The following is a 144,179-nucleotide window of genomic DNA, read 5'->3' as shown; positions in this document are numbered from 1 at the left end:
ACAGAGATATGGCACACAAAAGACTTAATAAATAACATTTCACATATGTTTACTTTACATTAGCACAATTTTGGAACCAAAATTTTTTTTGTTAGGAAGTTATAAGGGTTAAAAGTTGACCAACGATTTCTCATTTTTGCGACACCATTTTATTTTTACGGACCAAATCACATTTGAAGTCACTTTGAGGGGTCTATATGATAGAAAATACCCAAAAGTGACAACAATCTAAAAACTGCACCCCTCAAGGTGCTCAAAACTATATTCAAGAAGTTTATTAACACTTCAGGTGCTTCACAGGAATTTTTTGAATGTTTAAAAAAATGAACATTTAACTTTTTTTCACAAAAAAATTACTTCAGGTCCAATTTTTTTTATTTTACCAAGGGTATCAGGAGAAATTGGACTGCAAAAGTTATTGTGCAATTTGTCCTGAGTACACTGATACCTGATATGTGGGGGGAACCACTGATTCGGCGCATGGCAGAGCTCAGAAGGGAAGGAGCGCCGTTTGACTTTTTCAATGCAAAATTGGCTGGAATTCAGATCGGACGCCATGTCACGTTTGGAGAGCCCCTGATGTACCTAAACAGTAGAAACCCCCCACAAGTAACCCCATTTTGGAAACTAGACCCCCCAAGGAACTTATCTAGATATGTGGTGAGAACTTTGAACCCACAAGGGCTTCACAGAAGTTTATAACGTACAGCCGTACAATAAAAAAATCATATTTTTTCCACAAAAATGATCTTTTCACCCTCAATTTTTATTTTCCCAAGGGTAACAGGACCCCAAAAGTTATGGTGCAATTTGCCCTGAGTACGCTGATACCCCATATGTGGGTGTAAATGACTATTGGGTGCATGGCAGAGCTCGGAAGGGAAGCAGCGCCATTTGACTTTTTGGCTGGAATTGAGATCGGACACCATGTCGCTTTTGGAAAGCCCCTGATATACCAAAACGGTGGAAACTCCCACAAACCATTTTGAAAACTAGACCCCCCAAGGAACTTATCTAAATGTGTGGTGAGAACTTTGAACTCCCAAGGGCTTCATAGAAGCTTATAACGCCCGGGCGTGAAAATAAAAAAATCATATTTTTTCCACAAAGATGATCATTTAGTCCCCAATTTTTTTATTTTCCCAAGAGTAACAGGAGAATTTGTCCTGAGTACGCTGATACCCCATATGTGGCAGAAAACTACTGTATGAGCACACGTCGGGGCTCGGAAGGGAAGTAGTGACGTTTTGGAATGCAGACTTTGATGGAATGGTCTGCGGGTGTCATGTTGCCTTTGGAGAGCCCCTGATGTACCTAAACAGTGGAAACCCCCACAAGTGACCCCATTTTGGAAACTAGACCCCCTAAGGAACTTATCTAGATGTGTGGTGAGCACTTTGAACCCCCTAGTGTTTCACAGAAGTCTATAACGCCCGGGCATGAAAATAAAAAAATCATATTTTTTCCACAAACATGATCTTTTAGTCCCCAATTTTTTTATTTTCCCAAGGGTAACAGGAGAAATTGGACCCCAAAAGTTGTTGTCCAATTTGTCTTGAGTTCGCTGATGCCCCATATGTGGGAGAAAACTACTGTATGGGGACACGTCAGGGCTCGGAAGGGAAGTAGTGATGTTTTTCAATGCAGACTTTGATGGAATGGTCTGCGGGTGTCATGTCGCGTTTGGAGAGCCTCTGATGTGCCTAAACTGTTGAAACTCCCCACAAGTGACCCCATTTTAGAAACTAGACCCCCCACGGAACTTATCTAGATGTGTGGTGAGCACTTTTAACTCCCAAGTGCTTCACAGAAGTGTAAAACGCCGGGACGTGAAAATAAAAAAATCATATTTTTTTCCACAAAAATGATATTTTTGCCCCCAATTTTTTATTTTCATAAGGGTAACAGGAGAAATTGGACATAAAAGTTGTTTTGCAATTTGTCCTGAGTAGGCTGATACCCCATATGTGGGGGTAAAACACTGTTTGGGCACATAGCAGAGCTTGGAAGAGAAGGAGCACCATTTGACTTTTTCAACGTAGAATTGGCTGGAATTGAGATCAGACGCCATGTTGCGCTTGGAGAGCACCTGATGTGCCCAAACAGTGGAAACCCCCCAATTCTAACTCCCATCCTAACCCCAACACACCCCTAACCCTAATCTCAGCCCCAACCCTAGCCCTAACCCTAGGCCTAACCCAAATGGGAAAATAGAAATAAATACATTTTTTTAATTTTATTATTTTTTCCTAACTAAGGGGGCGATAAAGGGCGGTTTGATTTACTAATTATGGCGGGTTTTTATGTTTGGCAGCTGTCACACGCTAAAAGACGCTTTTTATTGTAAAAATAGTTTTTGCATCACCACATTTTGAGAGCTATAATTTTTCCGTGTTTTGACCCACCGAGTCATGTGAGGTCTTATTTTTTGCGGGACGAGTTAACGTTTTTATTGGTACCATTTTAGGGCACGTGACTTTTTTGATCGCTTTTTATTCCGATTTTTGGGACGCAGAATGAACAAAAACCAGCATTTCAAGAATTTCTTTTGGGGGGTGCATTTACACCGTTCCGCATGTGGTAAAATTGATAAGGCAGTTTTATTCTTCGGGTCAGTATGGTTACAGCGATACCTTATTTTTTTTTTATGTTTTGGCGCTTTTAAGTAATGAAAACAATTTTATATAAAAAATAATTATTTTTGCATTGCTTTATTCTGCGAGCTACAACTTTTTATTTTTTCGCTGATGACACTGTATGGTGACTTGTTTTTTGCGGGACAAGATGACGTTTTCAGCGGTACCATGGTTATTTATATCTGTCTTTTTGATCGCGCGTTATTGCACTTTTTGTTCGGCAGTATGATAATAAAGCATTATTTTTTGCTTTGTTTTTTATTTTTATTTTTTAAGGGGTTCACTAAGGGGGTTAACTAATGGGACAGTTTTATAGGGTGGGTCGTTACGGACGCAGCGATACCAAATATGTGTACTTTTATTGTTTGTTTTTTTATTATTTCCAAAAAATGGATTTATTAGGGAATATTTTTTTATTTTTTTTAATTTATTTAGCGATTTTTTATAAATTATTTTTACACTTTTTTTTTAACTTTATTACATTGTCCCAGGGGGGACATCACTGTCATGTGACAGATCGCTGATCTGTCACATCACAGATCGCTGTGACAGATCAGCGATCTGTCACAGGCAGTGCAGAAGGCTTCCTTGTGCCTGCGCTTTGCAGGCATGAGGAAGCCGGCATCCTGCAGGCCCCCGAAGGTCCCTGCTGCCATTTTGGATCTGGGAACCTGCAGGGAAGGAGGCCCCCAGAGCAGCGCTGCACATCGCGCTGCTCTGCGGGTCTCAGGGAAGCACGGAGGGAGCCCCCTCCCTGCCGATGCTTCCCTAAACCCCCGATACACTGCCATCATGTTTGATAGCAGTGTGCCAGGGGTTAACGTGTCGGGGGCGGTCTGTGACCACCCCTGACACATAGTGCCGGGTGTCAGCTGTGATAATCAGCTGACACCCGGCCGCGATCAGCAGCGCTCACCACATGAGCGCCGCTGATCGCTATGACGTACTATCCCGTCCCTGTGAATTAAGTCCCAGGCCACATGGACGGGATTGTACGTCATATGGCAGAAAGGGGTTAATTATTTCATTAAAATACTTTATTCTTAATGTGTGTGTTTTATTAACCCTTTCATACTATAAGATTAATAATGGATAGGTGTCTTATTGACACCTTTCCATTATTAACCGGGCTTAATGTCACCTTACAATATCAAGGGAAGAGAGAGGCTAAGTGCCAGAATTGGCGCATCTTACAGATGCACTTTTTTTGGGGTGGCTGAGGGCAGATGTTTTTAGCCGGGGGGGCCAATAACAATGGTCCCTTTCTAGACTATTAGTATCTGCCCTCAGTCACTGGCTATCTCTATCCGATGGAGAAAATCGCATCTTCGAATTGCACACGGATGACATACTGATCATTGTTTAGGGAACATTTCTGCGATTCTCGTCCATGAAAAACTGGCCGACTTTTTTATATGTTGCGTCTGACTCCAGCCTATACCTTTTTATGGGATGTAAACATCTTGCACTTTACTACTACTACTAATAATAATAATAATAATTTTATTTCCATAGCGCCAACATATTCTGCAGCACTTTACATTTTAGTGGGGACATGTAAAGACAATAAAAGACATTACAGCATAACAATAATCACATACAGTAAATCAACAGATAAGAAGAGGAGTGAGGGCCCTCTCGCAAGCTTACAATCTATGAGGAAATAGGGCAGACATGAAAGAAAGGTGAATGGTAAGAATTGCTTTCATTGTTCTGACCAGTCATAATGCAAGAAATCGGGTGTTCATGTAATGCTGCATGAGCCAGTTATCAGCCAGAAAATGTAAAAGTACAGACACTAGGTAAGTACAGGGCTATTAAATGCATAAAGCGTGTGAGAACATGATACAAGTGTTCTGGATATGGTGAAAATTCTGAATGGGAAACACAGGGCCAGTCTGAAGAAATGTGTTTTTAGGGCACGCTTAAAACTGTGGGGATTGGGGATTAATCATGTTATCCTGGGTAGTGCAATCCAAAGAATTGGCGCAGCACGTGAGAAGTCTTGGAGCCGGGAGTGGGAGGTTCTGATTATTGAGGATGCCATCCTCAGGTCATTAGCAGAATGGAGGGCACGGATAGGGAGGTAGACTGAGACAAGGGAGGAGATGTAAGGATGGTGCTGAACCATGGAGCGCTTTGTGGGTAAGAGTGATAACTTTATTTTGAATTCTGGAGTGGATGGGTAACCAGTGCAATGAATGGAATCGGTGTAACCGTTGGTGAGAAATTTGATTCTCGCTGCAGCATTCAAGACAGATTGGAGAGGGGAGAGTTTGGTAAGAAGGAGACCAATTAACCTCTTCCAGACCCTAGTACTGCTCTGCAGGAACTGCATTTCTGCCCGCAGCAGTACTGGTACAGTGGTACAATCACCGCAACCTAATGCTGAGCGTCACGGTGATCGGGTGCAGGTGTCAGCTGTATGTGACAGCTGACACCCCGCTGCAATGCCCACGATCGGTGCTAGCACCGATCGTGGGCTTTTAACCCCTCTGATGCCGCTGTCAGTATTGACAGCGGCATAGAGATGCATCGCGCAGGGAGGGGGCTTCCTGTGTGCTCCCACCAAAATAACGAGTTGTTCCAGTGGTCTCCATGGAGACCCCCGTCTCCAAGATGGCCGCGGGGTCCTTCCGGGTATTGCAGGTAGTTGGCTTCTCAGCGCCTGCTGAGAGCAGGACCTGAGAATCCTCCTTCCCTGCCTGTCAGATCGCTGATCTGATACTCAGCAATGGTAAGTGTCAGATCAGCGATCTGGCATTATATAATAATGTCCCAATGTAATAAAGTTAAAAAAAATATAATGTGTAAAAATATTTTTTAAAAATCCCCAAATAAATAAAAAAATAAATAAATATTATACCAATAAATACATTTGCATATAATAACTACTTGCGCTATGATTCCGAAACGCGTAAGACAGTCTTGTGGTCTAATCCGCGCTCAGTAGCCAGTCACGTGGTTCTCCACGTGACCGTGACATCACGCAAGGTCCTGCGGGGATCGCTGCACCTTGCTTGCTCTGAACCTATACGCGCTGTGCACTTTGCCACCTCTAGCGGCTGCCACGCGGGTAGTAGGACGTCTGTCACCGGCCGGGACAGCGTCCGATACTCACGGTTGTGACCTGCACTCTAAGGACCTGAGAGTCGGTACTCGCATCCAGTTTTGTCCGTCTGAACTGTTGCCTAGACACGGGGAACTGTGCTTCGGGGATTTGGACTGCGGGCTTCATCGTTTGAACTATCGCTGCTGGAACTGTTGCTTTTGCATCGGGACACTTTGGAGCCAGGACTTTTTTCAATCATCCCGCACTCCATTTGAGCGAAGGTACCGCTCTGTTTGAGTTGTGATTTATTTTAGTGCTGTTATTTAACTATTGTGGGACGCTATTATCCTTTTTGGAAGAAGGGGAGGGTACATTTATTATATACACCCAAATTCATGTGTAGCTTTTTCTCGGATTTACCTAGCTAGCGCAAGTAGTTATTATATGCTAATGGATTTTTATTACAGGACAAATTAGGTGGTTTTGTCCATATTTGCTGCTGCTGGTATCGGGATTCAACGACTTGCGCCTCTGTGTATACCTTTTTTATTGTTACAATAAATACATTTATTTATGTAAAAAAAACAATAAAAGTACACATATTTGGTATCACTGCGTCCGTAACGACCCACTCTATCAAACTGTCCCACTAGTTAATCCCTTCAGTGAACACCGTAAAATAAACAACAAACAAGCAAGGCAAAAAACAATGCTTTATCATCATACCGCCGAACAAAAAGTGCAATAACACGCGATCAAAAAGACGGATGTAAATAAAAAGGGTACGCTGAAAACATCATCTTGTCCCGCAAAAAACATGCCCCCATATAGCTCCATCAGCAGAAAAATAAAAAAGTTTTAGCTCTCAGAATAAAGTGATGCAAAAATAATAATTTTTTCTATAAAATAGTTTTTATTGTGTAAAAGCGTCAAAACATAAAAAATTATATAAGGCTTCTTTTACACTTCCCGTGTTTTTTGCGCCCCATTTTTGCCATATTGCCGCAATTTTCACGGTCTGCTGCAAAAATGGGCCACAAAAATCTTTTCGGATCGCCGTTTTTATGTTTGGGATTTAGGTTTTGAAAGGTTTGGTGAAAAAAAAAACGGCGTTCTGCAAATACATCTGCACAGTATACAGGAAAAACAAGCTTCCATTGGTTTTGCATCACCATTGATTTCACTGGGGGCCGTGTCCGTAAGTCGTGAAAAATATTGAGCAAGTTCGATATTTTTTCACGGCTGTAAATACGGCCCTCACGGCCACATATGGCATACGGCGCTCCAACTAATTTTTGCGGGCTGTTTATGTGGCCCGATGAAAATCTATTAGGGCCGCAAAAATGGCCTGCAAAAACACGGCAAGTGTAAAAGAAGACTTAATGAGGTATCACTGTAATTGTACTGACCCAAAGAATAAAGCTGCCTTACCAATTTTACCACATGTGGAACAGTATTAAAAGAAAAAATTCTGAATTGCTATTTTTTGTTCATTCTGTCCGAAGTTGGAAAATTGCAAAATTTTGAAATTTTTGCCAAATTTCCATTTTTTTTCATAAATAGACACAAGTCATATTGAAGAAATGTTACTGCTATTATAAAGTACAATATTTCACGAGAAAACATTCTCAGAATCAGTGGGATCCGTTGAAGTGTTCCAGAGTTATTACCTCATAAAGGGACAGTGGTCAGAATTATAAAAATTGGCCGGGTCAGAAATGTGAAAACGGGCTGGGTTGCGAAGGGGTTAACAGACAGTTACAATAGTCCAGACGAGAATGAATAAGAGCAACCGTAAGTGTTTTTGAAGAGTCAAAAGTAAGAAAAGGTCGAAATCTATAAATGTTTTTGAGGTGCAGATAACAAGAGCAAGCCAGTGATTGGATGTTGGGAGTGAATGAAAGCTCTGAATCAAGTATGACCCCATGACAGCGGGCATATTGCTTGGGAGTAATGGTATAATCACACATGGAAATGGCAATGTTGGACATAGGTAGGTTAGTAGAGGGAGGAATCACAAGGAGTTCAGTTTTTGACAGGTTTAGTTTCATATAAAGGGAGAACATGATGTTGGAGACAGCGGTAAGACAATCACTGGTGTTTTGTAATAATGCAGGCGTGATGTCAGGAGTAGAGGCATATAAGTGGGTGAATACAGTGAAGAGAGGTAGGAGGAGAACCAGGAAAGAACAGTGTCCTTGCGGCCAATAGAGCGGAGCATAGTGAGGAGGAGCTGATGATCCACAGTGTCGAATGCTGCAGAGCAATCCAGGAGAATTACTAATTGAAGAAGCATTAGCTTTTTCATAAGACATCCAAAAATCAACCCTTTCATTAGGGAGACAAAACTGGTTTACTCTATGGTTCTGAATGTGAAGAAGTAATGGCCTCTTAACAAGAAGTTAAAAATATTAAACTTTTGATTGTCAGCAACTGGTTTGCTAATCACAAAATGATTATGCAATTACAAAGACTTCTTTTGAAGTTGTTTAAAAATTATTGTTTTTTTCTGGATACAAAACAGTTGCACTGTTTTGAACATGAATAAGATATGGCTTGTTGTCACCAAACCTGTTAAAAAATTAGCCCTACATTGAGAGCGGTTTCTTGAGGATACAAAAACAGGAGAGTACATTTCCCAGCATCTGTAGTACTGTATAACGGTATAAAACGCAGTGGGTTGTCAGAAGGTGTTTGGCTGCAAAGCTGTGCAGTGTATAACGCTCGTGGCCAGACTGGTTGACGCGAGCCAGGATTGTGGCCCCACTGTGCTACAAACCAGATTAACCCAGAGAAGCATGATTAAGCAGCTAACTTGGTGTTTGCTGGAGACTCCAGTGGTGAGGTCAGACTTGTGCAGCAGGTAGCTGCCAGGTACTACTCCAGGGCAGCATCTGGCAGTAGCAGCTGACCCCAAGGGGACAGGACACTGTAATGACAGGTGCAGGCATGTACTGTAGATATACTGTCTGGCTCAACTGATGTATAGACAGGTAAATACTGGTGGACACTGTTGATGTACAGGCGGACAGGTGCAGATTGGCACAGCTGACATTCTGGCAGGCATGTGGGCATGGCTGACACTCTGGCAGGCAGGTGGGCAATGTTCAGACTGGAGGAATAGAAACAGTTTTGGAACACAAGCAGTACATGTGGGATACAGGGACAGGCAGTACGTGTGGGATACAGGGACAGGTAGGACCTGGTTCAGACTGGATGTACAGGAACAGCTTCAGGAAGGACTGGGACACAGGCAGGTATGACTGGAATACATTGATAGGAAGGACCCAGTTCACACTGGACAGACAGGAACAGTTTCAGGAAGGACTGGGACACAGGTGTGGCACCCCTGAGGGTTCAGTCACCACAGAGGTACTGCACCTCCTCCTGAGGTGTGGTACCCCACTATCCAGGTAAGGTGGAGACACCTGACCACACTCCAACACCTGCACCCAGCACAGACACTTTAGAATAGCAGAGCACCCTGTAAGTCAGCTGCTTTGGTTCACAAAGGGTGCTGGGGAAGCGGGTGGAGCTTGGACTGCACAAGAGAGGGAAGAAGGTTAGGAAGGAGTCAGTTGGTGAGAAAAGATGAAGCGGAAGCAAGTGCAGCAGCAGACTGTTGGGAGTCGGAGCTGTTGGCATGGGAAAGAGCAAGAGAAAGCCTAATTCTTCAGAAGAAAGATAGATTAGCACCGAATGTGGGGAGAAGAGAACTGAGGACAAGGGTGAGAGCAGAGCCCTTCCTTAAGTTAAAGCGCATGGTTCGGAGTCCGGTATCCGAAGTTGTATGGATGCTGATGGTCCTGCAGCAGATAACGGAGGAATAGAAGTTGTCACCACTTTATTCCCTCCTAAGACTCGGGGGGCACAATAGCAACGAGTGTGAGCCGGGACCTGATAGTAGGAAGTCCCCGAAGCGGGCTACAGCTGTCTGCCGTACGAGTGGAGCTCCAAGTAACATCTGAAAGGAGGTACTTGAGTTTAATTCACAACTACAAGTACTTCAGTTTAGGTGCTAGTGAGGAGACGTTCAGGAAAGGCATATGTTGGAGGAGTGCTGGAAAGGTGTACTCTATCTTGCCTGGGAGTTGGCTGAGCCCCTGACCTTGAGGACACGGCACCAAAGTGGGCATCTGTATGCGCAACAGACTGTGAGTAAAGCCTTGGAACTACAAGCCCTTGTGTCCTTCACTTATTCCTGCACCGCTGATCCAGCACTGCTACATCTCTGTGCCTAGCACTGCACCATCTACCTCCACACCTATTACTACTGCCCTGGGACTACAGCTCCGCCTGTGGGGAGCTTCATCATCATTGCTGCACCACATCATCTGTCCCAGGGAAGCAACCCTGCAGCGCTGGTCAAACTGAACAGAAACCACAGGTGGCGTCACAAATCATCTCAATAACTTTATCCCCATCACTCTACCCCTTTTAACATTGACTGCCTGAATCCACAGACCAGGTCCCTGCCACTGTGACATCTCCCATTGGAATCAATGGGCCCGGCACCGAGTACCCCACAGCCTCCGGGGGCGAGTCACAGGCAGGTACAACTGGAATACAGGGATGCGTAGGACCCAGTTCAGATTAGGAGCATTTTCAGGTAGGACTGGGACACAGACAAATACGACTCGAATATGGTAACAGATAGGACACAGTTCAAACTGGACAAATAAGGAGCCGCAGGTGCAGAACAGGTGCAAGCCGCAGGTGCGGACAAGCAAGAATACCACTGACGCAGTCAAGTAGGAGACCACTGATGCAGTCAGACAGGAAGCCGCAGACGCAGTCAAGCATAGAATAAAAACAAGGACAAGTATACACAGGACAGACAGGATAGACTTCACATTAGACCAATACCAGGACAGGTATGAGTAGAACAGACAGGAGCAGATTCACACAGGTACTTACAATGAAGTAGCAAGTGTACACAAAGATCACTAATGTTGTACAGAGACAACAGAACATAGATAGGTGCTTCAGATACTGCAGGTTATTTGAGATAAGTGTCAGTACAGACACTGCAGGTCTTAAGAGATAGAAGCAGGTACAGATACTGCAAGTTTAAGGAATAGGAACAGGGACAGACACAACAGGGTAGGGAAGATCCAGACTTGGATACAAACAAGTTCATGGATAGGTCCTAATTCAGACAAGGACAGACACAGTTTCAGGATTCAGGAATGGGTACTCAGCCCTCATTGTGGCAGAAATGGGAAAGGATACATACAGGTACAGATTCAGGGTTCAGGCCTGGGTGTATAGCCCCCAGGGTGAAAGAAACGGGAACAGGCAAGATCAGAAACAGGACAGGATCTGGCAACTCAGTAACTGCACACAGACTGAAAGTGAAAGATGCTCAAGCACCTTCCCATTGGTAGAGGTGCCTTAAGTGACAGGTGCCACTTAGCAATAGGCTGGGGACAGATTTGGAATGCACACACTGTCTTTTTAAGAATCAAGAAGGCTAGGCGCTCCCGCCCTAAGCATACAGCCAGGAAGTATGCACAAAGCAAGCAGAGGGCATGGAGCTCACAGCAAACAGCAAGCAGAGGGCAGAACTAATTGCATGGCCAGGACTGGTAAGTCAGTGCATATGCCTGGTGGAGGATGGGAAGCCATGCATTGGTGCCGGCCGGGAAGTTACACAGTAGCTGCAGCAGGAGTAACATGCTAGACAGTTAACACAAGGCAGGTAAAAAGATGCTTGGCAGTTTAGAGCCAGCAATGGCAGCCGTACTACAGTATAGATGACATGATGGAAGAGAGGAGATGCCCTGTAGAGTCTGGTCCATCGACTATGGTGGCAGAAAAATTATATAGACCGCATTCGATGTACACCCATGCAGGTAAACAGATGATATAGCTAATTTAATCACTGATGGTGCATGAAAATCTACACTGATCCATGCCTAATTTATTTGAACAAATATTATGTTTTTCACGCTTATAATGTATAATTCCGGTCCCCTTTTGTTGGAGAAATCCACTGACCATACTGCTCACCCTCTCTGGAATTACACTGGATGCTGGAGATGATAATACACCAATAGCAAACTGAGTCAGTTAATGCCAATGGTCCAGTGTGTTTACTTAGAAAAACAAGGGATCTTGGCACAGGGTATCTGCTTGAAAGAGGGCACAGTCTAGCTAGGACTCAACCTGGCTGTTCAGGTGGTGCAAATCTGTTTCTGATGTGCATAATCGATGCTGCTGCTGCTGTCTTGGTTATTTGTACAGTTGTTAATTTTGTGAAAGAAAATTGTTCAAATGGAATTTTAAAAATTTGATATTGAAAATGTTAAACAACTCATCCCTTTTTGATAATTTTTTCATTTTTGTTCTGTCCTGTGCAGGGACTGAACATTTGGAGAAGTGTGGACTCTGCAGGGAGCGCATAATGGTCACCAGGTTATACATGCAGTTGACAACAGTCCACTGTGCAAAATTTCCCAGCCCCAAAAAATTCTTAATTCTTTTTTTAAAAAAATTGATCTTTTCAGAAAATTTTATTTAACCCCTTTGCGCCAAAGCCCATTTTCTTTTCTGCGTTTCTGTTTTTCGCTTCCCTTCTTCCCAGAGCCACAAGTTTTTTATTTTTCAGTTAATATAGCCATGTGAGGGCTTGTTTTTTGCAGAACGAGTTGTACTTTTATGTTCAATCTATTTTATTAAGCATTTTACAAACAAAGAATATATTATAAGCAAACAGATAATATATAGAATCATAGAAAATATCTAGTATTCAAAAATGAGAATACAACCTTCTATCAGTAAGTCAAACATACCACGGTAGACAATAACAGTAACCATATGGCGAACGCCAACAAGGTAGTCAAGAGAGGAAGTATTCTCTATATTATGCAGAGGAAAGACATAGGATAAAAAAAGCGGAAAAAAAAGACAAGGGAAGAGGGGGGGAGAAAAAAAGGGGTTATGGAAAAAGAGGTCTTTAAAATCATATATATAGTAATGTGCAAATTCCTATGTAACTGAAAAAGTCGGCAGAACAAATTATGGAAATCAGGTGAGTCCTGAAACAAAATCTATCCACTCCAAATGCTTCTAAATTTATCGTTTGTACCATTGCAGTCTGCAGACAGCTCCTCCATTCTACACCGATTGACCATTTCCTTATACCAGTCTAATATGTCAGGGGGGTTTGTAAGTTTCCAAAACCGCGGGTTTACCATTCGTGCTGCTGTTAGACAAAACTGAAGAATATCTCTCTTCAGAGTCCCTATTGAAGAAGGTACAGGAAAGATGTATATCTTTGTACCGTCTTAGCCAGTAGATAGAAAAATATTCAGAATTGAGAGTCCTCAGTGGTTGATACCTTCCAATGGCTAACTGAAAAGATGGTAACACATTGCAAGCTTTCGAGACTACTCAGGTCTCTTCATCAGGCTAGACTAATGCAAAGTCTGAAGAGTCACATATTTATGCACAATACAACACAGAAAAAATGCAATAGATGAGACAAGTGACGTGAAGCAGAACTATCAATATGGGAGAGGGAGAAACATAAATATTGGACCAATACATAGATAAGGAGTCCGGATGTTTTATAGTCCTCTGATTGGGGCCTCCTAATGTGTTGTGATGCCTCCACAAGGTCTTGGAAGCAAATTCCTTAATTGATGTAAAAAGACATAAATCCATGCGACACATTCATTCCAGCACTGAGAGTGTCAAAGGTCGTCATAAATTTATACTCACAAACTCTTCTCTCTCTCTGAGACTTGAAGTTACCTTTCAATACCAGTAATTTCATATCCATGTTGCTGTGATCAGGGGTACAAAAATGTTTTGCCACAGGTAGATCCATTCTTTTTTCTCTTATTGTGTGACGATGAGCATTCATCCTTGTTCTAAGCTTTTGCCCTGTCTCCCCCACATACAGACCCCCAGTTGGACATTTAGTACAAATAATCTAATGTGGTGTACTTAATTATGAGCAGTGGGCAGCAACTAACAGAATGGTTTTTAACAGGGAAAAATGCAAAGTACTACATCTGGGCAATAAAAATGAAAAAAGCATATACAGAATGGGAGGAATAGGGCTAAGCAACAGCACATGTGAAAAAGACTTGGGTATACTAATAGATCACAGACTGAATATGAGTCAACAGTGTGATGCAGCAGCAAAAAAGGCAAATGCAATTCTAGGACGTATTAACAGAAGCATACAGTCTAGATCACGTGAAGTCATTATTGCCCTCTACTCCTCTTTGGTCAGACCTCATCTGGAATATTGTGTCCAGTTTTGGGCACCACATTTTAAAAAGACATCAACAAACTGGAGCAAGTTCAGAAAGAGCGACCAGAATGGTGACCGGTCTGCAAACCCTGTCTTATGAGGAAAAGTTGCAGGATTTGGGAATGTTTAGTTTGCAAAAGAGAAGACTGAGAGGAGACTTAATAGCTGTCTACAAATATCTAAAGGGCTGTCACATTGTAGAAGGATCATCGTTATTCTCATTTGCACAAGGAAAGACTAGAAGCAATGGGATGAAACTGAATGGGAGGAGACACAGATTAGATATTAGAAAAAACTTTTTGACAGTTAGAGTGATCAATGAGTGGAACAGGCTGTCAAGAGAAGTTGTGAGTTCTCCTTCAATGGAAGTCTTCAAACAGAGGCTGGACAGACATCTGACTGGGATGATTTAGCGAATCATGCTTTGAGCAGGGGTTGGACCAGATGGCCCAGGAGGTCCCTTCCAACTCTATGATTCTATGATTCTATGATTCTATGAAAACCTTCTCCCAGAATGGCTTGATCATAGAGCATTCCCACCAAATGTGAATCATAGAGCCCACCTACCTCTCACATCTCCACCAAACCCCTGAAACTGCTGGATATATTGCATTACTCCTACAAAAACCACGGAGTTCCAATCCAAAATATGTAAAAAAGGTTTTATTAATGACATAAATATGATCCAAAATAGATCACATAAAAACAGACAAAGGACAAAATTGTTCATACAGGGCTCATATGTGGTAACCACACACTCACACCAAATAGCAATATGGAAAAAGAAGTATATTACCTAAAGAGCATAGACAGAATCACAATAAAATCCGACATATCTATAATAATAAATGCCCTAAGCAGCTTCCGGTTGTAACAACTTCCGTCCAGTTGTAACCAGTGACGTCACCACACACACGCACATGTTAACCCTCAACACACCACACCGCCTCAACACACACTCCTCTCACCTTTCACCTCCACTCACGTCCACTCACTCTTTCACTCCACATACGTTCCTTTCTCTCACTCCGTTTCTCATACTCACACCGTCATCGTCGCTGCCCCGACATCTTCCTCCGCCGCCGCGATCCTGGATCCAGACGTTCTCCAGGCCGCCGACATGTTCTTGCGGCGACGCCATCTTGGATTTCGTGAAATCCCGCGAGATTCAAGATGGCGTCGCCGCAAGAACATGTCGCTGGCGTGGACGACTCGGGATCCAAAAAGATGGCGTCGGCGAAATCTCGCGAGATTACGCCGACGCCATTTTGGATCCCCATTTTGGAGCCCCACAATAGGCTATTGCTTTTGTGCCACATCCACCAGCAATAATTGATGGGTAAGATTTTTATATTATCTTTTTACAGCGGCTGTTGAATTACAGTTTAATTGTTGAATTATACTCAGGTCGCTGATTTTTTGAGCTGAGCATTTTGCTTTTATTCATCATGACTGTTCATTTTGCACTATGCACTTTATTTGGAATATGTCGGATTTTATTGTGATTCTGTCTATGCTCTTTAGGTAATATACTTCTTTTTCCATATTGCTATTTGGTGTGAGTGTGTGGTTACCACATATGAGCCCTGTATGAACAATTTTGTCCTTTGTCTGTTTTTATGTGATCTATTTTGGATCATATTTATGTCATTAATAAAACCTTTTTTACATATTTTGGATTGGAACTCCGTGGTTTTCGTAGGAGTTATGTTATTGGAGTATCCGTAGTTTCATTATATCCTTTGTTATGGTATGTCGACCTTTATAAAGAAATGGATTGGTATCACTGGATTTTTTTCTTTGGATATATTGCATGTAGTTTAGAAGGGTAATGATACCATCTCATAAGTATTTTATAGTTCTTCTCTTGTGCAATCCCAGCGCTAGCAAGTTTATGAGTGAAGAGAAACCCCCTTTCCCATTCTTCAGGAGACAAGCTTATCACCAAGTCTCTCTCCCACACCTGCTGAAATGTTAACTTCTCCGCTTCACCCTCCCTGCTAATTTCCCCATAAATCACAGATATAGCATGTGGCGGCTTATTTTCCTCTATGAACAATTTCTCAAAAAAGATGAAGTTTGAAATCGAAATTTTATCAAAATTATGTGTCCCTATGAAGGATTGTAATTGCAAGTATTCAAAAACCACCTAATTTTCTCATTTGGAACTGAGCCTCTATAGAGACAAAAGAAGGCAACTCCCCATTTTCTAGCACCTGAAACAATCGGGTATCCTCCACTGCCCTCCGACCGAGAAAAGATCTGTGCAAGTATCCAGGGAGAAAGGATGGATTGAAAAACAATGATGTAAGTGGGCTAATATTCCTATCTGGGAACCCCTTCTTCGACGAGTTGTACTTTTGAACAACATTATTGGTTTTACCATATTGTGTACTCAAAAATGGAAAAAAAAATTCAAAATTCAAAATTGCAAAAAAGTACAATCCCACACTTGTTTTTTTTTCACAATGCTCATTAAATGCTAAAACTGACCTGCCATTATGATTTTCCTGGTCATTTCGAGTTCATAGACACCAAACATGTCTAGGTCCTTTTTTATCTATGTGGTGAAAAAAAATTCCAAACTTTGTTTAAAAAAATTGCGCCATTTTCCGATACCCGTAGCATCTCCATTTTTCGTGATCTCGGGTTGGGTGTGGGCTTATTTTTTGTGCGCCGAGCTGATGTTTTTAATGATACCATTTTGGTGCAGATGCGATCTTTTCATTGCCAGTTATTGCATTTTAATGCAATGTCGCGGCGACCAAAAGAACGTCATTTTGGCATTTTGACTTTTTTTTATCGCTACACCATTTACCGATCAGGTTAATCCTTTTTTTTATTGATAGATTGGGCAATTCTGAAGGCGGTAATACCAAATATGTCTGTTTGATTTTCTTTGTTGTTGTATTTTGAATGGGTCAAAAGGGGGGTGATTTGAAATTTTGTATTTTTTTTATTTTTTAAATCTTTTTAAAAACTTTTTTTTACTTTTGACATGCTTTAATAGTCTCCATGGGAGAGTAGAAGCTGCCATAACCCGATCGGCTCTGCTACATATAGGCGATGATCAGACAGCCTATATGTAGCTGAATTACTCACTTGCTATGAACGCCGACCATTGGGCTGCACTCAGAGAAAGCCAGCAGTGACAACCATAGAGGTCTCCAGGAGACCTCCAGTTGTCATGCCAATCCACTGGTGACCCATGATCACGTGACGCTGGTCACGGTGGGTGGATTTCCGGCCCGATGGCTGGAAGCGCGCTTTAAATGTGGCTTTCAGAGTTTGACAGCGGCATTTGACGGGTTAATAGCTGCGGGTGGATCATGATTCCACACGCGGCTATTCCAGGCACATGTCAGCTGTTCACATCAAAGGGAGAGAAGCGACATGCGCTGTACTAGTACGGCGCATGTCACAAAGGGGTTAAGGAAATCAAAGCATTTTTATTTATTAATTTGAAACAACGTTGCCTTCACTGACCTGCGTTGGGAGGGGCTACACACATATACAAGTGTTGACTCTGCATGGAGCGCATAGTGGTCACCTGTTCATACATGCAGTTGGCAACGCTTCCACTGTGCAAAAGCTTCACAAATTAAGGAACACAGATTTTCCTGCTAATATATCAGGTCCACCACCCTAAAAACTTCTGAACAATTCTGGAAAAAATATATCATTTTGGTAAAGAAGATATTAGTTATGGAAGTCAATGAATTTTGGTTTTGATAACTTTCAACAATTTTGCACTTTCTGACTGTTTTTTTAAATTTCTGGTCTGCCCTGGGTAGGGGCTGTACACAGTTTTTTTGGGGTTTCGCAGGTCCGGGTCTGGCGCCACCCATTTTCTTGCGATGCCGCCCTCCTGCTTGCTTCATTGCTCCCCGGCATCGCACTTCTGCATAGGTGTACTTATCTGCCCTGTTGAGGACAGAGTAATGTACTGCAGTGCGCAGGCTCTGGGTCTCTCTGACCTTTCCCAGCGCCTGCGCACTGCAGTACTTTGGGCTGCCTTAAACAGGGCAAATAAGTACGCTTGCGCAAGAATGCGATGCCGGGGAGCAATGAAGCAAGCAGGAGGGCGGCATCGCAAGAAGATGGGAGGCGCCAGACCAAGACCTGTGACACCCATCGGACCGGACCGCATCGGACCGCCCCGGACCACCGCCCTGAGTGAGTATAATAAAAATTATTTTTATTATCTTTCAGGTCGGATTGGGGGCTTATCTACAGCATTATAGAATGAGTTAGAAAAGCCCTGAAAGGTGGTGGCCGTATCTTATATCGGCCAAAACTGCTGACAGGTTCCCTTTAAGTACTAAAATATATGCAAACATTGAATATGTAAAATTTGGACCGCATTACTGCTATGTAGAATATACTTATAAAGTGAACAAACTTTGTGCACAAATTGGCCAATTCATTTGAGCCCACCAGCCATGACAAGGCATATCTTCCATTGATGGGGCCACGATCCTAATATTCACAATATGTGCCTCTCGTGGGCTAAAAGCCTACAAATATAGAGGACAGTTAGGATTCAGGACTAATTAAAAATAGACTTATGGGAGGAGCTCAGCTAAATATGGAGGCAATCACCACTTCCAATAATATACTACAAAAAAAACTGACCATCACTTCAGAATAAAGCAAGTGTAAACAGGTGCAAGCTGCTATGACTGCATAATATACAAACAAAAGAATACAGTAGCAATCCGTATATGATATGCATGCAAACATTGAATATGTGAAATTTAGATAGCATTGGATTGCTTTATTCCTATATAGAATATACTTATAAAATTAAAGTACTTAGTGAACAAATTAACCAATTTATTAAAGCCCACCAGCCACGACCATAAACGTAAGGCCAGGTTCACATAGCATTAATGCAGTCCGTTCAACAAATAGCGTTGACGGACTGCGTTAACGCTACTCCCCTAACGCAATGTGGACCCAGCCTAATAGTTATAAAACATGCCTCTCAGCTAAAATCCTACAAATTTATAGGGCAGTTAGGATTCAGCACCAACAAAACAGAGCCTTAGGCTGATGGGAGGTGAGCTCGGCCAAATATGGAGGCAGTCACCAACTCCAATAGTATTTTCTTTTTTTTAAAAAAAACTGACCATCCCTTCAGAATAAAGTAAGTGTGAAAAGACGCAAGCTGCAATGACTGCATAACATACACAATAGAATACAGAATCACTAGGTATATGCTAAGATGTATGCAAACATTGACTATATACATTTTGGATAGCACTGCTGCTATCTATCTGTATTTGTAAACCATATCATGTTATACATTGAAGCATGTACATACATGGCTGTAATAATACATTTTTCGATTAGGAAACGTTACATCCTCCAGAGAAAGTTTTCTAGCTGGTGTTCATTTTCTGTGGATACTGTAGTTGACAATTCAAATGCACGCTACAGTAATAATTATCTGGCTAGAATAGTGATATTTGCACCTATTGCACAGTAGCAGAAATGAGTAACCTACCATTGCATAAAATTACAATATAGCAGAAGATAAGTATTCAAAATCAATTATACCTTCCTGCATCATCATTCCTTACAAGTAACATCCTGGAAATGTTTCTTTACCGACAATATATCTGCATTTTATAAAGAAAAAACTTACCTTGGAATCACTTCTATGGGTAGAGTCAGTTGTTTCCAGATTTCTGCTCTAATACATCCTGTCTGAACAGTGACAACAGCTCAATACAGAGCTTTGTTTGCAATAGACTTTCACAAGGATTACATATATAGTGCACATTTATAGTTGGGCTCCAGGATTTTTCCACCGTGTTGTATCGGAGCAACATCATCCTCCATGCATTCTTCTGTCTACTATGAATAGTGCAGAGCTTTCCTAGAAATCTAGCAACCTGACATCCACTTTGGTGGTCGATCACTGGACTTATCAGCATCTGGCTGGAGTGTATCTGTCTGCCTACAACAATAAGAAGCCCTCCCTGTAATTTATACAGTATGTAGTTTTCATGGATGATTCATCGGAGTGTTCAGGGAACAGTATATATGTCATCACTGGGGCTTTTCAAAAGAGATAGATAGTACAAGCTCATTGAACCGGAGTATTATAATAGTCTTTATTAATCACTAATTTTCTCCCTGCATGCCTCGTTACAACATACCAGTACTTTACTACGTAAAACAAAATGTAAATCTTTTTTCCAGGGCAACCTTTTGAAAACTACTACCCTAAACGATATCCCTACAATAAAGATGGCAGTTCTTAGCTTCCAGGAAAATGTTAAGTTTTGTGGCATACATAGGTTTAGGAGCTGCTCAAATAATGCTACTGTATGTACAGATGCATACAGTGTGGAACAGGAGAACCAGAACGATTCTCAGTTGGGCCCCGGGTCATCTGCAGGCCCCCAAGCAGGTCGTAGATGGGGCTCGCTGGTTTCAACTGAATATGAGTCCGAGGATGCACATTCAGTTGAAATGTATTACAGTGCAGTAGTTAACATGGCCACCGATTCCCAGGACAAGGGACAAATGGGGCAAGGAAAAGGGACATGGGGCCAGGACAAGGGCATGGGGCCAGACAAGGGACAAATGGGCCTGTACAAGGGACATAGGAGCCCGGGCAAGGGACATAGGAGCCAGGACAAGAGACATAGGGGCCAGAATAAGGGACATAAGGACCAGGACAAGGGACATAGAGACCAGGACAAAGGACATATGGCCAAGATAAGGGACAAATGGGCCAGGACAAGTGACCTATTTACCAGAAGAATGGACATATTGGCCAGGACAAGGGATAGTTTGGCCAGGACAAGGGACATGGGGTCCAGGACAAGGAACTTATTTGCCAGGACAAGGTACATAGGGGCTAGGATGAGGGACAAATGGGCCAGGACAAGGGACATATTGGTCAGGACAAGGAACATAAGAGCCAGTACAAGGAACATAGGACCAGGACATGGGGCAAGTGCAAGGGCCAAATAGGCCAGGACAAGTGACATAGGGGACAAGACAAGGGATATAGTGGCCAGGATGGGGAACATCGGGTCCTTGGATGGTGGTCATGGAGGACAGGATGGGGAACATAGGGGCCCAAGATGGGGCAACATAGTGTCCCAGGATGGGGGACATTATTACGGTAATTAAATCCAAGAAAATGTGTGACTCGGCGATGAAGAATCCGCTGCACTTTCAGAGGTCTTGTATATAAAACTTCAGTTTTATTGAAAATATTAGAAAAAAATGATAAAAGAGCACAGTTGTATGCAGTCAGATCAACCAGTGGATATCTATTATTAATTAAAGGGACCAACATGATGAAGATACATTATTAGTTTATGGAGGCAGATGGGGAAAATAATTACTGTAGGGGCCAATTAGGGGACATGATTACTGCTGCAGTATAATTTACTTTAAGACAAAAATTCATGAAGCATAGAAAGCTAATAGTGCTGGCTAGAGACATATCTGTAATTATCTCTCCAGTAATACATGTAGATATATTTATATTGGATTAAATCATATATCACCTAAAGATGGATACAGAGTATCCATGAACCACCATTAATCGAGAATAAAATCAATAAAGTTTATTGAACATATATTTAAAAAAAATATATCACAAACAAAAAGGACATATGCATGAGGTTTTCATAAAGAAAATGTGCCAAGCAAAAAAGAGAGAGCAGTGGTGATAAGTCAAAAAGAAAGAGATCATGAAAGTTAATGGGTCCACATTGACCCCCAGTACACTGTGTGCAGAATTATTAGGCAAATGAGTATTTTCATCATATCATTCTTTTTACACATGTTGTCCTACTGTAAGCTGTATAGATTTGAAAGCCAACTGCCAATTATGTAAATCAGGTGATTTGCATCTCTGTAATGAGGAGGGGTGGGGTCTAATGACATAAACACCCTATATAAGGTGTGCTTAATTATTAGGCAACTTCCTTTCCTTTGGTAAACTGGGTCAGAAGAGAGATTTGACGGACTCTGAAAAGTCAAAAATTGTGAGATGTCTTGCAGAGGGATGCAGCAGTCTTGAAATTACCAAACTTTTGAAGCGTGCTCACCGAACAATCAAGTGTTTCATGGCAAATAGCCAACAGGGTCGCAAAAGCATGTTGAAAAAAAGGTGCAAAATAACTGCCCATGAATTGAGGAAAATCAAGCGTCAAGCTGCCAAGATGCCATTTGCCACCAGTTTTGCCATATTATAGAGCTGCAATGCTACTGGAGTATCAAAAAGCACAATGTGTGCCATACTCAGGGACATGGTCAGGTAAGGAAGGCTGAAAAATGACCACCTTTGAACAAGAAACATAAGATAAAACGTCAAGACTGGGCCAAGAAATATCTTAAGACTGATTTTTCTAAGGTTTTATGGACTGATGAAATGAGAGTGACTCTTGATGGGCCAGATGGATGGACCCAAGGCTGGATCAGTAAAGGGCAGAGAGCTCCACTCCGACTCAGACGCCAGCAAGGTGGAGGTGGGGTACTGGTATGGGCTGGTATCATCAAAGATGAACTTGTGGGACCTTTTCAGGTTGAGGATGGAGTGAAGCTCAACTCCCAGACCTACTGCCAGTTTCTGGAAGACACCTTCTTCAAGCAGTGGTACAGGAAGAAGTCGGTATCGTTGAAGAAAAACATGATTTTCATGCAGGACAATGCTCCATCACATGCATCCAAATACTCCACAGCGTGACTGGCCAGTAAAGGTCTAAAAGAAGAAAAAATAATGACATTGCCCCCTTGTTCACCTGATCTGAACCCCATAGAGAACCTGTGGTCACTCATAAAATGTGAGATCTACAGGGAGGGAAAACAGTACACCTCTCGGAACAGTGTCTGGGAGGCTGTGGTGGCTGCTGCACGCAATGTTGATCGTAAACAGATCAAGCAACTGACAGAATCTTTGGATGGAAGGCTTTTGAGTGTCATCGTAAAGAAAGGTGGCTATATTGGCCACTGATTTTTTTTTTTTTTTTGAATGTCAGAAATGTTTGTTTCTAAATTTTGTGTTGTTATATTGGTTTACCTGGTGAAAATAAACAAGTGGGATGGGTATATATTTGTTTTTTATTAAGTTGCCTAATAATTCTGGACAGTAATAGTTACCTGAAAAAACAGATATCCTCCTAAAATAGCCAAATCTAAAAAAAAAAACACTCCAACTTCCAAAAATATTAAGCTTTGATATTTGAGTCTTTTGGGTTGATTGAGAACATAGTTGTTGTTCAATAATAAAAAGAATCCTCTCAAATACAACTTGCCTAATAATTCTGCACGCAGTGCATAGATCAGCCAATCATCCTATAATTAGTACAACCATTTCAAGGACTTTCTCCTTCATTATAGTAAAAGGATCGATCGCTGATGCCACCCATATAAAGATAATAACAGCTCACTGCTTATTCATGATGTAATCAGACGAGTCTCAGGCACCACTGCATAAGGGGAGTGTCTGAGAAAGCACGTGGGCGAAATGCGCATCAAGGGCATTTTTACAGTGGTGTCTGAGACTCTTCTGATTACATCATGAGTAAGCACTGAGCTGTTATTTGCTTTAAAGTATATGGGTGCCTCCAGCAATCGATCCTTTTACTATAATGAAGGAAAAAAGTCCTTGAAATGGTTGTACTAATTATAGGATGATTGGCTGATCTATACTGGGGGTCAATGTGGACCCATTACCTTTCATGATCTCTTTCTTTTTGACTTATCACCACTGCTCTCTCTTTTTTTGCTTGGCACATTTTCTTTATGAAAACCTCATGCATATGTCCTTTTTTGTTTGTGATATATGTTTTTTAAATATGTTCAATAAACTTTATTGGCAATATAATTTACTTTGTAGAATACTGTTTTCCATGGGGGGAACAAAAGGAAGGTTCTTTTACTGTGCAGGGCAGCACTATGTTGCTTTTTTTCTTCATCTGGAATCGTGTATAAGTCCAGTAACAAGCGGGGGGAAGTGCTCTGGAAGCTATCAGCTATTGATAACTGTGTGTTATTTTCTGCAAAGACGAGTCCTGGCTGGAAGAATTGATGGCGGTCTGTGCTGCATGAAGAAGAAAAGTGAAGAATGAAGGACTTGACTTAGAGAAGTCACTGGTAAGTCAGTGTGTTACTTGCATTCTTACTCACTGCTCTTCTGTACAATCTCACTGGTGATCCTCCCTGAATTACCTGTACACTATATACATAGCTTAAGTGCATAATGTCACTGGTGATACCTGCATTACCTGTACACTGCCACTATATACAGAGCTCCTGTGTATAATGTCACTGTGGATCCCTGTATTACCTGTACACTATATACTATATACAGAGCTCATGTGTCTCATGTCGCTGTTATCCCTGTATTACATGTACACTATGCTTTATATACAGAGCTCCTCTGTATAATGTCACCTGTGATCATTATATTACCTGTACAATATACACTATATACAGAGCTCCTGTGTATAATGTCACCAGTGATCCCTGTATTACCTGTATACTATAAACAATATATAAAGAGCTCCTGTGTATAATGTTACCAGTGGTAATAACCGCGTTGTTAGTATTGTGGATTTTATTAATGATCATTATTGTTTCAGTCATTATGTCATAATATGTGGTCCGGTCACAGTGTGGAGGTATTTATCGATGTATGTGATATTATTCAGTTACTATATGATCTGGTCACATTGTGGCAAGTTTGTCCCTTGTATGTGGTGTTATTCGGTCACTATGTGGTGGCAATATGTGGTCAGGTCATGGAGTGCCGGTATTTCTCCCTTGTACAGGATGTGGTATTATTCAATCATTATGTGGTGGTAATATGTAGTCCAGTCATGGTGTGATATTTCTCTCTTGTATATGGTATTATTCAGTCACTATGTGGTCTGATCACAGTGTGGGGGTATTTCTCCCTTGTATGTGGAATTATTTGGTAGCTATATGCTGGTATTATGTAGTCTGGTCATGGTGTGGCGGTATTTCTCCTTTGTACAGTATGTGATATTAATCTGTCACTATATCTTGGTAATATGTAGTCCAGTCATGGTGTGGCAGTATTTCTCCCTTGTATGTGGTATCCTTGGTCTTGGTATAGTGGATTGTGTTCTGAATAGTTGTCATTTGTTAACTCTGATATTAATTAAGAGAAGATTCTTTATTTATCTTAGTGATTAAATACTTGAAACAAGATGCACTTACAGGGGTTCTCCGGTGAAAACAAGTAATCACCTCTCTACAGTGATAACTTATTGATTGGTGGGGATCTGACTGCTGGGATCCACACTGATTGGCAGAATGTAGAGCTTTTATCCCCATTGGACTTGAACAGCATGTGCGACTTGACCACTAATCCATTCATTCCCTCAGAGGTTATGAGCGCTGCGCTTGTTTTTCTCTGAACGCTCCAAAAAGAATGAATGGATCTGCGGTCAGACATCCCATCTGCTCCTCAAATCCCTCATTTTAGAATGGGGATAAAATTGTCCTGTCACGCATAAAAGTTCACCAGTCTTCCGTTTGGTGCATTTTCCAATGGTTGGACCCAAACGATCAATAAGTTATCACCTATCCTGTGGAGCCCATCGATTGATGTGTTTTAACCATAATTGTACATCCCAGTACACATAATGGTAGGAAAACAAGTTATCTGTGATTATCATTGCAGCAAGAAAATCTAGCAAAGTTTACTGTTAGGTTATCAATAAATCATTAATAGATAATACCATATTTTTTTTCCTCAAAATTTGTGGAGGAAAATGGGGGTTGCGTCTTATAATCCGGATGTACCAGCTCAGGCTGTGGTGGGGAGGTGGGGGAGCAGCATCGGCGGAGCAGCAGGTCACAGATGTTAACTCCTTTGCCCGCTGCTAAAGAGAAATGAATATTCACTGCTTTCCATGCCCATGGGCGTGGAGGGCAATGACTATTCATTTCTCTTTAGCATCCTGGTATGATTGGCCTCCCATCCCTGTCCTGGTATGCATGGCCCCATCCTTATTTTGATATGATTGGCCCCATCCCCATCTTGGTATGCATTGCCCCATCAGAAAACATTAAAAAAAAAACATTACACTTACATTCCCAGAACTCCCTCACAACGTCCTGCTCCATTGCCAGCAGCTGCTTTATGCTTGTAAGCAGCGCATGGCAGTGTTGTCATGCAAGGCTTGCAAGCTGAAAGGCAGCTGCTGGAATACTCACTGCTCTGCACGCCGGGAGTGTGTGCGCAAAGAGCAGTGAGTATTCATTGCTCTTCAGTAGCACGGACAGTGTCAGCCGGAGCCTTCCTGCAGCTGCCAGAGGTCACCTGTGCCGCTACTAAAGGGAATGAATATTCACTGCATCCCATGCTCATGGGAGTGAAATGAGGTGAAGATTAATTTCTCTTAAGTAGCGGCACACATGACTGGCAGCTGCAGGAAGCCGGCGGCTGGCACAGTGTGTGCTACTGAAGACCAATGAAAACTCACTGCTCTCCGGTCACACAATCCCGGCAAGCAGAGCAGTGAGTATACCGGCAGCTGCCCTTCGGCTTGCAATGCATGTTCCTGCCATGCGCTGCTTACAAGCATAAAGCAGCTACTGGCATAGGAACAAGATGCTGCGAAGGAGCGCCGGGAAGGTAAGTGTAATGGCCTGTTTTTTAATGTTTTCTTATGGGGCCATGCATACCAGGATGGGAGTGGGGACCAATCATACCAGGATAAGGATGGGACCATGCATACCAGGACTGGGATGGGGGCCAATCATACCAGGTTAATGATTGGAACCTGCATACCAGAATAGGAATGGGGCCATGCATACTAGGATGATATGAGGGCCCTGCATACCAGGATAGGGATGAGGAGGCATGAATACCAAGATGGGGATGAGGGGGACCATTCTTACCAGCATAGGGATGAGGGGCCATGCCTACCAGGCTAGAGATAAGGGGGATATGCATACCAGGCTAGGGATGAGGGAGCCATGCATACCAGGATGGGGATGAGGGCCATGCTTTCCAGGATAGGGATAAGGGGGCCATGCACACCAGGATATGAATGAGGAGCCATGAATACCAGGATGGGGATGAGGAGCCATGCATACCAGGATGGGGATAAGAGGGCCATGCACACCAGGATAGGGATGAGGGAGCCATGCATACCAGGATAGTGATGAGGGGGGCCATGTATACCAGGATAGGGATGAGGGGGCCATGTATACCAGGATAGGGATGAGGGGACCATGTATACCAGGATAGGGGATATTAAGTAAAGAATTGACCACATTTCTCGCTTAAATTTTTTTCCCCTAATTTCCTAGGTGCGTCTTATGGTCTGGTGTGTCTTATAGTCCGAAAAATATGATATATTAAAAGCGAAATGGCTGATTTTAGGAAAAAAATATATTTATAAAAATATGTAAGTCCTGATTCATCATTGCTGTTAACATTTTTTTTCTAGAATAAAAATGCTTCTAATAGCAGCTCTTATGATTGTGCCTGATTCATTATTTACAGTGCTGTGCAAATTAATTGGGACAAAGCTTTTTTTAAGTAAAACCGTAAGTTGGTTACCAGTCAGTGATTCAAACCAGTTTTAACTACTTTGAACAGGTGTGACTGTTTGTTCAAAGCAGTTAAAACTGGTTTGATTCACTGACTGGTAACCAACTCACGATTTTACTTAAAAAATTGCTTTGTCCCAATTAATTTGCATAGCACTGTAATTTACACTTTTTTAAGTTACATTCATTTGGTTTTGTCTGGGTTTTTTTCTTTTTTTGGTCGCCATTATAGGAACAGCTTTAGTTACCAAAATGTTAAGCCTAATTCATCATTTGGAATTTTCAAAATGTCTCAAAATGTTTAAGCAATTGAACTCCAGTCTAGTACAAAGTTTGTGTAGCTTTACAGTTGAAGATTGACGTAGGACATTTTAAGGGATTGAATGACATTTTGCTCTAAAAAAACAGTGCAAATAAGATTAAAAAAAACATCTGTAATTTTTCAGAAAAATCATCAAAATGTGTGCCATTTTTGAGAATTTTTTAACCCCTTAATGAAAAATTGCTGCTACATTTCTAAACCTCCTAAAATGCTGACAAAATAACATTTAACAAATGGTGCCGATTTAAAGCAGACATGAGGGAAAAGTTATTTATTAATGTTTTGCTATGGGATGACTATCTGGATAAAGGGATAATCATTCAAAGTTTGAAAATTTTGCTATTTTTTTCAGTTAAGTCAAATTTCTGACATTTTTTTATAAATAAACACAAAGCATATCAACCTAAATTTATCATTATGAGAAAGTATAATGTGTCACGAAAGAATCTCAAAATCACTGGGATTTGTTGAAGTGTTCCAGTTATTACCACCTAAAGTGACACTGGTCAGATTTCAAAAATTTTGCCCGGTCACTAAGGAGTTAAGAAACAAAGAGCACAAAACAAAAAAGAAATGTCTCTTAAAAAACTAATGATGAATCAACCCTATATTGCCATGATCAATGGCCCAAATCCGATCAAGAGCCACTACTTGTTAGCATCTTTGTGTTCTGACACATGGAGGAAGTCCCAAGCAGAATACTTCTTTTTGTATCTTATCTGAATAACTACTGTAGGGATTCAGGCTCTAAGGTAGGAACTAGAGTTCACACAGACACCGTCTTCTTGTGTCAAAACAGTGTGAGGTTTACTGAACTCCATAAACTTACACAGCTCTTTAAGTGAAAACGGCTGGCACCTACTGTATGTAATAACAAAAATTGCAGTTCTTTTCCAGTTATGGATGAAGCAATAATGGGGTCTCACCCAGACTGCAATTTAGGTACTGCTTCAGGAGTAGGACTGGCTCACATTCACTGGTGACTCAGACATGGCTGAGCTAGTCCCAGTTTGGTTACAAAAAATGGTTAATGTTAGTAGCAACCAACGATACTTGCAGTTTGGTGTTCACAACATGTGCAATCTCCTCTCAGAGAGATTCTGTCTTATCTCTTTCCAGCTCCAACACATTACAAACCACTCTGCTCAGCTCCACCAGTTGACTAAAAATGAACACAGAGCTTGACTCTAGACATAGCTAACCAGGTGAATGTAATAAAAACTCCAGTGCTAGGTTTTAACTTCGTCCTACCTGGCTTTCCTACATATCCTCCCCCTCTGCCCAAAGTCAGGAGCTGGGCACCACACAGAGCCTACAGTGCTTTAAATTGACCAAAGCGACAGAGTCATGATTGATGACACGGGGTGAGCCAGAAACTCCAAGCACCTGCTCCTATTTTTGGGTGCCAATTTTCATCTGTACTGATTTTGGGAAGATGACAAAGTTTCTGCCACTTTGACACCTGCAATGTTGGCTTCTGACTGGGCCAACATGTAAAAAGTTTCAAGCAGGTCCCTATCCTTCCAGTGTTTTAGTAGATTGCCTAAATATACAGTGGGGAAATTAAGTATTTCATACACTGTCTATTTTGCAAGTTTTCCCTCCTAAAAAAATGGAGAGGTCTGTAGTTTTTATCGTAGGTACATTTCAACTTTGAGAGACAGAAACTAAAAATGAAACCAGAAATTTACATTGTATGATTTTTACATAATTAAATTGCATTTAACATGAAATGAAATAAAAATTTGATCACCTACCAATGAGCAAGAATTCTGTCTCTCACAGACCTGTTAGTTTTTCTTTAAGAAGCCCTCCTACTCTCCACTGATTACTTGCATTAATTGCAAAGACCAAAGAGCTGTCTAAGGACCCCAGGGACAAAATTGTAGACTTGCACAAGGCTTGGATGGGCTACAGGACAATAGGCAAGCAACTCGGTGAGAAGGCATCAACTATTGGCCCAATTATTGGAAAACCGAAGAAACAGAAGACGAATGTCAATCTTTCTGGGGCTCCATGCAAGATCTCGCTTGGTGGGGTAATGATAATTCTGAGAAACGTCAAGAATCAGCTCTGAACTACATGGGAGGACCTGGTCAATGACCTAAAGAGAGCTGGGACCACAGTCTCAAATATCACCCTTAGTAACATACTACGCCGTCATGGATTAAAATCCTGCAGGCCTCGCAAGGTCCCCTGCTCACCCAGCACATGTTCAGGCCCTTTTGAAGTTCGCCAACGACCATCTGGATGATCCAGAGGAGGCATGGGAGAAGGTCATATGGTCAGATGAGACCATAATAGAACTTTTTGGTATCAACTCCACTTGCCAAGTTTGAAGGAAGAAGAAAGATGAGTACAACCCCAAGAACACTGTCCCAACCATGAAGCATGATGGGAGAAACATCATATTTTGGGGATGCTTTTCTGCAAAGGGGATACTATGACTGCACTGAGAGTTTGGCCAACAACCTCCTTCCCTCAGTATGAGTATTGAAGAAGGGTCATGGCTGAGCCTTCCAGCATGACAATGACCCCCCCCCCAAAAAAAAGCTAGGGCAACTAAGGAGTGGCTCCATAAGAAGCATTTCAAGGTCTTGGAATGACCTAGCCAGTCTCCAGACCTGAATCCAATAGAAAATCTTTGGAGGGAGCTGAAACTCAATGTTACCAAGTAACAGCCCTGCAGCCTGAAAGATCTGAAGAATATCTGTATGGAGGAGTGAGCCATAATCCCTCCTACAGTGTGTGCAAACTTGGTCAAGAACTACCTCTGACCTCTGTCATTGCAAACAAAGGTTTCTGTACAAAATATTAAGTTTTCTTTTTCCATTGTATCAAATAATTGTTTTATGCAATAAAATGCAAATTAATTATGTAAAAATCATACAATGTGATTTTTTCACATTCTGTCTCTCACAGTTCAATTGTACCTACAACAAAAATACAGACCATTCTCTGTAGAAGGGAAAACTTGCAAAATCAGCAGTGTATCAAATACTTATTTTCCACACTGTATGGTACTTTCCCATAATCCATGGTACTTTCCCATAATCAATGAACTTTATAGATTACCTCTTCCACCTTTTCCACCACCTTATACGGTCCCTGCCACTGGATAAGGAACATGCTTTCCACTGTGGGTACTAACACAAGCACCCGATCTCCAGGCTTAAATTGTCTCACTCAAGTCAACCAGTTACTCACCCTGGATTTTGCCTCTTAGGCCTTGAGGAAGTGGTCTTTTACCTGGCACCTCACTTTGGTCCCTTGACACAGAAGATATTTATGTCTGGTAAGTTGAGGAAAACCATCAGCTCCTGGGGTACACTATTTAACACACTTACATTTTCCATAATGTCTTGTAAAGTTAAGTCCCTGAGATGGGCAGTTCCAAGTTGTCCTGGGACTCCTCCAGATCAGGGATATGGGCTTCAGGGGATGCTTCCTTATCCTCCTTTCTAGCCAGTACAGTGAAAGGAAAATTCACCTTTTACATCATGTGACCTTGTTACTATAGCTCACTCCAGGCTGCATACTGTTCTACAGCTTTAGCCCATAAGACCAAGAAAAAAAGGAAAAACTTGTATGATAACAATAGCATGAAACAAATCTTTGACCACAACCACTTTGTTGGACACTGAAAACAGTCTTTGCGTAAGTCGAACTATCCCATGGGATAATTCTTTATGTCTCCATGGATACACCTTAATGCCACCCTTTTAAATGTTGTAGCTGCCTTTACACGAGACATTCTTTGGGGTGGTGCCCGCATTATCCACCACATGGGTACCGGATTTTTGTGTCAAACCAGTGTGAGGTTTATTGAACTCCATAAATTTGCCCAATTCTTCAAATGAAAACAGCCTTTTTCCCGCACTTACGTAATAATAAAAATCCCAGTCCTTTTCCAATGAACACAAAGCAATAACAGTGTCTCATCCAGATGAATTGAGGCTTGCAAGAGACGTCAAAAGCAATAATAAAGGATTTTGGGGATATGTTAAAAGTAAATGAAAAGTCAAAGATGCTAGAGGATTTTTACAGGATGAAAATGATTGAAATGGTAAAACAGGATGTTGAGAAGGCCGAACTTTTAAATTCCTATTTTGCATCTGTTTTCTCACTGAAAGGAAATGTAACATCAACTGTTTTTCACTGTCCTATTAAGGGAATAGAAGAATCCAGGATATCTATAAACAGAAAGATAGCGAGGAAACACTTAGCTAACCTAAATGAATTCAAGTCTCTAGGTCCAGATGAATTACACCACAGAGTACTGAAGGAGACAGCAGAAAAAATTTTTGAACTGACACTTATACTAAACTGTCATATAATCCAATATCCTCATTCTCAGCTTGGTTACAACAAATTTCCTCAATGCTGTGGAGGATGGTACCATTGACAAAAAGGTGTTGGAAGGTCTGACGGTCAGGTCCCCCAAAATAGCAACCTTTTTTCTCCTCCCGAAGGTCCACAAAAACGCCCTCAACCCTCCGGGGCGTCCGATCGTGTCCGGCATTGATAGTCTATGTGATCCTGTTTGTAGATTTATTGACTACTATTTGAAACCTTTGGTAGAAACATTACCATCTTATGTCCATGACACGACGGATGTCCTGACATGTGTTGATGGCGTCTTTGTGGATGAAGGGGTCCTCCTGGTTACTGCAGATATTCAAACACTGTATACCTGTATTGACCACTGCCATGATTTGGATGCAGTTTGCCTCTTCCTTGGGTCCTCCAACCTGGACAGCCCCTTATGTGAGCTAATTCTTGAGCTTCTGGATTTTGTGCTTTCCCACAACTTCTTTGTATTCAAGGATATATTTATTTACAGAAGCGTGGCACAGCCATGGGCGTGGCCTGTGCACCCTTGTATGCAATCCTCTTCCTGGGCATCTAGGAGAGGTCCATTTTTGACGGCACGGGCGCGCCTGCCGCGGACAATATGCTGTGCTGGCTGAGATATATTGATGACATCTTTATGCTGTGGGGGGGGGGCACTGCCCAGCAGCTTGAAGCTTTTGTGGACCAGCTTAATCATAATTCCCTTAACATCAGCTTGACCTTTCAATATGATAATTGTAAGATTGATTTTCTGGATGTCAGTCTGTCAATTGATGGCACGAGAAAACTTCAAACTGATGTTTTCAGAAAATCTACTTCGGTCAATGCACTATTGCATGCTGGGTCCGCTCATAACCCATCCACCATCAGGGCTGTCCCGGTCGGACAGTTCCTAAGAATGAGGTGAATATGTTCTACTGATGTGAAATTCTATTCCCAAGCGGCTGACCTGACGTCTCGATTTGAGTACAGAGGGTACAAGGGTACAGCCGTAGATGGATCAAACGTGGCTTTGACAGAGCCAGGAGGACACCCTGAAATGATCTCTTGTACCCCCAACAGGCAAGAGTCGACAAAACTAGGAAAGGGAATAAGATCAGATTCATCACTACATTTAACCACGAGTGGGCGGGTATGAGGAACATCCTATATAGGCATTGGTCTGTTTTGGCCACTGAACACTCCTTGAGATCTGTCATTGGTGATTCACCATCCATGACAGCTAAGAGATCCCCCATTTATTGGTCAGAAGCCATTATGTACCCCCGGTTGTGAATCCCTTCACAACCAGGGGTCCGGTTGTGGGCTGCTTCCCCTGTGGGCATTGCGTCGCCTGTACCAATGTCCTCCGATGTTCCTCCTCCACTTCTTCGGACGGAGTTAGGCAATTTGACATCAGACAACATATCACATGTGGCACCAGTAATATTATATACTATGCCACATGTGGTTGCTCCCTGATATATATTGGGTTAACATCCAGGGAACTCCGCATCAGAGTACGTGAGCACGTTAGGGATATATACGTGCCACTGAAAATGAATCCGATCTTTTATGTTTGAAGACATTACCACATTACTTCGAACTTAAACACAACTGTGATGTGGCCTCGCTCCGGTTTAGAGGGATAGAGAAGGTTCAACTTGGTGTAAGAGGGGGTGATTACAAAAAACTTCTAGCCCAACGAGAGGTGGGCTGGATAGTACGCCTCAACACTATGATACCCCTTGGCCTCAATGAGTCCCTTAGCTTTTCTTCCTTTTTGTAGTATGGTCCTCCTCGTTCAATTACACCATTGCTTTTGGCCATTTATCTTATGCTGTATTTGGCCTTCCCTATTGTCTATATTGGATCTGTTTTTATTTTTTCTTGTTTTTAACTTTTTTGTTTTTGTATTTTCCAGTTATCCTATATACCCCTACATTCCCTTCATATCTCTGCCACCTGATTTGTGATGGAAGATCGGGCATCTTCAGGATATCCTCTGAATGACAAGCTCATCTCTCCTGCATATTTATATATTTCTAATATGTTGTCATTACTATTTTCTCTGGTACTACTTTCACTGTTTGATTCTATGCAGGGGTTAAAATGACTTGTTATATGTTGTGAGGATTACTTGAATAGTATGCCCTTTCAGTGACACACATATTGTGTGTCTCTTTAGCAGCTGTGCACATGCGGGTGAGTTAGACCCCGGTGTTCCTGCATCTGAGCGGCGTCTGTTGCCTCCTCTCACACGTGAATGTGGTCCAGGACTCACACCCCGCCCCACTGTTCACGTGCGTTGAGGAGGAGACGCCAGGATGCATGCAGGACCTGGCGTCTTCTCGGCGCATGCGCCGCTTTCACTGGCTGCCATTGGTCCATGGATGCATGTGACCTAGTCACCTGACTGACCACCAATTATATATGAAGGTCCTTTGTGGCGTCTTAACCACATCCCCTTGAGAAAGCTATCTGGCACTGGGCAAAACGCGCTTCGAGGGTCTCCTACAGATCCTTATTTGGTGCCCCATACCTGGTTCTCACTGGTAAGTGCCGTCCTGGTTCTTTTTTCACCCCTTTATGGGTATTATGTAACTTTTCTTGGGCGGTTCAATGCCGGGACCTTTTACCTGTTACCGGTATGGCACACCATAGCTCTGGGGTCTTTGTTCTATGGTTCTCAACCTGAGCGCAGTGCTGGCGTTTTCATAGAGGCTATTTTGCCCCCAATATTGATGTTGCACATATGCCCTGTTTCCTTCCAGGGCATCCAGCACCTTATTATATATATTTTTTGGGGGGTTCAATTAATGCCTAAGTATTTATAACATTTGTGTCAGCGCTGTGGCCTAAGAGACTTACCCTCACTGTCTCCCTCTCCTTTTGTGTATCTTATCCTGTGCCATTTTTGTACCAATTTTCCACTTATAGACATGTTGTTATTCGTATGATGTTAATAAATTTTTGCTATTTTATATGCTCCTTTGTCCTTCTATTTTTATGTTTATATTCAAGCTTTTATGTTCAAGCTTTGGTGTGCTAATGTGCACTGTTTGCCTCTGAATATATCATGCTACCTGGTGTTGTTCTCATCCTCTTAACAGGGCCTAGCAGATGCGGAAGTATGGCCCTTACCAGAGTCAAACTGCCTGAGTCCAGAAGTCCTGTCACTTGAACACCATTCAGTCACCTGGCATGACTGAGGCCACATGCCAGGATGAAGAACAGCATTGCAGGAATGTAAGTGAAGTATGAGTAGTGCCGGCCTATGCTGCAGTTCTGAGACAAACAGACAATGGGCTGATATATCACCAGGGCAAGACACCTTCAATAGCCAGTGGTACAAAATGTACCCTGTCCCTAGACAGGACAGGAAAGGAAAGACACTGTCTGCAATCACACAAAAAACCCTGCAAAAAATGTCCAACACGTCTGATAGAAAAATACTGAAGTCGCACGACTTCGCCCACTATATCAGCACTCTGGTATATTCTGAAAGCAGAGCAAAAAGAGGCCAATCTACAAAGGGACAAAAACAAACTGGCACAAGCAGTAACATATGGATGAGATTCAGCACAGCCCCAGCCAGGGCTGGCTGACCACACAAAACTGAAATAGACAAAACCAGATCAAATGTGAACAATAGCAAAAGAACACTTAGCTGAGGATGCAGGGACTGAGCTGGAAACTAAGACCTCAGGAGGCAGGAAAAAATCACCAGCAGGAATAGAGGGAGTCGGATGTCTTAAATCCAGTCAGAAACTCCAGATCTCCAATTGTCCTCCTCATTATCAGGTGGCTGTACTCCTTGGCATCCTGCAGGTCAAGATCATAGTACACTTTCTGCAGTTCCCAGGTAAGGTACAGAGCGAGAGCCTCAGCCCATTGGTCTGGGGGGAAGTTTCTCCGTCTACCACCCTCTCAAAGACAGTCAGGAAAGCCTTCTTCCACAGTCACTTTCTGCAAGGCTTCCCGTACTGTTTGCCTCACATGATTACCTTCACTTTGGCTGGTGAAAAATGCTATCTTCCTGACCCGGACAGCTTTTTTAAAGAGATCCATCAGCTGCTGAAACTGTTGCTGCTGCTGTATTTGCTGCTACTGCTTCAGTACCAATTGCTTAACAAGAGCTGCTCCATACTTTCAGACTGTATTTTCAATGTTGTAGCTACCTTTACACGAGACATTCTTTGGGATGGTGCCCGCATTATCCACCACATGGGTACTGGATTTTTGTGTCAAACCAGTGTGAGGTTTATTGAACTCCATAAATTTGCCCAGTTCTTTAAATGAAAACAGCCTTTTCCCCCGCACTTACAGAATAATAAAAATCCCAGTCCTTTTCCAATGAATGCAAAGCAATAACAGTGTCTCACCCAGATGAATTGAGGCTTGCAAGAGACGTCAAAAGCAATAATAAAGGATTTTGGGGATATGCCAAAAGTAAAAGAAAAGTCAAAGATGCTACAGGATTTTTACAGGATGAAAATGATGAAATGGTAAAACAGGATGTTGAGAAGGCCAAACTTTTAAGTTCCTATTTTGCATCTATTTTCTCTCAGAAAGGAAATGTAACATCAACTGTTCTTCACTGTCCTATTAAGGGAATAGAAGAATCCAGGATATCTATAAACAGAAAGATAGTGAGGAAACACTTAGCTAACCTAAATGAATTAAAATCTCCAGGTCCAGATGAATTACACCCCAGAGTACTGAAGGAGATAGCAGAAGAAATTTTTGAACCCCTCTCCATAATCTTTGAAAATTCTTGGAAAACAGGAGAAGTCCCAGAAGACTGGAGAAGAGCAAATGTTGTTCCTATCTTCAAAAAGGGGAAGAAGGTGGACCCAGGCAACTATAGGCCGGTGAGTCTGACTTCTATACCAGGAAAGATCTTTGAACAAATTATTAAACAACATGTATGTAAGTACCTGGACAAGAATGAAGTGATTAAACAGAGTCAGCATGGGCTTGTAACTAATAAGTCATATCAGACTAACTTAATTTCCTTCTATGACAGAATCACTGATTGGGTTGATCAGGGAAATGCTGTAGATATAGTATATCTTGACTTCAGCAAAGCATTTGACAAAGTATCTCACACAATCCCTATTGAAAAAATGGCTAAGTATGGAATGGACAAGGCAAGAGAAGAGAGAGAGGATTCAAAAAAGAGAGAGAGGATTCAAAAAAGATATAAATAAATTGGAGCAGTGGGAAGCAACTAACAGAATGGTTTTTAACAGGGAAAAATGCAAAGTACTACATCTGGGCAATAAAAATGAAAAAAGCATATACAGAATGGGAGGAATAGGGCTAAGCAACAGCACATGTGAAAAAGACTTGGGTATACTAATAGATCACAGACTGAATATGAGTCAACAGTGTGATGCAGCAGCAAAAAAGGCAAATGCAATTCAAGGAGGTATTAACAGAAGCATACAGTCTAGATCACATGAAGTCATCATTGCCTTCTACTCCTCTTTGGTCAGACCTCATCTGGAAAACTGTGTTCAGTTTTGACCGCCACATTTTAAAAAAGACATCAACAAACTGGAGCAAGTTCAGAAAAGAGCGACCAGAATGGTGACAGGTCTGCAAACCCTGTCTTATGAGAAAAGTTTACAGGATTTGGGAATGTTTAGCTTGCAGAAGAGAAGACTGAGAGGAGACTTAATAGCTGTCTACAAATATCTAAAGGGCTGTCACATTGTAGAAGGATCATCTTTATTCTCATTTGCACAAGGAAAGACTAGAAGCAATGGGATGAAACTGAATGGGAGGAGACACAGATTAAATATTAGAAAAAACTTTTTGACAGTTAGCGTGATCAGTGAGTGGAACAGGCTGCCACGAGAGGTGGCTAGTTCTCCTTCAATAGAAGTCTTCAAACAGAGGCTGGACAGACATCTGTCTGGGATGATATAGCGAATCCTGCTTTGAGCAGGGGGTTGGATCAGATGACCCAGTAAGTCCCTTCCAACTCTATGATTCTATGATTCTAGTTAGTAATTCAGGTCCTGTTTGGGGCTGAGTGGGCTCACATTCACTGGTGACTCAGACATGGTTGAACAAGTCCCAGTTCGGTCACACAAAATGTCCATAGCAACCAGTGATACTTGTAGTTTGGTGTACAGGACCTCTGCAGTCTCATCTCAGAGACATTCTGGCTTATCTCTCTGCAGCTCCAACACAACAAAACTTATTCTGCTCAGCTTCCCCAGCTGACTGGCTAAAAATGATCACAGGGCCTGGCTCTAGACATAGCTAGCCAGGTACAAGTAATCTTGATCTCCAATGCTAAGTTTTAACCCAGTCCTAACTGGCATTCCTACACTAGTTAAATCTTTGGTACATATAAAAGATGTAATGAAGTTGTCATAAAAACTGATACATATTACGTAGTACATGGAAGATAGATAATATGAATGGTTTGTTAGTACCCTAAATGATTTTTTGTGTAACTTTTAATATTCTAGCTTACTTTAGTCATCCAGTTTCAATGTTTTTATAACTTCATAGTGATTGATAAAAAGTATAAATGTGTCAAAAACAAAAGGAATAAGAAAATGGAAAACGGTCTTAGGAGCCCAGGAAGGAGACTCAGACAAGAGATGGGTTTAAACCACAACGCGTTTCGACGGAGGATCCGTCTTCATCAGGTGGAAGTTCCTAAGACCGGTTTCCATTTTCTTATTGCTCCTATCCTCCATTGGAGGTTTTCGGCTGGAGATGCGGTGGAGACATGACATCCTTGTCTGCCCCTGGGTTGCTTCCTAAGCGCTCCTTTATGACCGCTTATCACTGACTCTTAAAAACAGAAGCAAGACATAAAAAAAATTGTATTTTTAATTAGTTAATGACAAATGAATATCAGTGCTGCCATCATTAATAAAAAAAATACATTACTGTTCTTTTCTGACCAGAAGGTTTATATACCTAACGGCACAGAAAGTGATAATTGCCACCACATGATACCTTGGAGATAAATTCTTACAAATGTACTCAATGAAAGGACTCTTCATTATAGGTTAAGAGTAAAGGCGGTTGGTTTATAAAAGGCAGATGTAGGCATATGACGCATGTCGCTAGCTTTTTAAACTTTAAGTCCTTTCCCCATGAGACAAGCAAACACTGTCATGACCATCTTTGGCTTCACCTCCACCAAGTCTTCAGGCAAAGCATAAACTCTTGCACCAATCTTTCTTGCCATTGATATAGCATATCTGCATTGAAAAAAAACAACCTGTTAAATCCAGTGGCAATGGCAGCATATGGTCTTTAAAACAATTTTATGACCGTTATCTTCTAAATGTGCCTCTGTTATCTGAGTTAACTATAAAACTATTTCCCCTTTCGTAATTATTATTATAGTCATAAAAGGGAAAATATTGCATCTTTACAGCTTCCTCTCTGTCTTTACAAATTCCTTGGTGTACAAGACATTTACTGAAAATTTTGTTTCTAGGAGTTGCAAGAAAAGTTTATTAAATGAGCACCCTAGTTCACAAGTTATGGGAAGTTTTTGCTGCAGATTTGATCACAAATCTGCCGACGGAATCCTGCTTGTAGATTTTCTTGTGGATCTCGCTGTAGATTTCTCCCTACTCCAAGGTTAAACATTAAATAGGGTGAAATTTGCAATGAAAATTATGAGATTTAAAATCCACACAATGCTTTCATTTTTTTGCACTACATGTGAATGGGATTTTGAAGAACTTCTATTAATTGTACAAGAAATTGCTATGGATTTGCAGTGCAAAATATGCACTGCAAATCTGTGATAAATGCATGACATGTGAACTTGGCCTTTGGGTCTAAATCCAAGTGAGACCAATATTGAGATTTTCCATAATCTGATCCACTTGCTACTGAAAACATCCACAATTTAAATTGACCTGTGATGCGGAGTGAGTTTATTCTGCAGAATGTCATCATTTGTTGTTGTTCAGCAGCTACATTCTTTTCACTGTGGCAACGTACCGTAAGTCATGTGGATATACATTATATAATATAAAATTATTGTTTGCTATGAAAAGCCAGACAGTCTATATAGGCAGAAAAGGATTGGAACAATTATATGAGTAGTGAAACATTCAGTTACTACTTACTTCGCATTATTGAGTTTCTCCTCATCATTTAAGTCTTCTGTTTTCAGAATGTCATAGTTAATGGATCCCGGCTGAATAGCATCAATTAAATCCAATACTGGCATACTGCTGCTGATTTTACTATCCTGTTTAAAAAAAAACATTTTATTAATACAGTCAGCAACTAGTGATGAGTAGTATGCTCGTTGCTCGGGTTTTTCCGAACGTGTCCTCCGAGTATTTTAGCGTGCTTGGAGATTTAGTTTTCGTCGCCGCAGCTGCATGATTTGCAGCTGCTGGACAGCCTGAATACATGTGGGAATTCCCTAACAAACAGGCAATTCCCACATGTATTCATGCTGTCCAGCAGCCACAAATCATTCAGCTGCATCAACAGAAACTAAACCTTCAAGCACACCAAAATACTCGGCGGTCACCCAAGCCATGAGCATACTCACTCATCACTATTAGCAACATGTTAGGTGACTTTCCTAAAAATGTATTTTGTTTTCAATATTACATATACACAATATGCATACAGTATATATATATACACAGTTGTGCTCAAAAGTTTTCATACCCAGGCAGAATTTTTGCTTTCTTGGCCTTTTTTCAAAGAATATGAATGATAACACCAAAACATTTTCTCCACTCATGGATAGTGGTTGGGTGAAGTCATTTATTGTCAAACTACTGTGTTTTCTCTTTTTAAATCATAATGACAACCCAAAACATCCAAATGACCCTGATCAAAACTTTACATACCCCATTTCTTAATATCGTGTATTGCCCCCTCTAACATCAATGACAGCTTGATGTCTTTTGTGGTAGTTGTGGATGAGGTTCTTTATTTTCTCAGATGGTAAAGCAACCCACTCCTCTTGGCAAAAAGTCTCCAGTTCCTGTAAATTCCTGGGCTGTCTAGCAAGAACCATGCGCTTGAGATCTCCCCAGAGTGGCTCAATGATATTGAGGTCAGGAGAATGAGATGGCTACTCCAGGACCTTCAGTTTGTTCTGCTGTAGCCAATGACAGGTCGACTTGGCCTTGTGTTTTGGATCGTTGTCATGATGGAACATCCAAATACGTCCAAAGCGCAGCTTCCGGGCTGATGATTGCAAATTTTCCTCCAGTATTTGCTGATAACTTGCTGTATTCATCTTTCCTTCAACTTTGACCAAGTTTCCCGTGCCTTTGTAGCTCACAAATTCCGAAAACATCAGCGATCCACCTCCGTCATTTACAGTAGGAATGGTGTTCCTTTCATCATACGCCTTGTTGACCTCTCTCTAAATGTAACGTCTATGGTTGTGGCCAAAATGTGAAATTTTGGTCTCATCGCTCCAAATTACCTAGTTACAGAAGTTTTGAGACTTGTCTCTGTGCTGTTTTGCATATTGTAGGAGAGATACTTTTTGGGATTTGCGCAGTAATGGCTTTCTTCTGGCAGCTCGACCATGCAGCCCATTCTTCTACAAGTGCCTCCTTATTGTGCATACTGAAACAGCCACACCGCTACTTTTTAGAGAGACCAGTATTTCAGCTAATATTATTTGTGGGTTTTTCTTTGCATCCTGAACAATTTTCCTGGCAGTTGTGGACAAAATTTTTGTTGGTCTACCTGACCGTGGTTTTGTTTTTAAAGCGCCCTGGATTTTTCATTTGTTAATCACAGTTTAAATGTTGCTGACTGGCATTATCAATTCCTTGGATATCTTTTTGTATCCCTTTCCTGTTTTATACAGTTCAACTACCTTTTCCCGTAGATCCGTGGACAATTTTTTTGCTTTCCCCATGACTCACAATCCAGAAATGTCAGTGGCTGGATGAAAGATGCAAGAGTCTGTCTGAATCCCAGAAACTCACTCAGCTTTTCTGCACACCCACTGATTACAAGTAAACAGGTCACAGGAGAGGATGTTACCATTAGTGGCCATTCAAACCCATTTGTGTTAACTCCTGTGCATGTTATCAGGCCAAAATCTCCAGGGTATGTAACCTTTTGATCAGGCTCATTTGGATGTTTGGGTTGTCATCATTATTTAAAAAGAGAAAACACAGTAGGTTGACAATAAATGGCTTCACCCAACCACTTACCATGAGTGTAAACTTTTGAGCACAACTGTGTGTGCGCGCGTGTGTGTGTGTGTATATATATATATATATATATATATGCAAAAAATGGGAAAAGCACCAAAAATACCTTACTAATGTGCACGCTTTCCCAACCAGTAATCAATTGGCATGACAGGATACGAGGCAAAAAGCAGGGAAACAGCACATATATTCAAAAAAAAGCCAAAAGGCTTTAGAAAGGATTTCATATCTGAAACATCACCACGCCATTGGGCATTAAAGTTCACTTTTTTTGAATTTATGTGCTGTTTCCCTGCTTTTTGCCTCGTATATGTATATATACACACAGGTGCCTTCTCACAATATTAGGATATCATCAAAAAGTTAAATTCAGTTCTTCAATACAAAAAGTGAAACACATATATTATAGAGACTCATTACAGACAGAGTGATCTATTTCAAGTGTATATTTTTGTTTATGTTGCTGATATGAAAACCCAAAAGACATTACCTCAGTAAGTTAGAATAATTAACAAAAAACACCTGCAAAGGTTTCCTAAACACTTAAAAAGGTCCCTTAGTCTGTTTCAGTAGGCTCCACAATCATGGGGAAGACTGCTGACTTGACACATGCCAGAAGGCAGTCTTTGACACAATCCACAAGGAAGGTAAGCCACAAAAGGTCATTGCTTAAAAAGCTGGCTGTTCATAGAGTGCTGTATCCAACCATATTAATGAAAAGTTGAGTGGAAGGAAAAACTGTGGTAGAAAAAGTTTCACAAGCAACCGGGATAACCGCAGCCTTGAAAGGATTGTTAAGAAAAGGCCAATCAAAAATTTAGGGGAGATTCACAATGAGTGGACTGCTGCTGGAGTCATTGCTTCAAGAGCCACCACACACAGATGAACCCAGGACATGGGCTACAAGTGTTGCATTCCTTGTGTCAAGCCACTCATGACCAATAGACAATCTTGCATTTCATTTGGAAATCAAGGTCCCAGAGTCTGGAGGAAGAGTGGAGAGGCACACAATCCAAGATGCTTGAAGTCTAGTGTGAAATTTTTCACAATCAGTGATGGTTTGGGGAGCCATGTCATCTGCTGGTGTAGGTCCACTATGTTTTATGATGACCATAGTTTGCGCAGCCGTCTACCGGGAATTTTTAGAGGACTTCATGCCAGGGACAGGCTGGGCCGGGTGGCAGGGAGGCAAATGCACCCCGGGCCACTCACCCAGCATCTGTGCAGGGCCGACCTCCTGATGGCTGCACGCAGCAAACTGCGTGTGGCCGTGTCTGTCGTGCTGCACAGTACTGTCTGTGTGATGCGGCTGGCAGCAGGGTTTGTGTCTAGAAGATCGGAGTTGATTTCTTCAGGTAATGATATCACTGGAAGGGGCGGGGCCTCCTTCAGTCCAGTGACGATCCAATAGCAGGAAGTGAAGCTGTGTTTTGGCAAGGCTGCTGGAGAAGGAAACTGAGTGGCTGCAGCATGGAGCCCTGTGAGGAGAGGACTGAGGTTCTGCAAATGGGAGTGAGGACACAGGACTTGGTGTGAGGACCCTGAGGATGTATTTTGGAAAGGGGTTGATGCTACTTGAGTGGGCCTGCAAAGGGAAGATTGTGATGAGGGGCTTTGTGGGGAGAAAGGGGGGGTTATGAGGAGCTGTGTGTGCTGAGAAGGGATGATGAGGGGCTGTGGGAAGAAAGGGAATGATGAGGGGCTGTGGGTAGATGAGGGGCTGTGGTGAGATAAGGGGCTGTGGGGAGATGAGGGGCTGTGGGGAGAGGAGGGGCTGTGGCAAGATGATAAGGGGCTGTGGGGAGAAGGGGGGATGATAAGGGGCTGTGGGGAGAAGGGGGGATGATGAGGGGCTGTGGGGAGAAGAGGATGATGAGGGGCTGTGGCAAGATGATAAGGGGCTGTGGGGAGAAGGGGGTTGATAAGGGGCTGTGGGGAGAAGGGATGATGAGGGGCTGAGGGGAGATGAGGGGCTGTGGGGAGAATGTGAGATGATAAGGGGCTGTTGGGAGATGAGGGGCTGTGGCAAGATGATAAGTGGCTGTGTAGAGAAGGGGAGATGATAAGTGGCTGTGTAGAGAAGGGGAGATGATGAGGGGCTGTGGGGAGAAGGGATGATGAGGGGCTGAGGGGAGATGAGGGGCTGTGGGGAGAAGGGGGATGATGAGGGGCTGTGGGGAGATGAAGGGCTGTGGCGAGATGATAAAGGGCTGTTGGGAGAAGGGGGGATGATAAGGGGCTGTGGGGAGAAAGGGGGATGATGAGGGGCTGTGGGGAGAAGGGGGATGATGAGGGGCTGTGGGGAGAAGGGGGGATGATGAGGGGCTGTGGGGAGAAGGGGGATGATGAGGGGCTGTGGGGAGAAGGGGGGATGATGAGGGGCTGTGGGGAGAAGGGGGGATGATGAGGGGCTGTGGGGAGAAGGGGGGATGATGAGGGGCTTTTGGGAGAAGGGGGGCTGTGGCGAGATGATGAGGGGCTGTGGGGAGAAAAGATGATGAGGTGCTGTGGGGAGAAGGAGGGATGATGAGGGGCTGTAGGGAGAAGGGGGATGATGAGGGGCTGTGCGGGGAATGGGGGGATAATGAGGGGCTGTGTGGGGGTGGGGGGATGATGAGGCACTGTGTGAGGAATGGTGGGGGTGAGGGCCTTCATAATGTGTGTGTTTGTGTGTGTATATATATACACACACACACACACACACAGTGGGGGAAAAAAGTATTTAGTCAGCCACCAATTGTGCAAGTTCTCCCACTTAAAAAGAAGAGAGGCTTGTAATTGACATCATAGGTAGACCACAAGTATGAGAGTCAAAATGAGGAGACAAATCCAGAAAATCACCTTGTCTGATTTGGCAAGATTTATTTTGCAAATTATCGTGGAAAATAAGTATTTGTTCATTAATAAAAGTTCATCTCAATATTTTGTTATATATCCTTTGTTGGCAATGACAGAGGTCAAACAAATTATCTAAGTCTTCACAAGGTTGGCACACACTGTTGGTGGTATGCATTCCTCCATGCAGATCTCCTCTAGAGCAGTGATGTTTTGGGCCTGTCCCTGGGCAACACAAACTTTCTAATCCTTCCAAAGGTTTTCTATGGGGTTGAGATCTGGAGACTGGCTAGGCCACTCCAGGACCTTCATATGCTTCTTACGAAGCCACTCCTTCATTGCCCTGGGGGTGTGCTTGGGATCATTATCATGCTGAAAGACCCATTCATGTTTCATCTTCAATGCCCTTGCTGATGGGAGGAGGTTTGCACTCAAAATCTCACAATACATGGCCCCAGTCATTCTTTCATCTACACGGATCAGTTGTCCTGGTCCCTTTGCAGAGAAACAGCCCCAAAGCATGATGTTGCCATCCCCATGCTTCACAGTAGGTATGGTGATGTTCTTTGGACGTAACTCAGCAGTCTGTCTCCTCCAAACACGACGAGTTTTGTTTCTACCAAACAATTCTACTTTGGTTTCATCAGACCATATGACATTCTCAGAATACTCTTCTGGATAATCCAAATGCTCTCTAGCAAACTTCAGATGGGCCCAGACATGTACTGGCAGGGGGACACGTTTTGCACTGCAGGATCTGAGTCCCTGGCAGCGTAGTGTGTTACTGATGGTAGCCTTTGTTACAGTGGTCCCAGCTCTGTGCAGGTCATTCACTGGGTCCCCCCGTGGGGTTCTGGAATTTTCGCTCACCGTTCTTGTGATCAATTTGACCCCACAGGGTGAGATCTTGTGTGGTGCCCCAGATCGAGGGAGATTATCAGTGGTCTTGTATGTCTTCCATTTTCTTACTATGGCTCCCACAGTTGATTTCATCACACCAAGCTGCTTGCCTATTGCTTATTCAGTCTTCCCAGCCTGGTGTCCTTCGACAGCTCTTTGGTCTTCCCCATAGTGGAGTTTGGAGTGTGACTGTTTGAGGTTGTGGACAGGTGTCTTTCATACTGATAACAAGTTCAAACAGCTGCCATTACTACAGGTAATAAGTGGAGGACAGAGGAGCCTCTTAAAGAAGTTACAGGTCTGTGAGAGCCAGAAATCTTGCATGTTTTTAGGTGATCAAATACTTATTTTCCACCATAATTTGCAAAATAAATCTTGCTAAATCAGACTAGGTGATTTTCTGGATTTGTTTTCTCATTTTGACTCTCATAGTTGTGGTCTACCTATGATGTCAATTACAGGTCTCTCTCATCTTTATAAGTGCGAGAACTTGCACAATTGGTGACTGACAAAATACTTTTTTTCCCCACTGTATAATATGTATAGGACAGTGAGGACCTTCATACTATATATAGGGGGCGGTGGGGACATCATATTGTATATAGGGGCTATGTAGCCATTTTACTATATATAGGAAGCTCTGGGGTCCTCAATGTATTATAAAGGGCTTTGGGGACCATCATATTGTGTATTGAGGGCTGTAGGACTATCATTCTGTATATACAGAGCTGTGTGGGTACTCAGAGGACATTATTTGTTATAAAAGGGGACATTATTAGTTTTTATAGGGGCACTCAGGTCCCATTATTTATTTTTGTTGGGGGGGCATTATTAACTTTAACCCCTTAAGGACCAGGGTTATTTTCGTTTTTGCGTTTTTGTTTTTCGCTCCCTTTCTTCCCAGAGCCATAACTTTTTTATTTTTCCGTCAATATGGCCATATGAGGCCTTATTTTTTGCGGGACGAGTTGTACTTTTGAACAACACCATTGATTTTACCATATCGTGTACTACAAAACGGGAAAAAAATTCCAAGTGCGGTGAAATTGCAAAAAAAGTGCAAACCCACACTTGTTTTTTGCTTGGCTTTTTTGCTAGGTTCACTAAATGCTAAAACTGACCCATCATTATGATTCACCAAGTCATTACGAGTTCATAGACACCAAACATGTCTAGGTTCCTTTTTATCTAAGTGGTGAAAAAAAAATCCAAAGTTTGCTAAAAAAAAACCCACCATTTTCCGAGACCCGTAGCGTCTCCATTTTTCGTGATCTGGGGTCGAGTGAGGGCTTATTTTTTTGCGTGCTGAGCTGACATTTTTAAGGATACCACATTTATGCAGACATGTTCTTTTGATCGCCCATTATTGCATTTTAATGCATTGTCACAGAGATCAAAAAAACGTAATTCTGGGGTTTTGATTTTTTTTCTCGCTACACTGTTTAGCGATCGGGTTAATGCTTTTTTTTATTGATAGATCGGGCGATTCTGAACGCGGCGATACCAAATACAGTTGTGGCCAAAAGTATTGACACCCCTGCAATTCTGTCAGATAATACTCAGTTTCTTCCTGAAAATGATTGCAAACACAAATTCTTTGGTATTATTATCTTCATTTAATTTGTCTTAAATGAAAAAACACAAAAGAAAATGAAGCAAAAAGCAAAACATTGATCATTTCACACAAAACTCCAAAAATGGGCCAGACAAAAGTATTGGCACCCTCAGCCTAATACTTGGTTGCACAACCTTTAGCCAAAATAACTGCGACCAACCGCTTCCGGTAACCATCAATGAGTTTCTTACAATGCTCTGCTGGAATTTTAGACCATTCTTCTTTGGCAAACTGCTCCAGGTCCCTGATATTTGAAGGGTGCCTTCTCCAAACTGCCATTTTTAGATCTCTCCCCAGGTGTTCTATGGGATTCAGGTCTGGACTCATTGCTGGCCACCTTAGAAGTCTCCAGTGCTTTCTCTCAAACCATTTTCTAGTGCTTTTTGAAGTGTGTTTTGGGTCATTGTCCTGCTGGAAGACCCATGACCTCTGAGGGAGACCCAGCTTTCTCACACTGGGCCCTACATTATGCTGCAAAATTTGTTGGTAGTCTTCAGACTTCATAATGCCATGCACATGGTCAAGCAGTCCAGTGCCAGAGGCAACAAAGCCACCCCAAACATCAGGGAACCTCCGCAATGTTTGACTGTAGGGACCGTGTTCTTTTCTTTGAATGCCTCTTTTGTTCTCCTGTAAACTCTATGTTGATGCCTTTGCCCAAAAAGCTCTACTTTTGTCTCATCTGACCAGAGAACATTCTTCCAAAACATTTTAGGCTTTTTCAGGTAAGTTTTGGCAAACTCCAGCCTGGCTTTTTTATGTGTCGGGGTAAGAAGTGGGGTCTTCCTGGGTCTCCTACCATACAGTCCCTTTTTATTCAGACGCCGACGGATAGTACGGGTTGACACTGTTGTACCCTCGGACTGCAGGGCAGCTTGAACTTGTTTGGATGTTAGTCGAGGTTCTTTATCCAACATCCGCACAATCTTGCGTTGAAATCTCTTGTCAATTTTTCTTTTCCGTCCACATCCAGGGAGCTTAGCCACAGTGTCATGGGCTTCAAACTTCTTGATGACACAGCGAACGGTAGACACAGGAACATTCAGGTCTTTGGAGATGGACTTGTAGCCTTGAGATTGCTCATGCTTCCTCACAATTTGGTTTCTCAAGTCCTCAGACAGTTCTTTGGTCTTCTTTCTTTTCTCCATGCTCAATGTGGTACACACAAGGACACAGGACAGAGGTTGAGTCAACTTTAATCCATGTCAACTGGCTGCAAGTGTGATTTAGTTATTGCCAACACCTGTTAGGTGCCACAGGGAAGTTACCGGTGCTGTTAATTACACAAATTAGAGAAGCATCACATGATTTTTCGAACAGTGCCGATACTTTTGTCCACGCTCTTTTTTATGTTTGGTGTAGAATTATATCCAATTTGGCTTTAGGACAATTCTTTTTGTGTTTTTTCATTTAAGACAAATTAAATGAAGATAATAATACCAAAGAATTTGTGTTTGCAATCATTTTCAGGAAGAAACTGAGTATTATCTGACAGAATTGCAGGGGTGTCAATACTTTTGGCCACAACTTTATTCGCTGTGTAGTGGTCATGGTAGTGGACATTGTGTAGCCGCATTGTTTGGTCTTTTGTAGTAGTCATTTTGATAATACTGGTCTTTGCATTGTGTGTTGTTGGCTAGCAACAGTGATATACTGTAATTACACTTGTACAGATGCTATTTTATATGGATATAGGGGGGTCATATGGGGAAACATGAACTTTGGGGCTTGGACCCCTGGTCTTTTAGGATACCCTAGCAACGCCCCTGCATACTGTGTGTTTACATGTCCGTGTTTCTGGTGTTGTATGTTTGAAGGTAAGCTCAGTTATGGTACCATATCTAAGCAGTAAGCTTAGTTCTGGTACTGTATCGATGTAGTAATCTAGATTCTGGTACCATATGTATGCCGTAAGCTTGGTATTGTTCCCATATCTATGTAGTAGACTTAGTAATCTCGGTTCTGCTCCCATATCTCTGTAGTAAACTCTGTTCTGCTCCCATATCTCTGTAGTAAGCTCATTTCTGCTCCCATATCTCTCTTGTAAGCTCGGTTCTGCTCCCACAGCTCTGTAGTAAGCTCAGTTCTACTCGCTTATCTCTGTAGTAAGCTCTATCCTGCTCCCTTATCTCTGTAGTGAGCTCGTTCCAGTTCCCTTATCTACGTAGTAATCTCGGTTCCGTTCTTGTGTCTATGTAGTTAGCTTGCTTCTGTTACAGTATCTATGTAGGCAGTAAGCTTGGTTCTACTCCCATATCTATGTACCAGCCTGTCTTTAAAGCTTGTCATCGCTGCTGCTTTAATGCAGCGGCCAGAGATAAGCAGGGCAGAGGTGGGCCACCACAATTCGAGGGCCACTGCCTTGTGATTGCCCCCCAGGCTGAAAAGTGCCAGCCAGCCCCTGCTTCATGCTACCCTATGCCGATAAGCTATTTGGAGATGGACATTTCAATCTCCAGCAGGATTTGGCACCTGTCCACACTGCCAAAAGTACCAATCCCTGGTTTAAAACAACAGTATCACTGTGCTTGATTGGCCAGCAAACTCACCTGACTTTAACCCCATAGAGAATCTATGGGTACTGTCAAGAGGAAAATGAGAGACACCAGACCCAACAATGCAGATGAGCTGAAGCCTGCTATCAAAGCAACCCTGGGCTTCCATAACACCTCAACAGTGCCACAGGCTGATCGCCTCCATTCCACGTCACATTGATGCAGTAATTGATGCAAAAGTATTGAGTGCATTTACTGAGCATACATTACAGTAGGCCAACATTTTGCATTTTAACCCCTTAGGGACAGAGTCAATTTGGTACTTGATTACCAATCCACTTTTTACAATTCTGACCACTGTCACTTTATGAGATTATAGCTCTGGAACTCTGAGAATGTTTTTTCATGACATATTGTACTTCATGTTAGTGGTAAAATTTCTTCGATATAACCTGTGTTTATTTATGAAAAAAATGGAAATTTGGCAAAAATTTTTCAATTTTTCAATTTTCAAATTTTATTTTTTGTACACTTAAATCAAAGAGTGGTGTCACACAAAATAGATAATAAATAACATTTCCCATATGTCTACTTTACACCAGCACAATTTTGGAAACATGATTTTTTTTTGTTAGGACGTTATAAGGGTTAAAATGTGACCAGCAATTTCTCATTTTTCCAAATTTACAAAACCATTTTTTTAGGGACCACCTCACATTTGAAGTGAGTTTGGGGGTCAATATAACAGAAAATACCCAAAAGTGACACCATTCTAAAAACTGCACCCTCAAGGTGCGCAAAACCACAATCAAGAAGTTTATTAACCCTTCAGGTGCTTCACGAGAATTAAAGCAATGTGGAAGGAAAAAAGTGAACATTTTACTTTTTTCATCAAAAATTTACTTTGGAACCAATTTTTTTTTATTTTCACAAGGGTAACAGGAGACAATGGACCACAAAATTTGTTGTGCAATATCTCCTGAGTACGCCAATACCAATTATGTGGGGAAAAAACACTGTTTGGGTGCATGGCAGGGCTCAGAAGGGAGGGAGCACCATTTGACTTTTTGAACGCAAAATTGGCTGGAAATAATGGTGGCACCATGTCGCGTTTGGAGACCCCCTGATGTTCCTAAATGGTGGAACCCCCCAATTCTAACTCCAACCCTAACCCCTACACACCCCTAACCCTACTCCCAACCCTAACCATAACCCTAACCACAACCCTAACCCCAACATACCCCTAACCCTAATCCCAACCCTAACCATAGCACTAACCACAAACCTAACACCCTTACCTTACCCTAACCCTAACTTTAGCCCAACTCACTTTAGCCCAACTCTAACCCTAATGGAAATGAATAATTTTTTTTAAATTTTATTATTTTTACCTATCTAAGGGGGTGATAGAGGGGGGGTTGATTTACTAGTTTTCTATTTTGATCACTGTGATAGGGTCTATAACAGTGATCAAAATGAACCAATAGGAAAAATTTCCTATTGTTGCCGGGAGCCGGCCGGCAAATCTCAGTGGGCGCATGCGTCTGCTATTGTCTTGCGGAAGACGGCGGCGGCCCGGGGGATTTCACAGGGGGTTGCAGGGACACCAGAGGTACCGGGGGGGATTGGGGGACCCCATTTCTCTCTCCTCTAATGTGCGATCACATCAGAGGAGAGAGAAATTAAATGGAAAACCTGACTTTTTTTTGCGGTCACAATTATACCGTTAATAACGGCGATCGCAACACTGGGGATAGTAAAAAAAAATGACCCAAATCATGTTATCTGGGGTCTCAGCTACCCCCAGTAGCTGAGACCCTGGAGAAATTCTGAGTCTGGGGGCACTATAGACTTATTTCTCAACGCCGTTAAAAAGTGGCACTTAGGCATAAGTACCCTTAACTGCCATCATTAAAAGGCGTATCGGCAGTTGTTAAGGGGTTAAAAAAAATTTCAAGCTGGTGTTATAAAGTATTCTAATTTACTGAGATAATGACTATTGGGTTTTCATTGGCTATAAGCCATAATCATCAACATTAATAGTGGTGATATAAATGTAAGCCCCGTGTCATATACTCACCCTTCGACATCTTCACAGGTCTTTCACTGCCGCTCCATTTCCCCCTGCGCTATCTTGTGAGCGCAGCTTCTGACTGGCCAGAAGTCAGAAGCTACATCACAAGAGCACAATGGAAGTCTATGAGAGCCAGAATGAGATTCTCATAGACTTATATTGTAAAGTGACTTCAGTGCCCCTCCATGAAACACTGCAGCTGCAGGCAGGTCACTTTTTGCTGGAGACTGACGGGAGCTGGAGCAAAAACGTATGGAAACGTCAGAATGTGAGTATCAGACAGGGGGCAGGGAACTTACATGTGAAGCGCCACTCCAGCAGTGCAATAAAAAAAATGCTGGAGTGGTGTTTTTAATACACATTTATCAATGTGCCTTCTGAATGCCAAGAGTGTGTCATCAGTATTGCATGTCTATTATAAAAAGAACCGTGGTTGTTTGTTTTGTCCTAGAAGACTGGCCAATATTCTTATGGATTGATAAAATATAAACTTTCATTAATCAAAATGCTCCTCTGTAAGCAGAATTGATACTGATATGGAAAAGTATATGTCTGTAATCACAGTACCTAGAGTACAACCTATAATATGGATAGGTCATCAGTATTGAGTTAGTGGAAAATCCTAGCATAGGACATGTAATATGAATAATTGATATTTCAGACATGGCGGTTTTTGGAAAGGCAGTGCATGTTGAGTAACTCTCCTCCCTGCACATGGTGGCATGTCAGTCACGTTTTGCTGGACATGATCTCGGCTCTCTGTAGCACTGGGATTGGTGCAGGACTAGTCTGCTACCCGCAGGCAGTTAGGGTTTACCATTGTTTTTGAACACACACATAACATTTAGCTATAACTCATGGGTTATTACAAACAATATTAGGAGGTGGTAGAAGTGTTTCTAAAGGTTCCTGAGGGTAAATCCAGCTGTCAGGTTCCCTTTAACGATATTAAACTGAAATGGATTTTTATATGCTACATTTCATGTCCATTGTTGCCACCAATGAACAGTATGTAAGTTTTACCTTGAAGCCAGAGATGGTTGTTGACTTCCCAGCCTGTTGGAGTGTTTCATTTACCCAGCTAATAATTGTGTCATCGTTAACTTTCTGTCCTCCTCCAATGTCCTCCAGGATATTCAGTGTATATCTGAAAGATAGGTTGGTTTGGATTTAATATGTAAGCCATATTATACAGTTTTAAAGATAGGACTTAACAACAATGAAATCCATAGTCCCAGTGTCCATGTCTATCTGATTAAATATATTTTAATCACTGCCTGATTTCTCCCCCAATCCTAACCTTAAAGTCACCCTCCACCTCAGACATAATGTGACCATACATTTCTAATGTAGTTATTATACATTCTGTATAATGCAGAAAGCAGCTAGCCATAAAGGGCAAGTGCAGTAAATGGCAAACTGTGCATAGGAATGAAGAGAAACCAAGGTCTACCAATAGGTGAAATTAGCAAGGCATAAAAGCCTATAAAAGTGAACAGCTCATAGAGCACACAAGCTTTGTCCACAAGCTTTGTCCATAGTGCCATATCTGGTTCACTTACCAGTGGTTGTTTTTGTCATTGTGGTCATGTATTAGTTTTGTGTTTGTATTTTATCACTTCTGCCAAGTGTAAGTATGGCTTGTGCTGTAATTGCAAATTTGCCAAGAGTTTTTAACTATATTGTCCCATAAATGAACTCCAAAAATTAATTATACCTTCTCATTAACTGCCAGAGCAACGCAAGTGTGAGTGTTCGATTTCCCTCATGCAAGTCCTGTCCAGCAATGCCAACGAGAGAAAATTTTGCCTTGTTCTTCCCCAGGTCCACTGCGTAGTTACAGTTTTCAAGCTATAAAAAATATGAAAAAATGACAATTATTATGGTTACAATTTCCATAAAAGGGACTATTTAGCCAGCTAAGAGTAGTCCCCTGACTATTGACCACAGCCCCTTCATGAAGCTAACACACCCCATACTTTCTGGATGATCACAGGAGGCTTTGGCTACACCCAGATGATTTTCCAGCCCCTCCAAGAGTCCAAAGCGGAGGTGTATCTATGGAGAGGCAGCCGGGGCCCCGGGATCAGCTGCAGGGGGGCGCAGTCGGGACGACTAATGTGGCGAGTGTGGGGCAGGTGACTTGACGGACAGACTTGACTGGAAGTAGGAGGGGACGATTTGTGTACTACACACGGAGATTGACAGAAAGGTAACAGCAGGGAAAGACAGAAAAGGGAGTGCAGTACCGGGATTTGACCACAAGATGGCAGGGGGGAGTGTAGTTCAGGACTTGACATCAGCTTACGGCTAAAGAAACTGCTTAGTCATGGGGGGCGGTGAGATAGGGACCCAGGAGGGAAATTCCCAGTGAGAGAGGGGATAAATAGGACAGGTTAGGGTTCCAGGCTAGGCTAGTCCCAGGAGGAGCTCAGGAGGAGAAGACTCAGGACAGAAGACTGAGAACGGTGGGAGAGCTGGACCAGGGGACTGACAGGAAGAGACAGTCAGGGGGGTGGCCCTGACACAACGGACCGCAGGACAGACGAGGCCCCGGGGGTACTTATTGAATGACGACCTCGGGCAGGTGAAGCGCTGGCGGTAGATTGGTCTAGGACAGCCCCAGTGAAAGATCCGCGAGGGACGTCATCACGACTGAAGGAAAGGTGAAGGTACCCGGGCCTGGAAACAGAGCGCTGTAAACGTGCTGCGGTGTATGGCTACGGTCGTCAGGAGGACGGCCAATAAACTCAGACCTGTTACAATTGGAATCTGCCTCCGTCTCGTCTTTGCATCGTCTGGTCGTGGTAAGCAGTGGACCACCCCCTAATCCGGGCCCCTACTTCACAGTCCGCAGAGTCTCCCCCGGGGTGGGAGTGGGCCGTTCTTTGTGTCGGCTGTCAAGTGCTCCCAGGGAACAATTGTACTCGCGTATTAGATGCAAGTGCAATTGAAGCTATGACATCCGGGTCATAGCGATGCCAGCAGTGTGTTCATGTCATGTGATTACGTTGCTGACATCACTCGCCCATGCTGCAGAGGCGCACATTGGTGGTAAGTGCTCAAGTGGAGCTGAAGACACCAAAGATTAAGTGCACAGGGGGGATTTAGTGTGGGAATGGGAGATTTAATGTGTGTGGAGGAATTCAATGTGTGTGGGGGAATTTGGATTGGGGATGAGGGGGATTTAATGTGTGTGGGGGAATTTGGATTGGGGATGAGGGGGATTTAATGTGTGTGGTGGGATTTGAAGAAGGGATGGGGGATTTAGTGTGGGAATGGGAGATTTAATGTGTGTGGAGGAATTCAATGTGTGTGGGGGAATTTGGAGTGGGGATGAGGGGATTTAATGTGTGTGGGGAGATTTGGAGTGGGTATGGAGGATTTAATGTGTGGGGGGAGATTTGGAGTGGGGTTGGAGGGACTTAATGTGTGGGGGGAGATTTGGAGTGGAGTTAGGGGATTTAATGTAGGGGGAGAGTTGGAGTAGAGTTGGGGGATTTAATGTGGGGAGATTTGGACTGGGGATGGAGGATTTAATGTGTGGGGGGATTTGAGGACAGAAAATGAGGAACAAAGGGGGAAATACAGGGCATGTATGAGAAAACTTTATGAGGGGGCCTGTATGTGGAAACAGAATGAGGCGGCCTGTATGAGGAAACAGTATGGGGGAATGGGGGGCATGGACAGGAAACAGTATGGGGGAATGAGGGGCATGTATGAGGAAAGAGTATGGGGGTTGGGTGCAGACAGTATGGGGAGCAAACAGGGGAATGTATATGGAGCCAGTATGAGTAGTGATGGGAAAAATGTATGTGGACACCGTATGGGGAGTGAGGGTGATGGGATGTGTGCAGACACAGTATTTGGAGTCGGGGTTATGTGTGAGCAGGCAGTATAGAGAGTGAGGGGGTAAATATATGAGGAGACAGTATGGTGAACAGGGGGATGTGAGAATAGACAGTACAAGGATGGAGGGGAATAATGTGAGGAAGACAATATGAAGGAGAAAAGTGAGTGGGCACAAAATAGAGACTGAGTAGTGAGGGCGTAGCATTGGGAGACAGTGTAAGGGTACAGCCAGGAGGGGACAGTATACCAAGGAGAGGGAGTGTGATGAGAGGGTACAGTATAGAGACTGGACCCTATAGGGAGGACACAGTGTGAGAGGACAGTGTGAAAAGGGGGGGCCGGTATGGAAAGGAGAAGTCAGTGTGAAGAGCATGTACCATAAGACAGCGTGGGGTCATATTTTGTGCAAACAATATAGTGAGGGGCAATTATTTATTCAGGGGCTCAGCATAGGACAGATATTTTTATTCAGGAGCATTATAATAATACTGCTATCTGTAAGGGCATCATGTAGAGATTTGTGGCAGTAGACCGGAGAAGATGGAAGTCTGCAGAGACGGCTGTAGATAAGAAAACTCATCATAAGGTCTGGCCAAGATGAAGAAAAGAACGAGAACGACTCCAGAGACGACATCATCTATAAGGTACCAGGATGTAAATATTATTTGTGATACTGACTAATTCTCATGTTTTTATTTGTTATCCAAATGGTAATCAACTGAGCCACCCTGCATGTATTTACTCCATTCACTGCCAGCAAGCAGCCTGAATGATACAACTTCCCACCTCTGCTGCCTCTATTCTCTGCTGTAATATATCCAAATGGTAATCAACTGAGCCACCCTGCATGTATTTACTCCATTCACTGCCAGCAAGCAGCCTGAATGATACAACTTCCCACCTCTGCTGCCTCTATTCTCTGCTGTAATATATCCAAATGGTACAACTCCATACTTCTGCTGCTTTACCATTTTGCTGCATATTTAAATGTGCTTGCTAAAGCTTTGGTATAATTCATTTGTTGCACTGTATGTAATACTTACTGCTTTAGATCTGTGACTGGGGCCTTTCTAGATCTTATCAGGTGGAAGGTGCTATAGCATTTTGCCACATCTTGGTCTAGTGCCTTTGATCATCTAACCATCCCCTGGTGTGCTGGCCCCAGCTGCCAAATTACACCCAACCATCTCCCACAATCCCTCTCTCCTGACCCTGTAGTGTGGCCTATATATGTAGTAGTTGCTAAGGGGAAGCACGCAGTGTGGGGTACAGCACGCAAGCATCCCATAAGCAAAGCATCACAGAAGATAAGCATCCAGCAAAACGGCAGTTATACATGGCATGGAATTAACATTCATCTTCTCTCTTCACACAGGTAATCAACTGAGCCACCCTGCATGTATTTACTCCATTCACTGCCAGCAAGCAGCCTGAATGATACAACTTCCCACCTCTGCTGCCTCTATTCTCTGCTGTAATATATCCAAATGGTAATCAACTGAGCCACCCTGCATGTATTTACTCCATTCACTGCCAGCAAGCAGCCTGAATGATACAACTTCCCACCTCTGCTGCCTCTATTCTCTGCTGTAATATATCCAAATGGTAATCAACTGAGCCACCCTGCATGTATTTACTCCATTCACTGCCAGCAAGCAGCCTGAATGATACAACTTCCCACCTCTGCTGCCTCTATTCTCTGCTGTAATATATCCAAATGGTAATCAACTGAGCCACCCTGCATGTATTTACTCCATTCACTGCCAGCAAGCAGCCTGAATGATACAACTTCCCACCTCTGCTGCCTCTATTCTCTGCTGTAATATATCCAAATGGTAATCAACTGAGCCACCCTGCATGTATTTACTCCATTCACTGCCAGCAAGCAGCCTGAATGATACAACTTCCCACCTCTGCTGCCTCTATTCTCTGCTGTAATATATCCAAATGGTACAACTCCATACTTCTGCTGCTTTACCATTTTGCTGCATATTTAAATGTGCTTGCTAAAGCTTTGGTATAATTCATTTGTTGCACTGTATGTAATACTTACTGCTTTAGATCTGTGACTGGGGCCTTTCTAGATCTTATCAGGTGGAAGGTGCTATAGCATTTTGCCACATCTTGGTCTAGTGCCTTTGATCATCTAACCATCCCCTGGTGTGCTGGCCCCAGCTGCCAAATTATACCCAACCATCTCCCACAATCCCTCTCTCCTGACCCTGTAGTGTGGCCTATACATGTAGTAGTTGCTAAGGGGAAGCACGCAGTGTGGGGTACAGCACGCAAGCATCACAGAAGATAAGCATCACAGAAGATAAGCATCACAGAAGATAAGCATCCAGCAAAACGGCAGTTATACATGGCAGTTAGTCAGGGCAGGAGTCAGGTAACCCACACTTTGCCTTCCCCTTTAACCATGTGCTTTATTTTTATCCTCCTGTGTTCCCTTGCCATCCACATTCATCACCCTATCCCCCCTCCATCACGACTCATACACATCAGCCCCTCTATACTTCCTTCTCCCATGTACAGCTCCCACACACTCCTCACCTTCCTGAGAAACCTCAGCCCATCTTGCCCAAACACATCGCAGAAAAAAACTACTTACAATTCCAACAACTATTGGCTCTTTATCTTCCTTCTCCTACTGATTTCAGGGGACATCTCCCCCAACCCTGGTCCACCATCCCCCAACCTCAACCCCTACCCTACCTCATATCGAAACCACAATAATCTGATTAACATTACTTGCACTCCCTCATCTCAATCTTTTAATTGTGCCCTCTGGAATCCATGGTCTGCTTGTAACAAGCTTCCTTTCCTACACAACTACTTTCTGAACAACTCTCTTAATCTGTTGGCCATCACTGAAACCTGGATTCAGGATTCTGACATTGTCTCTCCTGCTGCCATTTCCTACGGTGGCTTACAATTCTCTCACTCCCCGAGACCCACAAACAGACCTGGTGGTGGAGTTGGCATACTCCTGTCCCCACAATGCACTTTCCAGGTCATCCCCCCAGTCCCATCACTCTTATTCCCTTCTTTTGAGGTCCACACCATCAGGCTTTTCCGTCCCCTCTCCCTCAGGGTAGCGGTCATATACCGGCCCCCAGGCTCACCCACCCACTTCCTTGACCACTTTTCAGCCTGGCTGCCACACTTCATGTCCTCAGAACTACCAACCCTCATCCTGGGAGACTTCAACATCCCCATTAACAGCCCTAATTCCACATCTGCATCCCAGCTTCTATCACTAACCACCTCTCTAGGCCTCTCACAGCTTTCAACCTCTGAGACACATAAGGACGGTAACACCCTTGATCTGGTCTTCTGCCGGCTCTGTTCAATCTCCCACCTAAACAACTCACCGCTTCCACTCTCTGACCACAACATTCTCTCCTTCACGCTCACAAATCCTCGCCCACCCCAGCTCATTCCTACCTACCACACAGTCAGAAATCTACAAGCTATTAACCCTCAGACACTTTCAGATTCCCTACACTCATCTCTGTCCCCAATCTCCTCTCTTTCCTGTCCTAATCTGGCTGTTCATCACTACAATGACACTCTTAGAAGCACCCTTGACCAAGTAGCTCCCCTCACCTTCAGAACCTCCAAACACAGAGTAAAATAGCCCTGGCTCACATCGCAAACTCAACTTCTCCAGCGATGCTCCAGGAGTGCTGAACGCCTATGGAGAAAAACACGCACACCAGAAGACTTCATCCACTTCAAATTTATGTTAAGAACCTATAACGCTGCCCTTCACCTTGCCAAACAGACCTACTTCACCACCCTGATCTCCTCACTAGCCAACAACCCCAAGAAACTTTTTGACACTTTTCACTCCCTCCTCAGGCCAAAAGCAAAAGCCCCTATCACAGACATTTGTGCTGATGACCTGGCCTCCCACTTTACAGAAAAAATAGATAATATCCGTCAAGAAATCTGCTCCCAACCACCAAGTGCTGTGACTCCCATCCCTTCCTACATCTCCCCTGGCTCACTCTCCACATTTGATCCCATCACAGAAGAAGAAGTCTCCAGACTCCTCTCTTCTTCTCGTCCGACTACATGCACTACCGACCCCATTCCCTCACATCTCCTCCAATCTCTCTCTCCAGTCGTCACAACCCACCTAACTACAATCTTTAATCTCTCCCTCTCCTCGGGCATTTTCCCATCCTCCTTCAAACATGCCATCGTTACTCCATTACTAAAGAAACCTGCTCTCAACCCATCCTGCACAAACAACTACAGACCAGTCTCCAATCTCCCCTTCATCTCTAAACTTTTGGAACGCCTAGTTTACTCCCGCCTTACCTGTTACCTCTCCATTCACTCCCTTCTAGACCCTTCACAGTCCGGCTTCCGCCCCCTACATTCGACTGAAACTGCACTCATCAAAGTGACCAATGACCTTCTGACAGCAAAACGTAACGGTGACCACTCTCTGCTCATTCTTCTTGACCTATCTGCAGCTTTCGATACTGTTGACCACCATCTCCTACTCTCTAGGCTCCAGTCACTAGGCATTAAGGACACTGCACTCTCCTGGTTCTCTTCCTATCTCTCTGACCGCTCCTTCAGTGTTTTGTTCTCTGGATCCACGTCATCTCTTCCTCTTGCTGTCGGGGTACCTCAGGGCTCAGTCCTTGGCCCCCTTCTTTTCTCTCTCTACACGGCCCCAATTGGACAGACCATCAGCAGATTTGGCTTTCAGTACCATCTTTATGCTGATGACACACAACTATACACGTCTTCCCCCGACCTTACCCCCGCTGTACTACAGAACGCCAGTGACTGTCTGTCCGCAGTCTCCAATATCATGTCCGCTCTCTATCTGAAACTCAACCTCTCCAAAACTGAACTTCTTCTGCTCCCGCTGTCTACTAACCTCCCTAAATCTGACATTTCCTTCTCCGTGGGTGGTACCACAATAACACCCCGGCAGCAGGTGCGCTGTCTGGGTGTTATGTTTAACACCAATCTCTCCTTCACATCCCATATACAATCCCTTGCCCGCTCTTGCCGCTTACACCTAAAGAACATCTCTAGAATCCGATCTTTTCTCACTAAGGAAACAACAAAAACCCTCACTTTTGCATTGATCCACTCTCGCCTGGATTACTGCAACGCTCTATTAATTGACCTCCCCGTCACTCGACTATCCCCTCTCCAGTCCATACTTAATGCAGCGGCCAGGATCGTCCATCTGGGTAATCGGTACTCGGACGCGTCCGCTCTTCGCCAGTCCTTACATTGGCTGCCCATTCATTATAGGATCCAATTCAAAGTACTTGTTCTCACCCACAAAGCTCTCCACAGTGCGGCACCCCCTTACATCTCTTCTCTCATTTCTGTCTATCGGCCTAGCCAATCGCTGCGCTCTGCAAACGACTTTCGACTAACCTCTGCACTAATCCGTACCTCCCACTCCCGACTCCAAGACTTCTCCCATGCTGCTCCTATCCTCTGAAATGCTCTACCCCAAGAAATCAGGACTATCCACAATTTGCATAGTTTTAGGCGCTCCCTCAAAACACACCTGTTCAGAGCGGCCTATCACATTCACTAATCAAAGTCATTCTCTGTGTAAGTGTGCGTGTGTAGCCCATTCACTATCTCCATCCATCCTTCACTCCCGCAAGATGGCTGGACCTTCATTGTAAATACACCATTGTAAATACACACCTGTACTCTGTATCTCCCTCACCTCATTGTAGATTGTAAGCTCTCACGAGCAGGGTCATCTTATTTCGTCTTATTTTGCTTTAATTATTGTATTGTTAGCGTTGTTACTTATGACTTGTGTTTTGAAACTGTTAAACTGTAAAGCGCTGCGGAATATGTTGGCGCTATATAAATAAAGATTATTATTATTATTATTATTATTATTATTATTTGTTAGGTGCATTAAAGGGGTTGTCCAGGTTTGTGTTGTGTCTGCAGTCATGTGACTGCAGACTTCTGAATTCTCACTGCACTCTGTTAGGATTCTCTTGTGCCAGCGATTTACATACATGTGGTCACATGCTGACTAGACATGTGTGGCCTCACTCAATGAAAATTAACTGATCGAGGCCAAGCACGTCTAGTCGGAATGTGGCTAGAAGTATACAAATCATATGCTTGTGCTGACATGACCGTGCACTCTTGCCACTGGCAAAGGAGAACCCTAAAAAGTGTGCAGTGTATTCGTTGTGAGAATTAAGAAGCCTGCAATGTCAGGATTCAGCTCTGCAAGTTCCAGTAGTCATCACATATACACTTCAGTCTTAAGCGACTTTCATACTTATGGTCCTGTTACAACGAGCTTCTCTTCCTGCTTCTCTCAGTTTTTCACTGAACATTGAGAGCATTAGGAAGAGCAGCTTGTTGGTACAAAACTAAGGCTGGAGTCACACTGCCATATTTCTCATGCAATAATTGCATCACATTGAACAGACTGGCCCAGCACCTCTCCTAACCTGAGCATGAAATGTTCCCTGAACATTGATCCGTATGTCAGCCGTTGGCAAGGCGTGGCTGCGTTTTTTACGCATGTAAGCATCCGTATGACATCTGTATGCCGAGATTTTCTCGCCGGCTTGCAAAATGGACATATAAAGGATCCCAATGACAGGTTAAAACACAAATGAAAGAATAGATATAGACACATAGAAAATATACACGTATATATATATATTTATATTTCATAGAGTTCTACATAGCATAATAGCAGCTAAATCAATTGCCGGCTTCTGTAAAATCATTACAAAACCCGACATGAAATGACACCTGGTTTACATACAGTAAACCATTTCATTTCATTTAGTTTTTTATATGTCTTTGACTAATAATTAGATTAGGGTATGTGTGTAAAATTGTGGACATGTAGGTGTTAAATTAATGGGTAAATTTGTTGAAAAAAATTGCGTGGGCTCCCACGGTAATTTCTCCGCCAGAGAGGGAAAACCAGTGAGTGAGGGCAGATATTAATAACCTAGAGAGGGACTATTGTTTTTGCCCCCCCCGGCTAAAAAAATCTGCCACCCCAGAACAGGCATTTTCTGGCACTTAGCCTCTGTATTCCCATTGCCTTTAGCGGTGGCTAATGGGTTAATAATAATGGGTTAATGTCATCTCACTTTTGAAAAGTGACATTAAGCCGGGTTAATAATGGAGAGGTGTCTATAAGACACCTCTCCATTATTGACCCTAGAATAGTAAAGGGTTAAAAAAAGACACACACACATTAATTAATTCTTTTAATGAAATAATCACAAAGTTTTTGACCACATTTATTATTCTGATAATCCAAAAAAAGTCCTTGTTCTGTAAAAAAAAATAAAATAAAAGACCAGCAATATACATACCTCTCCACCGTTCAGTCAGGTCCCCCGCTGCAATCCATCACAATGGGTTAGCTAGTTTACAACGGGGATCGGTGCTAATGCTGCTGGCCCACTGTAAACAACTGCAGAATGAATTAAATCACATGTGTATGTATATATATATATATATATACTGTATATATGTATTCTATGTGTCTATATCTATTCTTTCTATTCTTTATTAAACCTGTCAGTGTGATTTTACTGTATCGCAAAATGAATTGCCGGCTTTTGTTGAAGGACACCGGTGCGTATTTCTCACAAGTCACACGGCTGGTCCATTTGTAATCCGATTTTTTTCTCGCACCCATAGACTTGCATTGGCGTATTTAGGGCGTAATACGCTGACAATCGCAGCATGCTGCAATTTTCTCAGCCGGTATAATACGGCCGAGAAAAAAATCGGCTGATGGGAGCTGCCCCATAGATAAACATTGGTCCGAGTGCAATGCGTTGTTTTTGCATTTCACACTCGTCCGTATTTCTCGCTAGTGTGACTCCAGCCTTAGGGAATTTATCTTCATTCATGTAAAACAATTGCATGTGTCTTCCAAACTCTCCTTTTCTGAGCAGTCTCCGGAAACAACTTATCCCTAGATTTAGGGCTCATTTAGACATCAGTTTTTCTCGTACAAGTTCTACCCATGGTTCTCACAGAGAGAACTCATATACTCTATGGAGCTGTTCACATAGCCATGTGTTTTTATAGGCCGAGTGGTCCACACAAAATGAAAATATGTCTGATTTTTATCTAAGCGTCCAATCAAACTCGTCAGTGCAAGTCTATGGGTCAGTGAAAAAAATCAGACATTACTCTGAAGCCACCCTAGTGCTGTCTGTTTACGGACTGTTTGATCGGAGAAGCTTCAGAAACCTCCATAACTAATGAAACTGTGACCACTCTTGTATGGTAAAAACTAACAAACTGATGAAACTCTAATTTAATACTCTGCTGAAACCATTTTTTGCGTACATGAAAAATCACTGATGTGTGAATGAGCCCTTAGTGAGACACAAGTGGTGACGCTTTCACTACCATCATCAGTACTCCAAATGAGTACATCCTATATCAATACAGCAAAAGGCAGGCAAATAAACCTGGCATGTCACCTAATAAAGTAAATTGCAAAGTTTCATAATCTTTATTGCTGGACAAAAATTTATTAAAAAAAAAGTAAAGTTTACTCACTCTTTAAAGGGGTTTGTCTGGTCCAAATCGAAAAGTCTGCAATCACTTTGTGTGACTGCAGACTTATGAATGCCCCCAGTACATGGTTTCTGTGCTGGGACCAGAGGGTATGTAAGCGTTATACAACTCCCAGCCAGAGCCCATCTAGTGAGCGTGGCCTTGCTCCATACACTAGTATGGAGTGAGGCCACGCCCTCTAGTCAGCCGCTCCCGCCGGACGGCCGTTTCACTATACGGGAAACAGTCTTGCTCAATACAGGTGTATGGGACGAGGGACTGGCCAGGAGTATGTATAGCGCAAACATTCCCTCCGGTCCCGGCACAGAAGCAGGCGAATCCCCGCAGCACACAGTGCATGCGTTTGGGGGATTCATAAGTCTGCAGTCACACATAGTGACTTCAGACTTATCGATTTGGACCGGACAACCCCTTTAATGCTTTGTACTCTATTTGTAGTAAACCTTATTCATCCAAGAATATTGGCAGTGTAACAGGCATGTATATTATATAAGAGATGATACCTTCTTCATTTTTTCTCCGAGCTTAGGGTAGGGTGGTTTATTTACTCTACTCCAATCCACATGTACCTTTATCTTCTCATATAACTGGAATATGACCAGGGCATCTGAAAGGTCACTGGGAAAATGACAATTAACAATCAATTTAATTGTTGAACTAAGATCAAAGATCAAAATCCTTCTGCCAACATCTCAGTAATCTATTCCATTATTTTTAAACACTGTTTTTCAGTGATCACTTTGTATCCCCGTTCATACTGCACCCACACACACAAATGATACACTATTTGAAAGGTAAACTTGCCCCCTTCAGCTAGAACATAGCCAAACAAACCACACATCCACGATTTGATCACAAAATACAGTTTAAACATTAATTTTCATAAACCTGCAGTAAGGAAAAATGACCTGCAGGTGGCAACACAGTACCCCAAAGCACATATGCAAACACATTTGTAAACATGCACTGCTTTTTCGGTGATTACTTTGCCCCACACACACAAATTATACACCATTTCAAATGTAAACTTGCTCCCTTCAGCAAGAAAAGAGCCAAACAAACCACACATCCACGATTTTAACACTAAATACAGTTTAAACATTCATTTTCATAAACCTACAGAAAGACACAATGACCTGCAGGTGGCACCACAACCGGAAGACATTTTTTGGCCTCTACTTATCAAACTAATTTATTGAATTACCAAGTTACATATATAAATACCTATCGGGGTCCATCAGCTCATGAGATACATTTACATTTGACCAGCTTGCTTTTTCTGAAATTGCCTGCGCCCCCGACGACCAATGTGCGAAAATTTCACATGGGCCAAGCTAGTTACTTTGCAATTTAGGGATTCATTAAGTCATTGAAAACAGTGTGCAAAGGGTTTATGTGCAGTAAAATTATTCCATTACTAATGTATAGTCTGTTGGAATACCATCGTAAAGCCCATTATCCATATCAGATTAATGCTAGAAAAAATGCCAATTTTGGCAGGACTGGGTAATAATTACATGATAAGCTGCTACCAGTGCTGCCTCAGTTTTGCCCATGAAATAAATGCATGATCGGCTGAGCTGGGCATGCATGTCTATGGCAAGGTTTCAATACCTGAGGAAAGAGGGAACGTCTGAGAAGGCAGAGGAATTGTGGGAACTGTAATTCTTCACTTCTGTTTTTTCACTCACCCCAAGCTCTGGCATAAATAAGACAAGTGCGATATACTGCTATACTACTTCTGATCTATGGTGGTGTCATCTAGTGATCATTTTTAGACACATCATAGTTTTGTGCATTTTATAAACCCCTCCAAAAATACTTTTTAAAATGTTTCAATCGGTACCTTCCACCAGATATTGCCTGTGCTGCACACTGCCATTATGTCCTCTACAGATCTTACCTATACAAATGATTAACTCGCGGATTAACCCCCAGTGAGTTCATCCAGTTCCTGAACGTTCTCTCTTCTCTCGTTTCACCTGCATGAGAAATGCAATTTCTTTTATGAGAGATAATAATTAACATGAGGTCTGATTATTATTCCCCACTTTTAATATGTCAGGTATGTTTACCCCTATTGTTTTTATTTTACAGTTGCTTAAAATGGCACATCAGCTGGTTAGTGCTGTAGTGTGAAATGAACTGATCCATTGCTCTATAAGGTACTGGGTGCTTTCACATTGCATTTAGGGACACACTTGGTGGCCCCGCCAGGGCTTACGTCGGAACACCCCAGAAAATGGGATTCGGACGTATGCGCTGATGGTGCAATTGACTTAGTAGACTGCATCTGGGTGTCCACCTCCAGTAGCATACTACCAAACACGATGCACATCAGAGCACACCTTTACTCTACCGGCAGCATTACAGTCCATGGCCCCATTGGTGCATATTTTCAAATTCCATTTTGTGGGGTATTCAGACATATGCCCCAATGGGGGCCACTGAGCATGTCCCTAAACACAATGTGAAAAAACTCTGTGTCCCTTTCAAATCCTGTACATATTGTGTGCCAGATAATCTTTTACATTGTCGTAGACATGTTTCAAGTCTATGGCCCTGATTTATCAAGGCTAGAGTTCTGTACTCCAGTCTTGATTAGGAGTGTACTGGAGTAAGACACGTGTGCACCTCTTAATGAATGTGACATGTTTTTCAGCCACCCTGTGCCACCGTAAGAAATGTATTGTGACTGGAGTCCATCTCTGCAGTAATATATGACACTTTTTCACAAAAATTTGGATAAACTCATTAGCTGCACTTGGCCATGTGTGTTACTTAACATGCAAGACTAAGGCTGCTTTCACACATCCGGCTTTTTGAATCGGGCACGATGCGGCGAAATTTGGAACAACCGGATCCGGTACCGGATCCGGTTTTGTCCCATAGAGTTGTATTGTCGCCGCACCGTGCCAGATGGGTATGCGGCGCATCCAGTTTTTGCCGGATACGGCAAAAAGTAGCCGTCCGGGGTCTGCAAAAAACATTTGCTGCAACGTTTTTTGACAGCGCCGGACCGGTTTTTCTCAGAGCACATGCGCGGAGACTCTGAGTCTCGCGCTGCTCTTTTAAATGTGGGCGCCACCGTATCCGGCCACACAGGCATCCGGTGTCTCCGGCACATCCCGGATCCGCCCTTACGGCTTTTCGCTGCACGGCGCCGGAGACACAAAGCCGGATGTGTGAAAGAAGCCTAAGCAAAGTGCCTCCGAAATCATTGACTCTGATGTAATTTACGGACTTGTTTCTATAGTTCGTCAAAGCATGCATTTTGGGTGTATTTTACTTTTAAATGAAAACTGTCCCCAGGTTTTACTACTCCATCTGAGAGCTGAATGATGTAGGTGCAGAGACCCTAATTCCGGCGATGTGTTACTTATTGGGTTGCTTTCTGTCATTTTCATAAATCACTGTTTAATCTGTTGCAGATCTAGTAGTTCTCTGAATAATGAGCTTTGAATATCCCCGCCCACACCAGTGATTAGCAGCTTTCTATTTACACTGTGCATAGACAGAAAGCTGCCAATCAGTAGTGAGAGCAGAATTATACAGAGCTCATGAATATGGAGGACTACATGGTAGCTGGTTTACTAGTCCTCCAGTGATAATTTCCTGCTGATAAAACTGTGATTATACCAAAACTACAGTTGTGGCCAAAAGTATTGACACCCCTGCAATTCTGTGAGATAATGCTCAGTTTCTTCCTGAAAATGATTTCAAACACAAATTCTTTGGTATTATTATCTTCATTTAATTTGTCTTACATGAAAAAACACAAAAGAGAATGAAGCAAAAAGCAAAACATTGATCATTTCTCACAAAACTCCAAAAATGGGCCAGACAAAAGTATTGGCACCCTCAGCCTAATACTTGGTTGCACAACCTTTAGCCAAAATAACTGACCAACCGCTTCCGGTAACCATCAATGAGTTTCTTACAATGCTCTGCTGGAATTTTAGACAATTCTTCTTTGGCAAACTGCTCCAGGTCCCTGATATTTGAAGGGTGCCTTCTCCAAACGGCCATTTTTAGATCTCTCCACAGGTATTCTATGGGATTCAGGTCTGGACTCATTGCTGGCCACCATAGACGTCTCCAGTGCTTTCTCTCAAACCATTTTCTAGTGCTTTTTGGTATGTTTTGGGTCATTATCCTGCTGGAAGACCCATGACCTCTGAGGGAGACCCAGCTTTCTCACACTGGGCCCTACATTATGCTGCAAAATTTGTTGGTAGTCTTCAGACTTCATAATGCCATGCACATGGTCAAGCAGTCCTGTGCCAGAGGCAGCAAATCAACCCCAAAACATCAGGGAACCTCCGCCATGTTTGACTGTAGGGACCGTGTTCTTTTCTTTGAATGCCTCTTTTTTTCTCCTGTAAACTCTATGTTGATGCCTGTGCCCAAAAAGCTCTACTTTTGTCTCATCTGACCAGAGAACATTCTTCCAAAATGTTTTAGGCTTTTTCAGGTAAGTTTTGGCAAACTCCAGCCTGGCTTTTTTATGTGTCGGGGTAAGAAGTGGGGTCTTCCTGGGTCTCCTACCATACAGTCCCTTTTCATTCAGATGCCGACGGATAGTACAGGTTGACACTCTTGTACCCTCGGACTGCAGGGCAGCTTGAACTTGTTTGGATGTTAGTCGAGGTTCTTTATCCAACATCCGCACAATCTTGCGTTGAAATCTCTTGTCAATTTTTCTTTTCCGTCCACATCTAGGGAGGTTAGCCACAGTGCCATGGGCTTTAAACTTCTTGATGACACTGCACACGGTAGACCCAGGAACATTCAGGTCTTTGGAGATGGACTTGTAGCCTTGAGATTGCTCATGCTTCCTCACAATTTGATTTCTCAAGTCCTCAGACAGTTCTTTGGTCTTCTTTCTTTTCTCCATGCTCAATGTGGTACACACAAGGACACAGGACAGAGGTTGCGTCAACTTTAATCCATGTCAACTGGCTGCAAGTGTGATTTAGTTATTGCCAACACCTGTTAGGTGCCACAGGTAAGTTACAGGTGCTGTTAATTACACAAATTAGAGAAGCATCACATGATTTTTCGAACAGTGCCAATACTTTTATCCACCCTCTTTTTTTATGTTTGGTGTGGAATTATATACAATTTGGCTTTAGGACAATTCTTTTTGTGCTTTTTAATTTAAGACAAATTAAATGAAGATAATAATACCAAAGAATTTGTGTTTGCAATCATTTTCAGGAAGAAACTGAGTATTATCTGACAGAATTGCAGGGGTGTCAATACTTTTGGCCACAGCTGTACATCAAGCAGCCCAGTAAGTGACACATCGCTGTAATTGGAGTCTCTGTCTCTATATTATGATGCTCTTAGATTAGGTGGCAAAATCCTGGTGACAAATTCCGTTTAAGGACAAAGTTGCTAACACCAATAGTTTTCCTTTCATTCTTCCCTTTGATCTACAAAGATTTGTCCCCTATAAAACTATTTGATTTGGAGCAGTGTCGCTGCACTATCGCATCTTCACTGCTGGTCAGACACATTGCACTTGTACTATCCAGTGTATAAAGTATCCCTTCAAAAGGGTTCTCCTACAATTAAATGTTACATTACGCAAAACTAATCTCATACATATGTGACTTTACCAATTGTTATTGCTGTTCCATTTTTGTTATGGCGCCCCCTAGACTGAGTGCAGGGAAAAGCTGCTTCTAGTGCACCACATACAACACCTACTGAGCATGTATGGCTGCAGACAATGGACACATTAGGTGGACAATCAGTGAGGGAATCAAAAGACCAGCAGGGCCACCATGACGAGTATCTAACAACAATACCTAGAAATAAGAGCATTTTTTTTTATAATTAACACAAATGTGAAGTATTATGTTTTACATCATCTATCAGAGAAATGTAATATTTTATAGGACAATCCTTCCAAAAATGAGTACTTTTAATAAATGATACAGGAAAGATGTATATCTTTGTACCGTGTTAGCCAGTAGATAGAAGAATATTCAGGATTGAGAGTCCTCAGTGGTTGATACCTTTTAATGGCTAGCTGAAAAGATGGTAACTGTTACGGTGGCGGAACACGCTTAAAAAAATATAAATAAACGTGTTCGCCGCCCGGGGTCCACCGTGCGGCAGATGGAAAAACTGCAGCTAGAAGAAACAGAGCACTGTGGCGGTAATGTGCACGGGGTTCTATATCACCCAGGTGCAATCAAGCAGTCTCTGTTAAGAGCACAGAGCTGCTACAGGAAAAATAGAAAAGTAACGCTGAGCCTGTTAGTAACACAGGGACTCAGCGACACACATGCGGTAGGCACAAGGTATGGCCGGAGCGCGCTGGCGCTAGTGCTGCTACTGGCGGCTGCCCAATCACTCACACAATCGTAATATCAGAGGGAAGGGGTTTCATAATAAGTCATCCACCAGTCCAAGCATACAATACCATACACACAGCAGCAGTATGAAAATACTAGCGCATGGCGGAACAGCCATGCGCACTTTTTATAGTGTACGGGACCTTCCGGAAGTCTCCATAACCCTGAGCTGGACCAATAGAATCAGGAGCAGGACCTGAGCACCTGACTCCTGAGCTCCAATGGGAGGTTGTCCCAGGAGCATGCTCAGAGTAAGGAGTGAAGGACTTAGCCTCCGGAGAGAGTTGCTGAAAAGCAAACTCTTCTGCAATCTCTCCTTCAGTGGACGGATAGCAGGAGACTGCAGGATGTACGGGTCTAGATCTCTGCATAGCCAGGGCAGAAATCTGACTCCTAACATTACCCCCCTTCCTAGGACCCCCCCCTCCCTGAACCTTCTGATCCGCCAGCCTGTGCCTGACAGTGGCACAGGCCTCAAGATTCGTCAAAAGGCGAGTCTGAAGTGCCGGTAGGTGAAACCGAAAACCGGGATATACAGATGGAATCAGCGGAGGCCAGGTCGCCAGGTCTCAGGAGGGACACCCGGGAGATAATGGGAGTGGGAGTTTTAGGAGGATGCCGCCGTGTATCGACGGCCGTCGCCACACTCTGTTCGGGAAAGCTATCCCGGGCACATAAAGTGCATGCCTGAATGAATTTTTTTACGTCCCGAGCCCTGTGCGGCCACCAATACGATCCGGCCAGAGACTTCGTGGTCTGCATATAGCCACGGTGGCCATCCGCATTGGGTGCGTGTGCCCACGCGAGAATTTTAGGCCGCTGGCGAGGGGGAACAAAAGTCTCGCCTACCGACTCACAGTCAGACCATTGCGGGGGGCTGTCTTCCTGGGAAGCAGCGTGTAGGTGGTGGCAACCGCATATGGACCCGTAAGCCGGAGGTGTCTCTGAAATGGTGCAAGACACTTCCATGGGCTCGGGAGGTAGAACCTCTGGCTCGGGCAGCTCCAGAGGCACAAAAAGTTTGGGAGCCGGGGTACCTCTCCGCTTGGAGTGAGCTCGCTCCATACCGCGCTCCGAAAAACGGAGATCGATACGGGAGGAGATAGAAATTAGCTCCTCCAGAGAGGTAGGGATCTCTCTAGTGGAGAGAGCATCCTTAACATGCCCCACTAATCCTCTCCAAAAAACAGGGATCAGTGCCTTGTCGGACCACTCCAACTCGGACACCAGTGTCCGAAAACGGACGGCGTACTGGCTAACCGAGAGAGACCCCTGAGACAAGGCAAGCAACTGTAGAGAGGTGTCATGGGTGACCCGGGGACCGAGAAAAACTTGCCTCATGGCTGTCAGCAAGTGGGCAGCGGTCCGAATCTCGGGATTACCCCGCTCCCATCAAGGCGTAGCCCATTCCAGCGCCTTGTCCGACAGTAGGGATATCATAAAGGCCACCTTGGCCCGTTCTGTAGGGAATTGCGCAGCCAGCAGCTCCAGGTGGATCGAGCACTGGCTGATAAACCCCCTGCAGGAGGCACCATCCCCAGAATATTTATCGGGCAACGGGAGGCGGGTAACTGTCGGCGCAAGGGTGGACATGGACTTCCACACGACCGCATCAGTAAGTGCCTTTACAGCAGCATCCGTGGCCTGCGAAGCTGCGAGAGCTCTCTCAAGAGTGGTCAAGCGAGTCTCGAGCTGTCGCACACACTGGAGGAGTTGCTACTGTTCTGTCATCTCTAGCCAGACCCTGGCGCTAGTTTTATGTTATGGCGGCGGAACATGCTTAAAAAAATATAAATGAATGTGTTCGCCGCCCGGGCTCCACCGTGCGGCAGATGGAAAAACCGCAGCTAGAAGACACAGAGCACTGTGGCAGTAATGTTCACGGGGTTCTATATCACCCAGGTGCAATCAAGCAGTCTCTGTTAAGAGCACAGAGCTGCTACAGGAAAAATAGAAAAGTAACGCTGAGCCTGTTAGTAACACAGGGACTCAGCGACACACATGCGGTAGGCAAAAACCGGAGTAGTTAAAACGTCACTACGTCCGACACCTACCGTAGTAACAAGTGTGCTGGCGTCGCAACCGTGGTCGCAGAAATAAGCTGCAACTGCAGCGCGGCGTGAACATAGCCGCAAGCAAGGTGCTGCAAGGACGCTGGCGCAATGCAGGACGCTTAGCTGCTGCACAAGGTATGGCTGGAGCGCGCTGGCGCTAGCGCTGCTACTGGCGTCTGCCCAATCGCTCACACAATCGTAATATCACAGGGAAGGGGTTTCATAATAAGTCATCCACCAGTCCAAGCATACAATACCATACACACAGCAGCAGTATGAAAATACTAGCGCATGGCGGAACAGCCATGCGCACTTTTTATAGTGTACGGGACCTTCCGGAAGTCTCCATAACCCTGAGCTGGACCAATGGAATCAGGAGCAGGACCTGAGCACCTGACTCCTGAGCTCCAATGGGAGGTTGTCCCAGGAGCATGCTCAGAGTATGGAGTGAAGGACTTAGCCTCCGGAGAGAGTTGCTGAAAAGCAAACTCTTCTGCAATCTCTCCTGCAGTGGACGGATAGCAGGAGACTGCAGGATGTACGGGTCTAGATCTCTGCATAGCCAGGGCAGAAATCTGACTCCTAACAGTAACAAGTTGCAAGCTTTCGAGACTACGCAGGTCTCTTCATCAGGCTAGACTAATACAAAATCTGAAGGATAACATATTTATACAAAAGACAGCACAGAAATAATCCAATAGCTAAGGCAAGTGATGTGAAGTGGAATAGTCATTATGGGGGAGTGATAAGCATAAATATTGGAGCAGTTGATAGATATGCAGTGTGAAGGTTTTATTGCCCTCTGATTGCGCCTGTCTGGTTCTATGTTGTGATGACCCCAGAAGGTCTAAAGAGCAAATTCCTTAATTGATGTAAAAAGACATAAATCCATGCGACACATTCATTCCTGCACTGAATGTTTGGAAAGTTTTCATAAATTTGTACTCTGAGATTCTTCTTTCTCTCTGAGACTTGAAGTTACCTTTTAATACAAGTAATTTAATGTCCATCATGCTATGGCCAGGGATACAAAAATGTTTTGCCACAGGTAGATCCATTCTTTTTTCTCTTATTGTGTGACAATGAGAATTCATCCTTGTTCTCAGTTTTTGCCCTGTCTCACCCACATACAGACCCCCAGTTGGACATTTAGTACAAATAATTAAGTACACCACATTAGATGTGATGCAGCTGAAAGTACCTGGGATCTTGTAGTCTTGATGTGAGTTGGGGATCTTTATCTTGTCCGTGGTCATTATAAATGGACAGGTTTTACATTTTTTCTGGTTGCAAGGAAAGGTTCCTGCAGCTGTTGGAGAAGACAGGGAGCTTCTTACAATTATGTTTCTTAAATTTGGGGGCTGCCTAAAACACAGCAGTGGGGGGTCTGGAAATATGGATTGTAATTGGGCATCTTTTTGTAGTAAAGGTTGTCATTTCCGTGAAGCTCCTCTTAGCACCTCCAGATTTGGATTATAGGTGACCACTAGAGGCACCCGGTTATTTTCTTGTTTAGCTTTGTAATGTAGCAGGTGATTCCTTGATATTCTGGTGGCTCTTGTAATTTGGTTTTCAATTGTTCTTGGATGGTAGCACTGATTCAAAAAGGTTTTTCTGAGGTGACCAAGGTGTTTGTCTCTATCCATAGGGTTGGAACATATACGATTGTATCTGATGGCTTGGCTGTAGACAATAGAGTTTTTTATGTGTTTTGGATGGAAACTGTCCCATTTAAGGTATGTTGGACGGTCGATTGGCTTCTGATACAGGGATGTCTCTATTTCATTGTTCTTTAGCTTAATGATGGTGTCTAGAAAGTTAATTTCAGTGCTGGAGTAGTTGAGTGTTAAGTTGATGGTGGAATGAAATTGATTAAACTGTTCGTGGAACATCTTTAGCTGTTGCTCAGACTCTGTCCAGATGATTAAAATATCATCAATGAAGCGGTAGTAGGCCAGAGGACTGATGGGACATGAGGACAAAAAGTCGCTTTCAAGCTTGGCCATGAAAAGATTTGCATACTGTGGAGCCATTTTACTTCCCATAGCTGTGCCAGTCTCCTGTAAATAGATCTTATTGTCAAATTCGAAGTAATTGCGGGTGAGGATAAATTTTGTGAGTTTCACCACAGAATTCCCAGTGTTTTCCATGAAGACTTTGCAGGCATTTAATCCATCCTGGTGTGGGATATTAGAGTACAAAGATTCCACATCCATGGTGGCCAGGATGGTTCCTTCTGGTAGTGGACCTATTGCTGCTAGCTTATTCAGTTGGTCAGTTGTGTCTTGAATGTAGCTAGGCGTATCCTTTACCAGGGGTTTAAGAATACCCTCTACCCATCCAGATACCTGCTCAGTAAGGGTGCCCACACATGAAATAATTGGCATCCCTGGATTTCCAGATTTGTGGATTTTGGGAAGCATGTAGAATGTCCCTATTCTTGGACTCTCTGGTATCAGGTCATTGCCTCTTATGGATCCGTCAGGCAGACCAGATACCAACTTGTTTAGTTCCTTGTAATAGTCCTGTGTAGGATCCGACTCCAATTTCCTGTAGTAGCGTGTGTCCATGAGTTGTCTGTTTGCTTCCTTCATATAGTCTGATTTGTTCATCATGACTATTGCACCTCCCTTGTCAGCAGGTTTAATGATGATTTCTTTGTTGGTTTTCAGAGACTGTATGGCCTTTCTCTCCTGGGCACTGATGTTGGATACTTGTCTCCTGTTGCTGTCTATGATGGTGGATTTTATCAAATGTCTGAATGAGTCTATCTATTTATCCAAATGAGGGTTGCATCCAGGTGGAGGTGTCCAGTCTGACCTCTTCTTGGTTGTTAGGATCCCTTTTCCTTCAGTCTGAGTGTTTTCTGAATCTTCTGTATCATTGAAATATTCCCTCAGGCGCAGTCTCCTGAAATAATGTTCCATATCACTGCAGAGTTCAGTTTTATCTAGGGTCTTAGTGGGGCAAAATGAGAGTCCTCTAGAAAGCACGGCCAGTTCCACTTTGTTGGGTTTATAATCTGAGAGATTGATGACAGTTAGATGCTTTTGTGTCTGGAATGGAGTGGTTGTCCAAGTTGTCAGGATTTGGCTTTGTTTTGTATCTGTTTGTATAGAGTCCTGAATTGAGGCGCAATCTGTGTAGTTTCTTTTCCTTGTTATGAATCAGAAATGTTCGAAGTTTGTTGTAGTATTGTTGTAATTTTTGCTCTGTGCTTTCTGTAAGTGTTTTCCTCAGAGTTTCAAATTGCCCTTGGACTTTAATCTTTATGCTGTAGCAGACATGCAACAGGTGGTTCCTTAGTCTCTCGGAAGTCCTATGACAAAGGTTTTGTGCATAATGGGTATTGCAGGTATGAAGAATTGGGTTTGTAATCCAGAGTCCTTTGGGAATTAGATTCTCCTTTTTGCATTTAGATAAGAAAAAAATGTTGCTGTCCATTTGTGCACGTTTCTTCAGAAGTGGTTTTAGTTCCATAAAGATGTGGTACATTCTGGTATCCTCCATTTTGATACAGGAAAGATGTATATCTTTGTACAGTGTTAGCCAGTAGATAGAAGAATATTTAGAATTGAGAGTCCTCAGTGGTTGATACCTTTTAATGGCTAACTGAAAAGATGGTAACAAGTTGCAAGCTTTCGAGACTACGCAGGTCTCTTCATCAGGCTAGACTAATACAACATCTGAAGGATAACATATTTATACAAAAGACAGCACAGAAATAACCCAATAGCTAGACAAGGTAAGAAAAGGTATCAACCACTGAGGACTCTCAATTCTAAATATTCTTTTTACTTTTAATAAAATAATGCTGCACTACCTTGTCAATATCTCAACTACCTCAACTTATAACTTGTATATTCCTTTGAAAATAAATATTAGTGAATATCAGAGACCATCACAAATGCCATTTTTACCTTCAATAGAGCTCCAGTCAATGTCCTGGTTTTCTGGTTTCTTCAGTGCAGGGTACTTGTTAAACAAATTTGCAATGAAAGCCAAGTTAAGTTTTGGATTTCCACGCACAACATCTGTAGCTGTCACAAATTGGCGACAACCTAGTCTGTCCGCCTGTACCAGCATGGCCTCTGCTCTCTTTAGGTCTTCTTTCTCCTGGGATCAGAAAATGTGAATGCGACAAAATGAGTGCAGAGAAATTAGAGGGGTTTTCCTGCTCCGTTCACTTTTAGCAGGTCACCTGCTAATAATCTAGTAATGACTAGGCAGCATGGTGGCTCAGTGGTTAGCACTGCTGCTTTACACCATTGTTGTCCTGGGTACAAATCCCACTCCGGACAACATCTGGAAGGAGTTTGTATGTTCTCCTTGAGATTTTATTTCATCCGGGTTCTCCGGTTTCCTCCCACACTCCAAAGACTTACTGACAGGGAATAAAGATTGTAAGCCCCAATGTCTATAAACTGCTTTTTAAGTAATAAATAATAGGACAGCTGACAGATGCCCAATAACTACCAATTATGCATGACCCAGAAGGTATAAGTAGATGGGACATCACCAGCCATGCTCACTTCCTGATGTGGAAGTTGTGTGAGAAAGTATTTTCTCACATTTAATAACTATGTTTCTATAATCCTACAATACAGACTGAACAATTGTTATTGTAGGCATGGAGTAATGGCTAAAACATGGTCACATTGCAATACCACATATACTATACTTCAGGTGATAGATGTCACCATGTAGCCAAAATTCACAACTTTTATTAAACCAACTCATTGATAAGCCAACTCATTTATAAGGTAAAGCTTTACATATCTTTTATTATTAGAACAATTGTATTATTATCGCACCGTCAATATAAAGGCAGGCATATCATACAATATGATGTGGTTGCCATATTTTTACAATATATAATGATTTTGAGAAATCTTTACCCTCAGTCCACTCATCTCAATGACTACGGCTGGAATTCCTTCTTCATCACCTTTGGGAGCAACTTGATTAAGCAAGTTGTAATAAGCTTTGGAATCCTAAAATATCAAGCAAATAATGTTTCAGAAATATGCATACGGCATTGTGGTCCTTACAATGTTCCTACTGACAATATTCCTTACAATAAATCCACAATACAACTGTACACAATCAAAATCCATACATGCAGTGTGTCCAAGCAGCATATGAGAATACATTTCTGTGTCTTTCACCCTTCCGTATATGTCAGTGCTATAGGTAGAATAGAAATGTGGCCCCCAAAAAAGTCTCCCCTTCTATTACACCGCCCATGAGCTACTTAGTTCTTAATAATTTATGAGGTGACAATGTCATAATAAGCTGTAATCATTTTTTGAGCTCCCCATCATAATATGTAAGTATCTGTAACACAGAATAGTTTATTTTAAGCAGGACATAGACAAAGAGAAGATCCCATCAGCATTAAAGGGGTTGTCCACTACGTTACATGTCCCTTTCATGTAAACTAACTGCAACAGATAATCTCTTCACTAAATACCTTACTTTGCCAAACTCTTCCATTGCCTGAGCTACTCTCCTGATCTTATATCTGTGGCTGAGAACCTTCTGGCCTCCTGTGACGTCACATCAGAATCTCCTACAGTTCCGCATGCTGTAAACTGATGGGTGGGTGGAGCTTACCACATGGGGGAGGGGCTGCAGTCAGCAGAGCTCTCTCGGGTTCTGTGAGTGCTGCTAGCTCTTCCCTGCATCTGTATGGATACAGCAGGGTGTATATACATTGCAATGTATATACCGCCTGCTGTGGTTTCTTTATAATGTGAATACATTCAGATCTCTCCCCATCCATCCATCCATCCATCCATCTCATCCATCCATTGATTCATCCCATCCATCCTTTGATCCATCCCATTCATCCACTGATCCATCCCATCTTCCATGTCAGTGAGGGGGGTATGGGATCATCTTTATTGTGAAGGTTGATGTTCTTGTGCTTTATGCATTACTTCTATTCCCTGCAGTGTCCTATACAGGAGATCATGTTGATTGTCATGGCGGTAACTAGCATGCCTCCTCTGCGTCCCTCTACTGAGCATGTGGTTTCTCCTCGCATCAGGCAGTTCCGCTAGTCTGCCTCATGCAGCGCTGTTGCATATGCTTGTGACATTCATTTTTCCATAGGGGGCGTGGCCAGTCTCTGCAGGAATTTAACCCTGCTCGGTCCTGCAGAGATTAGGTTCCCCGGCCTATCCTGTGCTAGCATGGCCTTTATTAGGCCTACCATCTCCCACCTGAACATCGGTTCCTACTCTGGTAGCACACGTTTATGCTTTACTCTGAATTATTATTGACCCGGCCTATTTACCCATCCTTCCTGACCTCTCCGCTCTTGACCTTGGCTACGCTTACTGATACTGTGCTGCCTGATCTGACCTCGGACAGTCTGACTATTCCTATATCTTGCCCCCCTGAGTACTTCCTCTGCTGCAGACCCGGGGACTGCTCTGGAGTGATACTTGGTGACTACCGGTGGCAAAGCCTATCCTCACCATCAGAGGTTCTAGCAAACACCCGGTGGTTACTTAGTTACGCCCCTTCAAGGTAAGCCCGGCCCGTTACACCAGCATTACAGTGATGCTGTGTGTCACAAAAGGAGTCAGTGGGATTTAGGTGGAGTTACTCATCTGTGCTCACTGCTCACTTGCTGCCCAGCATGAGGAATAATGGGAAATGCAGTAAGAAGAAAGAGAGAAGATTTTGATGAAGTGATCGTTATGACAACAGAGCTGGTGGTAGGTCACAGGACGTGAACCAGAAAGGCATAAACAACATGAGACTTGGCAGAAAAGGTATATGGGGTTATTTAGCGGCCTTATCCTTAAGCCTTTATGGCAAAACCCGTAACTGAGTTAGGGAAGTAGTGACATTTCACAAAATAGGGCAGGTCATCACCAATGACATTTAATGCCATATCTGACATTTAGGTAACTGAACATTAGCAGTGAAGTAAAACAAATATTGGAGCACAGCTCCTAATGTTCCTCACTATAAATCCATGCACCATCACCTCCGGTCCAGTCTGACACACCACAGTAATGTCTATGAACCAATGTTAATTACAGTGCATTTAGCTTGTAATGATAAGCATACAACAGAATGTTTTGTAACCCAAATAAATGTTTATATCATCCAACTAATATTTTAAAACAATTGAATTTTGAATGATTTCTCCATGGGATGAATGGTAATTGTACTATATAGATTACTAGCCCCCCGACGAAGCCCAGCGCGAAACGTGCGTTGGGGCTTGGGATCTGACACACAGCAGATGTATGACCCACATGGGTAAGCATGGTCACTACAGCACTTTCCCTTTATCTCTGCGCTAAGCACTTTAACTCTTGCAATGCATGTCTCCTTGTGCCCTGCACATTATTTGTGAGATAGAGTGCTATTTGCATCCTATCCCTTAGAATCAAGACTTTATTTGATTGTGGCACAATTTACTTATTGAGCCATTGTTTTGCTGGGGAATTGTTGGTTACTTTGTGTACCAATGCGTAATACTTTGTTCATGCTCCTGTCATTTTCCTTTTGTGTCATTACCGCCTCCTGATCATCGTACTGTATTTTTAATGCACTTTAATTTTTTCATGTATGTGTATCAATAAAGATTGTACATTTTTCACTACAATTTACCTTATTTGGGTTTGAATTTTGGGCACTATTCTCCGGCTATTCTATGTAGGATTATAATTAATATGGGAGTTGACCTACAGTCATATGTTAAAGTTTGGGCACCCCTATTAATGTTAACCTTTTTTCTTTATAACAATTTTGGTTTTTGCAACAGCTATTTCAGTTTCATATATCTAATAACTGATGGACTCAGTTATATTTCTGGATTCAAATGAGGTTTATTGTACTAACAGAAAATGTGCAATCTGCATTTAAACAAAATTTGACCGGTGAAAAGTATGGGCACCCTTATCATTTTCTTGATTTGAACACTCCTAACTACTTTTTACTGACTTCCTGAAGCACTAAATTGGTTTTGTAACCTCATTGAGCTTTGAACTTCATAGCCAGGTGTATCAAATCATGAGAAAAGGTATTTAAGGTGGCCACTTGCAAGTAGTTCTCCTATTTGATTCTCCTATGAAGAGTGGCATCATGGGCTCCTCAAAACAACTCTCAAATGATCTGAAAACAAAGATTATTCAGCATAGCTTTTCAGGGGAAGGATACAAAAAGTTGTCTCAGAGATTTATCCTGTCAGTTTCCACTGTGAGGAACATAGTAAGGAAATGGAAGAACACAGGTACAGTTCTTGTTAAGCTCAGAAGTGGCAGGCCAAGAAAAATATCAGAAAGGCAGAGAAGAATGGTGAGAACAGTCAAGGACAATCCACAGACCACCTCCAAAGACCTGCAGCATCATCTTGCTGCAGATGGTGTCACTGTGCATCGGTCAACAATACAGCGCACTTTGCACAAGGAGAAGCTGTATGGGAGAGTGATGCGAAAGAAGCCGTTTCTGCAAGCACGCCACAAACAGAGTCGCCTGAGGTCTGCAAAAGCACATTTGGACAAGCCAGTTACATTCTGGAAGAAGGTCCTGTGGACTGATGAAACAAAGATTGAGTTGTTTGGTCATACAAAAAGGCGTTATGCATGGAGGATAAAAAACACAGCATTCCAAGAAAAACACTTGCTACCCACAGTAAAATTTGGTGGAGGCTCCATCATGCTTTGGGGCTGTGTGGCCAATGCCGGCATCGGGAATGTTGTTAAAGTTGAGGGTCGCATGGATTCAACTCAGTATCAGCAGATTCTTGACAATAATGTGCAAGAATCAGTGACGAAGTTGAAGTTACACAGGGGATGGATATTTCAGCAAGACAATGATCCAAAACACCGCTCCAAATCTACTCAGGCATTCATGCAGAGGAACAATTACAATGTTCTGGAATGGCCATCCCAGTCCCCAGACCTGAATATCATTGAACATCTGTGGGATGATTTGAAGCGGGCTGTCCATGCTCAGCGACCATCAAACTTAACTGAACTGGAATTGTTTTCTAAACAGGAATGGTCACAAATACCTTCATCCAGGATCCAGGAACTCATTAATAGCTACAGGAAGTGACTAGAGGCTGTTATTTTTGCAAAAGGAGGATCTACGAAATATTAATGTCACTTTTATGTTGAGGTGCCTATACTTTTGCACCGGTCAAATTTTGTTAAAATGCAGATTGCACATTTTCTGTTAGTACAATAAACCTCATTTGAATCCAGAAATATAACTGAGTCCATCAGTTATTAGATATATGAAACTGAAATAGCTGTTGCAAAAACCAAAATTGTTATAAAGAAAAAAGGTTAGCATTAATAGGGGTGCCCAAACTTTAACATATGACTGTAGTTTCATGGTTTATTTAAACATTTCTTTTTCTGATAGGAAAATGAATTTATGTTCTTAAATATGTTGGATTGTGTCAAATAGATTACTAGGCGTATTATCTGAAAATGAAAAACAAGTGCCATATACTTTGCCATATAATAGCTTTATTCAGCAATAAATAAAAAAAAAATAGCTTTAGGATATGTTCACACTGGTCATTTTTGCAGCTTTTTTTTCTGCAGCAAAACCTGATTTCTAGTCAGGAAAGAAGAACCGGCAAGAATGCAGATTTAGGTGCTTTTTTGCTGCGTTTTTTGGTGTGGATTTTTATGCCAATTTTCAGCTACTTTTTACAGTACCAGCAAAGCGTATGAGACTTCAGAAATCTCATGCACATACATTGGTTTTCTGTGTCATGAGGATTTTGTGCTTTGCTGCTTCTTTTGGACATAGATGTCACTTCTTTCAGCGTTTTTGCAGTGTTTTTCACCCATTGGCTTGAATGGGTGTTAAAAAAAACCCTGCAAAAACGCATGTATCATTATTTGCAGCGTTTTTTCTGCAGAAAAGTCATGGACATTAGCATGGACAAAGAGACACAAAAAAAAGCACCAAAGCCTCACAAAATCCGCAACTAAACCGGCGTTTTTGCCGCAGCTTCTTTCCTGCCAAGAAATCATGTTTTTGCTGCAGAAAAAAAAGGAGCAAAAAAGCCCTGTGTGAACTTTCCTTTATGCTCCACTTTTTATGTGTAACTACTGCCTAAGTTGCAGATGTGATGCGCCATGTGGTCATGCCATTTTATCTCAGGGCTTTGTGCCGTCTACATAACTCAGATATTCCCTTATTTCAATGGTGTCCTCATTATGACTACTACTGATAATGATAAATATTTTTATTATTATTACTGTTATTATTTTACAGTTCATAATGAACTCACCTAATGTCTATTTAGCAGAATAATGACCCATAGACACATATAACTTAAAACGTTAATGATTTTTTATGACTTTCTAATGTGTCAGCGGAAAAAAAAGTTGTCTGTCCGTGATTTTTTTTGAGAAGCTGTCCAGAGGAAAAAAAAAGTTAGCAACGCTGATCTCCGACAGTGTTTAACGCTGTTTATATAATTGTGAAAAAAAGTCTCCATAGCAAATGGTGAAACTTACACCTACATTTGTGGCTCATATTGACATGCTCCTGTCAATTTATGCTGCAAATATATTTTGCAGCATGTGCATGAGATCTCGTAAAATGTCACACTCTTTGCTGGCACTGAAAAATGAAGCTGATTTTCCACTAGTAAATACGGTATGTAGTGAGAAAACCTACGCCTAAAAATGAAGTTAGTGAAATCTCAAGTGGTCCACCCAACTACTTCAAATATTGTCCTGAGGTCCTTTTTTCAGGGGAGGAGGTTAGGGAATGAGAACAGGACCACAGAAGCTCCCTGACGGTGGAGTTGAAAACCATTTGGCATCATTCTGAGCTCCAGCAGCTGAACATAAAGAAGGCTATAAAGCAATTATATCTCTGTACAGTCTTCTGTATATCCTGCTCTCCACTAATCTCTGCGATCAGTGCAGAGCCCGGAAATGAAAGCTGATCATGATTAGCTTGACTTTGACTAGTCAGATTACTGTCAGGATGATGCTGGACGTTAAGTCCCTCTTTGATTTTAACAATGACGATGCTTTGGCTCGAATTGCATTTCTTGAAAACAGCCCTTATTTATTCCCATCACTTACATGCAGAACATACCTTGATATCTGAACTGAAGTTATTAATTTTGCTGCATCCAGCACTCTCCAGATGGTAGTTAGCCCACCTCAGGAGTAGCTCTTCTGGGGAAAGCTTCATGAGATCTTCTAAGCTCTCTCCATCCCGTAACAAGGCTATTAAAGCTGGACAGAACATGGTAGATTTTTAGATTACGGCAGAATGATAATGTTCTACATCACATAAACTGGCCATACATATGAAAGGAAAAAAGTTAGCTGAGACCACTTATACCAACAAGATCAGCTGATCATTGAATAAGTAGAGGGTCTAGTCAATTTTCAAGGGAAGAGAGACATTGTGCATTGGATTAAAACGTGCCCAATCCTTTGTTTTTAAATTACATATGCCATGTCTAGAAGCATCTGTTTAATTGCTTCCTCGGATCACCGTATAAATCAGACAAGCATTATCAGATCTTTTATCGGATAGCACTCTGACCTATGGTATTCAATAACACAGCGTAGATGGCTGTTTTTTTTTCACTAACAGAATCTGTCATCGCAGCATGCTGCTCTTTCACTCTGAAATCGGATGAGACTCACCCATTCAAGTGTCCACAGATTGTCATCCGATTTTTACGGATATATTGCAATTTTAGAACTTAGGAATTTGTAATGGTCCTTTAAGTAATTAATAGCTGCTGCTATAAACAAAAACTGATTGCATATGGACTGCACCTGGATGACAAGTGAGAACAAAATCAGCCCACTTTATAGGATGAGATAGGGACTGATTTTTTTATATATATATATATATATATATACATGGTCGTGTGACCTCGGCCTAAGTCTTAGAGCTCATACTCACATGCGAGAAACTCGGACGAGTCTCACACCTCAATGCCCGGCACTGCTACCGGCTCTCGGATCGGAGTGTTCAGCTGCATAGAAATACATGCAGCCGCACACTCCAGTCCCGAGTGCCAGCGGCAGTGCCGGGTATTGACGTGTGAGACTCGTCCGAGTTTCTCGCATATGAGTATGAGTCCTTATTGTGTATTCTGGTGGTGGGACCAATTCCGTGTGTATACAGCCAGCTAAACTTTTTGAATGAGACAATATTAAAATTTGATGAAACATCAAGCTAAAAACTTTACACTTTGTAAAAGTTTTCTCTTTCATATACTCAGAATGACATTAAAAAGACCAAGACTTAATTATAATAATAATAATAATTTATTTTCATGACTACAAGTTAGAAGTTATTGCACCTTCATTCCTGCTCAGCTCAATGTCTGCAAACAGCCCAATCTTGATAACTTGCCACAGAAGTCCCAGCACCAAGTATGGCTTCCCTTCCTTTAAATCTTCTGCACCAATGTTGACCACGTGACACCCAATGGCAGATGCTGAGTTCAAAGCTAAATTTAAATTTTCCTAAAACACAAATTTAAATGCAAAATAGGAAACCGCTAATTAAATTCAGCCATTTTTTAAAGGGGTTATAACAAGTAGAAAATTATCCCCTATGACTACCTATCCCAAGAATGGCGCTATGAAGAATTTAGAGCACAGTGTAAAGAAAAATATACAAAGTATAATATACAGTATATGCATTATATTTTTCTATGCCTGGTACATACACATACTACTTGACCCTGCTGTTATGTCTGTCTTTCATACCTATGGCTGAGAAATTGATTGTAAGCTCTTTTTGAATATAGGGTGATGCTCAAAGCGAAAGTTTATCGCAATCTAAAATCACTATCTGACACATTAAAGAAAACTGTCAAGTGATTTGTGGTGCCTGAACCATGGACAGCATGAATCAGTGACAAGTTTTGTAATTGCAGTTACAATTTTCCTGTTTTGCTACCTCACAATCTGGAATTTCACTGTTTTTGTGAGGGTTTGCATTAGTTCATATAAAGCGCATGCCTACATCTTTGAACATTTAGTTTTCTTTATATTGTGAATCAAACAACAAATAGGGCAAAATAACAGAAAACTATTTACCCACTAAAGTCAGTACTTTGCAGAGCCTCCTTTTGCAAAAATTACATCTGCAAGTCACTTTGGATAAGTCTCTATGAGCTTTCCACATGTTGCCACTGTAATTTTTGCCCATAACTCGAGGCAAAACTGCTCCAGTTACTTCAAATTAGATGGTTACATCTGGTGAAGAGGAATCTTCAAGTCTGACCACAGATTCTCTATTGGATTAAGGTCTGGGCTTTGACTAGGCTGTAAGAGAATGAGAAGTCCTCGCATTCTGAGCAGCCATGCTGACTCTAGAAGCCATCTTGTGCAAAGTTATAAACCAACTAATTCTGCTTCTAAAAAGCTAATAAGATGTACTTCTGAAAGCCATAGACAAATTGGAGAGACAAGATGAGATCATGGCCATTAGCAGGTAGGGCTGGCATACACACAGTTTAATTGGATCAGCTGCAGGGCATTGAGATGATAAGATAACTGGAAACATAAGGTAAATAAGTGCATTTGTTGTAGTGATATTGGAAAATGGACATATGATGTAATTAACGACAGTAACTAAAAGGAGATTGAGCTCTAGCCTAGTATTCTGCACCTGTGGTGCACTTGATCCTCTTTGTTGCACCTGTTATCCCTTTGATTGAAACTCTACCATTGATATAGATATTATTGCTGTATAAGTGCCTTGCTTATATTGAGTAAAATAAAAATACTTGATTTTTTCAATTCTTTGGTGGATTGTTCACTCTATTCCTTGCATGTTTACAAGACTCCAATAAGATGCAGAAAATCAGCAGATAAAAAAGCATTTGCATTTTTAGTGCATTTCTGCTGTGGAATAGCAGTAAAAATGAACATAATAAAAATTGTATCAAAGCTGAATAATACGAAATTTCCTAAATATAAACCAGTGCTATTTAACATGACATTTCAAGAAAAGACAAAAAAACACACATAAAAAAACCCACATGAAATAAATTCACAAAAAAAGACTAAATCAACTAATTGGTGCAGGAATGCTGCAGACAATGTGCAACATCAAACAGCACCAAATATTCATCATGGGAACTTAGCCTCAAAGGGCATTTTACACCAGCTTATTGCTACGCCATTTAAGAGTAGCATGATGTAGGGGCAGAGATCATAGGCGTAGCTAGGGGTTCGGCTCAGGCGGGTGGGGGCGATACATCTGGGTGGACCCCTAACCAGTAATCCAGTATATTGCACTCCCATAGTCATACATACAGTATACTGCATTCAGCATAGTCTTCCATACAGCATGCAGCACTCCTCATAGTCTTCCATTCAGTATACTGTACTCCCCATAGTCTTTCATACAGTTTACTGCACTTCCCATAGTCCTCCATACATAGTAATGTTCTGCTCATAGTTCTCAGTACAGTATACTACACTTCCCATAGTCCTCAATATAGTATAATGTCCCTATAATCCTCCATAAAGTATAATGCATCCCATAGTCCTCCATACAGTATATTGAACTCCCCATTGTCCTCCATATAGTATACTTCACTCTCCATATAAAGGAAAAAAGAGGATCTACACAGCAAGAATGTAAAAATCACAATCTTTATTCTATCCTTTTAAAAAATTAGGATTTCCATAACAATTAAAACTGTATTCATTCTCTAACATGTCTCTAACCGATATTCTTTGACTAAGGGATTCAACCAGAAACACGTCAGAGAATTGACACTGTTTTAACTGTTATTACTATTACTATTATTTTAATTTTTTAATTGGATGGAATAAAGATTGTGATTTTTACAATCTTACTATGTGGATCCTCTTTTTTCCTTTATATTTACTACCGTTGGTCAACAGTTTTGGATCCACACAAATGTAATGAGAGCAATAGTACTGCATATTACACGGTAAGGCTTTTTCCATGTACTTTTCCTGTTGCACTCCCCATAGTCCTCCATAAAATACAATGCACTCTCCACAGTTCTCCATACAAAAGACTGCACGCCCCACAGTTCTGCTTATAGTATAATGCACTCCCCATAGTCTTCCATACAATATACGGCAGATCCGGTAGTCCTCCATATAGTAAAATATGGCCCATAGCCCCCATACAGTATACTGCATTCCGAATAAACCTCCATATAGTATATTGCTCTCCCCATAGTCCTCCATACAGTATAATGCACCCCATAGTCCTCAATACAGTATAAAGCACTCCCCATAGTTATTCATACAGTATAATGCTCTCTACATAGTCTTCTATATAGCATAATGCACCCCTCATAGCCCTCTATATAGCATAATGCACCCCTCATAGCCCTCTATATAGTATAATGCCCTCCCCATAGCACATATGGTCTAACGCACTCCCCAAAGTACATACAGTATACTACACTCCTCATTGTCCTCCATATAGTATAATGTGCTCCCCATAGTGCAAACAGTATAATGCACTCTCTGACTTCCTGCACGTATGCTGCACCCTTTGTCCCCCCAGTAGCTACGCTACTGGCAGAGACCCTGATTCCAGCAATGCAGCATTTATTGGGTTGCTTGCTGCAATTCTGACAAAATCTGTTTTATCTGCTGCAACTTAACCAGTTCTCTGAATGTTGAGCTCTGTATAACCCCGCCTACATCAGTGATTGGTGGCTTTCTGTGTACACTGTACATAGGTTGTATTTCTATTTTACCTGGATAGTGAAAGGAGTTAACTTCTTTTTGTTGATGGCTCGTTCATCAATTGTGTCTGGAACTGAGAGGTTGATCATTTTGCTTAGAAAAAAGAATATTACATTAGAATGTTTTGTCTCAAGCATGAGAAGTGACCTAGAAATACATAACTGACACATACACACTCTCCTTAAATAGCTCTAAATATATATATATATATATATATTTTTTAATAGTACTAATAATTAATAAATAATTAATAGTATTCATATATATACACAGTTCAAATGCCCCTGTTCTCCTGAATTTGGCGTTGTTTCTCTCTTGTCTTTAGTTCTTGAACCTCTTCGTTCATGAGATTATGGCCCTCTATTCACATTATGTAAATCCAGTGTTTGCATCCATGTGGGCGTGGATATCTGCTCCTCAATGGTAGCCTTACTAAGGACCACACCCAATTGGCAAAACCGACCAGCGTTATATAGAACAATAGGGGGTCACATCTCAGGATCACAGAGGCAAATGAATATACACAAAATAAGGCGAGAGTCAGGAGAATAGCGACATTTAGACCAGATAGACAATAGACATGTATGGCAAGCGATCTCCATAAAGATGTTTCATCAGAAAAAAAAACTTTCAAATTGAGGCTGCCTGATTATCCCAGGTGATCTCGTCCACACATTTCAGTACACATTGCAAAGGAATCTAGCATTACATGAAGCCCCCTCATAGGGCAAATGAACAAGAGCTGTTCTTCATGAGAGATTCAATTGAAACAACATATATACAATATTTAAAACATATATCAATGGATTGTCCTAGTAGGTAGGGTCAAGACCACGTGTTAGGCGTTGTATTCCTGCCTCTGCACAGGAGGAATCCCGAGCCTTACCTTCTGCGGTCTTCCATTCCTCTCCGGCCGCAGAGGAGCCTGCTCAGCAAAGACGTCGTTCCCAGCGTCTTGCTCATTCTACTGCTGTTGGCTTGGTTACTGCTGCCAATCAGGGTTCAGCTATAGTAACCTGCAATAGCCAGCAGTGCGCAACTCTTGGGACTAAGTCCTTCTGTCGGTCCACTGAGCATGCCCATGGAAAGTCCTCTCATTGGAGGTCTGAGGTCACATGCTCAGGTCCTATTGCTGCTCCCATTGGACCACTAGGAAGGTCCCGGAAGGATGCTGCTATAAAAGAGTCGCATGGCCACACAACCATGCTGCTAGGAGTCGGATTTCTGCGTTTACTCAGCAGGGATCCAGATCCTCACATTCTGCACTCTCCTCCTATCTTTACACTGCAGAGGAGATTGCAGAGGAGATTGCCTTGCAGCAAATCTCTCCTGAGGCTAAGTCCTTCTGTCCTCGTACTGAGCATGCTCATGGGACAATCTCCCTTTGGAGATTGGGAGTCATGTGCTCAGGTCCCGCTCCAGTTCTCATTGGTCCATCTCAGAGATCTGGAAGCGTGCAGAAGGTCCCGGCTACTATAAAAGGCGTGCATGGCTGTTCCGCCATGCGCTAGTATAGACTTACTTGCTGCTGTGTGAATGAGGACGGATGCATGATTCTGGTGACTGACTCATTTGAAACCCCTTCCCTCTGATACTACGCATGTGGCTAGGGACTGAGTTAGGATCAGCGCCAGCGCTCCTCTGCTGTGATTTCCACAGCTGCTAGCGGCCGACATTGCGCTTGCTCCTTGCCTTTGTCGTTTAGCGGCAGTGTCCACGCCGCGCTGCAGTAGCAGCCTCCTTTGCGTTCGCAGTTGCAACGTCGTGCACACGGTAGGTCTAGACGGACGTAGTGCCGCCGTCTGGGCTACTCCTGTGACCGTATACCGTGTGTGCGTTTTTTACTGAGTACTGTGAGTACAACAGGCTCAGTCATTTGTGTTTGTGTGCTTTTTTGCATCTCTGTGAGTTAACTGAGATTGCTCTGAACACCTGGGTTAAGTTTAACCCTGTGCGCATATCCGCCATATTGCTCCTGCCACCACCTAGCAGCGGTTATATCACCTACTGCACGGTGGACCCCGAGCGGCGAACGCAGTTTATTTTTAATTTTTATTTAGTGCATTCCGCCGTTCCTAACACATGCATTAGTATAGACTCTTGTTACTATGTGTGTGAGTGATGATGGATGCATGAGACTGGTGAATGACTCATTATGACTCCCCTCCCTTGGATACGCATGTAATAAGGTACTGTAGTTAGAGTCAGCGCCTATCAGTGGCATTGCCTTGCACCACAGTGCTTCCAGGTCAGCACCTCACTTAGCCCCATATTGTGCCATCCAGCACAAGGCACATAAGTACAGCATCTACTGCAGCGCCTGTCAGAGCGGTGCCGTGCACAGTGCTGTAGTATTAAAGTGCGCTTTCCAGTCCTAAGTCTAGGCTGGTTAGTGGCGTTCACCAATGTGGCACCGTATGCACTTTAGTGCGGTTTTTTCTTACCCAGTCCTCCCTGGCACCGCAGCTGCGACGCCAAGTGCTGGTGAGTCAAGAGGGACTCCGACCCTGTGTCTTGGGGCAGAGTCCTGTGACTTTACACCAGCGCTCACTTCGCCGAGCTCTATGAGCTTAACAGGCTTCGACATTTATATTCAGCAGTAGTGCGGCTCTGTGAAGCAACAGAGTCCGCCTCATACACACCGGGTGTGTTCATTTATTATACCGCCATATAGCATCTGCCATTACAGAGCAGCAGTTACCATCTCAGCACAGTGGACCCCGGGCTGCGAACGCACCTAAATACCTTTTATATTATTTGGTGTGTTTCGCCAGCCCCTAACACTGCACTACTTTACGCTTGTTTCGCTCTAATGTATACAGGAGTAAAGGAAGCAAAGAAACCTACCAGAGGACAATCCCATCCCCCACTGCTTTGAACAAGTCATCTGTGTCTGGGTTCATGGGAATTACATGTTTGCAGTCTGGATCTTTTTCTAATGCCTTATTAATCCAGTTCACAAAAGCATATTTTTCCTCTTCTGTAATGGGGAATGAAGATATAAAGTATATTAGTACATGTACTTAAAGAGATATTACAATGTTTTGTGAATAAAGTGTCTGTTTCCATATTCCTCTTCATCGCTTTGCTTAGCTGCGTCAATCAAGAATTGGCTTTCTCTATCCACTACACCTGACCTGGGCAAAGTGGCCGCCCTCTGCCCGGCATCTTAATTCTTCAGGATGCAGATCCCAGTGGATATAATGATGGAACACGGAGTCATCAGCTCCTGCTTTCACCATTGAGCTTGTGAGTCTGAGAGCACAACAGGTGCCATGACATCACCACATTGCACCCGCTGTGCGGATCCTCAGGAGACATTGAAGACTAGAGCAGTGGGGGAACAGGGATAGGTGAGTAGTTTTTATCGTACTGTGTGTGAGGCATCCTACCGTGTGGAGGGCTGTGGAAGAACATCGTACTGCGTGAGGGGCCTTTTGGTAACATCATACTATTTGAGGGACTATGGCGGGACAGCATATTCTGTGTGGTGCTTTGTGGCAACATCATGGGCAGCATGGTGGCTCAGTAGTTAGCACTGTAGACTTGCAGCACTGGGTTCAAATCCCACAAAGGACAATATCTGCAAGGAGTTTGTATGTTCACCTCATGTTTGCATGGGCTTCCTCCAGGTCCTCCCAAGATTCCTCCCAAGGTCCAAATGCATAATAATAGGGAATCTAGATTGTGACTCATTATAATTAAATTAATTTCTCTATTTACATGAGAGGAATAAATCATACTGTGTGGGAGACTTTGCAGGGACGTCATACTGTTTGATAGGCTGTGGGGAGACATCATACTGTTTGAGGGGCTGTGTGGGGATATCATACGTTGCATGGAGGCCATCATATTGTGTTGGGAGCTATTTATCCAAGTACAAGAGCTGAATAACAGGAGGAGTAAACTTTATAAACAGCTGTAAATGATATGATTTTGATTAGCTGCTACAGTTAAGAATAAGCCCTATTGTATATATTAACAGTAGATGCTAGTCAACATAGTAAAAGGGGTTGTCCACCACTAGGACAAGGCCTTCACAGTCTGAAGGTTTTCAAAATTCATCAAAATAAAAACACCTATTCTCACCTTTCGCGCCGGCTCCGTTCCAATGGTGTCAATACCGGTTCTCCCAAGTCTCCTGTGAGGTATACGACACATGATCCCTGCGCCCAATCAGTGCCAGCTTCTCACTCCCTGCCTTTGGATGATTAAGTAAATGACAGGAAGTGGGCAGCCGCAGTTCTGACTTCCTGTTAATTAGTTAACGGTTAAGTAATTAACACGTGGTCAGAACTGCGGCTGCCGCTCACTTGCAGTCATTTACTTAATTGTCCAAAGGTGGAGATTGAGAAGCTGGCACTGATTGGGCGCAGGGATCAGGTGACGTATACCTCACAGGAGACTTGAGAAAAGAAGTACCTACACCACTGGGAGACGATGGAGGGGGAAAACACTCAGTTTGAAAAGGGGTCATCCTAGTGGTGGACAACCCTTTCATTCTGCTCAATATTAAGTGATACAAATTAATATAATAATAATGAGCAGAATTATGTTTGACCTGTTGGCTCAGCCCTCCACAATTGTCACAATCCCTCATATTGCCCCTTAGGAAAATGAATTGCCTATTCCTGTTCTACACCATAATAATCAACTAACAGAGCTCGATATTACTTAAGGATTTACCTCTACTGTGCTGAAGATTATTATGAGCGAAATAAGAAAATGATCCAGAAATACACGTACCTGAATAGGAATGCTGAGTGCCCGCACTGGACTGCTCAGAAGTGCCACCAATTGCACAAATACCTTCTTTCTTGTTTATAGCCTTTCTGAAGGTTTTGGCCACATCTGAGCTTTTGAGGTCATGAATAACCTACAAAGAGAGAAAATACTGTATATACTGTATCTATCATTAGTGGAATAAATCTAGCATATACTATGTACTGTAAAAAGCAATGACATAAAAAACACTTATCTCTTGTAAGATAGATCTGCACATTGAAGTCACATTGCTTTTTTTAATAAATCGGGGGCTACAGCGCAACGTGTGTCACGTGACAGCAATTCTCAGACAAATCGCCCAACCAAAAACATCTGAGAAACTTGTTAAGAGACTATTGTACAGCTGTAAAAAATATAGCCAAGTCGCGGATAAGTTTCATGCAACCTGTAGTCACCTGTGACTTTCAACGCGCAAAAGAACAGGAAAGACGAGTCTAGTTTTCGGCCGGGGTCACACTAGCGTATGGCATCCAATATGAGAGCATTGAATGCGATATGCCAATGACACTCAGCTAAAACTGCTGCGAACGTGCGCAATCCCAATATGTAGTAGGTGTAATAATAATAATAATATTAGCAAATCCCTCCAATTAGAAATGTAGTATAGTTTTTCTGATTTGCTATGTCTCTTTCGTCATGTGCAGGCATTGCAGGACCTTAGGTATCCATGGTTAAGTCTACTGATAAAGTGACAGTTGCTAGTGGTTGTAACCATAGATACCTAAGGTCCTGCAATGCCTGCACATGACGAAAGAGACATAGCAAATCAGAAAAACTATACTACATTTCTAATTGGAGGGATTTGCTAATATTATTATTATTACACCTACTACATATTGAGACCGGATCGTGAAGATTGGAATACCCCTTTAAACTCAGTAACCAGTGTGAAAATTCCCAGATTCTTCTTTTTTCTTTTATATAGATAATAAAATGGAAAATTAAACATAAGAATAGTCAAAAATTTAAAAAAAAATACATGAAAACCTTATTTTAATTGTCTCCCCCTACTTTTATAGTTATTGTCAATAGGCCTGGGTGGGGTAAAAAAAAAATCCTGTACCCACCTTCCAAGTGGAAGAAGCCATCATAGGTCATAGGCAGAATGTGAAACCTGCCTCGATTTAGTGGTCACATAACACCCCATCTGCATGTTGGTGCCCCGAGACCGTCACATGACACAGTAGTGAGTGCAGAAGAGCAGAACTGGTTCAGAAGAAAAGCGTAGAAATTACTTTTTTTTCTTACCCCACCCTTGGCCCATTCACAATAACTTTTAAAGCAGGATAAAATCCATTTAAACAATGGGTCATTTTCTGAAAACACATTCCCTTTAAAGATCCGGATAACCCCTTTAGTAAAGCTTATTGGGGTGTTGTGCTAATAATCTATTCTATTCACACAAAATGCAAAGAAAGCATTTAAGTTCCAGGTTAAAAAAAATGATGATGGTGAGGATTATGATGATGAAGCATATCAATAATGACATTTGGCAGCTGGTCCTTTTATCACAACACAAATGCCACAATTTGGAACCAATTAAAATTATTCGAATTTACATCCAACCAGCAGCGAGAAATAGTAACTACTGTATATATTAACAATTACCTGGCACCTATGCTGATGAAAGCTGGCATGATGCCATCTGATACAGACACAGAAGAAACATTAGGTAATAATTGGTACATAATAGCTAATTCTAAGTGATGGTTACACAGTCAAGAGATACATTTGCTTATGAGCAGCCACTCATCCACTACAAAGAATACAGGCTGTACACAGAAAAACCTTAATCAAATATATTCTAAGAATTTATATTAAGTCCAATGATTCAGGTTAAACTTACTGAGATAAATTCATCAAAACTGATCTTCCCATCTCTGTTCTTATCTCCTGTGTCCATAAGGCTTTGGATTATCTCTCGTAGTTTATACCCAGGGAGGGGCAGATTAGCAGCTTTGAACAGGTCATTTAATTCATTAGGGCTTATGTAACCATTTCCATCAGTATCTAAAATGAGAAATAAAGATGTTACCAGGGACTACAAGACGGTGGGATATTTATGTAGGGGGACGTACTGATTTATAACTCCGGATTTATATATTAATAGTATATAAATTAATGGAATACTGAGTGTTCTGTCCAGCCATATAACTGCTGTCTAGAAAGTTTAGTCATATTTTTTATGTCTCCGTTATTACAGACATTGTATATTTTGTGTGTATTAATCCTTCCTATATTTCATATTGTAAGGTAACAGCATCATCTGCTGGCGGTTTAATGCATAGATTCCAGTTTAATTTGCAATGTATTATGGGAAGTTCCTAGGGCATTGTGGGATTGTTCCTGTTGCATTGTGGTCTTATTATGACACTGTGAAGGGAACAGCAGCCATTGTTCCTCCATGCCTCTGAGGAGAAAACACACCACTTGTCTTTCTTCATGCTCTAAGCATAGTTGGTAAGCATTATCTATGTGTTACAGTCCTGTGTTTATCAATACTGTTGTGAGCTCATTTTTGGGTTTGCCTCTGGCTTCTGGTGAGGGTTATGGAGCTGGCTGTGCTGACAGAGGAGTAGTGAGTTCTCTCTCTGGACTCCCTCTGTTGGTGAAGGGAGGTAATGAAGCTGATCTAAATGGCAGAGACCGGCCACCTGAGGAAGAGGACTGCGATTGGACATCAGGAGTTTCTGATTGGATTTAAGGCAGCCGCCTCCCTAGTTTCTTGCTAGTGATTTTTCCTGACTGTGGCTCCTGGTTTCCAGTTTGGTTCCTGCCTTCCTAAAGCTAAGTTTTCTCTGCTATTGTTCATATGAGTTTTTGTCTGGTTAACTTAGTTTTTGTGTTCAGCCAGCCCTGGCTGGGACTGGGCTGAATCCCCATTTTGTCTCTGATCAGTTGATCTCTTTTGCTCTGTCTTCAGAATATACCTAAGTGCTGATATAGTGATTTGAAGTCTAGCGACTTCAGGGCCTTTTTCTATCAGATGTGTTGGACATTCTTTTTGGCAGGGTTTTTTGCGTGATTGCAGACAACAGCTTTTCTTTCCTGTCCTTTCTAGTTAGTGAGGGCCCCATCGTTTGCTCAGCCTATCTTTCTATCTGTGTCTGTGTTTTTATATATATATGTATATTTTCTCCTCTTTTTCTCTGGGTCCATAGGAGGATTCTTTTTTTTTTTTCTCCTTGATGGAGATTAAGCAATTGTCTGATCGTGTGGAGCAGCTCGCTGCTGAAGTGCAGGGAATTTCCGCCTATCTCACTCATTCACATGCTGTTGAACCAAGGATGCCTGCTCCTGATGTGTTTTCTGGGGATCGGTCTAAATTTTTGAATTTTAAGAATAATTGTAAATTATTTCTTGCCTTGAAGCCTAACTCATCGGGGAGCTCTGCGCAGCAGGTTAAAATTGTCATCTCCTTGCTGCGCGGCGATCCCCAGGATTGGGCCTTTTCATTGACACCTGAAGATCCTGTTTTGACTAATGTGGATGCATTTTTTCAAGCCGTGGGGTTGTTATATGATGAACCTAATGCTATTGATCAAGCTGAGAGAGCCCTATTGGCATTGAACCAGGGTCAGGTTCCTGCAGAGTTATACTGTCAGAAATTCCGAAAGTGGGCGGTCCTTACTACATGCAATGATAGTGCATTAGCAGCTCTCTTTCGGAAGGGTTTGTCTGAGACTTTAAAAGATATTGTGGTGGGATTTCCTGTTCCCTCTGGTCTTGACGATTTTATGTCATTAGCCATTGAAGTTGATCGGCGTTTACGTGAACGCAAGACTACACGGGAGGCGCTGCCACATTTTGAACAAATGTCTGAACCTATGCAATGTGATGGAGCTTTGTCTAGGGTGCAACGTCAGGAGTTTAGAAGGCATAATAAGCTGTGTTTTTTCTGTGGAGATGCCTCTCATGTTATTTCTGTCTGCCCTAAATGAGAGAAACGCTTTGCACACACATTTGCTGTGGGTGGTGTACAACCTAAGTTTCTTTTGGCAATTACTCTGATCTGCTCCTTATCCACATTTTCCGCGAAGGCTTTTGTGGATTCAGGAGCGGCCTTGAATCTAATGGACTTGGATTTTGCTAAACGTTGTGGTTTTCCTATGACTCCTCTGCGGACGCCTATTTCTTTGAGGGGTATTGATGCTACTCCTTTGGTGAAGAATAAACCTCAGTTTTGGACCCAGGTGATAATGCGGGTCGCCTCAGACCACCAAGAAAATTGCAGATTTTTGGTGTTGCATTATTTACATGATACCATTGTTCTGGGTTTTCCCTGGTTGCAAATCCATAATCCAGTTTTGGATGGGAAATCTGTGTCTGTGGTGAGTTGGGGTTGTCGGTGTGCTCTTGGTGATACTCCTGTTTTCTCCACCTCTCCCAGTCGCATGATGTTCCTATTTGGCTAATTTTTATGATGTATTTAGTGAGAGCAAGTCTGCGTCTTTGCCTCCTCATAGGAGTTATGACTGTGCAATTGCGATGAGACCTGGGTGTAAATTTCCCAAGGGTCGACTTTTCAATTTATCTGTACCCGAACACGAGGCTATGCGATCTTATATTAAGGAGTCGTTGGAGAAGGGTTATATTAGACCATCCTCTTCGCCCTTAGGTGCTGGGTTTTTTTTCAAGGCCAAGAAGGATGGTTCATTAAGGCCTTGTATTGACTATCATTCCCTCAACAAAATTACGGTTAAATTTCAGTATCCGTTACCCCTGATTTCTGATTTATTCTCCAGAGTTAAAGGTGCTTGCTGGTTTACTAAGCTTGACCTCAGGGGGGCGTATAATCTTATTCGTATCAAGCATGGGGATGAATAGAAGACGGCGTTTAATACTCCGGAGGGACATTTTGAGTACCTGGTGATGCCTTTTGGGCTCACTAATGCCCCTTCTGTCTTCCAATCCTTCATGAATGATATTTTCCGGGACTTTGTGGATAAGTTTTTCATCATCTATCTGGATGATATTTTGATCTTTTCGAGAGATTGGGATTCTCATGTGGAACATGTTTGGACTGTGTTCCGGATTTTGAGGGAGTGCCTTTTTGGTGTACAGAGGATTTCATTTTTGGGATTTATTTTGTCTCCGTCAACTATTGAAATGGACCCGGCCAAGGTACAGGTCATTTATGATTGGGTTCAACCCACTTCTTTGAAGGCTCTCCAGAAGTTTTTGGGTTTTGCTAATTTTTATCGTAAATTTATAGCTAATTTTTCTGGTATTGCTAAACCACAGACTGATTTAACTAAGAAGGGTGCTGACGTGCTGAATTGGTCTTCAGAGGCTGTTTCGGCCTTTCAGGAGCTGAAGCTGAGGTTCACTTCTGCTCCGGTTTTGCGGCAACCTGATGTCTCACTTCCTTTTCAGGTGGCGGTAGACGCTTCAGAGATTGGTGCAGGAGCTGTTTTGTCCCAAAAAGATCCGGTGACGTCTAAAATGAATCCCTGTGACTTCTTTTCCCGAAAGTTCTCCCCATCTGAACGCAACTATGATGTGGGGAATCATAGTAACATAGTAACATAATTATTAAGGTTGAAGGGAGATCTAGTTCAACCCATATCCTATCCTAACTTGCCCTAACATGTTGATCCAGAGGAAAGCAAAAAAAACCCATGTGGCAACAAGTAAGCTTCACATTGGGGAAAAAAATTCCTTCCTGACTCCACATACGGCAATCAGACTTGCTCCCTGGATCAACGCAATATTAGGAATTGTTAGCCATGAAATGGGCATTTGAGGAGTGGAGACATTGGTTGGAGGGAGCTAGACATCAAGTTGTGGTCCTCACTGACCACAAGAATTTGATTTACCTTGAGTCGGCCAAACGCTTGAATCCTAGACAGGCTAGGTGGGCCTTGTTTTTTACGCGTTTTGATTTTGTGGTCTCCTTTCTTCCAGGCACTAAGAATGTTAACGCAGACGCCCTTTCTAGGAGTTTCTTTGCTGATTCTCCTATTGTGACCAAGCCTACTAACATCCTAGGTGAGGGGGTAGTTCTTTCTGCCATCTCGCCCGATTTGAGACATGCTCTGGAAGAATTCCAGGAGGACAAACCTGAGCATTGTCCTATGGGAAAATTGTATGTTCCTGACAAGTGGAGGAATAGAGTGATGTCTGAAGTTCATTGCTCCGCACTGGCTGGTCATCCAGGTATTTTTGGTACCAGAGATTTGGTGAGTCGGTCTTTTTGGTGGCCCGCCTTATCTCGTGATGTCAGGAATTTTGTGCAGTCCTGTGGGACTTGTTCCCGGTCTAAACCCTGTTCTCGCTCTAGTGGGTTGTTGATCCCCTTGCCGGTGGCTAAGAGGCCATGGACCCATATTTCAATGGATTTTATTTCTGATCTTCCTGTCTCTCAGAGAATGACTGTTATCTGGTTGATTTGTGATAGATTCTCCAAGATGGTCCATCTTGTACCACTCTTAAAGTTGCCATCTTTCTCAGAGTTGGTACCCTTGTTTTTACAACAGGTGGTTCGGTTGCATGGGATTCCAGAGAACATTGTATCAGACAGAGGAGTTCAGTTTGTTTCCAGATTCTGGAAAGCCTTTTGTTCCAAGCTGGGAATTCAGTTGTCCTTCTCCTCTGCGTTTTACCCTCAGACCAATGGGCAGACGGAGAGAACAAACCAGACTTTGGAGTCCTATTTGAGATGTTTTATATCTGCTGATCAGGATGATTGGGTTTCATTTTTGCCCTTGGCCGAATTCGCTTTAAATAGAGCTAGTTCTGCCACCTTGATGTCGCCCTTTTTCTGTAACTTTGGGTTTCATCCTCGATTTTCTTCAGGGCAAGTGGAATCTTCAGCCTGCCCAGGTGTTGACACTGTGGTAGAGAGAATGCAGCAGATTTGGGACCAAGTAGTGGATAAGTTGTCTCTCTCCCAGGAAAAGGCTCAGCGGATTTCTAACCGGCATAGGACCATTGGTCCCCGGTTTAAAGTGGGTGATATGGTTTGGTTGTCATCAAAGAATATCTCTATGAAGGTGGCTTCTCCAAAGTTCAAGCCAAGATTTATTGGACCTTACAAGATTTTGGAGATTCTTAATCCGGTTTCTTTTCGATTGGCTCTTCCTGTTACGTTTAAGATCCATAACGTGTTTCATAAGTCGCTGTTGAAGAGATATGTTGAGCCAGTAGTTCCTATGGATGCACCTCCTGACCCTGTATTGGTTGAAGGTAATGTGGAATATGAGGTAGAGAAAATATTGGATTCTCGTCTGGCTAGATGGAGACTCCAGTATTTGGTCAAGTGGAAGGGTTATGGCCAGGAGGACAATTCTTGGGTCTCTGCCTCTGATATTCATGCCGATAGATTGGTTCGTGCTTTTCATCGGGCCCATCCTGATCGTCCCGGTGGCGTGGATGAGGGTTCGGTGACCCCTCCTCAAGGGGGGGGTACTGTTGTGAGCTCATTTTCGGGTTTGCCTCTGGCTTCTGGTGAGGGTTATGGAGCTGGCTGTGCTGACAGAGGAGTAGTGAGTTCTCTCTCTGGACTCCCTCTGTTGGTGAAGGGAGGTAATGAAGCTGATCTAAATGGCAGAGACCGGCCACCTGAGGAAGAGGACTGCAATTGGACATCAGGAGTTTCTGATTGGATTTAAGGCAGCCAACTCCCTAGTTTCTTGCTGGTGATTTTTCCTGACTGTGGCTCCTGGTTTCCAGTTTGGTTCCTGCCTTCCTAAAGCTAAGTTTTCTCTGCTATTGTTCATATGAGTTTTTGTCTGGTTTACTTAGTTTTTGTGTTCAGCCAGCCTTGGCTGGGACTGGGCTGAATCCTCATTTTGTCTCTGATCAGTTGATCTCTTTTGCTCTGTCTTCAGAATATACCTGAGTGCTGATATAGTGATTTGAAGTCTAGCGACTTCAGGGCCTTTTTCTATCAGACGTGTTGGACATTCTTTTTGGCAGGGTTTTTTGCGTGATTGCAGACAGCAGCTTTTCTTTCCTCTCCTTCCTAGTTAGCGAGGGCCCCATCGTTTGCTCAGCCTATCTTTCTATCTGTGTCTGTGTTTTCATCTTGTTTCACCGACAATACATGTTGGGGGCTGTCTATTGCTTTGGGGTCTGCTCTGGGGCAGTTTAGATTTTCCCTTTCTTTCTTTAGGCTTATTTAGTTCTCCGGCCGTGACGAGGCATCTAGGACCACCGTAGGCACGCTCCACAGCTACTGCTAGTTGTTGTGGATAGGATCAGGTGTCTGCAATCCGCTAGTTACCAACCTCTCCGGTTTTCTGGGCTTAGCTTGCTTTTTGTTTTTTCCTCCTCGGTGACTCATTCATAACACAATACGTTTGCTGTACTAAGTAGGTAATCATCACTTTGTATTACTTCATGTTACCTGTGTATCACCTCATGTTACTGTGTATTGCAGACTATCTGTATTTTATGCTCTGTGCAGTTATATATTCTGAAATGCTCCTGTTATTGCATCCTATAGTTTCACCTTTTCCTGTCACATCTACAATCAATAAAAGAAGGTTACAACTTGCAGCCTCTTTTTCTTAAAGAAGACAGGGGGGTTTAGCCACATGTATCACTACACACCGTGCTAACGTGTATGAGGACAGTATAGTGAAACAACTACTGTGAACAAGGTATTGCAGCAACCTCCTAACGGTCGCACCGAAAAATCGGACCATACAGAGCCCTCCATTATCCACGCAGAGCCAACACAGGGATACTACAGCGGTCCCCTAACCGTTGAATCATGTCTCTAGGATGAGAATCCTCTGTCAAGACGAGATCACGAGTTGGTTCCTCCAACAAATCATCTGTCAGCAATGCCACTGCCATTGCCCGCGCAAAAGAAGACAGGGAGTTTAGCTACATGTCTCACTACACACCGTGCTAACGTGTATGAGGACAGTATACTGAGTACAATTTCGGGCTCTAGTGGTACATAGAAGAACATACCTGATCAGGAGTGGGTGCAGAGAAGAGCAACCAAGGTTATTAAGAGAATTCAGGGTTATTCAGTTTGGAATAATGATGGTACAGATATATGAAGGGACAGTACAGAGATCTTTCTAATGATCTTGGTACACATAGGCCGGCAAATGTGACAAATGGGCATCCTCTACATTTAGAGAAAATAAGGTTTAGCCATCATCACAGACTGTGATTCTTTATTGTAAGAGCAGTGGATTATGGAACTCTCTGACACATGATGTATAATGGTTTATTCATTAAAAAAATATGAGAGCCTGGATGTCTTTCTTGAAAAATATAATATTACAGGTTATGGGTATTAGATTCTGTGATGGGACGTTCATCCAGCGAACTATTCTGATTGATATTACAGGGTGGGCCATGTATATGGATACACCGAAATAAAATGGGAATGGTTGGTGATATCAACTTCCTGTTTGAGGCACATTAGTATATGGGAGGGAGAAAACTTTTCATGATGGGTGTTGACCATAGCGGCCATTCTGAAGTCAGCCATTTTGGATCCAACTTTATTTTTTTCAATGGGAAGAGGGTCATGTGACACATCAAACTTATTGATAATTTCACAAGAAAAACAATGGTGTGCTTGGTTTTAATCTAACTTTATTCTTTCATGATCATTCTGCAAATTCAGCGCGCCGATCTAGGTCATCCTCGTTGAGATGCTGCAGCACCTGCATTTTGTAAGGGTGCCGTTTGTGAGTAGCTAATAACCGCCGAATGGATGTTCGACAGATGCCAGATCGGTGTGCTGAATTTGGGCACAACAAAAATTGGAACAGGACCCTCAGTTTACACAGAACATTATGTTTAGTGATGAGGCAAACTTTTTTTTCCGATCCCAAGATCCTTTGAAGAATTCCAGCTTAATGGAGCAGAGATCGATTATATACACTGTCTCTCAGGTCCTCGGTTTCAGCCATTTTGCTCCTTTTTTTCATGCATACACTTCTGACAGCTCTAAAAAAAATTCTTCACGTATACAAAAAATATTTGACGCTCCTTTTCGCAATGTGTTGGGCTTAATTTTTATGTCATTTAATTTTTTTTCCTCATCGAGGAAAATTGTAAAGAAAATTAGGAAATGCATGTCTATTTTTCACATTTTATTTCTACATTTTTTACGATCTCTAAAGGATCTCAAAGAAAAACATTTTTCATATATATTAGATACATTTGGGGTTTTTTTTTTGTTTTTTTTTAGAATGGCGGGGCTATAAACAGTGACTAGGGCTTACTGTTTTGCAGTGTTTTTTTTGGTTTTGTTTTATTGATTTACTTTTTAGTGTTGCTTTTTTATTTATTGTTATCATTTATTTTGCACACTGTCGCCCTTTCGGGGGGGGGGGCATTTTAACATGTCAATATATTCTTTTATTACTGATTTCCCCTGTATCTGGGGATTGTATACTAGCCCCAGTTAAAGTGGAATTTCAGCCACATAGCATAGCTGACTTAGGACCCAGCAGTTCCTGCTCCCTCCCTGCATCCAGCGATCACATGATAGCTGGGTCTGGAAGAGGGAGCACTAACAGTGCTTCCTAATCTTGTTAATTTCTATGTATAAAGTGATCGGGAAGGCAGAGAGAGTACTTAGCTCTCCTTAGTTTCTCTATGGGGAGTCTGTATGTGTCTGCCAGCAGTCTCCTCAACCCTGCAGCGTAACAATCTCCAACAAGCTGTTTACTTTGCACTGACGTTTTAGAATGTCAGTACAGAGCAAAATAAGAGGACCGTCCAGATGCATAAAGTCTATAGGTGGTCCAGAAATAGTTAAAGATCACTGGCCAGTGGATCTAATATAGATGGTGATCAACCAAACTTTACAAAAAAATATATTTTTTGTTTTGCTTTAAAAAGTTTAACTTTAAGGTGGTTTTATAGCTAAAAATGTGCTAATGATTTTTCAGGTGTAGTCACACTATATAATTTATCTATTGTGTCCAATCTGTTAATTATAAACAATATTCCTGAATTCTAATGCTCTGTCATGGTATGAGATTGACAAATTTCCCAACATATAACACTGCTATAGCAGAAGTCTACAATGTATGCCATTGTATTAACATACAATATCACACTTTTAATCAGTATCCCAATTAATAGGAAAACTCATAGGATTATGCTTTCCTATAAATGACAAAAAAAATAACATATGCTGACACGTATCGGCTAAGCGTATGCACTGAATGCATGAAAACCTATGGATACCTTCGGCATACTTGAGAAAGAAACAGAGCCTTATAGCCATACAGGTAATTCTATAAGAATCAGTAGAATATTCTTCCAGTATTTGTGGTTTTGCTGTATATAATGAAGAAATATCTTACCAATCTTGCTAAATGCGTCCCTGAGCTCCTCCATTTCCTCCTCTGTGATTGGCCTTGATTCCATGATGTCCCTTTATTCAGTTCCGCCCTTGACACAATACATAAGTAGATATTTCATGTAAAAGTTTACACGGTGGTTCAGTGGTTAGCAGTGTTTTCTTGCAGCATTGGGATCTTTATGTAGAACTAAAAATCTAACCAAGGAAACCATCATGTTCTCTGAGGGCATAGATTTAACCTGAATAATTACACGCTCAAAAACATACTGATAGGTTGATTGGCTTCCGATGAAATTGGCTATCATGTGAAGGATAGGACATTTTTACTGATTCAAACAAATAGAGTGATGGCAAGGTAAAAGTGATTGTTTTGCACAATAGCTCAGCCATCCTTTAAAAAAACATGGTGGTACACATAACGTTGCATAAGCCAATCACCCTGCCAGTGATGTTGTAGACACAAATATGAAGGGTATAATGGTGCAAGGACTGTGGGGGGTTACTGTTGAGTAAAGGGGTCAGATTCTGATAAATAAGTGTGGGAATAAACGTAAATGAGTGGCGGAGTCATAACAGGCGGCAATATAACCAGGCTGCCAAAAATGTATTTTAGGGTAATCTTAAAACTGTCTGGGGTAGGTACATTTGAGAGAACTGGTGCAGCAGGAGAAAAGTTTTGGAAACATGAGTGGATTATGGCAAATTTTAGTCTTTGATTGGTGGCAGAATGTAGGATTGGGTGGTAGACAGAAATGACGGAGGAAACATAGTGCAAAGCTGTACTACTTAAACAACAGAGGTACGCTACACACAGTACAGGCATACTTGCAGGGTTGCTACACACTCTTGCATGTAAATACTGAAAAAATGGAGCAAATATTTTATACTTTTACTATTTTAATGCACATTTTATCTAGAACCCGTGGCTGATTATGTTTATATGCTAACAGGAAAACCACTTCACCATTTTCCTGGCTATGCTTTATTTCCTGCATTTAACTGAAAAGCGCTGTAAAAACTGCAAATCTTTCAACTACACAAATACATTTTCTTGGGCCGGGTATTACACTGGATTCTTAACACCTTCAATATAAAACATCAGATAATAGTCTTGGAGCGTGCATGAGACTAGCAATGATGAGTCATAAAAAAGGATGCGTTAAGAGTGACTTCTGCTACTAAAAAAATGTATCAGTGTGAAGAATCGGATCTGTCAAATGAACTTTTTCTAATATAATAAGGGGAATCGTTTGTAAATAGGTTAAAGGTAAGACCGTGATCAATATATTTTAATCGACAGTTTGTTGTTCCACAAACCATAATGCTCCATTCCATGTTCTATGCTGGTTTATGGTATAGTCATTTCCTCTGTAACTTCTGTCTTGCTACTGGTTTGGTTTTTCCCTCCCTAAGACGAGAGCTACTTCCCTGTTACAGTTCTGCTTTTTTCTGACTCACAAAAATGAGCTGTTTCAGCCTAAATCCTTTCCTGTTTACAGTATTTGCTTGTTTGCTGCTTTATATATATCTATCACGTGGTAAATGCCCACATGCTCAGCAGAGATCCGCAGATTGATTTGTGGGATGCACAGTCTGGTTTTCCATACACATATAAGTTAATTTATAAGTTCACATAGGGCAATGCATCTCCAAAAAGGGTGATCTTCAGCACAAAAGATCATTTCATCTGATGAACAAGCGTTCTGCTTGTTCATCGCGTTATCGGCAACCTGTTTACATGGCAAGATATCATGAAACAAGAATTTTTAACAAAGTTCATTCATGATTATCTTGCAGTGTAAATGCCCCTTTAGAGAACAAAAAGATCAGCAGTCTGAAATCAGGCACATCGGATCCCTATCTCCAGGGGGTCTCCAAACACATTAGACTGCTGGCCAAACCCATCGATATCGGCAGGTGTGGCCGACATTATTCTATTGTGGATAAAGGCCTTAAAATGTGACCTAATAATAGTAATAATAATACACAGCTATGTTTAATAAAAATCCTTGTTAATCTATTTGTTCATCCATGTTGACCAATGGTTACTCCTCAATATTGGGACAGAGTTATTGTGGCAATTGTGTGTGGCAATGTTACATCACCTCTGTCTTTGTACTATTGAAAGCAAAAATGCAATACCTCTACCTCAATTCCTTAGCAGAACTCAGCAGCAAGAGAGAGGTTAATGCAGAGAGGGTAAAAATGACCTGTCCAAAGTTATCATCACCCATGGGTGATCAGCCAGCTGCATTGTTGGTGGCTACCTCCTCTGAGTTCAGACATTTTGCATAGCCCAGGATCCTGATCCAGACATCAGCAAAACTCTGCTTAACTCCAAATCATTACAACATATGTAAATCAATGGATTTCCAAAATTTTTCAATGTCATATATAAAGTAGAAAATATTTCAAAAGATCAATTTTGCTATAGGTTGAGAAAAGATGCCTAAAGGATTGCAGCACAAAATGATATGTCACACGCCGCAGATTTGTTGCAGAAATTTCTGCAACTGGAAATAATTTCCATTCCATGGGGATAAGGAGCCCTGCAGACAAGGATGGGAATAAGGAGCCATGCATACAAGAATAGGGATAAGGAGCCATGCAGACAAAGATGGAGATAAGGGGCCATGCATACCAAAATAGGGATTGGGGACAATGCAATGCAGGGCTTATACTCGAGTCAATACGTTTGCCCAGTTTTTCATGTCAAAATTAGGTGTCTCGGCTTATACACGAGAATATACGGTATTTATTTTTTTTAGTGTGAGGCCATTATACTGTATGGAGCACTATGTGAGAACATTATACAGTATGAAACACTATGTGGGGCCATTATACAATATGGAGCATCATGTCGGGCCATTACACAGTATGGAGTATCACGTGGGGCCATTATACAGTATGGATGTCATGATCCCAGTGCAGGTTTTTGAGCTGCACACCGGGGGTTAATGTCTGGAGCTCTGTGCAGGTTTTGACCTGCACACTTGGGGTTAATGATTGTGGCCTCTTTCTGGTTCTGGGAGAGCTTCATAAACCTCTGGGTAGCTTCAATCCCTGCCAGTTATACTTTTGCCTTTGGCCTAGTGTGCTGACTCCCGTGTGCCTGTTTGTTGCTATAGCTTGTTCATATGGTTCTGACCCGATTCTGTTTCCCATTGTGAGTTTGCCTGTTGTTTTTGTACTGCGTTATTATCTGTGTATGACTCATTGCCTGTGACCTGACTACTCTCTGCCCGCCCCCTTTGGTACCTTGCAGGTATCTCTGTGTGTGACTCATTGGCTACGTCCTGACTATTCTCCCTGTCTATGCCCCTTGGTAACTTTGTCTCGCAGTTACTCTGCTAGGAATTGTCTTGCAGCTCCTAGCTCTGTGGAGTTTAGGCCACGCCTCTAGCAGTCACGTGCTTCAGGTCCTGCAGCTCTGAAGTACGCATCTATTCGGTTGCTGCCCGCTCCACAGGTAGCTTTGAGCACGCTTTCGCTTTACTCAGGGCACGCGCACTGGCTCAGTGAGCAAGTTCAGTGTGGTGTCTCTGACATTATAACTGGCCTACAATTTTTTTTTCTCTCCTCACTTCTGCAGCATGGACCCAATGTGTGCTTTATCTGAGCAGGTGAAAAGCTTGACTCAGTCACTGCAGAAGCTTAGTTTGGAACACCAAGCTCTGGCCCAGTCCCAACGGTGGGTTGAGGACTCAGTTCAGGGGGTACTTTCCGCTGGCTTCCAGCAGGTGGGGAATAGAGATGTCATTTTAGTCCCACCTGAATCCCCGGTTAAATTACCAGATATGTTTTCTGGTAATAAGGATGATTTCAGGGCATTTAAGGAGGGCTGTAAGCTTTTTTTTTTCTTTGAGACCCCGCTCCTCTGGGGATGAGAAACAGAGGGTGGGGGTGGTGATGTCCCTGCTTAGGGGGTCCCCACAAGCCTGGGCATTCTCGCTTTCCTCTTCTGCCCCTGAGAGAATGTCTGTGGATGCATTTTTTGAAGCCTTAGGGCTTATTTATGATGAGCCTGATAGAGTGCGGTTGGCTGAGGACAAAGTGATGAGTGTCTGTCAGGGGGAGCACTCGGCCGAATGGTTCTGTACTGAATTCAGACGTTGTGCAGCGGAGATTTCCTGAAGTGACGCCGCCCTGCGGGGGCTGTTCCACAGAGGCCTGTGTGAACGTCTGAAGGATGCTTTGGCACTTCATCCTCCGCCTGACTCCCTGGAGGATGCCATGGTCCAAGCGGTTCGCATGGAGCAGGCTGTGGGCTAGAGGCATTATGCAATGGGAAACGCCCTTATTCTTCAGTGGAGATGAGACCGAGACTCTTCCTATGGCTATGGAGGTGAACGCTGTCACCTGTGAGGGAAAGGAAAGAAGACACCGCCGGGAAAAGCGGTTGTGCTTCTATTGTGGGAAATCTGGACATTGGAAGAAGGACTGCCCCTCCTGTCCGTCATCCTCCAAGATGGTGGGAAACGACTAGGTCTGGTTAGTAATCGAGGAGGCTACCCAGACCTTCAGGTACAATTTTCCTCATGTGCAAAAATGGTGCCGCAGGTGGAACTGGAACTTGGTTATGGTCCTGTTCAGACTACTGCTTTTATTGACTGCGGTTCGGCTGTGAACCTGATTGATACCAAGGTTATGATTCTTTATAAGATAGGGACAGTCAGGCTTCACGATCCTGTTAAACTTGTGGCAATTGACTCATCTCCTCTTACCCAAGACGGTATCTGTTGCAGTTCTGAACTTTTTTCTCTAAAAGTGGGTTCCACTCATGTGGAGAAACTAAGTTGTCTGGTGGTAGATAACTTGCCTGCAGGACTGGTACTGGGGATCCCTTGGCTTCAACGCCATAATCCTACCATTGATTGGGTTACAGGGGAAATCACTCAATGGGGATGCAATAGTAAATGTGGTAACCGGGGACATCTTGTTAACGCTGTTAAATCAGTGTCTGTGTCGTCTGTCGATCTGGAAGGTATTCCGGAGTACCTGAAAGATTTCGAAGACGTTTTTTCCGAAAGTGAGGCTGAGGCGCTGCCACCACATAAACCCTATGATTGTGCCATTGATTTAGTACCCGGAGCCAAGTTACCTAAGGCTCGATTGTTCAATTTGTCTGGGCCTGAGTGCCAAGCCATGAAGGAGTACATAGCTGAGAGTCTCCGCAAAGGGCATATCAGGCCTTCTGTGTCACCTGTGGCAGCAGGGTTCTTCTTTGTGAAGAAAAAAGATGGTGGTTTGCGGCCGTGCCTCGACTTTCGGGAACTGAACAAGATAACGGTTAGGAACTCATACCTTTACCGGTTCCTGATAGGCCATGGACTCATCTTTCCATGGATTTTATTACCGGTCTTCCACCTTCCAGGGGCAATACCGTGATCTGGGTGGTGGTGGGCAGGTTTTCTAAACAGGCCCATTTCATTCCCTTGGCAGCATTACCTTCAGCAGAAACATTGTCAAGGTTGTTTGTCCAGCATGTGGTCCGATTGCATGGGGTACCCCTGAATGTTGTGTCTGACAGAGGTGTGCAGTTTGTGGCCAAATTTTGGAGGGCGTTCTGTATGAAATTGGGCATCTCACTCTCCTTCTCGTCGGCATATCACCCGGAGAGCAATGGTCAGACGGAACGCACCAATCAATCCCTGGAACAAATTCTCAGGTGTCTGACCTCCGCCAGACAGGAGGATTGGTGTGATGCGTTACCGTTGGCTGAATTCGCTTTTAACAACCGGGTGAGTCAGTCCACCAACATGTCCCCATTCCTGATTAACTACGGCTTTAATCCGCATTTTGGGGAGTTTTCTCGGGTGGATTCCGGTTGTCCAGGAGCAGAGGGGTCCGTTCAACGGTTAAAAAACCTCTGGGCTGAAGTCCGGCGTAATATCTCTCGGGCCCAGGGGAGATACAAATATTTTGCGGACAAAAAGAGAGCCTCGGGAGACATGTTTCAGGTGGGAGAGAAGGTTTGGCTCTCCATGCGTAACATCAACTTAAAGGTACCATCAGTTAAGTTGGGACCAAAGTTCATTGGTCCGTACGAGATTATGGAGATAGTCAACCCTGTGGCATATAGGTTGCGTCTCCCCGCCTCCTTAAAAATATCTAATGTGTTCCATAAGTCTCTGTTGAAACCAGCAGGATCTGTCAAAGAGAACTCTGAGACTGTTGTTCCTCCAGTGCTGGTGGAGGGTCAATTGGAGTATGAGGACGGACATATTGTGGACTTTCGGCGGGTGCGCCGCTCTTTGCAGTACCTGGTACACTGGAAGGGATATGGACCAGAAGAGCGCTCATGGGTCCCTGCTCGTTCGGTACATGCAGATCGCCTGGTTCAGGCGTTCCATGCCAAGTACCCGGGGAAGCCTGGGGGTCCAGAGGCCCCCCGTTGAGAGGGGGGTACTGTCATGATCCCAGTGCAGGTTTTCGAGCTGCACACCGGGGGTTAATGTCTGGAGCTCTGTGCAGGTTTTGACCTGCACACTTGGGGTTAACGATTGTGGCCTCTTTCTGGTTCTGGGAGAGCTTCATAAACCTCTGGGTAGCTTCAATCCCTGCCAGTTATACTTTTGCCTTTGGCCTAGTGTGCTGACCCCCGTGTGCCTGTTTGTTGCTATAGCTTGTTTATATGGTTCTGACCCGATTCTGTTTCCCGTTGTGAGTTTGCCTGTTGTTTTTGTACTGCGTTATTATCTGTGTATGACTCATTGCCTGTGACCTGACTACTCTCTGCTCGCCCCTCTTGTACCTTGCAGCTATCTGTGTGTGTGACTCATTGGCTATGTCCTGACTATTCTCCCTGTCTATGCCCCTTGGTAACTTTGTCTCGCAGTTATTCTGCTAGGAATTGTCTTGCAGCTCCTAGCTCTGTGGAGTTTAGGCCACACCTCTAGCAGTCACGTCTATTCGGTTGCTGCCCGCTCCACAGGTAGCTTTGAGCACGCTTTTGCTTTACTCAGGGCACGCGCACTGGCTCAGTGAGCAAGTTCAGTGCGGTGTCTCTGACAATGGAGCATCGTGTGGGGCCATTATACAATATGGAGCACTGTGTGGGGCCATTATACAGTATGGAGCACTATGTGAGGCCATTAAACAGCATGGAGCACTGTGTGGGGCCATTTTATAGTATGGAGCATCATGTGGGTCCATTATACTGCATGGAGCACTATGTGGGGGTCATTACACTGTATGGAGGACTATGTAGAGCCATTATACAGTATGGAGCATCATGTGGGGCCATTATACAGTATGGAGCATTGAGTGAGGCCATTATACAGTATGGAGCATTATGGGAGGCCATTATACTGTATGGAGCATTGTGTAGGGCCATTATACAGTATGGAGCACTATGTTAGACCATTTTATAGTATGGAGCATAATGTGGGGCCATTATACTCCATGGAGGACTATGTGGGGCCCACTACACTTTATGCAGGACTATGTGGGGGCCATTAGACTGTATGGAGGACTATATAGAGCCATTAAACAGTATGGAGTATCGTGTGGGGCCATTATACAGTATGGAGCATCATGTAGGGCCATTATACAGTATGGAGCATTGAGTGAGGCCATTATACAGTATCGAGCATTATGTGAGGCAATTATACTGTGTGGAGCATTGTGTGGGGCCATTATACAGTATGGAGCATTATGTGAGGCAATTATACTGTATGGAGCATTATGTGGGGCCATTATACAGTATGGAACACTATGCGAGGCCATTATACAGTATGGAGCACTATGTGGGGCCATTTTATAGTATGGAGCATCGTGTGGGGCCATTATACTGCATGGAGCTCTATGTGGGGCCCACTACACTTTATGCAGGACTATGTTGGGGCCATTACACTGTATGGAGGACTATGTGGAGCCATTATACTTTATGGAGATCTATATGGAGCCATTGTACTGTAAGGAGGGCTGTGTGGGGATTACAGTTGGAGAATCATACTGTGATGGGATTTACCATTCTTTGTTGGGGGAACTGAGGGAGGGGGATACAGTAGGGTCATCATACTATGTGTGTGGAGGAGTTAACTGTGGGGGTATCAAACTGTGTTTGGGAGCACTTTTGTTTGCATCATACTTTATCTGTTTTATTCGAGGTTTTTTATCCTTTGTTATTACATATGTAAATTAGGCTATTGGGCTATATGCTTTTTACAGCTGTTACTTTACATATTATATTATTTCACTATAATTCCAATAGATAATCGTTTTATTTGATAAGGAAAAACTTCCTCAATTGTAGACTTTTTTTAACAAATATCAAGGTTGGCCTGAAACTTTCTGCAAGCTTTTAACTTTGTCTCTCTGTGTATTTGAGTTTGATATCCCAGCCTCAAATGGTTTGTTCTCATCATGATAAAGGGTTACAATTGCAAAGAGGTTGTAAAAAATCCTCTCTATTATCAAGAACAGACCTTCACTACAATTGGTGGCTAGTATCTTAGGCGTGAAGTGTAGCGCTTTCAAGGTCTTTGATATTGACTATATGGCACGCTAATGTACAAGTTGTCTTTCTAATCTAAAACCTCAGTGTTCAGGGCACTTTGCGAAAAATAAGTGGGTTTTGGACTGCAGTTTCGGCACTCGGTCTCTAAAAGGTTCGCCATCACTACCCTAGTGCATTCAGCATAGCAGAACAGTTGTCAGACAACCATTAATAACCTCATTAATAGCATACCATGGCATATATGTGCATGCATATACGTAGAATCATTATTATTATTATTATTATTATTATTACTCATTTATATTAATTAAAAAAGCTATTGTTTTCTCATTCTTCATGTAAATGGTATAGGTGTTTCTTTGCAGGTATGGTACATACCACAAACTTTAAATACGGTAGAATGTTACCGCCTAGGAATTATACACATGACATTACCATGTGCACAGACTCTGTAAGCTAACACATTGAGAAGCTGCAAATCTGCATTACAAACACATGGTTCCTCTGTTAGGCATTATACGTAATCTCAGATGCAATATTTTAGGGTTGCATAACTAGGGAATTTCCATGGTTTCAACAATGCAGTTACCCAGTAGACTCACAAATGACCACGTTTTCCCACTATAACACATCATACTCTCTTTGGGGGGTTAGCTTTCTACTCTTAACCACTTCACGACATGCGCCGTACTAGTACGATGCATGTCGTGTTTCCCCCTTTGATGTGGGCTCCGGCGCCCACTTCTTTTCTGGCACATGTCAGCTGTTTTGAACAGCTGACATGTGCCAGCAACAGCCGCGGGTGGAATCGCGAACCACCCACGGTTATTAACCAGATAAATGCCGCTCTAAAAACTCTGACAGCGGCATTTAACGCGCTTCCAGCAAGCGCGCCGGAAATCCCGCTCATCAGTGACCCACGTCACGTGATCGCGGTTCACCAATGGTTTAGCATGACAACCAGAGGTCTCCAGCAGACCTCTATGATTGTCACTGCCAGGATTGCTACGAGTACCGCTCAGTGGTCGGCGCTCATCGCAAGTCAGCAATTCTGCTACATACAGGCGATCTGTTCATTGCCTGTATGTATCAGAGCTGATTGGGTTGTGGCAGCTTCTATTCTCCCATGGAGACTATTGAAGCAAGCCAAAAGTAAAAAAAAGTTTTTAAATATATAAAAAAATATAAACGTTCAAATCACCTCCCTTTCACCCCATTCAAAATAAAAAAAAAAAATCAAACATACACATAGTTGGTATCGCCACATTCAGAATCACCCAGTCAATATAAAAAGATAATTAACCTGATCACTGAATGGCATAACGAGAAAAAAAGTCAAAATGCCAGAAATACGTTATTTTGGTCGCCGCAACATTGCATTAAAATGCAATAGCGGGCGATCTAAAGATCATGTCTGCACCAATATGGAATCAATAAAAACGTCAGCTTGGCACGCAAAAAATAAGCCTTCACCCAACCCGGGATCATGAAAAAATGGGATGCAACGTCTCGGAAAATGAAGCAATTTTTTTCTTTTTTAAACAAATTTTGGACTTTTTTTTCCACCATTTAAATAAAAAAAGAATCTAGACATGTTTGGTGTCTATGAACTCGTAATGACCTGGTGAATCATAGTGACTGGCCAGTTTAGCATTTAGTGCACATGGTAAAAAAAAAATCCAAAAAACAGTAGTGGAATTGCTCTTCTTTTGTAATTTCACTACACTTGGAATTTTTTTCCTGTTTTTGAGTACATGATATAGTAAAACCAATTGTGTTATTCAATTTTACAACTTGTCCCGCAAAAACAATCCCTTACAAGGCCATATTGAAGGAAAAATAAAAAAGTTATGGCTCTGGGAAGCAGGAGAGCGAAAAACAGTACCGCAAAAACGAAAAAGGGCTCCGTCATGAAGGGGTTAAGCTTATTATACGCTTAGAAGGTCAGCATCAAATTTCATTCTCCAGGCTCTGGAGAATGACACCATCCATTACACCAATGGATTTTATATAAATTCAATTTTTTATTTCTATGTGGTGATTTATAAAGGCTTAAAATGGTGATTGCTCTTTGATTACCGTTTGCTCTGACCTCAAGCTTCCTGTGTAGTTCTACAGCTCAGGGCTCAGTGCTTACAGCTATAGTAGGATTACTATCGGGGCTACAAGTGATAATTAACCATTGAACAGTTACTCATGATAAATTAGTGCATTAGAAAATTAATTTTGGGTACAGAATTAAGAACACAATAACTTACCTCGCTCAATACGTGGCTGGTTACGGGCAATGCAACAGGGATGCCTTTAAAGAAGTTTGGTGCACTGAGAAACACTAGTAAAGCTTTATTTTGTGGTTAGTAGAAGGAAGTGACTGATGTGAAATTATGACTTTATAAGGAAATGTCAGCCGTTTTAACCCTTCCTCTATTTTCAGAACCACCTGATTAGTCAAAAAGATGTTAACACCATTACCCACTTCCTAGCCTATTGTGCGGCGAGCTTTAGCAATGCTGGGTGCCATTTCTATCTCTTGCATTGCACTGCTCAGTCATTTTTTACAGGCTCAACATCCACTTGCGTATAGTGTGAACTATAGGCAGAGTCCCATTGGCTGGCCAAAGAGTCTAAAGTTGAACCCAGCATCTAACATAACATTTAATATCAAATAGAACCAAGTCTAAAAGGGTCATCAGATAAGAACCCCATTTGGAGCTAACGCAGAAGTCCATTGCTTGCCATTAGGGTACATTTTTATGAGTTGATCCACAAATAACCTATTAGATCTAGTTGATGATACATCTTTAGTGTGCAATTATATATACTGTGGTAATACCATTCACTTGTCTGCTGCTGTGGTACACAGGAACACTTGGGGTTAAAGTCCGTTACCTTCATAAACCCACAAAAACAAAACAAAACATCCTGGAAAAAATATAGACCAGATCTAGGGCATACTTTTGGCAGAAGAGTTTCTTAGTGGTACTGCTTCTGGGTAACGGATCGCATAGTCCATAACCACAAGGATGTATTAATGACCGCATGGAAACTTAACTAGGGGACCTATTAGGTCCATGGCAATTCTCAAATGGAACCTCGATAGCAAGTAACGGGACTAGTTGACTTAAGAAGTGAGAACAAGGAGTAGTTATCTGGCAAGTGGGGCAGGACCTACAATAATTTAGGATCTCCCGGTAGCATAAGGGCCAACAGAACCTCCACATTATCCCAAAGGTCTCTCTGGATACTCTCAACTCAGGGAGGTTGGCCTCTTCAGTCACCATCTCGTTCTCCTCTCATGCAAGGACACACAGGGGGAACAGTTGTGAATTCTCTCTCTGGCTTCCCTCTGATGATTACTGAAGGTAGTGGAGCTGGTCAGATTGACAGAGGGGTTGCGAGGTCTCTTTCTGGGCTCCCTCTGGTGATTACTGGAGGTAGTGGAGCTGATCTGATTGACAGAGGCTTGCCACCTGATAATGAGGAGGAAGATTGGTGATCTGGGTTTTCTTATTGGGATTTAAGACAGCTGACTCCCTCTATCCCTGCTGGTGATTTTCTCCCTGTGCCTTCTGAGATCTGATGTCTTCTGCTCTGTCCCTGCATGGTTCAGCTAAGTGGTTCATTTGCTATTCTGTTTGCATTTGATCTGGTTTTGTCTATCTCTGCTTTGTGCGGGTCAGCTAGCTCCGGCTGGGGCTGTGCTGAATCACCGCCCATATGTTACTGCTTGTGCCAGTTTGTTTTGTCCCCTGTTATATTGGTTTCTTTTTGCTTTGCTTTCAGAATATACCAGAGTGTTGATATAGTGGGGGCGAAGTCGTGCAACTTCAGTGTTTTTTGTGCATCAGACGTGTTGGCCTTTTTGCAGGTTTTTTTGCATGATTGCAGACAGTGTCTTTCCTTTGCTGTCCTGTCTAGTCAGTGTGAGTCCCATAATTTGCTCAGTCTATTTTTCTGCCTGCGTATGTGTTTTCATCTTGTCTCACCAACAATATATGTTTGGGGGATTGGGGGCTATCTATTCCTTTGGGGTTTGCTCCGGGGCAGTTTAGATTTCCCCTTTCTTGCTTTAGGCTTAGTTAGCTCTCTGGCTATGCCGAGGCATCTAGGAGCATCGTAGGTACGCTCCACGGCTACTGCTAGTTGTGTGGATAGGATCAGGGGTCTGCAATCCACTTAGTTTCCAACCTCTCTGGTTTTCTGTGGCTTAGCCTGGGCCTGCTATCCTCCTCGGTGACCCATTCATAACAGGGAACTTATCCACCTTTAATTCTGACGGGCTTCTTCCCAAGGGATCTGACTTTTGTCCGAGACACTGGACCCCCTTTTGCCATAAATCCCAAAACAAGGAAAAATCCTGCCCCAATATAACAGGATATCGCATGTCCTTGACTACCCAACCTCATGGGACTTGGTACCGCAACCTGTTCCCATGGCCACTCTTGCCACCATGTAGTCCTTGGTGTCACAGTCTCCATGTTCACAGCGAACGTTCCCAAACATGTCAGGGATCAACTGGTGGGGAAGTGTAGCACTCATCAGAGTTACCAGAATTCCCAAGTCCAAACATCCAAGTACCAGTACCCCATTAACTGACACAGCAAGTGCCTGCGGCCCCTCACTGGGTTGACAGTCCACACTAAAGGCTGGAAAGGCATAATAGGAACTACACTACCTATGAGCATGCAGTCCATCGGTTCAGGGGACATATGACACTGGGCGGCTAAGTGTCCAGGATTGTGACATCACCAACAGACCATGTTCTTAACAACAGCCTTTGGCGAACCCTTAGCGGAATTTAAATGCCCCCATTTGTGGCTCTAGACCCTTTCCGTGGTGAGTCCGCCCTCTTTTTGGTATTTCAGTACAGGCAAGTGATGATGTCCTGTTTCCCTAGGGATTTCTCGACAACCTGGTACCTCTCAACTAGACCAACCAAGTTGTCTGCGTTCCAAGGGTCGCCCTGGGCAATCCAAGCCTGCACCAGCATGAGAGGGAAATGGGTGAATCTGTCCATCACCACATGCTCGACCACTTGGGCAGGGGTGAAAGACTCTGGCTGCAACCACTTCTGGACTAGATAAGTATTGGAGCAGTGGAGGGCACCGCTCATAAATTTCAAAACAAGAGGGCTCACTAAGGGCCTGGAAAAAACATGACATAGAAGAGCAAGAAAAAAGATCATGCCCATATATAAAGGAGCACCTCAATTGTATATATAAAGTATAATGGCATTTTATTAGACAATATTACAAAAAACTTCTGGACTAGATGTAGCAAGTCAAACATCTGCGAGCCAAGGGGTGTGTCGGAGGCATAAGCCCTGTGTTGGACTCGTTGGGCTCTAACTGACATAGTTACTCCTAGGCCTGACAACATTTCAGCCTTTAACTAGGCGTATTCCTTGGCATCCTGCAGTGTTAAGTCATTATATGCCTTTTGGGGTTTACCTGTCAAATATGATGCCAGAATCTCAGCCCACTGCTCTGGCAAAAGTCTCTCCCAATCAGGTACCCTCTCGAAAACTGTGAGAAAGGCTTCCATATCATCCCCCGCGGTCATCTTCTACATGGCCCGTCTTACTGTCTTCCAGGTGTGTGAGTCATCAGCCGGACCTGGGGGTGGGGTGGTTGGTCTGCCCTGGATGGCACACGCCAAAGGCTGCATATGATGCCACTACTCCTGGTGGTACTGCTGCACTGCATTTTATGCTGTTGTATGTGCTGTTGTAGTAGCTTGATTTTCTCCTGCTGCTGCTGTGTCTGGACCAGGTATTTGATTAAGTCCTCCATGCTGCTGGACATTACTCGCTGCTGGCTTTTACCCAGAACATATAATGTTCTCTGTAGCAGCTACACGTGTTCCTGGAACACTGCCCGCATTCGAACCAGCAACTGTAGTAACACCATTCACGTGTCTGCTACTGATGTAGACTCAGGAACACTTTGGGTTAAAGTCCGTGGCTGGTTTACTCCTTCATAAATCCGCAAAAATAAAACAGTAACACAAAACGGTCCTTTTTGACATAACTGAAAATAAATAGCAAGTGGAAAGTCCTTTCCACTGTGGCTCCAGTCTTGTGGAAAATAATAAATTTCAGCACACACTTGAGCTCCAGTCTGTAGACTCTAATCAACTCTGAGGTCAGACATTTACATGCCAAATCACATCCTCAGGTTGGAGATATGATGATTAGCCGTCTCTTCCAGCTACTCACAAAAAAACTCCAACCATGTCAGCGCATAACATGTTGGAGAGAAACTTCTGGGTTTCACATCATGGAGGATAACAACCTTTGTGACACATATCTCCCTTCAAATACATTTCCAGTTATCCTATCACAATACATAGAACATTTGTATACATGGTAGGAGAGCCACCAGAATAATTTTCTTTAGGGAAGCAAGACTTGACCTAACATGACTGTCCGTGATGGCTCATGCTAGCATGCCACTCATCCAGTACCGTGCGCTTCTTGTCCTTTTCCACATCACTCCCATTTCTTATACAAGAAGAAAAGCATATACCTCTGTCGGTTTTCTTCTTGGCTAATTAATATAATTGGTATTACTATACACTGAAGAAGGATCTTTGCAGGTTAAGGGAAATTTATCTCTAGAATATTATTTACTGTTTAAATACTAATAGTCATTTCAATTTTTATTTCATAAATAAATACTACACATGAAAATAAGCAACAGTGTAATATATTTCAGAGAAATCTGCTTCTTTCTCCAACAGGACTAAGTCTTTCTCAAATATAAAATAAATCAATCGATCGGTAGACGGCGTAGGAAGAAAAAAATTTAAAAAATCACCAGAATTATGTTTTTTTGGCAGCTGCAATATTGCAATAAAATGCAATAAGAGGAAATCAAAAATTTACAAAATTTAGATTAACAGGTTTTAGTACAGTAGACAATAGAGCTCACTAAAAACTGATACCTTTAAAAAAAATTACTTTAATGAAATTGTTAATTTGTTTGTTTTAAATGATATGAATAAGAGGAGATCAAAACATTGTAACATTGTATATGCCCCAATATGGTATTAGTAAAAATGTCAGCTCAGGGTGCACAATATAAACCATCACCCATCCTGAAAAATTAAAACATTACGGGTTTCAGAAAATGGAGACAAAAGCAATTTTTTTTTACAAATTTCAGAATGTTTTTTCACCTCTTAAAGGGAATCTGTCACCCCATTTTAGCCCTATAAGCTGCGGCCACCGCCATTAGGGGCATATCTAGAGCATTCAGATAAGAAAAACGAGTTATATTCTACTCACCCGTGGGTCCAGTCCGGTCCGATGGGTGTCGTGGTCCGGTCTGGCGCCTCCCATCTTCATACGATGATGTCCTCCTCCTTGCTTCTCCCTCGGCTCCTGTGCAGGTGTGCTTTATCTGCCCTGTTGAGGGCAGAGTAAAGTACTGCAGTGTGCAGGCGCCGGGAAAGGTCAGAAAGGTCCCACGCCTTCGCACTGCAGTACTTTACTGTAGATAAGCCCCTGATGGCGGTGGCCACAGCTTATAGGCCAAAAATGGGGTGATAGACTTACTTTAAATTAAAAAAAAACTATACATGTTTTGTATCTTTACTTGTACTGACCAGGAGAATCATATTACCAGGTCAGTTTTACCATATAGAGAACATGTTAAATAATAAACCTTAAAACACTTTTGTGGAATTGCAGGTTTTTTTCAACTTCAATGTACTTGGATTTTTTTTCCCATTTTCCAGTACACTATGTGGTTGAATGAATGGTGTTATTCAAAAGTACAACTTGTCCCACTAAAAAAAACCTCATACAGCTATGTGGACAGAAAAGTAAAAAAGTTACGGCTCTTGAAAGAATGAGAGTAAAAAATAAAAAAGGAAAATTGCTAGGGGTTAAAGTCCTTGTAATAGGAATATATATATATATATATATATATATATATATATATATATATATAAAAACATATAGCCAGCTCACCATAAAGGAGTTCCTCTTAATGCAATAGTCGGTGTTCACCTTATATTCTGCACGGATCCAGGCAGGGAGTATGCCCCAACAAATAGAAATATAAGAGAAATGGGATCCAGCAAAAAGATGAAAATTCACCAGAATTATAAAGTCTTCTTCTTTATTTATCCATCAATTCATATAAAAAATAGATGAGGAACTCCAAACAATTGGTAATATTCCAGCAAAATTTGGAGTTCCTCATCTATTTTTTATATGAATTGATGGATAAATAAAGAAGAAGATTTTATAATTCTGGTGAACTTTCATCTTTTTGCTGGATCCCATTTCTCTTATATATATATATTTTAGAAGCACAAGTGCTCCCTGCAGGCTTCATTCTTGGAATGTTTATGATGGATTTACTAACAAATGAAAAAATAATTATATCTATAAAATGCAATTAGGGTTAGGGTACCTCCTTAATTCCTACATGCGTAGACAGTTATTAGGCAGAACTTACTGTTCAAGCATTAAGTTCAACATTTCAACTAGTAAGCACCCCACTGCCTTCATAACGACACAAGACAGGAAGTTTTATCACAGGGATTTTGGAACATTGGGATTGTGCTTAATAATTCAAATTTAACTTAATTTAAGTAGCTTATCCTATGAGAACGTTCTTCTTACTCATTTTCCAGTTTGTAAAACCTATTTATTTTTAAAAAATTTTAAGGTCATTCTTTTTTAATAAGGAATCCTGTGTTCAGAAACCTCATCTCTTTCTCTTTGTATGCAAATTGCCTCTTCAGAGAAAAAGAGGACTTGAACTCTATAGCGCCACCTGTTGGTAGTAGCGATCCTACAAGTCACAATCAACCCTTTAACGAGTCTTGTAATATGACTTAGGATAACAGCCAAATCAGAATCTCAATTTGCAAACACAGTGTTTGGGGCTATTGGCTCTCGTCAGTGCAAAGTATGATTACTGATTTGGCTAGGTGAGAGGCTCTGGACTGAGGTCTAAGGGGTAAGGTTTCTCCTTGTGGAGAGTGACATGCCAGCTCTGGCTTGTCAAGGTAAGGAGGCGTATTCACCGTGCAATGCTCCTCTGGGAAAATAATATGCAAATTGCCTCTTCAGAGAAAAAGAGGACTTGAACTCTATAGCGCCACCTGTTGGTAGTAGTGATCCTACAAGTCACAATCAACCCTTTAACGAGTCTTGTAATATGACTTAGGATAAAAGCCAAATCAGAATCTCAATTTGCAGACACGGTGTTTCGAGCTATTGGCTCTCGTCAGTGCAAAGTATGAGAACTGATTTGGCTAGGTGAGAGGCTCTCGACTGAGGTCTAAGGGGTAAGGTTTCTCCTTGTGGAGAGTGACACTTATACTATAGCCACTTATACTTTGACCATCTCTATCTGGACGATCCGTCCAGTATGGCACAGTCAGCCCAATGGTGTGAATAGACATGTGTGTATTTCTCTGTTTATGTGGTTTAACCTAGAATGTATGGACTCTTGCTGGCATATAAATAAGTATGTATGTGCTCTGTATACATGTGTGTATGTGTTCTGTGCATACATACATATGTGTGTGTATGTGCTCTATGTATACATGCATATGTGCTGTGTGTATACATGCATATGTGCTATGTGTGTGTGCATACATGTGTGTTAGTTATGTGTGTGCAGGGTCAGAATGACCTGGCGGGGTAGCGGTGAAATATCTGGTGAGTGCGAGAGAAAGTAGAAAAAAAAAGGTTTTAGGGGCACGAGCCCTTTAAAACCCCAGGCAGGGGTGCGCGCACTCAGACCTGACAAGTCGCAACAACCAAGGCCAGTGTCACCACCCGAGGAACTGGGGTAGGAGCCTGGGCACTGGAAGAATGGGGGACCCACTCGCAATTGGGAACACCAGCAACAAGCTATAGTGCCCATAAGTCAGGGAACCCAGAGCCAGCGCTGACACCCCACCCCTCTAAAATACTCGCTTCTTCTCATTCCCAGCTGCTCCAGTGTCTTCAGCGTCTTCTTCCTGCTATGACGCTCAGACACAGGCTGGATGCCACAGAAGTAATCACATGACAGGACCACTACCAGGAGATCAATGGCTCCTGCCTCGCAACACTGGGACATCCCCTCCTCCCAGCCCAGAGTCTGCAACATTGCCCAACTTCTGCCGCTACCAGCTTCCTGCAGTGGCCACCCTGCTCCTGTGACAGTGCTCCCCCAATAAGTAACATTTGGACTATAAGACAGACCCCCATTTTCACATTAAAAATTCTTTTTTTTCCCTGTTTTCCTCCTCTAATCTTGGTGTGTGTCTTATGGTTCAGCGCGTCTTATAGTAAGAAAAATCCAATAACTAATTAATAATTTATTAAACTGTCATAGGTTTTTTTATTTATTTATCAAAATGATTACTATAATGATTATTGTAAGGTTACTAGTGATTGGCGAACACTTAAATGCTCGGGTGCTCGTTGCTTGGGTCGAACAAATTGAAATACTCGGGTACTCGGACAGAACAACGAGCCCAATGTAAGTCTATGGGAGACCAAAGCATTTTTACCGTGATCCCCTGGGGGTCCTTTAAAGGTATAAAAACGTCCGAAAATGATGGAAACACTGCTCAAATGACACAGGGACATCATGGGGATCGCTCCTGGAAGCATTCCTGACTCCTAGTTCACAGCTTTAAACAATGTTGTCAGAGTTTCATGCCATTTTTACCGGTGCACCAAAAAACATACCAAAACGAAACCAAAACGGATTTTGCTGGGAAATATGTTAAGGTACATCCTTTCCAGGTTAATGACTTGTATATAAGGCAAAATAATTAACCCCAGACCAAAATGTTCCTCCTCCACTTGGGCTATGTTCCGACGCAGTGTTTTTTAACTTTAACATTGCTGTCAGCCAATACAAATGCATTCACTGGGAAATGTCATTGTAACATTTACCAATCCTAGCTGGTCTTGTGGTGTATGACACAGAAGCAGACACATCTTGTTTCATTTATGAAGGATGGACTCTTAAAGTCACAGAGCCTATTTTTACAGGGGCATCAGGAGGCATTAATCTTCTTAAAGGGTCATTATTAATCAGTGGGTCTCCAAAACTGTTATTGCCTATGCAGTGAGACGATGGGCTGCCAAAAATTACGACGCACCACAATACCCCTTTCACAAGAGGTACAGGAGGGCTTCCTGAAAAAATGTTGCATTAAATGCAAGGCCTGGCCTGCCCCAAAGTTACATGCACCCCAATGAGCTTTTCAAGCCACGTACTGGATGTCCACCGGGAAATCCACTTCACATTATTCATTTCGTAATCCCAAACTATTTTCTTATGCATTATCTGCAAGGCCTGCCCTGCTGCCAAGTTATCTGCACCCCAATATGCCTTTGAAACCACATACTGGATGGGCACAGGAAAATCCCCTTCACATTATTCATTTTGGTCTCCCATTCTGTGTTCTTATGCATAGACTGAAAGGCCTGCCCTGCTACCAAGTCATATGCACCCCAATAACCCCAGTCCCCCCTTGGAAGAAACATGTAGGAGGGCCTCTTAACCAAAAATGTCCCATTAAAAAGGAGCTGGTCTCCTAGACTTGGAATGTAAATACATTAAGTGTGTTGGCTGTCAAACATTTTCCCATGTGGGGTACACCTCAACCATTTTCACAACAGGTAGATTACGCCCATCAAAAACACCCACGCTTGTTCTGATGTCAACCCTGGCGGTAGCAGCACGGAACACGTAAACCCTTTTGATCTAGTGGCGGTGGATGATGAGACTTGGAGGAAGGCCTTATTCACTAATAGGCCCAATTTCTCAGAGCGGGTCTCCTAGACTTGGAATGCCCATACACTTAATGAATGGGCTGGCAAACATTTCCCCTGTGGGGTACACCTCAACCTTTGGCAGAACAAGTATTTTACGCACAGCCTAAACACCCACCCTTTTGCTAATTCGACCCTGGCTGTAGCTGCACGGAACATGTAAACCCTTTTGATCTAGTGACAGTGGATCATGAGACTTGGAGGAAGACCTGATTCACTAATAGGCCCAATTTCTCGGAGCAGGTCTCCTAGACTTGGAATGCCCATACACTTAGTGTATGGGCTGGCAAACATTTCCCTTTGGGGTGTAAATATTTTTTGAATTTTGGTGACGGCCATCATAACACCCTTGCCAAAACATAGAGTGGCCGGAGCATGATTGAATACGTTCACTCTGGTGTTCAAGTGGTGGTGGACGGTGAGGATGAGGAGAAGGAGGAGGAGAACACCAAATAGCAAAAAACACAAAGCGCATGTCCATGTTTGGTTGTGAAGAGGTGCATGTGAATACACCTCACAAAAAACACTACATTGGAGTTTATGCTTCGCTGTCATCATTTGGTGGTGTCGCGAAGTCAGGCCCAATCCATCCCTTGTTCATTTTTATAAGAGTCAGCCTGTCTGCATTTTCCATAGAAAGGCGAACGCGCTTATCTGTGAAAATGCCACCAGCATTACTAAAAACCCGCTTGGACAAAACGCTAGCGGCAGGGCAGGCCAGTACCTCCAAGGCGTAGAGAACCAGCTCATGCCACGTGTCCAGCTTGGATACCCAATAATTAAAAGGAACAGAGGAATCACAAAGGACGTTGGTACGATCAGCAAGGTACTCCCTCTGCATCTTAGAAAAGATTGCATTCCTTGTGAGATTACCCCGCGCCTCAGTGCAAGGGCGATGGGAGGGTCTTAGAAAACTGTCCCAGAACTTTGCCAGTGTTCCCCTGCCTCTGCTGGAGTGGACTTCTGTCTGTGTCACCTGTTCTGCTTGGTTGGCCAACGAAATGTTATTTCTGCCGCCTGCGTTTTGAGAAGGGAATTTTTTTTAATAACACTGCAGCAATGGCTATATGGTACTGCACCATTTTGGTACACCTGTCTGCCTCTGGAACAAGAGATTGAAAGTTATTCTTGTAGCGTGGATCTAAAAGTGTCACTAGCCAGTAATGACTGTTACCCAATATTTTGACAATACAAGGGTCACGGGAAAGGCAGCGCAACAGAAAGTCAGCCATGCGTGCCAGACTGGTAACAGGCAAGCCTTCCCTGTCCTCACCAACAGGACGACTGACCAAGTTGTCCTCCTCCTCCTCCTCTTCTTCTCTGTCCTCGGGCCATCCACGCTGAACAGACGGTATGACAGTTGTGGTTGTAGTCGCATCTATAGCGCATGAAAGTAGCTCCTGTTCTTCCTCCTCCTCTTCCTCATTGTCAACCAATCCACATTGGGAAGACATGAGGCTGTGCTGTGTGTAATCACCCTGTATGGTTCCTTGATCCATGTCCTCGTGCTCCGACTGCAATGCATCCTTGTGAGCAGAGAGCTTTTCAGAATGCAGATGAGCGGGATAGTGACGCTAATTATGGCGTCATCGCCGCTCACCATCTTGATGGCCTCCTCAAAGTTTTGGAGGATGCTACATATGTCTGACATCCATATCCACTCCTGAGGTCTTAAAGTATGTGTGGTGTCAAACCTGAAACACGATGGCCTTGTTGATGCTGGTATTTAACAACTGCCCGCTTCTGCTTATAAATCCTTTCCAACATATGGCGTGTAGAATTCCAACGTGTGGGGACATCACACACCAGTTGGTGAGCCGGAATCAGCAATTGCTGCTGAGGCACGGCAAGGTCGGCTGAAGCTGTAGCTGACTTTCTAAAATGTGCACACAGGCGGCATACTTTAACCAGCAGATCCGGCAGCTCCGGATAGGTTTTAGAAAACGTTGAACAACGAGGTTCAGCACATGGGCCAGGCATGGTACGTGGGTCAGTTCGCCTCGCCTCAGAGCCACCACCAGGTTCCTGCCATTGTCACACACAACCATGCCTGGTTGGAGATTCAGCGGTATCAGCCACACATGTGCTCTTTCAGAGCTGTCAACAACTCTTCAGGATTGTGCGGTTTGTCACCTAAGCAAATTGGCTTCAGCACAGCCTTTTGCCGCTTTGCTTTGGCAGTGCTGCAGTGCTTCCAGCTTGTGATTGATGTGCTCCTTTAGGACATGGAGGCTGAAGAGGAGGAGGAGGAGGTGCAGGAGCTGTACACAGTAGGGGCAACCCTGATTGACGTAGGGCCCAAAATCCTTGGCGTCGGGAGGACGTGTTCCATCCCAAGGTCTGACTGGGTCCCGGCTTCCACTATGTTAACCCAGTGTGCCATCAGCGAGATTTAACGTCCCTGGCCACAAGCACATGTCCACGTGTCCATGGTTAGTTGTATTTTCCCAGTAACTGCATCGTTGAGGGCACGGGTAATGTTGTGGGACACGTGCTTGTGTAATGCCGGGACGGCACAGCGGAAGAAATAGTGGCGGCTGTGGACCGAGTACCTTGGGACGGCCGCCGCCATTAGGTTGCAGAAAGCTTCCATCTCCACAAGCCTAAAAGGCAACATTTCGACCGCAAGCAGATGAGAAATATGAGAATTGAGTATTTGTGTGGGGCGTTGGCTGCGTCTTTACGCTTACGTTCCAATGACTGGGGTATGGACAACTGAAGGCTGCGCTGGAACAAGGACGTGGATGTTCTTGATGATGGTGGTACTTGACTGTAGGCAACAGCAGGTGCAGGGCAGGAGGCATCTTCGCATGCACAGTGGACAGGGGATTGGCTTGCACGCACAACAGTGGAAGAAGCAGTGGTGTCACCCGCAGACACTGTTCCTGGTGCCTGAGGTTGGGCCCACAAAGTCGGGTGCTTTGCTGCCATGTGCCTGATCATGCTGGTGGTGGTAAGGCTGGTAGTTTTGCTACCCCTGCTGATGCTGGCATGACAGGTGTTGCAAATGGCCTGTTTGGGGTTATCGGCAGAGTCTTTAAAAAATAACCAGACTCGGGAAGACCTAACAGTTGGACTGGCAACTTTCGCCAGGTTGGTGTTCCGGGGAACGGTTGCACGCCTTCTGTCTGCAGCCACCACACTGCTTATTCCTGCCTGAAGTGGTGCGACGCCTACCTCTCCCTGTGTGCTGCTGTTCTCACTGTGCATGTCCTCCTGCCAGGTTGGGTCTGTTACTACATCATCCACCACCTAATCTTCCACTTCCCCACCCTGGGCCTCCTCTTGACTTTCTGGCAATTGCGTCTCATCATCGTCCACCTTTTGTGACTGTGGCTGCTCAAAGATTTGTGCATCGCTACATGGAATATCATCTTGCCCCGCTTCAAGTGGACCTGGCGAGAGGTACGAATCTCCAAATGGAAAACTGAACAGCTCTTCGGAGTGTCCAAGTGTGGGATCAGTTGTCTCAGGGCACTCAGCATGGTGGGAGGAAGGAGGATCAAGGTAAGGAATATGCGATCCCGATTCACGGCAACTGTGACTTGACCGTGTTGAAGACAGGTTGCTGGTGGTGGTGGATAAGTACCTGGAAGTATTATCCGCTATCCAACTAACAACCTTTTCACACTGCTCGGACTTCAATAGTGCTGACTTGCCGCGGTCCCCTAGGACTTTTGTCTTTGTGGTGGCCCAATTTCAGCTTGCTCATGTCCTCGGCCTCAGCCTGCACCATCACCATCACGTCCACTTCCCACTTCCCCGTCCCTTGCCACGCGCCTTGCCCATTGTAAATGGACTAAAATATTAGACACGTTCAATACAAAAGGGTGATTTGGGAGGCAACTTGTATGTGATACGTGTGCTGGAAAACCACACTTTTACCTCTCTGTACTTTAGCTTAAAATGTGTTTTGCCTTATCAGATTTAATAAGTACTATAACAGATTTCAAATAAAATACAATGTGTAGGCCTAAAATGGCCACATTTTTGGCAAGGATAAATGAGGTCTATTAGGGAGACACCACAACCAAAAATTTCTGGCCTGTATTTTTTATAATTTTTTTTGTGCTAAATACTGCTGTATATAAGTCCAGTGACACCCAGGACCAAAAAAGAAAACAGCTGTAAACTGGCCAAACTTTGAGCACACACAGATATGAGCCGGCATGCAGATACCACAATGAAAAATTTGTGGCCTGTATTTTTTTTAGTAGTTTGCTAAATAATGCTGTATATAAGTCCAGTGACACCCAGGAGCAGAAAGGAAAACCGGCCTAAACTGGCCAAACTTTGAGCACACACAGATATGAGCTGGCACAGAGATACCACTACGACAAATGGGTTTTTTTTAAGGAAATTTTTTTTTGCTAAATAAAGCTGTATAAAAGTCCACTGACACACAGGACAAAAAAAAGAAACCAGCTGTAAACTGGCCAAACTTTTAGCACACACAGATATAAGCTAGCACGCAGATACCACACCAAAAAATGTGTGGCCTGTAGCTGGGTGCAGCTAAACAAGAAGGATACCACCAAGGAAGGAGCCCAAGCAGGGTCCAAAGTTTCATATTTTGGATTCTGTTTGCCTCAATAAAGTTAATGGTCTTATCAAGGGCAAGGGGAATCACATGAGAACCCCCACCTGACAGAGTCATGAAAAGGGACAGGGACACAGTCTGAACATACCCTTGGCTACACTTGCTCTCAACTTCTAAGCGCTCATTCAGACGTCTGTGAAAATCGGTTCGATCACAGACCTTAATGCACAAACTGGCCGCAGGTCTCCTGACCGGAGCGTATATTTCTATGATGCTGTCACACTCAGGCCGGTAGCACCGCGGCCAGTCCGTCCACTGAAGTCCATACTCAGACAGATTTGTATAGGCATCTGAATGAGCCCTTACCGGGACATACCCAACTAGACTATTTTTTTGTTATTTTTACTCATTGTATAAATTACCCTCAACTATTCCTCAGATAGACTTAAACTTGTGTACCTAAACTTTTTCATTTGATATCTAATTTGCTATTTGTAGTTTTGTTTTTTAAAGTTCACTTACTTTTTTTTTTTTTTTACATTTTCTAGTGTTCAATAAGTGCAGTTCGATGTGCGTTGGGTGATGAGACCCCCACTGATGACTCAAGACATTTGTCACATGCTCAAGAAGCAGTGCTTTGAGATATCAGTGGGAGTCCCAGTACAGGACCCGCCAATCTTCAGGACCTGCCACATATTAGAAAACATATAAAAAAGAGGCCTAATATAGGAAAGTGGTTACAAGAATAAGAAAAATGATGACTGGAATAAGAAGAGGCAAAACCAGAAAAATTAGTCTTTAACTTCAAAATGGACTTTGTCTTTTGGGTTTGCCGCCCAACAGCATTTATTACAGTACCTCTCCACCGGGACACTGTCATTGAGGGTCCACTAACGGGAAAGGGGTCCTATGTCCTCCTTCTGAATGGGGTGGTGGTGTGATTGTGTGTGGTCGTCACTGCTGCTCTGTAACGTTTTTAGGTAAAAACTACGTCAGAGAGTGGACCCTCTGGATCGCGGATCCGGAGCCCCTGGGCCGAGCACACCAGGTGAAGACCGACCCCTATACAGGGATCGTTTGGGGCAGGACCACAGAGGACGGAGGCGCGATAGCCGGAACCAAGAGGGACGGCTCCACGGACATATGAGGACTGGGAGATGGTGGGCTTAGATACGGCCAAGGACCGGAGGGCACAGAGGAAATGCAATACGGGGGACGGCAGGAAGGCTGGCCTGGACTGACTAGAGACAGAGGGAAAGGAACACAGAGGACGGCAGGGGAACTGAGCCTGGACAGGCTGGAGACAGAGGAGATCAAGGCAGAGAACGGGAGGACTACAGGTGTACTGTAGCGGCCAGAGGGTGCAGTAAAGCTACACAATCACCAGGCGTCGTCCTCACAGCGAGGACGCCTGAAGTATCCTAACACCCGGAAGTGCGTCCCCCTGTCCTGCCCCTCAGCGCCGCCCACTGCTGGAGGAAGAGAGCGGGAGGGGGTGTGCGTGCGACAGGGAGCGGGTGCCAGGAGCCGCTGTGAGGGGGAACGCAGGACGGGCGCGCGCCTGGACGGGGGCGCGCAGGTAAGAGGACGCTGCGGCGTGCGCTGCTGCTGGAGGGACATCGGTGGGCATAGCCGCCGATGTCACAGTACCCCCCTCCTTACGTCCTCCCCTACTGAGATTGGCCAAAAACTTTTTCAGAATCCGGGGAGCATTGATATTTTCTCGAGGCTCCCAGGACCTTTCCTCGGGGCCAAAACCCCTCCAATCGATAAGAAAAAGGGTCTTTCCCTTGACTCTTTTCATAGCCAAGATGTCCTTGACCTCAAAGACGTTGTCCGAGACAACTGGTGAAGGAGGGGCGATGGAAACTGGTTGGAACCGATTCAGGACTACGGGCTTCAAGAGCGAGACATGGAAAGCGTTGGGAACCCGGAGCGAAGCAGGCAACCTCAGCTTATAAGCCACTTCATTAATGCGTCCGATTACTTCAAACGGCCCAATGTACCGAGGACTCAACTTGTAAGAGGGGACTCTCAGACGGATATGTCGAGTTGAAAGCCAGACTTTGTCACCTGGATGGTACGGAGGCACGTCCTTTCGTCTTTTGTCCGCATGTTTCTTGATTCGGTTGTTGGCACTCTTGAGCGCTTCCCTGGTCTCTCTCCAAATCTGCGAGAATTCCATTGCGAGTGAATCAGCTGCGGGCACTCCCATAGACGTGGAAAAAGGTAGCGGAATACCTGGATTTTGACCAGTTACCACAAAGAATGGTGACTTGGCGGTAGATTCGCTGGGATGGTTATTGTGCGAGAATTCAGCCCAAGGTAGGAGCGCGACCCAATTGTCCTGATGGGCGTTGGAGAAGTGACGTAAGAAGGTAGTTAACACCTGATTAATTCGCTCCACTTGCCCGTTGGTCTGAGGATGGTATGCAGAGGAGAAGTCGAGAGATGTACCCATAAGCCGGCAGAGAGCCCTCCAGAAGCGAGAGGTGAACTGGACCCCCCGATCCGACACAATCCGCTGAGGAAGACCATGTAGCCTGAAGATCTGGTGGATGAAGATCTCGGCCAACTTCGGAGCGGACGGCAGTCCTTGTAAGGGAACAAAGTGGGCCATCTTGGAAAAACGATCTGCTACGACTAAGATGGTGGTACATCCAGCTGAGCGGGGTAAATCAGTCACAAAATCCATGGCGATTTGCTGCCAGGGAGCCTCTGGAACTGGTAATGGGTGAAGAAGACCGGAGGGCAAAGCCCTAGCCACCTTGTTCTGGGCACAGGTTGTGCACGAGGCTACATAGTCCATCACATCCTGGCGAAGCATTGGCCACCAGTAATACCGGGAAAGCAGCAAGCTTGGGATGATTTAGCGAATCCTGCTTTGAGCAGGGGGTTGGACCAGATGGCCCAGGAGGTCCCTTCCAACTCTACGATTCTATGATTCTATGATTCTTAGTCCCAACATGTCCAGCAACTTTGGAGGAATGCCCCCAGCGCAACACCTCTGAACGTCTGCCTTGAGGGACGAAAGTTTTACCAGGCGGAGGAGTAGAAAAATTCACAGGAGCCACGGTGATCATCTTAGTAGGCTCGATAATATAGGATGGGTCTTCATCCCTCTCCGGTGACTGTAACGACCTGGAAAGGGCATCGGCCTTGATGTTCCTATTACCAGGTCGAAAGTGAAGTTGAAAGTCAAAGCGGGAGAAATACAGAGCCCACCTGGCTTGCCGGGCATTGAGTCTTTGGGCAGACTGCAGGTAAGCCAGGTTCTTGTGGTCCGTGAGGATGGTGAAGGGGTGTACAGCCCCCTCGAGTAAATATCGCCATTCAGCCAAGGCCATCTTAATGGCAAGTAATTCCCGGTCTCCAATGGAGTAGTTGCACTCCGCAGGCGAAAAGGTTTTAGAAAAGAAGCCACAAGGGGCCAGCCGCCCGGATGAAGCCTGCTGGGACAGGACCGCCCCCGCTCCAGTGGAGGAGGCGTCCACCTCTAGGACGAAGGGCCTGCTGGTCACTGGCCGATGCAAGATGGGTGCCAATTGAAAAGAACGTTTCAGAGCCAGGAAGGCGTTTTCAGCTTCGGGGGACCAGCTGTTGGGTTTCGTTCCCTTACGGGTCAAGGCCGTGATGGGTTTAGTAACCGTAGAAAAATGAGGCACGAATTGACGGTAATAGTTTGCGAACCCAAGGAACCGCTGGATGGCCTTTATCCCCACTGGACGGGGCCACTTGAGTACCGCACTGAGTTTTTCGGGATCCATCTTCAGACCGGAATCGGTGACGATATATCCCAAGAAGGGCAATGACGTCTGCTCAAAAAGGCATTTCTCAATCTTGGCGTAGAGTCGATTCTCTCGAAGGCGATGCAAGACCAAGCGTACGCTCTTGCGCTGGGAGGACAGATCGGGCGAGAAAACGAGAATGTCGTCTAAATACACCACCACACAGGAATAGAGCAGATCCCGGAACACCTCGTTGATAAATTCTTGAAACACAGCTGGGGCATTGCAAAGACCGAATGGCATGACTAAGTATTCATAATGCCCGTCACGGGTATTGAAGGCCGTTTTCCACTCATCCCCTGCGCGGATCCGGATCAAATTGTAAGCTCCCCGCAGATCTAACTTCGTGAAGATCCGAGCTCCTCTCAGCTGGTCAAAGAGCTCCGGAATCAACGGAAGGGGATATCTGTTTTTAACGGTGATATTATTTAGGCCCCGGTAATCTATACAAGGCCGCAGTGATCCGTCCTTCTTCCGGACGAAGAAAAAACCCGCGCCCGCAGGAGAAGAGGACTTCCGGATAAACCCCTTGGTCAGGTTTTCATGAATGTATTTCGTCATGGCAGAGGTCTCGGCTGGAGAAAGAGGGTACGTTCTTACTCTGGGAGGGACAGCTCCGGGAATCAGGTCGATAGGGCAGTCATAGGACAGATGTGGAGGCAGGGAATCCGCTTCCTTCTTGCAGAAAACATCAGCATAGGCGTGGTATGGAACAGGAAGGCCCGGGAGATCCGTTGGCCTAGGCAGAGAATGGGGACAAACAAGGGTACGCAAACAGCGTGCATGGCAGGCGTGCCCCCAGCGCAAGATCTCCCCGGAGCGCCAGTCGACAACTGGCTCATGCCGCCTGAGCCAAGGTAAGCCTAAGAGAATGGCGTGGGATAGTTGAGGCAGGACATAAAAGGCAATCTTCTCGGAGTGAAGTGCGCCAATTTGTAGCTTAACTTCGGTGGTAACCGTGGTAATGAGTCCAGGCAGAGGTTTGACATCGACGGAGGTGATTGCTCGCGGATTACTTAAGACGACCACGGGAATCTGGAGTTTGTCAACCTCTTCCTGGCGGATGAAGTTGCCTGCTGCGCCCGAGTCCACATACGCCTCCACGGAGCCACGCCCCCGACCTGTAATAAGCAGAGCTGAAAGAGTAAGTGGAAGAGAGGGGGTCTGATCACCTAGGGGGCCCTCTCCTACCTGGCCTAGGTGGATGCGTTTCCCGGTCTCTCAGGACAAGACCGTACGAAGTGATTGGCCCCTCCACAATATAAACAGAGTCCATTAGTCATCCTCTCCTTGCGCCGTTGTTCGGACAGCTTGACGCGATCCACCTGCATAGGCTCAGGAGCAGAGTTACTAGAGGGAGCAACAGCGCGCGGAATGGGGGCTTGGTATAACCTAAAGGGCCTCCTCTCCCTGGCTGACTCTCTAGCGCGTTCCTGAAAACGCAGATCAATACGAGTAGCTAGAGAGATGAGATCTTCCAGGGTGGTTGGGGAGTCACGCCCGGCCAGCTCATCCTTGATTTTATTAGAAAGACCTCTCCAAAAGGCACCTACAAGGGCTTCATTACTCCACCCCAGCTCCAAGGACAAGGTCCGAAAACGGATGGCGTATTGCCCTACCGTAAGGGACCCCTGGCGGAGGTTAAAAAGGGCCTCCGTAGAGGAAGCAAGGCGCCCGGGTTCATCAAACACCTTACGAAAAGTTTCCAAAAAACTCTGGATATTAGTAACCACCGGGTCATCCCTCTCCCACAACGGATTCACCCAAGCCAACGCCTCTCCCTCTAGATGGGACACTATAAAGGCCACCTTAGCACGGTCCGTGGGATATTGTTGGGGCAGAAGCTCAAAGTGCAGTCTGCACTGGTTTAAAAAACCCCTACACAACTTTGGGTCCCCACAGTACCTGGGCGGCTTTCCAAGGCGGGGAGGTGGGGATGAGACAGCGTCCCGGGCTTGGGTAGAAGCGGCCGCGGAGGACTGCAGAGCAAGCAGCCGATCATCCACGGACGCCATATACCCCAAAATGTGAGATTGCGCATCGTGCTGCTGCGCGAGCTCCTGCTGGAGGCTGGCTAAGAGATGGGCATGCGTTGGGTCAGCGTTTTGCAGGGCGGAGAGCCGGGTGTCCATGGACTTCATGAATGACATAATTCGGGTCTGATTCTCTCTTAAGAAAAGCAGTTCTTTCTGAGTGGCAGCCGCGGCACCGGCGGGGTCCATGGCCTGATGATACTGTAACGTTTTTAGGTAAAAACTACGTCAGAGAGTGGACCCTCTGGATCGCGGATCCGGAGCCCCTGGGCCGAGCACGCCAGGTGAAGACCGACCCCTATACAGGGATCGTTTGGGGCAGGACCACAGAGGACGGAGGCGCGACAGCCGGAACCAAGAGGGACGGCTCCACGGACATATGAGGACTGGGAGACGGTGGGCTTAGATACGGCCAAGGACCGGAGGGCACAGAGGAAATGCAATACGGGGGACGGCAGGAAGGCTGGCCTGGACTGACTGGAGACAGAGGGAAAGGAACACAGAGAATGGCAGGGGAACTGAGCCTGGACTGGCTGGAGACAGAGGAGATCAAGGCAGAGAACGGGAGGACTACAGGTGTACTGTAGCGGCCAGAGGGTGCAGTAAAGCTACACAATCATCAGGCGTCCTCCTCACAGCGAGGACGCCTGAAGTATCCTAACACCCGGAAGTGCGTCCCCCTGTCCTGCCCCTCAGCGCCGCCCACTGCTGGAGGGAGAGAGCAGGAGGGGGCGTGCGCGCGACAGGGAGCGGGTGCCAGGAGCCGCTGTGAGGGGGAACGCAGGACGGGCGCGCGCCTGGACGGGGGCGCGCAGGTAAGAGGACGCTGCGGCGTGCGCTGCTGCTGGAGGGACATCGGCGGGCATAGCCGCCGATGTCACAGTACCCCCCTCCTTACGTCCTCCCCTACTGAGATTGGCCAAAAACTTTTTCAGAATCCGGGGAGCATTGATATTTTCTCGAGGCTCCCAGGACCTTTCCTCGGGGCCAAAACCCCTCCAATCGATAAGAAAAAGGGTCTTTCCCTTGACTCTTTTCATAGCCGAGATGTCCTTGACCTCAAAGACGTTGTCCGAGACAACTGGTGAAGGAGGGGCGATGGAAACTGGTTGGAACCGATTCAGGACTACGGGTTTCAAGAGCGAGACATGGAAAGCGTTGGGAACCCGGAGCGATGCAGGCAACCTCAGCTTATAAGCCACTTCATTAATGCGTCCGATTACTTCAAACGGCCCAATGTACCGAGGACTCAACTTGTAAGAGGGGACTCTCAGACGGATATGTCGAGTTGAAAGCCAGACTTTGTCACCTGGATGGTACGGAGATCAAGGCAGAGAACGGGAGGACTACAGGTGTACTGTAGCGGCCAGAGGGTGCAGTAAAGCTACACAATCATCAGGCGTCCTCCTCACAGCGAGGATGCCTGATGTATCCTAACACCCGGAAGTGCGTCCCCCTGTCCTGCCCCTCAGCGCCGCCCACTGCTGGAGGGAGAGAGCGGGAGGGGGAGTGCGCGCGACAGGGAGCGGGTGCCAGGAGCCGCTGTGAGGGGGAACGCAGGACGGGCGCGCGCCTGGACGGGGGCGCGCAGGTAAGAGGACGCTGCGGCATGCGCTGCTGCTGGAGGGACATCGGCGGGCATAGCCGCCGATGTCACATGCTCCCATAGTTACACATACGAATCACTCAGTTCCCAAGGAGGACAGGAGACACCTGTGGTCCAGATCAGTGGGGTCCCAGCAGTCAGCTCCCCGCTGATATCCCCAGATAAGTAATTAATACTGTTTTAGGGACGACCCCTTTACATCTCATAGCAGATGACAGTTATAATGTGGGGGTCCGACCAACCTTTGCAGAAGTAAAAACAAAATAAAAGAAACATTTTTAACCAAGTAATGACCCAGTAGTGTACAAGTAATTATGGCAGAGCTGTAACCATAACATCCCGTGCGCTGGAGATAACGCCTTACTGCAGGGCTGCCATCAGGGCATTACTGCCCTTACTACAGCATGGGGCCCGGTGATTAGGAGGAAAAAGGGGGGCCTGGCTGAGGGCCCCAAGCACACTGGCAGCCCGGTCTGATTTGTTTTTTATTCATTTCATTGTGCATTCAGTGCATATATGGGTGTGACCGCCCTTTTTCTGAGCTGGGAAAGCCATCCAGTCTGGCCTAAGCTGTTACTAGTAGTTCAGCCACTCGATCCTTATTCACATTCACGTCACTTGGCAAGTGAAAAGGTTTTAAACACTAGAGTAGGGACTGTCCCACAAGGGTTGCCGTGACGTGGCGGGATGGCTTGTACATTATTTTGATCAAAATTATGTTTACTAAATACCCTTATTATTATTATTATTATTATTACCTTTATGCATTATTTGCAGTATACATTTTTTACTTTTTAGTTCAGGATATTTGTGTTTTTTGCTTTTTGTTTTCTCTGGTTAATCGTCATGTGTTAATATGCACTTACATTGTGCATACACATTTACTTACTTTTCTCAGTTCAGATTTGTTTTTTATTCATTTCATTGTGCATTCAGTACATATATGGGTGTGACCGCCCTTTTTCTGAGCTGGGAAAGCCATCCAGTCTGGCCTAAGCTGTTACTAGTGGTTCAGCCGCTCGATCCTTATTCACATTCACGTCACTTGGCAAGTGAAAAGGTTTTAAACACTAGAGTAGGGACTGTCCCACAAGGGTTGCCGTGACGTGGCGGGATGGCTTGTACATTATTTTGATCAAAATTATGTTTACTAAATACCCTTATTATTATTATTATTATTATTATTATTATTATTATTATTACCTTTATGCATTATTTGCAGTATATATTTTTTACTTTTTAGTTCAGGATATTTGTGTTTTTTGCTTTTTGTTTTCTCTGGTTAATGGTCATGTGTTAATATGCACTTACATCGTGCATACACATTAACTTACTTTTCTCAGTTCAGATTTGTTTTTTATTCATTTCATTGTGCATTCAGTGCATATATGGGTGTAACCGCCCTTTTTCTGAGCTGGGAAAGCCATCCAGTCTGGCCTAAGCTGTTACTAGTGGTTCAGCTGCTCGATCCTTATTCACATTCACGTCACTTGGCAAGTGAAAAGGTTTTAAATACTAGAGTAGGGACTGTCCCGCGCTCGGGTCCGCAGACATTTTGTTAAGGGCAGGCTGCAGCTTCCGAATGCCCCCGATGCATAACAACACTGTGGTGTTTTAAAGAGACACCACAGTGTTGTAAATGCATGGGTGAATAGAAATGGGCACTGTAGCTTTCAGCCGGGTGCATCATGGTCCTGATGTGACATCACACACTGCTCCACTTCCTCATTCTGGAGCAGAGCAGCGTGTGGTGTGCCACGTGGAAGCTGTCGGCGGATGGCGAGGTGGCGGACCAGACCAGAGGAGGCGGACCGGACGAGGTGACAGGCAGGCCACAGACCGGACGACCAGGTGGAGGTGGTGGGCGAGCAGGGTGAGTCTCCCTCCGGTCTCCAGAGTTCGGGCGCCGCGGGCGGTGAGAAAAGGCTTGGCTGCAGACAGTGCTCAGTGGTGACTTGGGGCCCGCTGGGCCGCATCCATCCAACAGCCAACAGGGCCAGGGGGGCCAGCAGTCACCACTAGCCTCTCCCTGGGCCCAGTTGGATGCGGGCCTCCAGTGCCCTGTAGCCTCCCCCTGAGCCCTTTTGGGCGCGGGCCCTCAGTCACCACTAGCCTCCCCGTGGTCCATGGGAAGGCTAGGGGGACTGGGGGCCACGTCCAACAAAGCTCAGGGCAAAGTTGAAATTGCCCTCCCTGTTATGCCTCACCTCTAAAGTACACCACATTTTTTTTACTTTTGCTGATATATTTTGGTGAAAAAGGTAACAGTTAATGGAAATGGTCATCAGAGATTGTTATTGGACTGATTGAAGGGGAGAACCGCAGAGTTAGAAGTTCTGTTATTATAGCTTCTAACCAATTCCTTTTCTCGGGAGGAATCATTGGTTCCATCTGCCTAAGCACCAAAATACCTTGTCCAGGTCTTGATGATGATATCCATAAAAATAAAAAAAAGCAGGTCTGTATATGAGAAGAATCAGACAGTGCTCAGTGGTGACTTGGGGCCCGCTGGGCCGCATCCATCCAACAGCCAACAGGGCCCAGGGCCAGCATCCAACAGGGCCCAGGGAGGGCCAGGCAGCCAGCATCAAACAGGGCCAAGGGAGAACCAGGCGGCCAGCATCCAGCAGGGCCCAGGAAGGGCTGGGTGGCCAGCATCCAACAGGGCCCAGGGGGGCCAGGCCAGCATCCAACAGGGCCCAGGGGGGCCAGGCCAGCATCCAACAGGGCCCAGGGGGGCCAGGCCAGCATCCAACTGGGCCCAGGGGGGCCAGGCCACCATCCAACTGGGCCCAGGGGGGCCAGGCCAGCATCCAACTGGGCCTAGGGAGCCAGCATCCAACAGGGCCCAGGGGTAGGCTAGTGGTGACTGGATGCCCACACCCAACAGGGCCCCTGGGCCCTGTTGGACTCAGGCCTCCAGTCCCCACTAGCCTCCCCCTGGGCCCTGTTGGGCACGGGCCTCCAGCCACTAGCCTCTCCCTGGGCCCTGTTGGGCACGCGCCTCCAGCCACTAGCCTCTCCCTGGGCCCTGTTGGATGTGGGCCTCCAGTCCCCTGTAGCCTCCCCCAGAGTACTTTTGAGTGCTGGCCCTCAGTCACCACTAGCCTCCCCCTGGCCCAGGGGAAGGCTAGGGGGACTGGGGGCCGCGTCAAACAGAGCCCAGGGAAAAGTTAAAATTGCCCTCCCTATTGTGTCTCACCTCTAAAGTACACCACATTTTTTTTTTACTTTTGCTGATATATTTTGGTGAAAAAGGTAACAGTTAATGGAAGTGATCATCAGAGATTGTTGTTGGACTGATTGAAGGGGAGAACCGCAGCGTTAGAAGTCCTGTTATTATAGCTTCTAACCAATTCCTTTTCTGGGGGGGAACCATTGGTTTCATCTGCCTAAGCACCAAAATACCTCGTCCAGGTCTTGATGTTGATATCCATAAAAATAAAAAATAGCAGGTCTGTATATGAGAAGAATCTAACCAAAAACAGCATTGATGTTTTATAAATGTATTTTTGCAATAAAGTTGTTATTAATTTGCAATGATGATAAAAGAAAGTGTATAAATACTGTCACTTTCTGTAGAAAAGAGCAGATGATGATGATTCCGCTCCTCGGGCCTTGTTTGCACTTGTGCCGATTTCGGACATCCAGGTCTGGATCACACATGAGAGGAAAAGAGCAGGAATGTGTGACATGTGATCTGTGTAGTTGGAGTTCTCCTGGATTCCTACAGCATCGCGATTAACCATATGGCCTTCTGTCTGACCATGGGCAGGAAGGTGAAGGAGCAGCCGCTTCCTTCCATCTGTCCATGGCCTTGTAGGTGAAGGAGCAACCGCTTCCTTCTGTCTGTACATGGCCAAGTAGGTAAAGGAGCAGCCGCTGCCTTCTGTCTGTACATGGCCAAGTAAGATAAGAGCAGCCGCTTCCTTTTGTCTGTACATTTTCTATAAGTGAAGGAGCAGCCGCTTCCTTCTTTCTGTCCATATCCGGTATGTGGAGGAGCAGCCGCTTCCTTCTTTCTGTCAATATCCGGTATGTGGAGGAGCAGCCGCTTCCTTCTTTCAGTCCATAATCGGAAGGTGAAGGAGCAGCCGCTGCCTTCTTTCTGTCCATATCTGGTAGTCTTCGCCATACCACCACATTGTAGATGAGTCATCCAGATGGTGACATAGCAAGTATAGCTGAAAGAAGTCCTTGAATTTCAGCCTTTAATTACTTGCTATGTTGATCCAGAGGAAGGCGAAAAATAACCCTGAGGACTCGTTGTTGGATTATCCTCATATCAAGGGAAAAAAATTCCTTCCTGACCCCAAGTATGGCGATCGGAATAAATCCCTGGATGTTTGGTGCTCAAATCTACGTGGATGTTACGTGGTGGAAGCTCGGTAGGTTTGTCACAGTTCGGTAAATGAGAAAGTCCAGTTTTGTCGTCTCATCCAATTAATATAAATCTTCATTCCTGGATGTTACTGGAATGGGGCTGATTGTTATCAGCCTAATAGTCCTGCTGTGAGAAGAGAAATATACACATCTGAGAATCAGCTCCTCACATTCAGTATATACAGTGTACTGGGGGATATAACAATAAGGGATATAGTGGGTAAGTGCATTACTGGGTAGTGACAACATTATGGATGTCTGTATGTGTTGTACTTACATAGTAATATGGGAATGGTGGGTCGGATCTGCCGCACTCCACATCGCTCCAGTCTATGGAGTGGAAGAACGGATGGGACCTGATAGATGATGTAATGGCAAATCGGGCAGATGGAGTTTTGCAAAGAAGCTAGAAAATGAAAGAGACCATTGGTCATTACATTATATATTATTACTAATATGTTATTGCACAATGTCTATGGACTGTTCACATCTTATCTTCTATCTCTTCTTGTAATCCCCCATCATCCTTATCCATCTGATCTTACTCACCCCTTTTATGAAATGGATGGTATTAATGGAGATCCCTGTTGGAAAATAAGGGATGTGCTCACGCAGAGACTGATGGTACTCCTCCATTGAGCCTTCGCTATAGAATGGCCGGTTACCTACACTCATCATATATAGGATGACGCCGAATGAAAATGAGTCTGCCAGATGGTTGTAGCCTTCACGGTCCATTATCTGTGGAAAGATGAGATTGGAGAGAAGCTGAATATACCGGGAACAGGATTTACACAAAGAGACAATGAGAATTGGTCTGTGATTAGATGTGAGCAGGATACATTGGGATCAGATTATCCCTCAATCCTACTATCGGCACCAATCACACAGAGATGTTCCTTACCTCAGGCGCTATGTAACCCTGAGTGCCAACAAATTTATTCACTATGCCATTCTCAAACACATTCATGGCTGATAAGCCAAAGTCGGAGATTTTGATGTGTCCGGTGTCTTGGAGGAGGATGTTCTCTGGCTTCAGGTCACTGCAGGGAGAAGGAGCAGACACTGATTATGAGGATAATTCATGAAAATAACTTTCTACAATAGATATGTAAGGAGACAACAGAGCGTCACAGGTGACAGATTTATGGAGGTGAAATGATTACCTATGTATGACGCCGTGTTCATGCAGGAATTGGAGTCCGCACACCATCTCTGCTGCAAAGAGTCTGTGGAGTAAAAATGGAAGGGTGAATCAGTGGTTACATACACAGTCATACAGAGAACATGAGGAGATCACACACGTGTCCTTTTCATGTCATTATGTTTTCTTGTTGTCATTGTCCATTGCTCTAGGACTACAGCGGATTATTAACATTTAGTACAAGACATTTACCTTGTTGTCTCTGTGTTAAACGACATCGATTCTGCCATGTGGTAAAACAGGTCTCCTCCAGCCATATAGTCCATGGATATAGCATAATTGGTTTGTGTCTCCATATACGCCCGCATGGACATTAGGTAGGGGCATCCAGCAGCCATTCTCATGACTTCTACCTCTGTAGAGAAAATGTCCTCCCTACAAGACCTTTTGTCCATGATCTTAATGGCCAGCAGTCCTTCATTGGCCAGATCTGATGTCAAGATGACCTGGAGAAAAATCACAGCAGATCAGACCAAATGCTCATCTATTAATGTGTAATATGTCACTAGTTTATCCCAATTTCCTTACATATGAGCATCCTGTAATGAATATGTACATCCCTCCTGGGTATCTGTGCAGGATACATTGGTTGAATACGGAGGAGGATAAATTCACACTTACTTTTCCGAAGCGTCCGTGTGTAAGATCCTTCTGGAATTCAAGGCTGGCAAGGTCAATAGTATTTGGAGTGTTGACCATTTCTTTAATGGGTGAAATACATATTTTAGCTTCACCAAGGTCTTCTGCTGGCATGGCTGCTATGTCACAAGGGATCATAAGGCTTCTATCTGCTGAGATGATACAAGATTATTAACCCCTTTGTAAACGCAAAATGGAAATGTTTGTCATTGTGTGCAGCAAATGTATGGAGCGGGCTCAGTAGCTGAGCATGCACCGTACCAGGCAGATGCTCACTGTATTACATAGCTGCCACCTGATTTTTTTTGCATTTTTTTGGGCGCTGTGTCCACCTAACAAATTGCAATAAAAATATATCACAATGTTCTGTCTACCCAGGAAGACATCAATAAAAACTGCAGCTTGCCAAGAAAAGAAAGAAAAAAAAAATCGTACCGCTCCATCGGGTTATCAAAATCAAAAAGTTACAAAGTCTTAGGGTGTGTGCAGACGCTGCGGAATCCGCTGCGGATTAATCCGCACAGATTTTGCAAAAACCGCAGATAAACCGCAGGTCAAAAGACCGGCGGATTATCTGCGGTTTTGCCTGCGGTTTGGTCCTGCGGATTGACCATCTCCACAATGGTGGAGATAGGAACCCGCTGCGGATTCCGCAGAAAGAATTGACATGTCAATTCTTTCTGCGGTTTCAAAACCGCAGCAATTCCGCGCGGATTTTTCCGCAACGTCTACACAGCGGTTTTTTTTTACCACTCATTTGAATGGTACTGTACACCGCA

General features: G+C 43.6%; 1 protein-coding gene and 1 long non-coding RNA gene across 2 annotated transcripts; one reads left to right on the top strand and one right to left on the bottom strand.

Moving 5' to 3' along the window:
- Positions 1–16,180: 16,180 nt before the first annotated feature.
- Positions 16,181–35,155, top strand: LOC141094599 (uncharacterized). The gene is made up of 3 exons (XR_012233114.1): positions 16,181–16,261; positions 23,994–24,082; positions 34,096–35,155. It is a non-coding gene; the product is annotated as an uncharacterized lncRNA (long non-coding RNA).
- Positions 35,156–39,011: 3,856 nt separating this feature from the next.
- LCP1 (lymphocyte cytosolic protein 1) lies at positions 39,012–115,779 on the bottom strand. Its single transcript, XM_073580263.1, has 16 exons — positions 115,666–115,779; positions 104,948–105,035; positions 95,503–95,666; positions 93,618–93,747; positions 91,719–91,851; positions 88,883–88,964; positions 85,481–85,646; positions 84,250–84,392; positions 78,048–78,143; positions 77,070–77,265; positions 66,631–66,709; positions 65,231–65,345; positions 54,004–54,137; positions 53,310–53,433; positions 40,292–40,416; positions 39,012–39,406 (listed from the first exon to the last, which is right to left on the bottom strand). Exons 2-16 carry the CDS (start codon positions 105,009–105,011, stop codon positions 39,277–39,279), a joined length of 1,881 nt encoding a protein of 626 aa, XP_073436364.1. The 5' UTR covers positions 105,012–105,035; positions 115,666–115,779; the 3' UTR covers positions 39,012–39,276.
- Between the last annotated feature and the right edge of the window lie 28,400 nt (positions 115,780–144,179).

Source organism: Dendrobates tinctorius, unplaced genomic scaffold (assembly GCF_039654945.1).
Source record: "Dendrobates tinctorius isolate UK_male_01 unplaced genomic scaffold, ASM3965494v1 ptg000064l, whole genome shotgun sequence".
Classification (NCBI taxonomy): Eukaryota; Metazoa; Chordata; class Amphibia; order Anura; family Dendrobatidae; genus Dendrobates; species Dendrobates tinctorius.
Note: the sequence above shows the minus strand (reverse complement) of the source record. Positions and strands in the feature narration are given on the sequence as shown.

Coding starts and splice junctions, on each gene's coding strand:
- LCP1 (XM_073580263.1), bottom strand. CDS start 105,011: ATGGAATCAAGGCCAATCACAGAGGAGGAAATGGAGGAGCTCAGGGAC. Junction 84,393..85,480: donor TGAGCTGAGCAGGAATGAAG/GTGCAATAACTT, acceptor TGTTCTGTCCAG/CTTTAATAGCCTTGTTACGG. Junction 66,710..77,069: donor TGACTGGAGCTCTATTGAAG/GTAAAAATGGCA, acceptor TTTCTCATGCAG/GTGAAACGAGAGAAGAGAGA.